The sequence below is a fragment of the Ovis aries genome, chromosome 5 (assembly GCF_016772045.2).
Source record: "Ovis aries strain OAR_USU_Benz2616 breed Rambouillet chromosome 5, ARS-UI_Ramb_v3.0, whole genome shotgun sequence".
NCBI lineage: Eukaryota > Metazoa > Chordata > Mammalia > Artiodactyla > Bovidae > Ovis > Ovis aries.
The window spans coordinates 28,049,170-28,193,348 of NC_056058.1; the positions used below are offsets into that span (position 1 = coordinate 28,049,170).

Genomic DNA, 144,179 nt, shown 5'->3' on the forward strand with positions numbered 1-144,179 from the left:
CTATATTGTCTCCCCTCCTATAGACATTAGTGGTCTTTCTTTAAGGGATTAAAGGCACGGAAATTAGTTGCCAAGTTTCATGAGGTCAGATTGGAGGTCATCTTGACACTGAGTACTAGTTACTAAGTCTACTCCTGTTTCCTCTTCTAGAAGGAGGCTATTTATTTCTAAGCACCACTTGAAGATCAGAGTGGCACCATGCTTTTGCTGATAGCAGTTACCAATAGATATGTTCATTTTATTAGTTCTTGGAGCTTGCTTTAAATTTTACTAAGTGGGCATGTGTGTGTGGGGAGGGGACCAGAAGAGGCAAGGGGCTGACGAAGGGGGACACAACTCATGATGCCTCCTGTGGTGGCCACAAAAGTGTTGAAAAGATAAAAAAATATATAGAGATACACTACCAGGAAAGTGGTTTGCCAAAATGTAAAATAACTACAGAAATCGAAAGGCTTGAAATGAGTCAAAATGCTCTGTTTGGTTCTGGGAAATCCCTAGAAATAGAAAGCTACTTAACATAAACTTTTAGGTTGACAAACATGATTTCAGAATCAAGCATTTAATCACACTGGTTAGTTTGAATTTGCATGTTTAGAGTGTAATGAATCTCACATTATGTAATGGACACAAATTTTACACTTTATTAGCATTTACTGATGTATTTTGGAAAAGACTCTGATGCTGGGAGGGATTGGGGGCAGGAGGAGAAGGGGATGACAGAGGATGAGATGGCTGGATGCCATCCCTGACTCGATGGACGTGAGTCTGAGTGAACTCCGGGAGTTGGTGATGGATAGGGAGGCCTGGCATGCTTCGATTCATGGGGTCGCAAACAGTCAGACACAACTGAGCGACTGAACTGAACTGATGTATTTTGAAACGGTAATTGACACTTTATAAACTTTAACAAATTTTTTTCTCATGAATTTAAGTTGGAATATGATCTATGCAAGAACTGAAGTTATTACTGCTAAATATCTCATATGAGAGGAAATTAGATTGTAGAATAACAGATAAGGAGGAGGCTCTAGATGCTGATAGAATTATAATTCCATTTCTAGGTGGGACAAATGGAAAATTTTATGTCATTAGTTTTATAGTTATAAAAAACAAAAAAACCATGCCAACTAAGTTGATGACTTTTCAGTAGCTATGATGAGATGATCTTAGAAGTAATAGTGTCATGTGGGGTAAAAATTTAGAGAAAGAGAACTATGTGAAAATTTTACTATGTGAAAAAGTTTCTTAGTTAATTTTAATGATTTGTCAGATTTTTTTTTCTGACCTGAGATTATTCTTTCGCATTCAGTGGTGGTTTACAGTCCAGATTTTCGGCCCTGGTAGATATACTAAAGCAAAACAATGAGGTATGTTGATGGCAGTTCCTGATTCTTTCATAGCTATTAGGTAAGGTCTGAGATTGTTCATATAAAAAGGTGATAACTAAATGGCGTGTACTACATTTAAGTCTTAAACTAAGGAATCATTCGCGTTACCATTATAGAGCGGAAACAGGGGCTAAAAGCAGTAAGATGACTTGCTTAATGTCACCAGCATGCAAATGGCAGAGGCAGGTACCCAAACTCTTATCTCCTGGGTATTCTTTCCATTGGAGATCCTTAGTTTCAGTGCTTTGACGTCCCTTTTCCGAAAGTTTAATGCTAAATAGTGTTTTACACTCTGATAACCTTGTATTTTGCTTGTTGTTGTTGATCTGTTTTGCTAGTATTCTTTGAGTATTGTCAATGTGGACATATTTGTTGGACTGCTCAACAGAGGATATGTTAAATAACAACACTGGTATTGTATCAAAAAATTTAGATTGTGGTAAAATCTGTAAAATTATGTGACCAGTTTCTTCAACAAAGAGTTTCAAGGAAAAATAAAGTGGAAGTGAGTACCTATAGATTAAAAAAGGCAAGAGACAGATGAACCAAATACATTGTATTTTGGGTCCTAATTTAAACAGACAAATGAACCAAATACAGTGTGTTTTGGGTCCTAATTTGAACAGACCAGCTGAAAAAAATTATTAGACAACCAGGGAATTTGAACAGTGTATATTGTGTTAGTGAATTATTGTTAAATTTAAGGTGTAACAGTACAATTGTGGTTAAGTATCTAATATTTTGTTGCTGAGTTGCTCAGTCATGTCTGACTCTTTGCAACCCCATGGACTGCAGTATACCAGGCTTCTCTGTCCTTCACCATCTCCCAGAGCTTGCTCAGACTCATGTCCATTGAGTCATTGATGGCATTCAACCATCTTGTCATCTGTAGTTCCCTTCTCCTCCTGCCCTCAATCTTTCCCATCATCAGGGTCTTTTTCCAATGAGTCCTCTCTTCACATCAGGTGGCCAAAGTATTGGAGCTTCAGCATCAGTCCTTCTAATGAAATCTAATATTTAAGATATTAAAAAGAACCTTTATCTTTTAGAGGTACTTATCGAAAACGATGAATTGATACAACATTAAGAAAGTGAAAGTCCCCTCTGACTGTGCGCCCTGGTGGACTATACGGTTCATGAAATCCTCCAGGCCAGAATACTGCAGGGTCTACCCTTTCCCTTCTCCAGGGGATCTTCCTAACCCAGGGATCAAACCCCAGTCTCTCACATTGCAGGTAGATTCTTTACCAGCTGAGCCATAGGGTAAGCCCAAGAACACTAAAGTGGGTAGCCTATTCCTTCTCCAGGGGATCTTCCCAACCCAGGAATAGAACTGGGGTCTTCTGCATTGCAGGTGGATTCTTTACCAACTGAGTTATCAGGCATTTCCTTCAAATACCTGTTCCTCTGCAACGGATGAAGATGACTGGTCTTCAGCTGATAATTTCCCAAACTGCGTTCTGGGTACCTGGGGGTTCTTATATTATTCGATCCACTTTTGAGTCTGACATTTTCTGCAGAAGAATGTATTGAACCCAAAGTAGATCATTACTTTGGTTTTATTTTGCATAATGCCTTATTTCAGGGAGGCCTCTAAAGGGGCCTGAAAATGTTTTAGAAGTATTCTGGTCCGGTCTCCACATCCTCCTTTTCTTTGGGGCACAAAGCGGAGATGGGGTGGTGGGGTGGAGTGAAGGGGAAGAAATTGTTCTCTCTTCCTCCTCCTCCCACCGATCCCGCCCAAGAACCAGTTTCAAACTTGGTGCTTTCCAAAAGACTTCTGCTGCTGCTGCTAAGTCACTTCAGTCGTGTCCGACAAGACTTCTAATCTTTCCTAAAATAAAGCCTGAAGTGTGTGGGGGAGAAGGCTTATGGAAAAGGGGAAATGTCATCTAAAATAAAGCTTTTTTAGATGCTTTTTAATTTCTGGTCTTAATTTCGCTAATCATTTTGTCGTTAGGGGGTAGAAGAAACTATACCTTTAATTTTCCTGCCCACGTGACAATGTTTTTGTTTTAGGGTAGTCTTTACTGTACAGGAAATTCTCAGCTAGCTTACGTCACTGCCAGCAGTTACAGCAGTTACCGTAATGACGCTACTTTAGTTTACAAAGCATGAAACCTGAGCTGCCGCCAGGACAATTTTAGTTGATTTTAGAGTTCAGACTTAAATCATTATTTTTCCAGGATTTAACTTTTAAGCAGTATTGACATTGGTGGCCTAAACAGAGCTAGCTTTTTTGGTTTTCTAAATCTATATTGATGTATTTCCCAGGTTTTGTTTACGACGAAAAGCAGAGACTACGTTTACATTCACTTTCCATACTGGGGAAGTTTGGGAAGGGTTTACTGCAGTAGTGCGCCTGCGCAGTTGATCTCCACCAAGTCGCCCGCTTTCCCCGGTCCTGCTAGCAGGGGGCGCTGTGAGGTAACGGCTAGTCTTTTTTTCAGGGCTCTGGAACGTAGCGTAAAAGGGTAGGAGGTGAGGCGGGCTGAGGGACGTTCTATCCTCGACTGCCCTGATCTCTATCACCCTTTGTCCTCCAGCATTCCCGGGGCTCTGGGCCTGCGGGCCTGGTTGCTAGGCGGAAGCGGGGAACTGCGGCGGCGGCTGTGGCGGTAGCGGCCCGGGTGTGTGAAAAGCTTTTACGCCGGCGGCAAAAGGTCCTCTGGCGGCGGGCTCGTGTCTCCCTGCAGACAGGCCGCGCCGGGAGGCCGATGGCTTTTGCCTTGAGTCGGGACCGGGTTGCGGGTGGACCGGCAGCCTCGGGCCGGGGAGCCGGGCGCGTTGCAGGCCGACCGCCGAGCGGGATTCGGGTGTCCGGGGCTGTGGGCGGGCGGCGGGAGCCTCACCGGGAACTTGGCCAGGGTTAGCGGGCTGCCCGCCGCTCACCCGGGCCCCTCTTCCTCCCAGCAGACCCCCGCCTACCGGCCGCCGACCGCGACCATGGTCTCCAAGTCCGACCAACTGCTCATCGTCGTCTCCATCCTGGAAGGTGAGCGACCGGGGACTTGGCGTTTGCAGCTGCTGCTTCCTAAATGTTGACGGAGTAGTGTGGGACCGAGGCTTTGTTAACCTGAAGAACCCTGTCATCGTTGCTGGTGCGGTCCCCAGAGACTTGTTTGAAGTTGTATGCCGTAAGGTCTGTTGGGCAGTTGATTTGAAAGTCCCCCAAGGGAGTGGGAGTATGAGAGCTATTAAGGGTAGGTGATATTTAGCGTGATTAGCCGTAGACCCAGAGAATGTTGGAGAAAGTTTCTATCCGAAGCAGCATATCGATGCTGCTTATCATATGAGCTGAAAGAGTACCTGGAAAGCACGTTCTGTTCAGCGACCTCCTGGTATTAGTGTTGAGAACTTTGCTTTGACTCAAATACACATTTCTTGGATTTTTCAGAAGTGTTTATGTGTTCTTGCATTTTCAGATGTCTTTGTGCGGGGCGTCTCTACTGGGTGCTTAGAGGGCTAGAGTTGTCAAGGGGGTCTATTGCACATGCCTGGAAGTTGGGTTTGTTTGGAGACTCCCTGAGTGTCAGGCACTGTGCTGGGAATAAAAACACAACAGACCTGGTTCCAAAAGCTACCGGTGTAGCCTGGAGAACAATAAAGGGTATCAAGGTGTGGAAGAAGGAATGACCGCCTCTGTCTGGGGACGCTGGGAACGTTTTCCCAAAGGAGATGACTGTTTCTTTTTTTGGTCCTAAAGAATGATTAAAAGTTTGTCAGGGGGAGAAAAAAGGAAGGAAGGGCATTCCAGGCAAAGGGAAGAGCCAGTGGTGTTTAAGGGATCGTAAAGCCAGACATGTTCTTTGATTGCTTGAATTCAGTGTGGTTGGAGAACAGGAAAGTGGAGGATATAGGAGTTGATGGGTATATTGAAGTTAGGTTTTGAATAATATGACAAGAAGGAGTCATCTTGAATGGTGAGAGGAATGGTTGGGGACCCCTGGCCTTCAGGGGAGATATCTCATGGAGGCCTGGCACTCTTTGGGAGGTGAGAGGAAAGAAAACATTTGGAGGAGAAGATGGGCCGGAATCCGTAGTGTCGGGGAAGATTTAACTGTTAGGTTACTGACTGTTTAAAGACAGAGGACTAAAATCCCCTTGTAATTTGGTGAACAAAAAGCTTTTGGACTGTGGCCCATGCTATGAGGTAACAGAAATGTAAGGCACTCTCTTTCCCTTCAAGGTTGTAGGATTCTGTCTCCTTAGGGAGGTCAAATTAATGTGTGGGACATATTATGTTGGGATGTAATGTAAATAAAGTAAAAATAAATGATACAGTCTGTAAACACAGGTTTGGGAGGTGGATGAGGTTGATGGCTGAAGTGCCTTGGTTGGTGGGTAATCAAGGATAGAAGAGTCATTCCAGGCGATTAGACAACTCAGACCACTGTGGGACTGAGTATGGTGGTTTCCAGAGAACCTGGAATTGGGAAGGTCAGTTAGGTGTTGCTACAAACAAATGCAGACTGCCAAGCTGTTCCTCCTTTTGTGTTTGTATTTCCATTCATTGTAACCACGCTGTTGCTTCAAGCCAAGACCCTGGGAGGCATTGTCTTCCTGGGTTCCCTCTCCATCCCCAGCATCCAAATGGTCACCAAGTGTTGATTTTATTTTAAAAATAATAGTAGGTGCTTTATATAACTTTTTTAAAAATGTAAACTTTTAAATGGACAAGTTTCCATTGTGGGTGCCTTGCTGTGGGGCTGTCATTATCCCAGTAATCTTCTGTAGTGATCTTCTCAGTAATCTGTTTCATAAATGTTTTCAGGAAACACTGTCCACCTTACTGTCAGGGGTAATTTCTGAAATGCCACTTGAATTTTCTTAAAGTCTTTTGATGTGCTGAGGGATAAGGTCCTGCTTAGGGTGGCATACATGGCCCTTTAGGGTAGACTTGTGACCTCCCTTTTCAGCCTTCTCTCTCCTGCTGTGTGTATTCATATGTTCCCGGTCCTTCAGCTATTTGAACTGCTTGTAATTTCTTGGCTATGCTTCTAGAAGTGCTTTTTATTCAAAAGAAGATCACTGGGCCTCTACCATGAGCAAACCTTGGCCTAAGTACTAGATTCCATGGATGAGAATGGCAAGGGTTTCTGTTTTCAAGGTCGTCTTTGTCTTTGCGACAAGGCAGGCACCTGTTGTTCCCTTACTTATCCTCTGTTTTCAAGCTAATTGGAAGTTGTAGTTAGGATAGTCTGAAATTATAGGGAAATTCATGAAATTCATTTGTGAAACAGTGATTGATTAGAGCAGCCCACAGTTATGTCCTGTGAGAGGCCCCTGAGTTCTAACGGGGAGAGCCATGCCCAGTGTGGCAAGACTCTTCATAGGGAGTTTCAGATGAGACTTTAGGTTGACACTGACAGGTTTGCAATCAAGGTCTGTATGACCAGCTTAATTCCTTTTAAGCAGCTTGAACCAGAGTAAGTAGCAGGAGGGATGTGCTTATTTAACAGTGGTTAAACTCCCCTCATGGAAACCCCCTCAACAGACCTGCAGACATATTGGCTTTCAGATGCTTAGTGCTTATTTCTTTCTTAGTGTTTTTTTTTTTTTTTTTTTTCCCACTGTGTTAAGTCTGTTTCCACTAGACCCTGAACTCTTCAAGAACACATACTCTGTTTTCTTCCTTTTGCATCCCATTTTCTGGTATTAACCTAACACTAAATATGTCTTCAGCAACCTGAAGGAATGAAGTCAGGCAGCACAAATGAACAGTAATGCATAGAGAGAATATTTTAATATTTTTTGATAGTGTATAGCGTTGTCATTGAAAAGAACATGAATGAATGAATGTGTTTATTTTCCTTTGGCTAATTTGTAAAGTATCCTTTACTGTGTTAGTTCAGTTGCTCAGCCGTGTCCGACTCTTTGAGACCCCATGGACTGCAGCACGCCGGCTCTCCCTGTCCATTGCCAACTCCCACAGTTGACTCAAACTCATGTCCATTGAGTCATGGACGGATGCCATCCAACCATCTCATCCTCTGTCGTCCCCTTCTCCTTCCCCCTTCAATCTTTCCTAGCGTCAGGGTCTTTTCAAATGAGTCAGTTCTTCACATCACATGGCCAAAATATTGGAGTTTTAGCTTCAACATCAGTCCTTCCAATGAATATTCAGGACTGATTTCCTTTAGGATGGACTGGTTGGATCTCCTTGCAGCCTGAGAGACTCTCAAAGAGTCTTCTCCAGCACCACAGTTCAAAAGCATCAATTCTTTGGCGCTTAGCTTTCTTTATAGTCCAACTCTCATATCCATACATGACTACTAGACAAACCACATCTTTGACTAGACGGAACTTTGTCGGCAAGGTAATGTCTCTGCTTTTTAATATGCTGTCTAGGTTGGTCATAACTTTCCTTCCAAGGAGTAAGCGTCTTTTAATTTCATGGCTGCAGTCACCATCTGCAGTGATTTCGGAGCCCCCCAAAATAAAATCTGTCATTGTTTCCACTGTTTCCCCATCTATTTGCCATCAAGTGATGGGACCGGATGCCATGATCTTAGTTTTCTGAATGTTGAGTTTTAAGCCAGCTTTTTCACTTTCCTCTTTCACTTTCATCAAGAGGCTCTTTAGTTCTTCTTCACTTTTCTGCCATAAGGGTGGTGTCATCTGCATATCTGAGGTTATTGATATTTCTCCTGACAATCTTGATTCCACCTTGTACTTCATCCAGCCCAGCATTTCTCTTGATGTACTCTGCTTATAAGTTAAATAAGCATTGTGACAATATACAGCCTTGAGGTACTCCTTTTCATATTTGGAACCAGTCGATTGTTCCATGTCTCGTTCTAACTATTGCTTCGTGACCTGCATACAGATTTCTCAGGAGGCAGGTTAGGTGGTCTGGTATTCCCATCTCGTTCAGAATTTTCTACTTTTTTTTTTGTGGTCCACACAATCAAAGGCTTTGGCATAGTCAATAAAGCCGAAGTAGATGTGTTTCTGAAACTCTCTTGCTTTTTCGATGATCCATTGGATGTTGGCAGTTTGATCTCTGGTTCCTCTGCCTTTTCTAAAACCAGCTTGAACATCTAGAGGTTCATGGTTCACATACTGTTGAAGCCTGGCTTGAGAATTTTGAGTATTACTTTACTAGCATATGAGATGAGTGCAATTGTGCGGTAGTTTGAGCATTCTTTAGGATTGCCTTTCTTTGGGATTGGAATGAAAGGTGACCTTTTCCAGTCCTGTAGCCACTGCTGAGTTTTTCAAATTTGCTGGCATATTGAGTACAGTACTTTTACAGCTTCATTTTTTAGGATTTGAAATAGCTCAACTGGAATTCCATCACCTCCACTAGCTTTGTTCGTAGTGATGCTTTCTAAGGCCCACTTGACTTCACATTCCAGGATGCCTGGCTCTAGGTGAGTGATCACACCATCGTGATTATCTGGGTCTTGAAGATCTTTTTTGTATAGTTCTGTGTATTCTTGCCACCTCTTCTTAATATTTTCTGCTTCTGTTAGGTCCATACCATCTCTAATTTTCTTGAAGAGATCTCTAGACTTTCCCATTCTATTGTTTTCCTCTATTTCTTTGCACTGATCGCTGAGGAAAGCTTGCTTATTTCTCCTTGCTATTCTTTGGAACTCTGCATTCATATGGGTATATCTTTCCTTTTCTCCTTTACCTCTTGCTTCTCTTCTGTTCACAGCTGTTTGTAAGGCTTCCTCAGACAACAATTTTGCCTTTTTGCATGTCTTTTCCTTGGGGATGGTCTTGATCCCTGACTCTTGTATAAATGTCATGAACCTCCATCCATCGTTCTTCAGGCACTCTATCAGATCTAAAACCTTGAATCTATTTCTCCCTTCCACTGTATAATTGTTAACGGATTTGATTTAGGTCATAGCTGAATGGTCTAGTGGTTTTCCCTACTTTCTTCAATTTCAGTCTGAATTTGGCAATAAGGAGTTCATGGTCTGTGCCACAGTCTTGTTTTTGTTGACTGTATGGAACTTCTCCATTTTTGGCTGCAGAAAATATAATCAATCTGATTTCGGTGTTGACCATCTGGTGATGTCCACGTATAGAGTCTTCTCTTGTGTTGTTGGAAGAGGGTGTTTGCTATGACCAGCGTGTTCTCTTGGCAAAACTCGGTTATCCTTTGCCCAGCTTCATTCTATACTCCAAGGCCAAATTTGCCTGTTACTCCAGATATTTCTTGACTTCCTACTTTTGCATTCCAGTCCCCTATAATGAAAAAGACATGTTTTTTTGGTGTTAATTCTAGAAGGTCTTGTAGGTCTTCATAGAACTGTTCAACTTCAGCTTCTTTAGCATTACTGGTCGGGGCATAGACTTGGATTACTGTGATATTGAATGGTTTGCTTTGGAAATGAACAGAGATCATTCTGTCATTTTCAAGATTGCATCCAGGTACTGCATTTTGGACTCTTGTTGACAGTAATGGTTACTCCATTTCTTCTAAAGGATTCTTGCCCACAGTAGTAGATGTAATTGTCATCTGAGTTAAATTCACCCATTCCAGTCCATTTTAATTCTCTGATTCCTAAAATGTGGATGTTCACTTTTGCCATCTCCTGTTTGACCACCTCCAATTTGCCTTGATTCATGGACCTAACATTCCAGGTTCCTATGCAACATCAGACTTTACTTCCATCACCAGTCACATCCATAACTGGGTGTTGTTTTTGCTTTGGCTCTGTCTCTTCATTCTTTCTGGAATTACTTCTCCATTGATCTCCTGTAGCATATTGGGCACCTACTGAGCTGGGTAGTTCATCTTTCAGCGTCCTATCTTTTGCCTTTTCATACTATTCATGGGGTTCTCAAGGCAAGAATACTGAAGTGGTTTGCCATTCCCTTCTCCAGTGGACCATGCTTTGTCAGAACTCTCCACCATGACCTGTTTGTCTTGGGTGGCCCTACACAGCATGGCGCTCACGGTTTCATTGAGTTAGACAAGGCTGTGGTCCATGTGATCACATTGATCCTGTTACTGTGTTAAAAGGAAAATTAGGATTCAGGTAAATTTGTTTTTGCTAATTTGATTATTTCTTAACTCTCTAGATAACCTGTTCCATAATAAATACTGGTATTTGTTGTTGTTCAGTTGCTCTGTCTTGTCTGACTCTTTGTGACCCCATGAAGTGCAGCATGACAAGCTTCCATGTCCTTCACTATCTCCCAGAATTTGCTGAAACTTATTACCGTTGAGTCAGTGATGCCATCCAACCATCTTGTCCTCTGTTGCCCCCTACTCCTCCTGCCCTCAGTCTTTCCCAGCATCAGAGAGTCACCTCTTCATTTCAGATGGTGAAGGTACTGGAGCTTCAGCTTCAGCATCAATCCTTGTAATTAATATTTAGGATTGATTTCCTCTAGGATTGACTGCTTTGATCTCATTGCTATCCAAGGGACTCTCAAGAGTCTTCTCCAGCACCACAGTTTGAAAGCATCAGTTCTTCAGTGCCCAGATTTCTTTATGGTCTAACTCTCACATCCATACTTGACTACTGGAAAAACCATATCTTTGACTATATGAACCTTTGTTGGCAAAGTGACGTTTCTGCTTTTTAATATGCTGTCTAGGTTTGTCATCGGTTTATTCCAGGGAACAAGCATCTTTTAATTTTGTGGCTACAGTCACTGTCCATAGTGATTTTAGTAATATCTAAAATTGGTATAATCACATTTTTAACACTTTAATTCTGAATGTTCTTGAGATTGCTGCTCAAAGTGTGAACCAAGAACAACACCGTTGATATCTCCTGGGATTTTGTTAGAAATGCAGAATCCTGGGCCCATCCCAGACCAGTTGAACCAGAATCTACATTTTAACAGGACTGTGGGTGATTCATTGCACAGTAGTGTTAGAGAAGCACTAATTTATTAATTTGACTAATGTTTTTATGAATCATGAATTTGAGTATATATGTGAGTATGTGCTAGTGAGTTAGTTTACGGAATACATGATAAGTTAACCACTGTTAACATGTCAGTTTTTAAAACTTATGTGCCAAGGGACCATATTTGATCTTTGTACACTTCCAGTTAACCTGTACAGTCTTTTTTTCTAGGTCGCCATTTCCCCAAACGTCCAAAACATATGCTTATAGTAGAGGCAAAGTTTGATGGAGAGCAGTTAGCTACTGATCCTGTGGACCATACAGACCAGCCGGAATTTGCTACTGAGTTAGCCTGGGAAATCGACAGGAAAGCGCTTCATCAGCACAGGTGACTGTTACCTTCAGTGTGTTCAGCTCTTGTTTCAGTTGGTGATGTGTGTGTGTGCACGCACATGTGCACATGCCCACAGGTACTGTGCTGTGCTTAGTTGCCCAGTCGTGTCCAACTCTTTGTGACCCTATGGACTGTAGCCCACCAGGCTCCTCTGCCATGGGGATTCTCCAGGCAAGAATACTGGAGTGGGTTGCCATATCCTCTAGGGGATCTTCCCAACTCAGGGATCAAACTGGGGTTTCCTGCATTGCAGGTGAATTCTTTACCATCTGAGCCACCAGGGAAGCCTAAGAATACTGGAGTGGGTAGCCTATCCCTTCTCCAAGGGAACCTCCTGACCCAGGAATTGAACTGGGGTCTCCTGCATTGCAGGTGGGGTCTTTACCAGCGGAGCTACTGTGTGTGTGTGTGTGTGTGTGTGTGTGTGTGTTTGTGTGTACACACTCATATATCTAGGTAGGCTTCCCTGGTAGCTCAGGTGGTAAAGAATCTGCCTGCAGTGCAGGAAACCTGGGTTTGATTAGGAAGATGCCCTGGATTAATCCATGAATTTCTTTGAAATGGTATTAAATTCCTAGAGGATACTAGAATTTTGCATTTCATCTTAGTGACTTCTGGAATATCTGCTCAGACAGTGTCTTCATATTGAGATATTAGGGCCTGCATTGGTGTTTGTGTATATGATTGTGTTAGTATAAAGTGGCACCACTCTGTATTTAGTAGACTGAGAAAATAACACAGATAAATATAAATGATGATTTTTGTGCCCAGTGCAGGGTTCATAGTCATTCCATTAGATATGGCAGTGATGGCAAAATCCATCCAGCTTACTGTATGTATAGGGGTTCCAGACTCAAGCCATGTTGCACAAGTCAAGCTCATGCTTACATGATCTTATCATATATTACACTGAATTGTTTTTAACTTAATTTTAATAATTTATAATGTTGTAACATTTAATTCTTAAGTTTATTTCATTTTTTTTTTTTTTTTTTTAGCAACAGAAAGAGTTATAAGCATATAAAGAGGGATTTCCCTGGCATTAACAGTAGTTAAGACTGTCTTTCAGTGCAGGGGTGCAGGTTCCATCCCTAGTCTGGGAGCTAAGATCCATGCCTCAGGGCCATAAACCTAAAAGATTAAACAGAAGCAATATTGTAACAGATTCAATAAAGATTTTTTTCATCTGCATAAAAAAATCTATTAAAAACAGCGTATATATATGTGTATTCAAAGCTTTATGTGTGTAAGTCTAAGAAAAACAATTTAAAATCAGTCTTGAGGATTAATGGTAATTTTTGACTTTGAAAGCATTCTGTGTGTCACATAAGCTTGAGAAACATTGACCTAGATGTTAGCTTCTTGGATGAGAGAGACTTAAAGTGTTTTTTATTTGACATGTTTTGTGTATTAGTTGGTATACAGATAAGTAGATATAATTAGTAGTTCATGCCAGTTGAAGAGTTTTTTAGAAAGTACAGAATAGATATAGGTTATCCAACGAAATAATAGTTGTCTTGAATAGTAGTAAGTAGCTTTTTCAAAGCTAATAGGAAGTTCAGTATTAAGCAAAAGTGATTTTATGTATCACATGAATTGTTATGTTACAGGCTACAGCGTACTCCTATCAAACTGCAGTGTTTTGCCTTGGATCCTTTAACTTCAGCCAGAGAAACCATTGGTTATGTTGTTCTAGACTTAAGAACTGCTCAAGAAACAAAGCAGGTACTGACCTTTTGATGTTTTGTTACTGATTCTGTCAGTTATTTTCAGTAGATAAGAGACTGATGGAAAGGACATGGACTGTTAGACCTAATAGGTTGTGGGTTCGTACTATGGTATATGGTATGGTAGCTCTTAGTTCTTAAGGTGAATTTGGTTTAGAAAATCCTGACCTTTTGATCCTTCCTCTGACCTAGACCTATCTCTCAAAGAAACTTCTGAGTTCACATCTGTGTTCAAGTTGCTGGACCTTTACGTTTAACATGTTCAGCTCCTGTACTTCACCTTCAAAGTGCTCCTCTTTTAGATTTCCTTGCTTCAGTGATGGTCACTGCTCTCCCTCCAGACGTCTTCCTTGACACTTCCCTTTCCTGGCCTTCAGAGCCAACCCTTTCCAGTTGGTTTTCTCTCCTGATCCATCTAATATCCTGCATTTCATGTTGCCATCTCAAGCCACTTACCGAGGCTGTCATGTTGTTGAGCCACTAAGTCATGTCCAACTCTTTGGGACCCCATGGACTGCAGCACACCAGGCTTCCCTGTCCTTCGTTATCTCCCAGAGTTTGCTCAGATTCATGTCCATTGAGCTGGTGATGCTGTCTTAACCATTTCGTCAGTGATGCTCTATGACCATTTCATCCTCTGCTGCTCTCTTCTCTTTTTGCCTTCAATTGTTCCCAGCATCAGGGTCTTTTCCAGTGAGTCATCTCGTCACATCACATGGCCACAGTATTGGCGCTTCAGTTTCAGCACAGTCCTTCCAGTGAATATTCAGAGTTGATTTCCTTTAGGATCGACTGGTTTGATCTCCTTGCAGTCCAACGGACTCTCAAGAGTCTTCTCTAGCACCATAATTCAAAGGCATCAGTTTTTTGGCACTCAGCCTTCTTTACGGTCCAACTCTCTCTTCCATACACGACTGTTGGAAAAATCATAGCTTTGGCTATATGGACCTTTATTGTCAAAATGATGTCTCTGCTTTTCCTTACACTGTCAAGGTTTGTCATTCCTTTCCTTCCAAGGAGCAAGCATCTTTTAATTTCATGGCTGCAGTCATCTTCTTCAGTGATTTTGTAGCCCAGGAAAATAAAGTCTGTCTCTGCTTCCATTTGTTTCCCCCTTCTATTTGCCATAAAGTGATAGGACCAGATACCGTGATTTTTGCTTTTTGAATGTTGAGAGTTAAGCCAACTTTTTCACCCTTCCCTTTCACCCTCATCAAGAGGCTCTTTGGTTCTTCTCTTTCTGCCACTAGAGTGGTATTTTCTGCATGTCTGAGGTTGTTGATATTTCTCATGGCAGTCTTGATTCCAGCTTGTGATTCATCCAGTCTGGCATTTCACATAATGTACTCTGCATATAAGTTAAATAAACAGGGTGACAATTTACAGCCTTATTGTACTCCTTTCCCAGTTTTGAATCAGTCAGTTGTTCCCTGTAAGGTTCTGACTTTTGCTTCTGAACCCGCATACAGGTTTCTCAGGAGATAGGGAAGGTGGTCTGGTATTTCCATCTTTTTAAGAATTTTCCACAGTTTGTTATGATCCATGCAGTCAAAGACTTTAGCCTGGTTAATGAAGCAGAGGTAGATTTTTTCTTGAATTCCCTTGCTTTGTCTATGTTCCAACAAATGTTGGCAATTTAATCTCTGGTTCCTCTGTCTTTTCTAAACCCAGCTTGTACGTCTGGAAGTTCTTGGTTCACATACTGCAGAAGCCTTGATTGAAGGATTTTGAGCATAACTTTACTAGCATGCTAAATGAATGCAATTTTACCCTAATTTGTACATTCTTTGGCACTGCCTTTCCTTGGGATTGTAATGAAAACTGACCTTTCCCAGTGCTGTGGCCATTGCTGAGTTTTCAAATTTACTGACATATTGAGTGCAGCACTTTAACAACATCATCTTTTAGGATTCGAAATAGCTCAGCTGGAATTCCATCACCTCCACTAGCCTTGTTTATAGTGTTGCTTCCTAAGGCCCCCTTAACTTCAGACTCCAACATGTCAGGCTCTAGGTGAGTGACCACACCATCGTGGTTATCTGGGTCATTAAGAATTTTTTGTATAGTTCTTCTGTGTATTCTTGTCACTTCTTTTAAATCTCTTCTGCCTCTGTTTGGTCCTTACTGTTTTGTCTTATCGTGCCCGTCCTTGCATGAAATATTCCCCTGGTATCTCTGATTTTCTTGAAGAGATCCCTAGTCTTTCCCATTCTGTTGTTTTCCTCTACTTTGCATGGTTCATTTAAGAAGCCCTTCTTATCTCTCCTTGCTATTCTCTGGGAACTCTGCATTCAGTTGGGTATATCTTTCCTGTTCTTGCTTTTTGCTTCTCTTCTTTCCTCAGCTATGTGTAAAGCCTCCTCAGACAACCACTTTGCCTTCTAAAATTTCTTTTTCTTTGGGATAATTTTGGTCACTAACTCCTGTACAATGTTACCAACCTCTGTCCATAGTTCTTCAGGCACTCTGTCAGATCAAATCCATTGAATCTCTTCATCACCTCCACTGTATAATCATAAGGGATTTGAATTAGGTCATACCTGAATGGCCTAGTGGTTTTCCCTACTTCGTTCAGTTTAAACCTGAATTTTGCCGGCTTTCATAGCAGCCCTCTAATTGGTGTCCCGGCTTTCTGCTCCTTGCATGCCTTTTTTATTATTTAAGAGTAAGGGAACTTCTTGGAACACATTTGTTATGTAAATAGTATCCCCTTGGCAAGATGGTAAAACAGCTCAGGGTCTTGATTATGCTTTTGTTATTGAAAATGCTTCTTAGGTCTTTTAAAGTATCTTACAACTCTTTTTTGTATGTTACTGACTTTAGAAGTTCTTAGTTTCAGTTTTTCTTAATGACATTTTTTGGTCCTACTTTCTTCAGAAAATAAAGTAAAAAAATATTCTCTCTTATTTTAAAGTCCTTGATGGATTTGGATCTTAAATGAGGATTCTGTGAAGAAAAATTTATCTGTTACTGACATTTCTGTTCCTGGTAGCAAGATAAAGGCATACCTCATTTTTATGGCACTTCAGTTGATTATGCTTCACAGATACACTTTTATTTTAAAAAAACCAATTGTGACAACTGGTTGTCAAGGAGATCTGTTGGAGCCGTTTTCCAGCAGCATTTGCTCACATTTTCATAACTGGAGTATTTAAAACATTTTCATCATTACAATGATCTATGATCAGTGATCTTTGATGTTACTATTGTAAGAAAATTATGACTCACTGAAGGCTTAGCTGATGGTTAGCATTTTTTAGCAATAAAGTATTTTTTAAATAAGGTATGCACTTTTTCTTTAGGCATAATGCTGCTGTACTCTTAAACTACAGTATAGTGTCAACAGAACTTCTGTACACACTGGGAGGCCCAAAAACTTGTACGGCTCCCTTTATTGCAATAGCCAATTTATCGTGGTCGTCTGGGACCCACCTTACTATATCTCCAAGAGTATGTGTGTAATTGCAAATAAGCCAGGCAGTCTGGCCCAAATTTGGAACTATTCAAAAGAAACTGAAATGCTTTATAAAAAGGACTTGTTTTTCCTCCATCCTTGGGTCACCTCTCTTTCCCCCAAGTCCTGAGAAAGGTTTTCCTTCTAGGCTTAGACCCGGAATACTTGTGTAGTTTCTTTGGTTAAAGAGAAGGTAGCTCCTCTGAAGAGAAGGATGTCCGAGCCAAAGTCTCATCTCTAAATGCTCTTGGCGTGGCCTTCACCTGCTTAGTCCTTTAGGGCAGTTAGTCTTCATGTTGGTGAACAGAGTTAAAAAGGAAGGTTTCAAAAGTATGTTAGTTTTGGGAAAACTAAATATTGTCTTGCTTAATGTTTTTTGTTTGCCAGCAGAAATATTTGAAGTTGGATAGTAGAATATTTTAATTTCAGGGTAAATTGATTCTCCATAAATAAACACAAACAGAAGAAACCAGATTTGTTTTTCTGAGGTAATATCAGAAAAATAAAATATATCATAAATTCTGCGAGCAAATAAAAGTCTTTTTTTTTAGGCTAATGCTTAAAGTTAGAAAATATCTGTTATGAATATAGCAACAAACTCTGAGCTTTTGCCTTAAAAAAAACTTGGTTATGGATTTAAAAAAATACATATGGTTTATTTCATCCTATTTTACCTATAAACATAGTTTGAATATAAAGCCGCAGTTTCTGGTTCTGATCACCAGTTCCTTTGCCTTTCTATTACAGTGTTCAGAGTAAGAATGTTGTTTATAGGGACTGAAATGGTGCCCCTGCACTAATGGTACATGTGATCTTGGGCCATGAGATTTTGCAGGCTGATTGGGGTATTAGAATTCCTGAGGTTACTCTTGGGTTTGAGGGGAGGGGGTGGCTATTCAGGTATTTTAGGATTCCTCATTCTGTGAGAAAGCTTTTATATTTTGATATCAGTCAAATACATGGCTCATACCCCAGAACTCTACCAGGAGACCTTACTTTAGTATTTTGTTTGTGCTTTCATTAACACTAAGCTCTTCTTTTCCTGATTTGAAATAAACAGAACAAAGCAGAAATGTGGCAGGCAGAAAAGGTATAACAGAAAAAGTGAGAAATTAGCGGTTAGAAATTGGAAAACTGATAGTCTTTGTTGTTGTTATAAGGGATGAAGTAAGACAGATGATATGAGTGAAGATAGAAATACACATACCTGTTGAAGCATAGGAATAAAAACAAGCAAGGCAGTCTAAACTTTTGCTTGTTTGTTTGTTTGTTTTTTTTTCAACAGGAAACTGTTAGTTTCCTAAGCAAGATTCATTTATTTTGAAGAAAATGTGGGGGAAAAATACTTTAAAGGAGGAGGAAGTTCTGAGAAACTACAGGAAATATATTTACAACCTTATAGAACATTTCCCACTACTGTTTATTTCCTATTAACTATTAAGGAGTTTTGCTTTTTTTGTTACTCTCTAGGCACCAAAATGGTACCAATTGCTGAGTAATAAATACACCAAGTTCAAGTCTGAGATACAGCTAAGCATTGCTTTGGAAACAGACACAAAGGCACCAGCGGACAGTTTTAAAGCAAAGGGAGCCCCTCCTCGTGATGGAAAAGGTTTGTGCATCATCTCTAAGGTTATTCTCTGAGAAGTACAGCTGTGGACTAGAATTTCAGGAAGGGAGGGGTATTATAGGGAGATAAATGCAAGGATGTGAGCTGGTTTTACTCCAGAGCATCAGACAAATGCTGTGACATTGTTACACATGAACACTTGTTTCTCTTTGCTGTTGTCTTCAAAAATTAGCAATAAGGAAAGATTTGTTTTCATTGTTTGATATACACCAGAATAAAGCAGAATTTTGTATTGTTTACAAAAATTGCTTCTTAGGAAAATTTTCTTCCTTGGATGAGTGCAGGGAAACCAAAAATGTCTTTATTAGTCTCTATTAACTCAGCTGTAGTTTAAGAAAACCTTCATTTTTTTCTTTATTTTTTATTTAATAAACTTTTGTTTTTTTAGAGCTTTTTTAGGTTCATAGCAAAATCAAGTGGGAAGTACTGAGTGTTCCCAAATACTACCCCCTCTCCCCCACTGCCCTCCTCACCACTATCAGCATCTCCCACCAGAGTGGTACAATACAATTGATGAGCCCACACTGACACATCATTATCACTCAGTGCCCATAATTAGGTTCTGTCCTTGGTACTGTGCATCCTGTAGGTTTTGACAAGTGTGTAATGGCACGTATCGATTGTTGGAGGATCCTACAGAATCGTTTCACTGCCCTGAAGATCTTCTGTGTTCTGTCTGTTCATCTCTCCTCCCCCTCTAACCCGTGGCCACTGCTGATCTTTTTTACTGTCTCCATAGTTTTGCTTTTTCTAGAATGTTGTATTGTTGGGATCATGTAGCATATGGCCTTTTCAGATTGGCTTCTTTCACTCAGTAATATGCATTTAGGTTTCTTCCAGGTCGTTTTGTGGCTTGATAGGTCATTTCTTTTTAGAGCTGAATAATATGCCATTGTTTGGATGTACCAGTATTTATTTATCCACTCAAGCTATTGAAGAATATCTTAGTTGCTTCCCAGTTGGGGCTCTTAGGAATAGAGCTATTACAGACATCCTTGTGCAGGCTTTTACATGGACCTGAGTTTTCAGTTCATTTGGGCCAATACCAGAGATCATGATTATTAGATCATTTGGTAAAAGCATGCCAAGTTTTATTAATATAAGAAACTGCCAAACTGTAAGAGTGTGTGGTAAGAATGTTTAATTTTGTAAGGAACCAACCAACTTGTCTTCTAAAGTTGGTGTACCATTTTCCGTTTCCACTAGCAGTGAATGAGTTTCTGTTGCTCCACATCCTTGATAGCGTGTTGTCTGTGTTTTGGATTTTGTTTATTTTAAGAGGTATGAAGTAGTATCTCATTGTTTTATTTGCAATTCTCTAGTGGTAAATGACACGACTGAGCAACTTCACTTTCACTTTTACTTTCCTGCATTGGAGAAGGAAATGGCAACCCACTCCAGTGTTCTTGCCTGGAGAATCCCAGGGATGGGGGAGCCTGGTGGTCTGCTGTCTATGGGGTCACACAGAGTCAGAGATGACTGAAGTGACTTAGCAGCAGCAGCAGTGGTAAATGATAACATATTTTCATGTGCTTATTTGCCATCTGTATATCTTCTTAAGTGAGGTGTCTGCTTAGGTTGTTTGCCCATTTTTTTATTTTTCATTTTTGCATTTTAAGTATTCTTTGTATATTTTTGATAATAGGCCTTTATCAAATGTCTTCTGCAAATATTTTTTCCATTCTCTGGCTTGTCTTATTTGTTTGACATTGTCTTTAGCAGAGCAGAAGTTTTAAAATTTTAGTGAAATCCTGCTCATCAGTTCTTTCACGGATTGTACCTACAGTGTTGTATCTAAAAAATCATTCCATAACTATGGTCATCGAGGTTTTTCCTAGATTTAATAGGGTTTGTACTTTGGTCTTTTAGGATTTAATAAAGGTTTGTACTTTACGCTTAGATCTGTGAACCATTTTGAGTTAACTTTGGTGAAGATTTTAAGGTCATACAGACCTTAAAATAAATTCATGTTGACTTTTTTACATGTGGCTGTCCCGTTGTTTTAGCACCACTTGTTGAAAGACTGTGCTCCATTGTATTGTCTTCGCTACTTTATCAAACCTCAGTTTACAGTGTTTATGTCAGTCTATTTCTGGGCTCTCTGTTTCATTGATCTTTGTGTGTTTCGCTAGTACCACACTGTCTTAATTACTGTAGCTTTGTAATAAGCGTGTAGGTTGAGTAGTATCAGTCGAGCAACTTTGTTCTTCAATATTGAGATGCCTATTCTGGGTCCTTTGCTTCTCTGTATAAATTTTAGAATCATTTTGTCTTTATGTCCACAAAATAACTTGTTGGAATTTTGATTGGGATTGCACTGATTCTGTAGATCAAGTTGGAAGGACTGACATCTTGACAGTATTGAATTGTTCTACTCATAAGCATAGAATTTGGCTTAATTTATTTAGTTCTTTGATTTTATCACAGCTTCATAGTTTATTTTATATAGATCTTCTTCATGTTTTGTTAGACTTATTTCTAAGTATATAAGTGTTTTGGGTGCTGATGTAAATGGTATCTTGTTTTGATGTTACATTGAAAAATTTTATTTGATGTATATAGTTGAGTATATAGTTGATGTAAAATTTTGTGTAACTTTCAGGTGTTAGAGCAAAGTGGTTCAGTTATATGTATGCACATATCTGTTCTTTTGCAAATTATTTTCCCATTTAGGGTATTATAGAATATTGAGTAGAGTTCCCTGAGCTATACAGTAGTTCCGTGTTGATCATCTGTTTTAAATATAGTGTGTTATTTAAAATTTGGGATTTTAAATAAATCCACCTTATCCCAAATTCCCAGTTTATCTCTCTCCCTCCCACCTTTCCCCTGGTAAGCATGAGTCTATTTTTCTATGTTTGTGAGTGTTTCTGTTTGTAAATAAGTTCAATTGTATCGTTTTTCTCAGTGTCTGCAATAAGGGGTATTGTATAATATTAGTCTTTGTCTGACTTCAGTTAGTATGGTGATCTCTATAAATAGCGTTATTTCATTCTTTTTAATGGCTGATTAATATTCCATTGCATGTACATACTCTATCTGTTCCTCTGTCAGTGGACATTGGGTTGCTTCCATGTCTTGGCTATTGTAAATGGTGCTGCAGTGAACATGGGGTGCATGTATCTTTATGGTTTTCTCTGAATCTATGCCCAGGAGTGGCTTCCCAGGTGGCACTAGTGGTAAAGAACTCACCTGCCTGTTTAAGAGATATAAGAGACAGGGTTTGATCTATGGGTTGGAAAGGTCCCCTGGAGGAGGGCATGGCAATGCACTTTAGTATTCTCGCCTGGAGGATCCCATGGACGGAGGAGGCTGAGGCTGGCAGGCTGCAATCCACGGGGTTGCAAAGAGATGGGCATGACTGAAGCGACTTAACATGCACATAGGTACACACGTATGCCCAGGAGTGGGATTGCTGGATCATATGGTAGCTCTATCTAAGTTTTTTAAGGAATCTCCATAATGTGCTCCATAGTAGCTGTATTATTTAATATTCCTATGAAAACACTGTAGAAGGGTTCCTTTTTCTCTACATCCTCTCCAGCATTTATTGTTTATAGACTTTAATTTATATTTTTATTGAAGGATAATTTCTTTACAGAATTTTGTTGTTTTCTGTCAAACCTCAACATGAATCAGCAATAGGTATACATATATCCCCTCCCTTTTGAACCTCTCTCCCATCTCCCTCCCCATTCCAGCCCTCTAAGTTGATGCAAAGCCCCTGTTTGAGTTTCCTGAGCCATACAGCAAATTCCCATTGGCTGTCTATTTTACATATGGTAATATAAGTTTCCCTGTTACTCTTTCCATACATATCACCCTCTCCTTCCTTCTCCCCATGTCCATAAATCTATTCTCTATGTCTGCTTCTCCATTGCTGTCCTGAAAATAAGTCCTTCAGTACCATTCTTCTAGATTCTGTATATATGTGTTCAGTTCAGTCACTCAGTCGTGACTGACTCTTCGTAACCCAGTGGACTGCAGCATGCCAGGCTTCCCTGTCTATCACCAATTCCCAGAGCTTACTCGAACTCATGTCCATTGAGTCGGTGATGCCATCCAACCATCTCATCCTCTGTCATCCCCTTCTCCTCCTGCCTTCAATCTTTCGGAGAATCAAGGTCTTTTCCAGTGAGTTAATTTTTCGCATCAGGTGGCAAAAATATCAGAGTTTCAGCTTCAGCATCAGTCCTTCCAATGAATATTCAGGACTGATTTCCTTTAGGATGGACTGGTTGGATCTCCTTGCAGTCCAAGGGACTCTCAAGAGTCTTCTGCAACACTACAGTTCAAAAGCATCAATTCTTCAGCACTCAGCTTTCTTTATAGTCCAACTCTCACATCTATACATGACTACTGGAAAAACCATAGCTTTGACTAGATGGACCTTTGTTGGCAAAGTAATGTCTCTGCTTTTTAATATGCTATCTAGGTTGGTCATAACTTTTCTTCCAAGGAGCAAGCGTCTCTTAATTTCATGGCTGCAGTCCCCATATGTGGTCATTTTAGCCCTCAAAAATAAAGTCTGTCACTGTTTCCACTGTTTCCCCATCTATTTGCCATGAAGTAATGGGACCAGATGCTATGATCTTCATTTTCTGAATGTTGAGTTTTAAGCCAAATTTTTCACTTTCCTCTTTCACTTTCATAAAGAGGCTCTTTAGTTCTTCTTTGCTTTCTGCCATCAGGGTGTTGTCATCTGTATATCTGAGGTTATTGACATTTCTCCCGGCAATCTTGATTCCAGCTTGTGCTTCATCCAGCGTTTCTCATGATATACTCTGCATATAAGTTAAATGAGCAGGGTAACAATATATAGCCTTGAGGTACTTACTCCTTTTTCTATTTGGAACCAGTCGGTTGTTCCATGTCCAGTTCTGTTATATATGCACTAGAATATGATATTTATCTATTTTTGACTCACTTCACTCTGTATAATAGGTTCTAGGATCATCCACCTCATCAGAACTGACTCAAATGCATTCCTTTTTATGGCTGCATAGTATTCCATTGTGTATATGTACCACAACTTCTTTATCCATTCATCTGTTGATGGGCATCTACGTTTCTTCTATGTTCTTGCTAATGTAAATAGTGCTGCAATGAACAATGGGATACATGTGTCTTTTTCAGTTTTGGTTTCCTCAGGGTATATGCCTAGGGGTGGAATTGCTGGGTCATATGGTGGTTTTATTCCTAGTGTTTTAAGGAATCGCCATACCATCTTCCATAGTGGCTGTATCAATTTATGTTCCCACCAACAGTGCAAGAGTGTTCCCTTTCTCCACACCTCTCCAGCACGTATTGTCTGTAGACTTGTTGATGATGGCCGTTCTGACCAGTGTGGGGTGATACTTCACTGTGGTTTTGATTTGCGTTTCTCTTATAATGAGTGATGTTGAGCATCTTCTCATGTGTTTATTAGCCATCTGTATGTCTTCTTTGGAGAAATGTCTGTTAAGGTTTTTTTCCCACTTTTTGATTGGGTTGTTTGTTTTCCTGGCATTGAGTTGTGTGAGCTGCTTGTATATTTTAGAAATGAATTCTTTGTCAGTTGTTTTATTTGCTATTTTTATCTCCTGTTCTGAGGGTTGTCTTTTCATCTTGCTTATGGTTTCTTTTGCTGTGTGAAAGCTTTGAAGTTTAATCAGGTCCCACTTGTTTACTTTTGTTTCTATTTCTGTTACTCTAGCAGGTGGATCATAGAGGATCTTGCTTTGATTTATGTCCTTGAGTGATCTGCCTCTGTTTTTCTCTAAGAGTTTTATAGTTTCTGGTCTTATATTTAGGTCTTTAATCCATTTTGAGTTTATCTTTGAGTGGTGTTAGGAAGTGTTCTAATTTCATTCTTTTACATGTAGCTATCCAGTTTTCCCACCACCATTTATTGAAGAGGCTATCTTTGCCCCATTGTATATCTTGTTTGTCAAAAATAAGGTACCCATTGGTGCACGGGTTTATTTCTTGGCTTTCTATCTTGTTTCATTGGTCTATATTTCTGTTTTTGTGCCAGTACCATACAGTCTCGATGACTGTAGCTGTGTAGTATAATCTGAAGTCAGGAAGGTTGATTCCTTCAGCTCCATTCTTTCTCAAGACTGCTTTGGCCATTTGGCGTCTTTGTGTTTCCATATGAATTGTGAAATTTTTTGTTCTAGTTCTGTGAAAAATGCCATCGATAATTTGCTGGGAACACATTGAATCTGTAGATTGCATTTGGTAGTATAGTCATTTCCACAATATTGATTCTTCCTACCCAGGAACATGGAATTTATGTTGTCTTTGATTTCTTTTATTAATGTCTTATAATTTTCTGTGTACAGTTTTTTTGTCTCCCTAGGTAAGTTTATTCCTAGGTATTTAACTCTTTTTGTTGCAGTTGTGAATAGGATTAATTCCTTAATTTCTTTCTGATTTTTCATTGTTAGTATATAGAAATGCAAGTGAATTTTGTGTATTGATTTTATATCCTGCAACTTTGGTAAATTTGCTGATTAGCTCTAGTAATTTTCTGATACTATCTTTAGGGTTTTCTATGTATAGTATCATGTCATGTGCAAACAGTGAGAGCTTTACTTCTTTTCTCATCTGGATTCCTTTTATTTCTTTTTCTTCTCTGATTGCTGTAGCTAGGACTTACAGAATTATGTTGAATAATAGTGGTAAAAGTGGACACCCTTGTCTTGTTCCTGATGTTAGGGGGAATGCTTTCAGTTTTTCACCACTGATAATAATGTTTGCTGTAGGCTTATCATATATGGCCTTCACTGTGTTGAGGTAGGTTCTTTCTATGCCCATTTTTTGACAAATTTTCATCATAAATGGGTGCTGAATTTTGTCAAAAGCTTTTTCTGCATCTTTTGAGATGATCATATGGTTTTTAATCTTCCAGTTTGTTAATATGGTGTATCACATGGATTGATTTGCATATATTGAAGAATCCTTGCATGCCTGGAATAAACCCAACTTGATCATGGTGTATGAGCATTTTGATGTGTTGCTGAATTCTGTTTGCTATAATTTTCCTGAGGATTTTTGCATCTATGTTCGTCAGTGATATTGGCCTGTAGTTTTCTTTTTTTGTGTTGTCTTTGCCTGGTTTTGGTATCAGGGTGATGGCGGCCTCACAGAATGAGTGTGGAGAAGTGTTCCTTCCTCTGCAATGTTTTGAAAGAGTTTTAGAAGGATAGGCATTAGCTCTTCTCTAAATGTTTGATAGAATTCTCTTGTGAAAATATCTGGTCCTGGGCTTTTGTTTTTTGGGAGATTTTTGACCACAGCGTCAGTTTCAGTGCCTGTAATTGAGTTGCTCATAATTTCTATTTCTTGTTGGTTCAGGCTTGGAAGATTGATCTTTTCTAAGAATCTGTCCATTTTTTCCAGGTTATCCATTTTATTGCCATATAGTTGTTCATAATACTCTTAAAACCCTTTGTATTTCTTCATTGTCTGTTGTAACCTGTCCTTTTTCATTTCTAATTTTGTTGATTTGATTCTTCTCTCTTTTGCTCTTGATGAGTGGCTAAAGGTGTCTCAATTTTATCTTCAATTTTATCTTCTCAAACAACCAGCTTTTAGTTTTATTAATCTTTACTATTGTTTCTTTTTTTTTTTTCATTTATTTCTGCTCGGATCTTTATGATTTCTTTCCTTCTACAAATTTTGTTTTTTTTTTGTTCTTCTTTTCCAGTTGTTTTAGGTGTAAAATTAGGTTGTCTATTTGAATGTTATTCTTGTTTCTTGAGGTAGGATTGTGTTGCTATAAACTTCCCTATTAGAACTGCTTTTGCTGCATCCCATGGGTTTCAAGTTGTCCTGTTTTCATTGTCATTTGTTTCTAGAAAATTTTTTATTTCCTGTCTCATTTCTTCAGTAACGTTAACCTGTTGGTTGTTTAGAAATGTGTTGTTTAATCTCCATGTGTCTGCGTTTCTTTCAGTTTTTTCCCATAATTGATATCCAGTCTCATAGCATCATGTTTGGAAGATGCTTGATACAATCTCAATTTTCTTTAATTTACTGAGGTTTGATTTGTGACCCAAGATATTGTCTTTCCTGGAGAATGTTCCATGTGCACTTGAGAAGAAGGTGTATTCTTCTGCATTTTGTTGGAATGTCCTGAAGGTACAATCAATGAGATCCATTTCATCTAATGTATCATTTAAGACTTGTGCTTCCTTATTAATTTTCTGTTTTGATGATGTGTCCATTGGTGTGAGTGGAGTGTTAAAGTCTCCTAGTATTATTGTGTTACTGTCAATTTCTCCTTTTATATCTGTTAGTGTTTGTCTTATGTATTGAGATGCTCCTATGCTGGGTGCATACATATTTACAGTTAAGTCTTCTTGGATTGATCCCTCGATTATTATGTAGTATCCTTCCTTATCTCTTGTAACATTCTTTAAGATCTATTTCGTCTGACATGAGGATTGCTACGCCAGCTTTCTTTTGCTTCCTATTTGCGTGGAATATATTTTTCCATCCTCTCACTTTCAGTGTATATGTGTCTTCAGGTCTGAAGTGGGTTTCTTATAGACAGCATATATATGTGTCTTGTTTTTCTATCCATTCAGCCAGTCTGTGTCTTTTGGTTGGAGCATTTAATCCATTGACATTTAAAATAATTATTGATATATATGTTCCTGTTGCCATTTTCTTAATTATTTGAGGTTGACTTTATAGATCTTTTTTCTTTTCTTGTATTTCTTGACTATATAAGTCCCTTTAACATTTGTGGTAAAGCTGATTTGGTGGTACTGAATTGTCTTTAACTTTTGGTTGTCTGAAAAGCTTTTTATCTTTCCATCAATTTTGAATGAGATCCTTGGTGGGTACAGTAATCTTGGTTGTAGATTTTTCCCTTTCAGTACTTTAAATATATCCTACCATTCCCTTCTGGCCTGCAGAGTTTCTGCTGAAAGAGCTGTTAAAAGTAAGGGGTTTCCCTTGTATGTTACTTGTTGCTTTTCCCTTGCAGCTTTTAATATTCTTTCTCTGTGTTTAGTCTTTGTTAGTTTGATTAGTATGCGTCTTGGTGTGTTTCTCCTTGGGTTTGTCCTGTATAGGACTCTTTGTGCCTCTTGGACTTGATTGACTATTTCTTTTTTCCATGTTTGGGAAATTTTAAACTAAAATCGCCTCAAAAATTTTCTCATACCCTTTCTTTTTCTTTTCTTCTTCTGGCACCCCTATAATTCAAATATTGGTGCGTTTGATATTGTCCCAGAGGTCTCTGAGACTGTCCTCAGCTCTTTTCACTCTTTTTACTTTATTCTGCTCTTCAGCAGTTATTTCCACCATTTTATCTTCCAGCTCACTGATTCGTTCTTCTGCTTCAGATATTCTGCTATTGATTCCTTCTAGAGTATTTGTAATTTCAGTAATTGTGCTATTTGTATGTTTATTCTTTAATTCTTCTAGGTCTTTGTTAATTGATTCTTGCCTTTTGTCTGTATTGTTTTCAAGGTTTTTGATCATCTTTACCATCACTGTTCTGAGTTCTTTTTCAGGTAGTTTGCCTGTTTTCTCTTCATTTATTTGGACTTCTGTGTTTCTAGTGTGTTCCTTTATTTGTGCAGTATTTCTCTGCCTTTTCATAATTTTTTTTACCTTATAGTGTTTGAGGTCTCCTTTTTCCAGCCCTCAAGGTTGAATTCTTTCTTTTTGGTTTCTGCCCTCTTTAGGTTGGTCCAGCGGTTTTTGTAAGCTTTGGGTAGGGTATGATTTTTGTTTGTTTTTCCTCTGATGGGCAAGGCTGAGTGAGGTGGTAATCTTGTCTGCTGATGATTGGGTTTATATTTTTGTTTTGTTTGTTGTTTAGATGAGGCATCCTACACAGGGTGCTATTGGTAGTTGGGTGATGCTGGGTCGGGTCTTGTATTCTAGTGGTTTCCTTTGTGTTTGTTCTCACTTTTTGGTACTCTCTAAGGTTAGTTATTTGGTAGTCTAGGGTCTTGGAGTTAGTGCTCCCACTTCAAAGACTCAGGGCTTGATCTCTGGTCAGGAATGAAGATTCTACAAGTGGTTTGTTACGGCATTAGTGAGATTAAAACAAATATCCAAAAATGAGAAACCAAAGATGAACCCCAAATGACAGTGACAAAATCAGGCAAATAATAATTAAAATACTGGAATATACACATATACATATACCCTCATGAGCAAAGTCAAAACAGTCCAACAAAAATAAAGTGTAGTAGATTGACCAGATGAACAAAGGAAATCAGAAACTATATTTACCAGTTAAGAACAAAACTAACTAAAGCACAAACTGGAAAACAAAACTAAAGCAATGTGCCAAGTGGGTAATAAAGCAATGAAACTAAAACTAACAAATATGTTGAGAGGAAGGGAAAGAAAGAAAAGAAAGAATAAATATGCAAAGTTAAATAGAGGTGGATGAAGATTTATATAGAGTTTAACTGCAAGGGGTAAAGAACAGTAGGGAAGGCAAACAAAGGAATAAATGTAGAAAAAATATAATAGGTTTAAAAAAATTAAAAACTAAAATTATAAAAAAGAATAGAAGAGGAAAAAAAAAAAAAGAAGCAGAAAGAAAAAAGGAAGAAAAAGAGGAAAACTCCATAGAACTGCAAAAGCCCAATGTAGAGGCGGAGGTTTATATCAGCCATAAAAAGTGTGACTGAATATACACATATACATATACACCCAATAGCAAAATCAAAACAGTCCAACAAAAATAAAGTACAATAGACTGACCTGGCAAACAAAGGAAACCAAAAATTATATCTACCAGAGCAAAACTAACTAAAGCACAAGCTGGAAATCAGAACTAAAGCAAGATGCCAATTGGGGAATAAAGCAATGAAAGTAAAACTAACCAGTATTTTAAGATGAAAGAAAGAAAAGAAAAAATAGATACACAAAGTTAAACAGAGATAGATAAGAAGATTTATATACATTAAAGATGAACTGCAAGGGGAAAAGAACAGTAGGAAAAGCAAACAAAGGAATAAATGTAGAAAAAATAATAGGTTTAAAAAATTAGAAACTAAAATTAAAAAAGAAAAAAATGAAAACTCCAGAGAACTGCACAAGCCCAGTGTAGAGGCAGAGGTTTATAACAACCATAAGAAATGTGACTGAGAGGGGAAAAAAAAGCTCAAAAGCTTAATTAGATTTCATAGTGTCAGTAAAATCGACAACTACAACAGAGTGGGGGGAAAAGGAAAAAATCCAAAAGTATCTACAGAACAAGTCAAAACATAAGAATAATTAATGTTTTTCTTGAGTCGCTGCTGTCAGAGTCTTTTCCCTCACTGGGAGTCACAGTCCACCTCACCTCCCTAGGATGCCCTCCAACACTGTGCTGACTGATCTCTGAACCTGCTGTGGGGACAACTCAGATTGTAATCTGGTCCTACTCCTGTGTGTTCTTGCCTCCAATGTCCCCAGCTGTCAGAACTAGTGCATTTTCTTTTGTGGGAACTCTCAATGACCTTTTATATATTCCATAGACACAGAGTCTGCATAGGTGATCGTGTGGATTTAATTTGCAGCTTGTACAGCTGGTGGGAGGGTTTTGGGTCTTCTTCTTTAGCCTCAGTGCCCCTGGGTTTCAATTGGTATTTTATTTCTAGCTCTGCATGTGGGTCATCCACTGGGGTTTGCTCCTGAGGCTGCCCTGGAGGACTGGGTTTGCCCCTGTGAGGGCCAGGTGTGGAGGTGGTGCAGCTGCTTGGGTCACAGGGGTTCTGGCAGCACCAGGTACTCAGGGGAGTTGGTGGCTAGGGCAGCAGGAAATACAGTGCTCTAGAAGGGTATGGCAACCACGGTTGGCCCATATGCTCTAGTGTTCTTGCCTGGAGAACCCGCCTCCCTGACAGAGAAGCCTGGCGGGCCACGGCCTACAAGGTCTGTAAGAGTCGACACGACCAAAGTGACCCTGCGCACATAGATGCAAGACTTTTCTTGCCTGTGGCAGCTCTGCCCCAGTGAGAGTTGAGCGTGAAGGTGGTGCGGCTGCTTGGCTTATGGGGATCCTGGCGGCACCAAGTGTGCAGGGACACGGACTGCCTCTGCCTTAGGAGTTATGGCCCTACCAGAGTCTTTTTCTCAAGCTTCTTGTAGCTGGCGATCAGAAGGCCTCTTTGCCTGTCTTTCTCCGTAGCTCCGCCCATTCAGGCAGTTAGAGGGCTCCCTTGCCTGGGGTCCTTCACTGTTGTTCAGCACCTCAGGCACTTAGAGGGGGCCCCCCTGTCTGGGGTCCTACTCTGTAGATCGGCACATCAGGCACTTAAAGGGGCACCCTGAGTGGGGTCCTACTCTGTATTTCAGTGCATCATGCGTTTGATGGGCCAGCCTCTCTGTTGTTCAGCTGCCAATGCTGGTGTGTGGGGAGAAAGAGGCTATGGTGATGGCTCCACCCCTTACTCGTGACTCAGCAGTATCGCCTTGCTTCTATGGCTTTTATGCTTCTATGGCAGCTTTCCTCTACAGGCATTTCCCACCACAGTCTTCTCCCTTACATCCCCTTGATCTGTCTCTCCAAAGTCAACAGCAGTCCTCGCCCTGGGATTGCTCCACAGTCCCTAAACTCCATCTCCCAGCCGCTGCGCTTTCCAGGGGACTTGTGTCCCTGTCCAGGGTATATATTGCTGCAGCAAGGACTGTCTGATTCTCATTCCATTTAGCCTGACACAATCAGCTGTTTCACTGTTCCTCCTCTGACTCAGACAGTTGCCCCGATATGGGGATTGGACTCCTGCCAAGGGCAGGTCCAGGCCTACTGACACTCCTGTTTTTCCCCCTAGTTCCTTCCTCCTACTGAGTTTTTCATGGTTCTATATATTCTTTTCCACTGGTCAGGTACTCCTGTCCACTCTCAGCTGGTGTTCTGCATGCACTTCTGTGTCTGAAGGGGTATTCCTGATGTATCTGTGGAGAGAGATGTATTCCATGTCCACCTACTCCTTCACCATCGTGTTCTTTCCTTTATAGACTTTTTGATGATGGCCATTCTGACTGCTGTGAGGTGATACTGCATTGTAGTTTTGATTTGCATTTCTTCAGCAATTTGCGACGCTGAGCATCTTTTCATGTGCCTCTTGGCCATCTGTATGTCTTCTTTGGAGAAATGTCTATATAGGTCCTCTCTATGTAGGCCCATTTTTTAGAAAAGATGCATTTATTCATTTAATCTTGGCTACACTGGGTCTTTGCTGTGTGTGTGCCTTCTCTAGTTGTGGCAAGCAGGGACTGCTCTTCGCTGCATGCATGAGCTTCTCATTGCAATTGCTTCTCTTGTCATGGAGCACAGGCTCTAGACTTGTGGACTTCAGTATCCGTGGTGTGTGGACTCAGAAGTTGTGTTACATGTGCTTATTTGTTCTATGGCATGTGGGATCTTCCTGGACCAGGGATCGAACCTGTGTCCCCTGTGTTGGCAGGTGGATCCTTGACCACTAGACCGCCACGAAAGCCCCTGCTGACCATTTTTTTGATGGGGTTGTTCGTTTTCTTGATGTTGAGCTGCATAAGCTGTTTGTAAAATTTGGAGACTGTTGGTTACTACGAGTGAAATGACACAGAACATACAAGACACACAAGAGACAGACAGGACACCACTCTGGCCAGAGGAACAGAACTGGGCAAACTAATTGCCATTTATTATTATAAAGCCCTCCTTAGGCAGAATTCCAGACTGTAAGAATAAGCCTTTTCAGTACAGTGCAGGTGCATACACGTTATCGTACAGCAAAGGGGAGTGAAATCTCTGTCTACTGCAGAGTCTGCACAAAGCCCTCATCTCCCTCTTATCTCAAGAAGGGAATGCTCCCTCGTTTGCAAGGGACCATTAAACTCAAGGCTGTGTCCAGACTCTTTGGCAGAACGCCTCGTATGCAAGGACGCTCAGCCTGAGCAGAGAGACCCGTTTGCAGGCACATCTCTGCTACCCTGTTAACCCTTCAGGAGACTAATCCCTTTTTGGTCACATCATTTGCAAATATTTTCTGTCATTTTGTGGGTTGTCTTTATGTTTTGTTCATGGTTTCTTTTGCTGTGCAAAAGCTTCTGTGTGGAATTAGGTCCCTTTTTTTTTCTGCTGTATGGCAAAATGAATCAATTATACACGTATGTAGATCCTCTTCTTTTTAAGGTGCTGTTCCCATATAGGTCATTACACAATATTGAGTAGAGTGCTCAGTGCTATGTAGTAGGACCTTTATTAGTTATTTATGTTATATATAGTAGTGTGTATATATCAATCACAATCTCCTAAATTATCCTTCCCTGCTTCCCCCTTGGTAACTATAAATTTGTTTTCTACATCTGTGGCACCATTTTTGTTCTGTAAATAGATGCGTTTGTACAATGTTTTAAAATTCTGCATATAAGCAATATCATATTTGACTTTCTCTGACTTCACTTAGTGTTACAGTCTGGAGTCCATCCATGTTGTCACAAATGGCATTATTTTGATCTCTTTATGACTGAGCAGTATTCCATTGCATATATGTACTGCACTGTTTAAAAACCATTCCTCCGTCGATGGACATTTAGGTTGCTTCCGTGTGCTGCGTATTGTAAATAGTGCTGCAGTGAACGTTGGGATGCATGTGTCCTTTCAAATTATGTGGTTTTCTCTGGACATTTGACCAGGAGTACGATTGCTGGATCATATAGTAGCTCTTTTTAGTCCATTGGTTTATTTGTGTTTTTATTTCCATTACTCTAAGAGACAGATTGAAAAAGATATTTCTGAAATTTATGTTAAAGAGTGTTTTTCCTATGATTTCCTCTTAATGGTTTTTTTAGTATCTGTTCTTATATTTAGGTCTTTAACCCATTTTGAGTTTATTTTTGTGTTAGTGTTAGAGAATGTTCTTATTTCATTCTTTTACAGGTAGCTATCCAGTTCTCCCAACACCACTTACTGAAGAGACTCTTCTCCATTGTATATTCTTGTCTCTTTTGTCATAGATTAATTGACTATAGGTGTGTGGATTTATTTCTGGGTGTTCTGTCCTGTTCCATTGATCAGTATTTCTGTTTCTGTGCCAGTGCCATACTGTTTGATTGCTATAGCTTTGTAGTATGGTTTGAAGTTGGAGTGCTTGATTCCTCCAGCTCCGTTTTTCTTTCTCACAATTGTTTTGGCTCTTCGGGGTCTTTTGTGTCTCCATACAAATTAAAAAAAATTTTGTTCTACATCTGCAAAAAATGCCTTTGGTAATTTGATGGGGATTGCATTGAACCTGTAGATTGCCTTGAGTGGTACAGTCATTTTGAGAATATTGATTCTTCCAATCCAAGAATTTGGTATCTGTCTTATCTTTAATTTCTTTCATAAGTATTTTATGGTTTTTTGAGTACAGGTCTTCTGCCTCCTTAGGTGGGTTTGTTCTAGGTATTTTATTACTTTTGATGTCATGATAAGTGGAATTATTTCATTAATTTCTCTTTCTGCTCTTTCATTGTTAATGTATTGAAATGCAAGAGGTTCCTGTGCATTAATTTTGTATCTTGCAGCTTCACTGAATCCATTGTTGTAGTTTTCTGGTTGCATCTTTAGGATTTTCTGTACGTAGTGTTATGTCATCTTCTAACAGTGATACTTTTACTTCTTTCCCTATCTGGAGCCCTTTTGTTCCTTTATCTTCTCTGACTGCCATGGCTAGGACTTCCAAAACTATGTTGAATAAAAGTCGTGAGAGTGGATGTTCCTGTCTTGTTCCTGATCTTAGAGGGAATGCTTTCAGCTTTTCACTTTTATGAATGATGTTAGCTGTGGGTTTGTCATTTTTAGCCTTTATTATGTTGAGGTGGGTTCCCTCTTTGCCCACTTTCCAGAGAGTTTTCAATCATTAATGGGTATTGAATTTTGTGAAAAGGGTTTTTTTGTATCCCCTAATAGCATATGATCTTATCAGTTCAGTTCAGTCGCTCAGTTGTGTCCGACTCTTTGCGACTCCATGAATCACAGCACGCCAGGCCTCCCTGTCCATCATCAACTCCCGGAGTTCACTCAGATTCACGTCCATTGAATCAGTGATGCCATCCAGCCATCTCATCCTCTGTCGTCCCCTTCTCCTTCTGCCCCCAGTCCCTCCCAGCATCAGAGTCTTTTCTAGTGAGTCAACTCTTCTCAGGAGGTGGCCAAAATACTGGAGATTCAGCTTTAGCATCATTCCTTCCAAAGAAATCCCAGGGCTGATCTCCTTCAGAATGGACTGGTTGGATCTCCTTGCAGTCCAAGGGACTCTCAAAGAGTCTTCTCCAATACAACAGTTCAAAAGCATCAGTTCTTCGGCACTCAGTTTTCTTCACAGTCCAACTCTCACATCCATACATGACTACTGGAAAACCATAGCCTTGACTAGATGGACCTAGTCGGCAAAGTAATGTCTCTGCTTTTGAATATGCTATCTAGGTTGGTCATAACTTTTCTTCCAAGGAGTAAGTGTCTTTTAATTTTATGGCTGCAATCACCATCTGCAGTGATTTTGGAGCCCCAAAAAATAGTCTGTCAGTTTCCACTGTTTCCCCATCTATTTCCCATAAGTGATGGGACCAGATGCCATAATCTTTGTTTTCTAAATGTTGAGCATTAAGCCAACTTTTTCACTCTCCTCTTTCACTTTCATCCAGAGGCTTTTAGTTCCTCTTCACTTTCTGCCATAAGGGTGGTGTCATCTGCATATCTGAGGTTATTGATATTTCTCCTGGCAATCTTGATTCCATCTTGTGTTCCTTCCAGCCCAGCGTTTCTCATGATGTACTCTGCATATAAGTTAAATAAACAGGGTGACAGTATACAGCCTTGACGTATTATATGATCTTATAATATTTATTTATTCTTATTTTGGGCTGTGCTGTGTCTTCATTGCTTCATGGGCTTTCTCTAGTTGTGGTGAGCAGTACTGAAGAATCCTTGCATCTCTGCAATAAATTCCACTTGATCAAGCTGTGTGATCCTTTTAATATATTGTTGGATTCAGTTCGCTAGTATTTTGTATTTTGTATCTGTGTTCATCAGTAATATTTGCCTGTATTCCTCCTTGGGTTTATCCTGCCTGGGACTCTCTGAGCTTCCTGGTCTTGAGTATTTTCTTTCTCATGTTAGGGAAGTTTTCAGGTATAATCTCTTCAAATATTTTCTTGGGCCCTTTCTGTCTCTTCTCCTCTGAGACCCTATAATGTGAATGAAAATCACTCAGTCATGTCCATCTCTTTGCGACCCCATGGACTCTACAGTCCACAGGATTCTCCAGGCCAGAATACTGCTGTAGGTAGCCTTTCCCTTCTCCAGGGGATCTTCCCAACCCCAGGGATCAAACCCAGGTCTTCTGCACTGCAGGCAAATGCTTTACCAGCTGAGCCAAATGGGAAGCCCAAGAATACTGCAGTGGGTAGCCTATCTCTTCTCCACCAGATCTTCCCGACCCAGGAATTGAACCAGAGTTTCCTGCATTGCAGGCGGATTCTTTACCAAGTGAGCTACCAGGGAGATAAATGTGAATGTTGCCTTTAATGAACCATGAGTCTCTCTGACTGTCCTCGTTTGTTTTCCTTTTTTTCCCTTTATTCTGCTCTGCAGCAGTATATCCACCATATGTCTTCCAGCTCAGTCATCTGTCTTCTGCCTCATTTAACTTGCCGTTGATTCCTGTAGTATGTTTTTCTTTTCAGTTCTTGTAATGTAGATCTCTGTTTGTTCTTTAGGTCTTCTAGCTCTTTATTAAACGTTTCTTGTATCTTCTCATTCTCTGCCTTCATTCTGTTTTTGAGGTCTTGGATCATCTTCACTGTCATTACTCTAGATTTTCTTTGGTGTAGGTCGTGTTTCTCCACCTTGTCCTTCTGGGGTTGTATTTTTCCTTGATCTGGGAGTTACTCCTCTGATGTCTCATTTTGTCTACTTTCTGTGATTGTGGTTTTCATTCCACAGACTGCAGGGCTGTGAAAGTGAAGTAGTCGTCATCAAATAGTCTTCTTGCTTCTGCTTTCTGACCCCTGGTGGATGAGGCCTAAGAGGCTTGTACAGGCTTCCTGTGAGAGAGACTGGTTCCTGCCCACTTATGGGTGGACCTGGTCCTTGACCATCTGGTGGGCAGGGCTGTGTCAAGGGGTGTGTTTAGTGGGCAGCTGTGGGCTAAGAAAGACTTTAGGCAGCCTATTTGCTGATTGGTGGGGCTATGTTCCTGTTCTGCTGGTTTGACTTCAGGTATCCTAGCCCTGGAGTCTACAGGCCGTTGGTTGGGGCCAGATCTTGGGGAGAAAATAGCACCCTCCAAGAGAGCTTATGCCAATGAGCATTCTCCAGAATTACTGCTACCAGCGTTTTTGTCCCTGCAGTGAGCCATACCCAAGCCCTGCTTCTGCCAGAGACACTCTGATTCCAGCAGGTAGGTCTGGCCCAGGCTTTTATGAGATCACTGTTTGTTTTTTACCCTGGTCGTGGTATACAGGAGACATTGTGTGTGTTCTCTGAGAGTGGAGTTTTTGTTCCCTTCTGTACTGTGAATTTCCTGTAATCAAACCCTGCTTGCTGAGTTCAAAGCAGGTTTGCTCTGAGGGCTCTTCCTGATATCAGACCTCCAGGCTGAGGAGCCTGACGTGGGGCTCAGAACTTTCACTCCTGTGGGAGAACCTCAGCAATATAATTATTTTCCAGCTTGTGAGCTGCCCATCTAGTGGGGCTGGCATTTTGATTTTATTGCATTTGCGCCTCTCCTACCCTCTTGTGGCTTCTTTGTCTCTGGATGTAGGATATCTTTTTTGGTACGTTCCAGTGTTGTTGTTTTTTGTTTGTGTGTTTTGCTTGTTTTTTGGTTGATGATTGTTCATCGTTTAGTTGCAATTTTGATTTTTTTTTGAGAAGTGAGCTTACGTACAATATTATTCCACCAATTTGTCTCCATGATGGTTAATTCTCTGTAAATGGTGTTTTAAATTTCAAATTCTACTTGTGTATTCTTGATCTGTAGGAAAGCAATTGGCTTTTGCATGTTAACCTTGTCTGCTGCACTATAATTGTTTATTATTAGTTCCAGGATTAGGGTTTTTTGTTCTGGTTTTGGTTTTCCGTAGATAGACATTCTACACTTACCTGCAAACAAAGGCAGTTTAGTGTCTTTCTTCCCAACCTGCATGACTTTGTGCTTCCTTTTCTTGTTTTACAGCAACAGCTAGGATTTCCAGCGTACTATTGAAGAGCAGAGTGAAAGGGGACATCCTTGCCTTGCTCTTGATTCTGGTGGGAAAGCCTCTCACCAATAAGTATGATGTTAGCTGTAGATTTTTATAGATGTTCTTTATCAAGGTAAGGAGGTCACTCCCTATTCCTAGTTTACAGATAGTGTTTTATCATGAGTAAGTGTTGGATTTTGTCACATGCTTTTTCTGCATGTATTGATAAGATTACGTGAGTTTTCATCTTTAGTCTGTTGACATAGTGGGTTGTATTCATGGCTGTTTGAATGTTGAACCAGCTTTGTGTACCTTGAATAAATCTCATTTCGTTGTGGTGTATAGTTCTTTTTATGTGTTCAATTTGATTGTCTAATTCTTGGTTGAGGACTTTTACATCTATGATCATGAAAGATGTAAGTCTGTTGTTTTCTTGTAATGTCTTTGCCTAGATTTCATATTAGGACAATGCTAGCCCCATATAATGAGTTAGGAAGTATTCTCTCTGCTTCTGACTTGTGAAAAAAAATTGTAGAGGATTGGTATAATTTCTTCTAGAAATTATGGTGAACGCTAGGTAGAATTCACCAGTGAACCCATCTGGATCCAGTACTTTCTGTTTTCTGAAGTTATTGATTCAGTTTCATTATATAGGCCTATTCAGATTGTTTCTTCCTATGTGTGTTTTGGTAGATTGTTTTTAAAAAGAATTTTCTGTTTCATCTAGGTTATCAAATTTGTGGACATAGTTATTTGTAGTATTCTTTCATTAAACTTCTAATGTACATGAAATCTATAGTGATATCCCCTCTTTCATTTTTGATGATAGTAATTTGTGTCTCCCCCTGCCCCCCTGCACCACACTTTAGGCTGGCTACATTCTTACTGATCTTTTTCAAAGAGCCAGCTTTTGATTTTGTTAATTTTTTTCCCATTGAGTTCTTGGTTTCAATTTCATTGATTTTGGTTCTAGTTTTTATTTCTCTTCTGCTTACTTTTAATTTTATTTGTTCCTATTTTCTTAAGATGAAAGCTTAGGTTATGGATTTTTTTTGTGTGTGTCTTTTAGTACACCTTATAATTTTTTATTGAAAGATGGACCTGATATGCTACAGTGAGGGGTAATGGGGAGGAGAGCATTCTGTTCAGAAGATCAATTTCAGTCGTTTGGTGAAGACATGTCCCCTGTACATTTTGGGCTTGTCTGACACTAGATTTTGGTTAGGCATCTTTGGCAGGAGTATCAAGATGCTCTGTTCTTACTGCATCTTATTGGTTGGCGCACTATTTTGATTTAATCTCATTACTGATGATGGTAACTTGATTATTTGATTAATGTGGTATGTGTCTGTTTTCCTTTGTAATTAATAAATATTTTGTGGGGAAAAAATTTAGAAAAATATTCTTCCTCATACCTTCAATTTATTTGCTTATTTATATTATATAAACATGGACTTACAGTTTTCTCTTAGTTTAGTGGACTATAATCTTTAACCATCATTCTTTGTCAGAGATTTGAGCATTAAGAACTCTTTCAATCGTCTGTTTTTCAGTATGTCAGTAATTCTTTGAGCTTTTTTTTTTTTTTGCTATAAGAAGATAGTCTAAGTTCATCGTATACTTTCCCTATCTTATTCCTGGATTCAGCTATTTCTATAAGGAGCTCTGCTTCTTTTTAGAAAAGAATGATGTTTAGAAGTCAAGATTCGGCTGCTAGGTGTGCTAGTTGCTGTTGGGCTGTTGCTGTTCCCATGTATGTATACACACTCAAACCCATGTACATATACATATATACTTCTGTGTATTTATTTGTCCATATATATACCTGACAACATATACTCACATTGACGTGTTCAGTCCTTTTACTCCTTCACCACAAGATTTACCCTAGTGTTTTCCCTCTCTGATAATGAGTAATGAGACCCATCATAGTTAGTATTTTGACTTTAAGTACTTTATTAAAGTACTTGTCAGGTACTATGCCAAGTGCTTTATTTTATCTAATTTGATCTTCTCAACAGCAGTGTAAAAGATTTTCAGAAGAAAAACTGGAAACTAAAGGAGTGGTATAATCTCCCCATACAACCCACTGAATAGCAGAACTAGGGTTGGAACTTTGGTCTGTGTGACTGTGGTGGTTGTGCTCTTAACCATTCAGCTACTTTTAGCCAGTGCTGCCATAAGCATATTTCTTCAGGATTAATTCCTGAATGTGTCTGGGTTTGCTGGTGTATAGGGTATGCATGTATAAAGTTTTGGTAAGCCCTGACGTGTTACCCTTCAAAAGGTTGGACTAGTCTGAGCCTACCAACATGGACAGTGCTGACTTGCTAGCAGTCTCCCTAACACTGAATATTGTCTGTTACTTTAGTGTTATGTAGTTTCATTTTTCAACTTAATCAGTTGCAAAACCCCCTATCCCTCTGCCATCTCTTCATAATGAAGCCTGTTTGTTTATATCTGTTACCTCAAATTGTTTATTGTTTTCTGTTATTCTTAGAACACTGTCCAGATGTTTCAGCGTGGTCTTCAAGAAGACTCTTTATGATGTGGCTTCTCTCCTTTTTCTGTACCTGAGTCCTTGCATTATCGTCCAGCATGCCACACCTGTTTCAGTTCTCTAACCACATCCTTTCTCTTGCCTCTTGAGTTTTTGTATATATTGTTCCTTCTCCCTAGAATACCTTTTTCCTCTATCTAGTCACTTTGCTCTTTTCAGCCAGGTTTTGCTAATTTTTCAGTTCACAGTTTAGATTCGTTTCCGTCTGTGATGCCTTTTCTATGTGGTTTATTAAACTGAAGTCAAAGGAAACCTTACTGAGATATTAACTGTATCTGTGAAAATGGCCAAGTAAATGAAAAAGTATAACCAGCTTATAAAATCTTATACTAGTTTATGGCAAACTACAATGTAGTTAATTGTGTTTTTTTCCATAAAGTACCTGCCAGCCTGTCTGGACTTGACCCAAAGGACATCGTGGCAGTGCTGAACGAGGAGGGAGGCTACCATCAGATCGGACCAGCAGGGTTCTGTACTGACTTCTTCATCATGTCAGTGACCATAGCGTTCGCCACCCAGTTGGAGCAGGTGAGATTAGTGATTCACGAAGAATCTGAAAACATTTCATTTTTAAAATCTGTCTTTTAGGTATTGAAAAGACTCATAAGTAGACTTAAAAAAATAATTTAGAATAATGTTTTCTTTCGCGTCAGAAAACATTTTTGTTTCAGGAAAAGAATAAATAGGGATGATCTTGGTAGTAAGAGAATAAATTAAATCTCTTAGAATTTAGAAGAAACATGAGTAAACACTGTTTTACATTGTACTGTGTGACGTTGTTAGGACTGGTATGAAATGATTCCCCTCCCTCACCCCTGCCCCCAAGTACTAAATTATTTACATTTTGGAGAAATGTGTAATGTTGGGAGCATTGTCTCAGTCATACCTTAATAGCTATCAGGTCTGGGATTAGATTTGACCCAATTTACAGACTAACAAATTATCCCAAATGCTGCCAGAAGATAGTAGATTCTTAGATCAGAGATAAAGGAGTGTATTACTCTCAGCCCAGCAAACAATATGACTATCAGTGTATTTCTTTCAGTTTCTTTTACCCCAAGTATCATGGAGGTGACATAGAGGGGCCTAGGTGGTTTCTTCACACTCATTGGGTATGTCACAGTTTAGGAACACAGAGTTTAGGGAAATTACCACTTTTATCATAAGCAGTCCTAGTCTTTGTCTGGGAAGATATGTTACAAGGTTATGAGTTGCACAGTAGTCAGGGCCTCACAGTCTTGGTACACGGTAAGAATGTACCAACCAGGATGAATTCTGGCAGCGTTCAGGCTAATTTGTTAGTTTGTAAGCAAGGTAATATCTAATCCCAGAATGTGTGGAGATGTTTAAGGCCCATGGCTGATCATCTCTTCCCCTCAATGGCTCAGCACAACAGTAGCTGTGATTTCCTGCCCTTTTCAGGATCAAATACAGTTGTTTTGACATTATGTTGATCTATAGTGTGTGAAATAAATTAATATTTTTTAAAAACAGAGGCTATAACTTATGACTTTACATTTTTATCATACTATTCACTTTCTTAGAGGTATACATTTTCCAGATAATCCACATTCATAAGTGAAATATGAGTTAGTGACCACACTAAATCTTCGTAAGGTTTATCAGGTAAAGATTTTTCTTAGGAAGTAATGTTTAGCTTCGTCACACTGAATGCCTGCCCACTGCACAAAGTGCTTTTATATATGCATATTCTTTGAGCATTACTCTTTCTCTCCCAATTTGGTCCTGTCATTTTCTCATTAATACTTTGTATGTGCTTTTGTCTTTCCCTATCAATTTCCTTATTTTTTTCTTCTCTTCATAAAACTCTGCTTGTTGATTGCCTTGTTTAATATGCCTCACTGGTTGAGGGGGAAGCTAGCTACCTATTGTCTGTTCATTAATCACATCAGAACACACATTAGATAATGAGCCTACTGTATTTTTATTATGTTATTAAATACCTGCAAAGTATTTAAAATTGCTGCTTTATTTTTTAAAATATTTTTTCAACTTCCCTCAGAAGGCATAATTGTTAATGTTTATCAATCACTTACTTTTGTTACATTTTGTGAAATACTTTGCTAATGTTGGGTCTAATCATACCACAACTTTAGGAGGTTATTAGTTTTACTTTTGAGATAAGGAAACCAACTCTTGAGAAAGTTCTGTAACTAGTAAATATACTTAGGAATTTCCAGCCATAGGGTCACTTTCCACATTCTATTGTTGCCATATTTTGCTCCCTCTGAAGGAGTTTTGGAGTAAGATCAATTTGAGCTGGAGTCTCATTCTCATACTTACTAGCTTCTTTAATTTAGGGAACTTGCTTAACCTTTCTCAGGCTTGAATTTTCTTGGTTGTATGGTATTGGTACTACCAGCTTTGTGGGTGTGTGTGAGGAATGAAATGATACTAATATGCTTAACATGTAGTTTGTATGTGTGAAGCTATACACACACATGTGTTATATGGTGAAAGCTAATCGACCTATTTGAATCCACCACTAAAACTAATTCAGTTCTTGGTAATACAAAGGAACTGATTAGGACAAATCACTCAGCTTAGTTAAAAGTATAAAACAACCTTGTCTGGCAAGCTATTTGATATCTCTGATAAAAATTAAGCCATATGTGAACCTCCAAAGATTAAGCAGAAAATTACCATAGAACTCAACAGTTTCACTACTGGGTATATATCAAAAGAATTGAAAACAAGGTATTCAAATAAAGAATATTTGAATATATAATAAAATATATACTCATAGCAACATTATTCACAATCCCAGAATATCACAGAAATAACACAGTGTCCATCCATGGATGAATGGATTAATTATACACACACACACAATGAATGGAATATTAATGGAATATTATTCAACTCTAAAACAAATGAGGTACTGATACATGCTACAACAGGGTGAATGTTGTAAGCATGCTGAGCAAAATAAGCCATCTATAAAAGGCCACATACTGTATGATTCCATTTATAAAAAAGCATCCAGAATAGGCAGACTCCTAGAGACAAAAAGCAGATTTGTGATTTCCGGGACGTGGAATGGGAGTGGCTGCTTAATGGTTCTGGTGTTTCTGTTTGGGGTGATGGAGAAGTTCTGGAACACGGTAGTGGTGGTGGTTGCACAATATTGTGAATGTACCTAATGTTACTGAAATGCACAATATTTAATGGTTAAAATGTTAAAATTTCTGTTACATGTATTTTACAATAATTTTTTAAAACACACAAAAACTTAAGCCCAGTAATTTATTCATACCCTGATATTGCTTAGTATTACTTGTTTGCTTTTTTTTTTTTTTTTTGGACTAGCCCAAGGAGTTTTAAAAATAGCATTTTAGCTTTTTTCTTCTCAAGCTAGTCAAAAGCCATGTGAAAAGACATCTAGCAATAAAGAAAGAAACATGCTTTTCAGACACAGACAAGGGGCTGAGAATACTGATACTGTGAAGCAGTGGAGTGGAGGAGTGAGGTTAGGGTAAGAATACTGGGTGATGATAGTCTTGCCTCCTTTTTAAATAGTGAAATTAAGGGCGAAACAAAACTGCTTCTAAATCCAAGGGTGATAAAGAATTTTTAAAAGCATCTCTTCCCTTAATGGGAATTACTTAGAAGTAAGTGTACTCTGAAATATAAAAGGGCTATCTTTATTTCTTAAAATTTTTGTTGCTTCCTGATTGCAGAAGAAAGTAAAAGAAAATGAAAGTCTCTTTTAAGTAAACTCAGAAATAATCACCCATAAGGGCAGAATATGTTTTCCTCAGATATTTTCCCATTCATGTAACAGTTGACTGTGTGCTAGGTAGAACTGTAGACGTGAACATGTATTATTTCTTTTAATCCTTCAAATAACCATAAGAGAAGTGGAGCTGCAGAGTGATTAAGTACTTGTCTAGTCTCAAGGCAAGCCATTGGTTGGACCAAGGTTGAGGACTGGAGAATACTCCAGAATTTGTTCTTAATAACTACAGTATTAGTAGTTTTTGATTATGATTTTAGATTTGATTAATGATTAAAATCTAATCAATTAAACAAATACATTTTAAAATAAAGGACTAAAGTAATAACATATATAATAATACAGAGGTTCATGACATTGTGCAAGAGGCAGTGATCAAGACCATCCCCAAGAAAAAGAAATGCAAAAAGGCAAAATGGTTGTCTGAGGAGTACTTACAAATAGCTATGAAAAGAAAAGCGAAAGGCAAAGAAGAAAAGGAAAGATACCCCCATTTCAATGCAGAGTTCCAAAGAATTGCAAGGAGAGATAAGAAAGCCTTCCTCAGTGATCAATGCAAAGAAATACAGGAAAACAGTAGAATGGGAAAGACTAGAGAGCTCGTCAAGAAAATTAGAGATACCAAGGGAACTTTTGTGCAAAGACTGGCACAAACAAGGACAGAAATGGTATGGATGTAACAGAAGCAGAAAATGTTAAGAAGAGGTGGCAGGAATACACAGAACTCTACAAAAAAGCTCTTCACGACCCAGAAGTAGCAGAAGTAGCTGTTCTTCTGGAATTCCCTTGCTTTCTCTATGATTCAGCGGATGCTGGCAGTTTGATCTCTGGTTGCTTTATCTTTTCTAAATCAGCTTGTACATCTGGTAGTTCTCGGGTCGTGCACTGTTGAAGCCTAGCTTGAAGAATTTTGAGCACTACCTTGCTTCATGTGAAATGAATGCAGTTGTACAGTAGTTTGAACATTCCTCGGCATTGCCCTTCTTTGGGATTGGAATGAAAACTGACCTTTTCCAGTCCTGTGGCCACTGCTGAGTTTTCCAAATTGGCTGGCATGTCGAGTGCAGCACTTTCACAGCATCCCCTTTTAGGATTTTAAATAGCTCAACTGTATTTCCATCACCTCCACTAGCTTGGTTTGTAGTAGTGCTTCCTAAGGTCCACTTGACTTCGCACCCCAGGATGTCTGGCTCTAGGTGAGTGAGCATACCATCATGGTTATATGGGCCATCAAGACCATTTTTGTCTTCAGTTAATTCTTGCCACCTCTTCTTAATCTCCTTTACTTCTGTTAGGTCCTTGCTGTTTCTGTCCTTTATTGTGCCCGTCTTTCAGTGAAATGTCCCCTTAGTATCTTACAGATTTTCAATCTATACCTCCATTCTTTTTCCAAGATCTTGGATCACCTTTAATATCATTACTCTGAATTCTTTTTCACATAGATTGCTCATTTTCACTTCACTTAGTTACTGTTCTGGGGTCTTCTCTTGTTCCTTTGTCTGGGACAAATTCTGGTATACCACTTTGTCTTTCTGTGATTTCAGTTTCTCTTCCACAGGCTGTAGTTCTTTTTTGCTTCTGCTTTCTGCCTGTGGTGGATGAGGCCAGCCCAAGGGGCTTGTGCAGGCCTCCTGGTAGGAAGAACTGGTCCCTGCCCATTGGCTGGTGGACCTGGGAGTCATCCTTTGGTGGGCAGGGCCATATTAAAGGCTGTGTTTAGTGGGCAGCTGTGGGCTCAGAAAGCCTTTATGCAGCCTATCTGCTAATTGGTGGGGCTGTGTCTCACCCTGTTCATTGCTTGACTTGTTGCGTCCCAGCACTGGAGCCTACAGGCTGTTGGGTGGGGCCAGGTCTTGGTTAAAAAATGGTGGCTACCAGGAGGGCTCACGCCAGTGGGTACTCCCCAGAAACACCACCACCAGTGTCTTTATCCCTGCAGTGAGCCACATCCACCCCACCTCTCACACCCTCGCAGGACACCCTACAATGTCAGCAGTTAGGTCTGGCCCAGGATCTTGAGGTCACTGCTTTTTCCGGTGTTTCTGGCATGCACGAGACCTAGTGTACATCCTCCGAGAGTGGAGTTTCTGTTTTCCCTCGTCTGTGGACTTCCTGTGAGCACTTTGCTGGCCTTCAAAGCCAGATGCTCTGGGGGCTTCTCGCAAGACCAGCCCTCCACATTGGGGAGCCTGGTGTGGGGCTCAGAACTTTCACTCCTGTGGGAGAACTTTTGTGATATAATTATTTTCCGGTTTGTGGGTTGCCCACCCAGGGGTATGGAATTTGATTTTATCCTGATTGTCCCTCTCCTGTCCCCTTGTTGTGGCCTCTTTGTCTTTGGATGTAGGCTATCTTTTTTGGTATGTTCCACTGGTTTTTCTTCCTTTCTTTCCTCCCAGTGGTTGTTTAGCAGTTGTGATTTTGGTGGGTTTTTTTGAGAAGAGGTGAGCTCACATCCTTCTACTCCACCATCTTGTTCCACCCTCAGTAAACGTTTCATTGGTGAAGGGCTCCATTTTCCCCCTGCAGTAGCTCTTTATAATGGGCGGAAGATAGCCTTTTGTAGCTATTAATTTATAGGTCTCCTAGTTTTGTAGGAATAACTAAAAAAACATTTTTCTTTTCTTTCATCAAAAGCCCTGGACTGAGAATTTATAAGGAAATGTTCAGTGTCAAATATTTTACTACTTTCTTCTAAAATAATATTTATGGACCTTTCATGGACTAGTTAAATGAAATGTGAACTCTAAAACAATATAAGTGTTATGTTATACAACATACATGTATAAAAATATTTTAGTTTCATTTTGCTTATCTAAGTAAATCTTTAAAAATTAAAACTAGTAACTTAGTAGCAATTTGGCAGAGATTTAGAAATTTTGAGTTACTAATTTAAGGCCTGAAATAAAATTCATTTTAGCAAATGTTTTTGAAGTTTATCAGACACTTATAAGCATGTTTAGTGGTTTATAAAGTAATAATCTTTTTTTTTTTCCCCTTAATGTTTAGTTAATTCCATGTACCATGAAACTTCCAGAAAGACAGCCTGAGTTTTTCTTTTATTATTCTTTACTGGGAAATGATGTTACAAATGAACCCTTCAGTGATTTGATCAACCCAAACTTTGAGCCAGAGAGAGCGTCTGTTCGTATACGGAGCAGTATAGAAATTCTTCGTGTTTACCTCACTGTTCATTCTAAACTACAGGTAAGTATAGCAGAAAATTGTTTCCAATTAATGGTTATTTTTTTTTAAGCACTAAAGAGGTGCCTAAACTCTCTCGTTGCTGAAGTACATACCATCTTTCTATCGTCTCTCTTATTTTTTTAGGAATTATCCTGACTTGTATGTCATAAGATGACAATTATTTCAGAATGTTAGGAGATGTAACACTTTAGTTATTTTGAAAAGAGGTAGGTCAGTTATCAATCATTTATCATATTCAATAACAAATTGTACCTGGAACTCAAACCTGTGAGCATCAGACAGGTTTCATTATTGTTACTGGAGATTAGCTGTTACCATACAGATCACACTCGAGTTCAGAATTTATAAACCTTTTTGCTATTAAAGCAAAGAGATAATAAAACAACTTTTTAAAACCTGCCCTTGAATTACGTAATTTTGTAAATGAATTTTAAATAGGACTTTATTTTTTAGAAAAGTTTGTCTCATCTGAAATTAAATCTCTGTTCGTTATGATTAACTTTAATCAGACTGAAATGGGTGGTGAAGTAGGGTGGGGTCGTCCTTTTTTTATACTAAAGTGTTTCAATAGACTTTGCTTGTACTTTGGGTGGATAGTACAAAAAGCATAAGGAAATTTTAGTGGAGCTAAATTTTAGAGGTGGTTGCTAAATCCAAGGTATTTAGAATGTTGAAGATTATATAAAATGATGCAGGAAAAATTAGTTTGATCTTATATCTAACATATTATTCCTCACCAAACTATTGACTTCCATATCAGTTTGATTCTTATGGACTTGTAAGTTATAAAAATCCTTTCTTTCCAGCCCATTAAAAATATCACACTTAATAACATTAAGACTGTTATCAGTCATTATTGACACTAGAATTAAAAATATTTTTATGTAATGATTACATATTGTTCATGTGAATAGTAGGCTTGCTGAGGCTTCAATGTAGTAAGGAAAAAGAATAGTTATGTAACACATACCTGGAACAGCCATTTTTTTTTTTTTTTCTTTTTTGGTAGTTTCCAAAGGTGGTAATGTCCAAGTTTTGATTAGCTAGCAGTGATTCACAATACATTCCATCTCAGTGGTATTCTCTTTGATCTTTTACTGTTAAGCACTGTTTTATATATAGAGTTTGAAAAGCAAGAAAAAAGAAAGATTCATAGTGTTTTATGGGTGAATAAAACAGAATTATTTGAAGTTCTTTAGTTCAAATAGAGATGGATCCACTCATTAAAATCCATCCATTTTTAAGAACTGTGCTTAAATTAATGTTATAATGAAAAGAGAAAAGAATGGTGGATGTATTTTTCTGTTTAAATTCATGGATTCATGATATAATTTGCATAGTACAATAAGATAGTATAGTAAAATATTGAAGTAACCATAGCTCACCAAAGAGAAAAGAGAACAAGAAGTAACACATAATGCCTGTGGATGATTCATGTTGAGGTCTGACTGAAAACAACAAAATTCTGTAAAGCAATTATCCTTCAATTTAAAGAAAAAGTAACACATAGGAGCGTATAATACTGAAAGGAAAAGTGAAAAGAATTAATAACTTTATTATTGAGTTCTGGGTAACTTTGTGCTTTATCAACAGTTTTAGCAATCAGGTGTGAGAATCTTAGTCACTGGCAGTCAGTAAGATAACCTGCATTCTGTTTTCCTTCTCTGGATCATTTAATAACTTTGCTGTTAAGTTTGTGTGTTTAGGATAAAGGAGAAAGTGTAAATCCTGGTTTTGACTTTCCCTTTCATTTTAGATCCATCTCTGCTGTGGAGACCAGTCACTTGGAAGTACAGAAATACCCTTAACAGGACTACTGAAAAAGGGTAGTACAGAAATCAACCATCGCCCAGTCACAGTTGAGGGTGCTTTTACGCTTGACCCTCCAAACCGAGCCAAACAAAAGCTTGCACCTATTCCTGTGGAGCTGGCCCCCACTGTGGGAGTGTCTGTGGCTCTGCAGAGAGAAGGCATGGACGCCCAGGCAAGTAGCAACCCGCCTTCCCCTCCTCCAGCTTCTCCGATGTGTCGGTCATGATTAGTTACAAAAGTCAGATTTCAGGCGCATTATCTCACATAAGAGAGTATTTATCACTCTTAATTAGTGGTCTTCATTATACGATAATCCCGTCTCTAAAAAGACCCTTCTGGAAAGTGCTGCGGCTTCTGCCATGATTCATAGTGACTCCGCCCAGAGTCTTTCAGTGCGGTCTTCTCGTGTAGTGGAAACCATTTCCCACACCCCAACTCACAGTTAGTGACTTTGGGACTCTGGTAGAGGAGAATGTTTTTAGGCCTGGTTTTGGGGGATCTGCATTAATAGATCTTTTTTAGTTGACTCAGCCTTAGCTAAGGTTCTCAGTTCATTAGTGCTTCACAGTCCTCATGCTGTCTCCAGGCAATAGAAACATTTATTTGAATGTAGATGTTTTTGATTATATATAGCCCTCGGGTCAACTTTAGTGTCCTGTTCTTTTAAAGAACTGATTTTTTTGCAGACTGAACTAAAGTAAGAGTTTAAAAAGACACATATGCATGTATTTTTGGAGGATAGTGGAGCAAAGGAAGAAAATCATACTAGACTTCTGGGTTTTGGTTTTTGTTTGTTTTCTGGTAATGTGGACCTCCTTTGTATTGCTTTGGTAGGAATAACCATTCTCAGGGAAACCTATGCCTGACTTCTTTAATTGAATATCCCTTCTTAGGCATTAGGATGCATTTCGATACTGAGCTCTGGATATCATATTTCCTTCCTGTTCATCTCCCCTTTTCTGGTCCTAGATGCTATAAGAAAATATGCAAATTATGAAGAAAAATAGACTAGGAATATCCAAACTGAGAAAGGAAGCTAATTTTTTTTAAAAAAACAACATCACATTTTTTGCTTAATTATGAAGGAAAGTTCTTTGCAAATTATCCTTTATTTAAAAATTGTTTTTAGTCTTTAATTGAATTAAAGACCCAGAATGAACATGAGCCACACCATTCAAAGAAGAGAGTTTTAACCCCCATAAAGGAGAAGACACATACTGGGCCACAGTCACCAAGCGAGTCCCCTGTTCCACCTCACAACCAGTCACCTCCAACAAAAGACGATGCAACAGAAAGTGAAGTGGAAAGCTTACTGTATGATAAGGACACAAAACTCAATCCAAAGGGTAAGATGTTCTTTTCACAGATCTCTTAGGTATAGATTTTCTGGCCATCTGATACATGACTGTGAGAGTTTTCATGGGTGCTAAAAACTAAGTTTTTTTAAAGAGCCAGTAATGTGTGGTGATACTTAAAGAAAAAAAATCAGTTTAAAGTAACTGTAACTTACTTAACTTCATAATAGAATTTTCTAACAGAATTTTTCATTGACTGTCATACTAGAAATAGTACCTTATTCAAAGGAAGTTAACAAATATAGTTCTTTGAAGTAGATTTTTAGCAATCTCAAATTCATTGTCTCAAATTCATTAGAATTTTGGAGAAAAGAGATACTGCCTCTTACAGTAAACTTAATCATTTTTGATCCTAAAGTTGAGACAGTTTGAGAATACATATTCATCTGTCTTACACAATTTCTGTCTGTTACGTAAGAATCTGTAGTTAAATTTAGTAGTATAAATTGTAAGAGCAGTGGTGGATTCCGAATTAGAAGTTTGGGTTCAAGTTATAGGTGTTTCCGTAAGTAGCTATAGCACTTGAGCCATTCACTAACCATCTGTGATATATAATAGGATTGGAATAGACTCTGTCTTTTCAATTAAAAAAATTTTTATTGGAGTATAGTTGATTTACAGTGTTGTGTTAGTTTGAGGTGGACAGCACAGTGAATCAACTATACATATATCTACTCTTTTTGAGATTCTTTTCCCAAGGCCATTACAGAGTGTTGAGTTCCCTGTGCTATGCAGTAGGTCCTTATTAACCTGTTTTATATAGAGTAGTGTGTATATGTCAGCCCCATATCCCAATTTATCCCTCCCCCTGCTTTATCCCCTGGTGACCATAAGTTTGGTTTTCACGTCCGTGACTGTATTTTCTCTTACAGTAAATAAGACCATTTGTACCACTCTTTGTAGACTCCACATATAAGTGTTACCACTGATACTTGTCTTCATCAAGTTTTATTTTGTTAGACTATGTCATACGTGTCTAAGATAACCAAGCTACTTAAAAAAAAAAAAACGGATGTAATTATTTACATAATTACTGTAAAATACTGATCTATATGTGCAATAAGTCTCAAATACAATCTTTGCAATACTAAGTTATGTTCACCTGCTTCTTAGAAATAAGTTAGCACCAGGCTACTTTTTAAGTTTTGTACTACATCTTGAGAATGAGAGTAAGGGTTTCCCCCCACCCCTCCCGCCCAGTGTTATGATGGGAATTAAAGCCTACATAATTTTGGACAATTAACTTGGAAGTTTATGCTTCAGTTCATATGTTTATTTAATCAAATAGTTGAGTCTTTGAGATTATATCTTTAAGTGTTCTGAGTAATTTAAGAGAAATTGTTTGCAAATGGATTTTTTTTTTTTTTTAATTTTTATGGTCACCTTAGCTATCAGTTCTTCTGTACCTGCATTACTGCCCAAGCCAGTGACAACATCTATTGCTTCAGAAACAGCCTCAGGACAGAAGATTGCTGTTCCTGCAACATCACATCATTTTTGCTTTTCAATAGACTTGAGGAGTATCCATGATTTGGAGGTTGGCTTTCCAATCAACTGTATACTAAGGTATGATTTGGTTTCAGAGTGTTATTTTCTGAGAAGAAATGCCTTTTCTGTATTTGGGTGTTGCGGAGAAGGCAATGGCACCCCACTCTAGTACTCTTGCCTGGAAAGTCCATGGATGGAGGAGCCTGGTAGGCTGCAGTCCGTGGGGTCGCTAAGAGTCAGACACGACTGAGCGACTTCACTTTCACTTTTTACTTTCATGCATTGGAGAAAGAAATGGCAACCCACTCCAGTGTTCTTGCCTGGAGAATCCCAGGGATGGGAAAGCCTGGCGGGCTGCCGTCTATGGGGTCGCAGAGTCGGACATGACTGAAGCGACTTAGCAGCAGCAGCAGCAGCAGACAATGTCACCAAAGAAATTATAACATTTGTTAAATCAGTGCACTAGAAGGGTTAAAGCTGTTGTGTCCTAATGACTTTGAAGATAATGGAGGGTGGCATTGATGGTATGAAGGGTAATAATCTTGCCTATTCTGATATAGTAATTATAGGTATTTTATAACATTTGTTAATGCTCTGTTTTAATATACACTGACTCTTGAACTTAAAATGTCTTGTTTCTGGAAAAGTTGTCACAGTTCAAAATACTTGGATATATAGTATCTGATTTTTCTATAAAATTGCTTTATAATGGAAGGTTATATTCCTGATATCTACCTTTTATGCGTATGAATCTAAAAACCATTCCTAATGAACTGGGAGTGGAATGTTTCCACACTGTTTAGAGAATTGAAATTCAGTCTGTTAAATGGCTTTATGCAGTGGCTTGTTTTTAATATTACATTTTTATAGACTTTTCAGCTGATAAATATATTAAATGTAATGTGTGTTTTCGTTTGGAGTCTTTAAGTTCTTATAAATTACTTTGGAGCAAGCATTAGCATTTATAATAAAATTTTTGGTCTTTATGTGACTAACATGCAAAAAATTAGAAAATTTTTCTGTCATCTTGGATTACCATTCCCAAGAACTTCAACTTTTTGTTGCTTCCTGCTGCTGTTTGAGGCACATCTGCCTTTCAGATGCCTAAGTCAACTCCTTGTGTGTGTGTATGCTCAGTTGTGTCCAACTCTTTGTGATCCTGTGGACTGTAACCCTCCAGGCTCCTCTGTCCATGGGATTCTCCAGGCAAGAACACTCGAGTGGGTTGCCATTTCCTTCTTCAGGAGATCTTTCCTATCCAGGGATCAAACCCGGGTCTCCATCACTGGCAGGTGGATTCTTTACCACTGAGTCACCCAGGAAGCCTGACATCTACTCCTATTGTGTCTAATTTTATAGTTCCTTTGGTTGTTTATCAAATTGTTTCCAGAGTCCTCTGAGCTTTGGTGTGAATAAAGGACAGAATCAAAGGGACCCAGTGCTGAATGTGACAGTGAAGTCACAGAATGGAAGTCTATCCTCACAGCTTAAGTTCTGCCTTTTACTTCATGTTAAAGGCTGAGAATTTTATTTAAAAATTGAAAGCCCAGAAAGGGTTTTCTCTTACCAACATAGCTTTTCTCACAGGGTTTATATAATATAGAACTGTTCCTTTTTCTCTTTTGCTGCTACTGGAGAAACTGGTCTTAGAGATGATGTTGGCCAGAAGCACAGGGATGATCTAAAATTGGATGAAGGATTTCCCTGGTGATCCAGTGGTTAAGACTACGCACTTCCACTGCAGGGGCATGGGTTCAATCCCTGGTCAGGGTGCTAAGATCCCACATGCTTGTGGTACAGCCATAAAATAAAATAAAATGAATAGTGTTTTGAGGGAAAGTCTTAAACAAGCTCACTCAGAAAGCACATATTAGTTTTTGTGTTTCCTGATTGCCACAGGGCCATTTGTTTAATCATCAAGTGACTACAGTAAGCCAGCCGTTTGCCCAGTATTAGGGCAGGGGGCATATACATAGACAAAGAGCTCAACCTAGTGAAGAAGACAGATTCAGAAATGTTAATATATGAGGGAGGCCAGACACTTGACAAAGAAAAGTGGAAAGAGTATTCTGCCCCAAGGACATGTTAGAATCCACTTAATATTCTGTAGAAATTACTTGATCATAAAGACTACTGCTTCTCTTGGATTCATTTTAGGGCTTAAAAAAAAATGTTGGACATTTTACGTTTGATAGATTTTATGTTATCATGCTCTGCATTAGTATGAAATTGTTGTGTACAATTACCTAATGGAATTTGTGAGATAACACTTATATTAGAAAAAAGTTTAATGTGTTTCCTTTTTTTTTTTTTTAAATCACTACATCTGTAGTAGGGGGTTAAACTTCTAGAGGATGAACTCTGTGAGATGACCAAAATTCAGTTTACGTAATTGTTTAGGAGTTGAATGTATGCACAGGATTCTTCTTGTAGTAATAGAAAAAGTAGTTTTCACTAGTAGAGTTTAAATCCTAGTTTTGTCAATAAACAGCAAATTATAAGATGAAATTTAAGTGAGCATTACAATATCTTTATATTTTACTTTAAATACAAAATAAGTTCAGCAATAGGCCAGGCATTCTTCTGTTTAATCTGGTGTGAGTTATATTGAAAGAAATAATGTTATGTCACTGTTTGATTCTTTTGTAGTATATTCTCAGTTCAGAGACAAAACACTATGAATGCATCATTTAGGAGTTGACTAAAGGTTTTTTTTAGCCCATAAAAAAAATCAGGACATTATTGTATAAAGGAAAGTAAGTTTAGAAATTAAACTTAGCAGGTGTTTCTTGTGTATACTGTGTCACAAAAGCTGTTCCTTGGAGTGCAAAGATGAAAATGATACAAACAGTGCCCTCAAGGAATTTTTTCCCCCCACATTTTAGTTTAATTATTTCTTCATAAGAATATTTTTGACATATAACATTGTGTGAATTTAATGTGTTTGGCAGGTTAATTTGCCACATTTATACACCTCAGGGGTGCCAGCACTGTCTTTGTTTAAGGGAGTCATTTTCACTTCTAAATCTTTGTCTTATTGGGAATTTATCAAAGTGACTCTCTCTTCCTTACTCAGTATATTGCCTTCAAATTACAGTATTCTCCTCCTTCCCCAGAGCATCATTTGAAGATGATTTGTAAGGCACCTTTGGAAGCCAGTGCTGGGCAAATAATGCATTTTTTTCTGTAATTTCTGATTTTTTTATGTTAATACCAAAAATATTTATATAATTTTAAAGTTGGTGATAGTAAAACCATAATGTATTTGTACCATTTATCTATTAAAATTTATTTGCTCATAATATTCATATTACATTCTTTTTCACAGGTTATAAGTCTCATCTGTACACTGCTTTAGGATTTTCGTTTTTCTTAAATTCTAGGTACTCATATCCTTTCTTTGGAAGTGCAGCTCCTATTATGACTAACCCTCCTGTAGAAGTTCGAAAAAACATGGAAGTTTTTCTTCCCCAGTCTTACTGTGCATTCGATTTTGCAACTTTGCCTCATCAGCTCCAGGATACCTTCCTAAGGTAATGTGTACGTGGTGTGTATGATAGTATTTTTTCAAATCAGCTCTTGAAAATTTGTATCTTATTGACAAGAGGAATTCCTTTACATATCTAAATCCACAGCAGCTTATGCATTTGAGAATCTAGAAGCAAACTTAACAGCTGTGACCCTTGTGCTTCCACTATAAGGTTTTATCAGTATGTGTTTATGAAGGCTCTTTTCAGATTTTCATATCTTGTTTGCCTGAATTGGGATATTAGAACTTTATTAAAACAATATATGAGTAATGAAGGCTCTTTGAAAAGTAATCTTGCTTTTTCCTAATATGTGAAGATAAATACAGACTGTTTAATTCTTATTGATTCATTTAATGACTGTAATGCATTATTTGTTTTTTCTGGTTTTTTTCATCTGTATAAAATAGAGATGTTGATCCAGCTATCTGAAGTGGATTTGTGAAGAAAAATGAGATCTTTGAAATATCTTTTTACTTTCTCAGAGTATCACAATTCAAAAAGAAATTTAAAAGAGAAAAAATAAACATTATGTGACCATTTGTGGGAATAGTGTTTGAAGGGTTTTCTTTATTGCATAGGAAGAGGTGTAAAAAAACAAAAATGTAATAATATTTTCTATTTGTTATTTGTGGAATTGAGCCTTTACATTCCAGGTAACAAAAACATGCTTGACTACATTAAAGGACTTCAAAATTTTTAGTCCAGAAAAGCCTTAGTTCACAGTTGATAAGTACGAACACGTGTTTCTCTTTTCCTTAGGATTCCACTGCTGGTTGAATTATGGCACAAGGATAAAATGAGTAAAGATTTACTTCTGGGAATTGCGAGAATCCAACTTTCTAACATCTTGTCTTCAGAAAAAACTCGCTTTTTAGGTTCTAATGGTGAACAGTGTTGGCGACAAACTTTCAGTGAAAGTGTGCCTATTATTGCAACCCAAGGGTAATGCATTTCCTGTATTTAGTCTTTGCTTTTTATTCTGTTTAGCTAGTTATAACCTTATCCTTTAATGTCATTTTATCATATCTTTTTTCTTTGACCCATGGGGGCTATATCCTAGTTTGCTCGTTAGCTTTCTGATACCTAGTATACCCTCACAGGAGTGAATCTGTGGTACCATAATACTTACGAGTATTGAGTATGTATTTCTCTCCCTTCTCTTTAGACTCATAATTTTAAGTTCAGGATCAGGGTTTTTTTTTTTTTTAATTCAGTAATTCAAGTCAAATTTATAATGTATTTTTACATTATTTTGAATTTTTCTGCTTGAAAAATATGTAAACTTTTGCGTTAAATATAGTTGGTGTTACAGATGTTTGACTCTAAAAACTGAGTATTGTTTTTTTGCTCTGAAGTTCACTGCCACAGTGAAAAACTGGAGTTCGTATATTTTAAATGAAATCATTCAACAATTATCTCTTTATATATCACCTGCCTTTATTTTTAAAGTGCAGTAAGAATGTGGAAGAAAAGCAGGCCCAGTGAAAAGCTGAGATGTCTTAAGTATTATTGGAATTTCTTCCCTCACTCTTCCTTCATGCCACTTCCAGAGACTGAAGGGTTTAGTAAAGTTTCTTATTTACTTGGAGATCTGGGAACAATTTTTTTAGAAAATCAGTTGTTCTGGTTAATTGACAATTCTTTTAAAACTTAGCATTCTTTTCTGTTAGGTCAAGTAGAATATAATGAAAACAGTCATTACTTGTTGGAAGTTATTTTAATGATGATTGCTTTGAATATTAACTTTATTGACCTGCTGTGTAGACAAGTTTCAAGAGATTTACTTAAGTGAAAACTTCAGAGATGATACTGCTTCATTTTACTTTACTCATTTCTTCTAAAATCTGAGATGAGAAGAAGGAAATGTAAAAGTTGATTAATTAAAGAGTTCTAATTATGTGAATCCAATCCTTAAAGTTTTGATTTAAACAAGGCCATGTATTTCTGTTGCCAAGATTTTATTTTCCTTTAACATTTTGTCTTTTATTTAATGCCCCATGCAGTTCTGTGATACAGTGAGGTATTCATTATGATAAACATATCATTGTCCTACTGCCAGGATTTAATCCTGAAGCAGTGCTCATATCCAGTAAAAGATTTATGAACAAGTATATACAGTCCAAGAAAAGCAAAAAGTTCAGAATAATCTACATATAATTAAGTAGGGGAATTGTTATGTGTTTAAAATTTTACTACATAAATTCATTAGTATGTTTTACAGGCTTTAAAAGTTAACATTTTTGAATTAGTGTTTGTTATTACACTGGAGATAATATTCCTGTATAAATGGAAAAATGGACAAAACTATGAATTTTAATATGCATGAGCACTTGCATATCTACATAATCTAAAAAAGAAGAAAATGAAATTTTAGTACTATTTGTGGGCAGTGAGATTTAAATTTTCTCTTTTATACTTTTGAAGTTTTTCAAGTAACCTACTACTGTTATAGGTAATTTTGTAGTGAACATAGGTATGTACTTAATACTGTGTGACCAAATAAAATGACATATATAGAAGGTCTTGAAGTCTATAGAAGCTGCTGCACTTTGAGCAACAAGTGTCAGGAGCAAGGCATGTTGCCTACTCAGTGCGCTAGCATTGGGGAAGTAAAAGGAAACATAAAAGTGTTTCCATGAGGTTTTAAATATTTCTGATTTCATTTGTAGGTCAAATAACAGGATAGTAGATCTGTCTTACACAGTGACTTTAGAGGATTATGGACTAGTGAAAATGCGTGAGATTTTTGTCTCTGATTCATCTCAGGTATGTGTCATTGAATGTTATGAAATTATTCTTTAAAATGGACTTAATGTGTGTATGTGTGTGTGTTTGTTTCAATATGCTGTTTCTTAAAATTCATATTGTAGGGTTTATCTGCCGTACAACAAAAGCCATCTTCTGTTCCTCCAGCACCCTGTCCTTCAGAAATCCAGACAGAGCCTCGTGAAACCTTAGAATACAAAGCCGCACTTGAGCTAGAAATGTGGAAAGAGATGCAAGAAGACATTTTTGAAAATCAGGTTACCTTTTAAATGTTACTTAAAAAGTATTTTTGTTCCGTTCAGTGTATCTTTCCTTCTGCAAAGTAGGCTTTTCTCTCTTTTCCATGAGTACCTTATTTAGTCCCTTTGAATTGAAGAATTGCCTTACTCTTAAAAAAAAAAAAAATCTAACAATTAAAAAATATTCAGGGGACTTCCTTGTTGGTCAGGTGGCTAAGACTTCCCGCTCCCAATGCAGAGGGCCCAGGTTCAATCCCTTGTCAGGGAGCTAGATTACCACATGCCACATTTTAAGAGTTCACACGCCTCAACTAAAAAGATCCCACGTGCTGCAACTAAGACCTGGCAGAGCCAAATAAGTAAGTATAAATATTTTCAAAGATGAACTATCAAAAAATACTCAAAATGTGACCACTTTGCAGAAGCCATTCAGAAGGAGTCTCCTAAACTTTCTCCAAGTCAGAATTTAAGGACTTGAAGGTTTCTTGTAATTGCAGGATCTTATTTAGCATACCCTCCTGGAAGCTGGACTCATCCGTTGTTAAATAAGAGAGGTACAGAACAACTTCCTGTTAGCTTGGTACTGTCCTGAAATATCCTCAGATGGGTATAACTCACATCAGGCATCCTCTGTTGTATTTTAAATAGAATAGAATGTCTGAAAGAAATATCAGTGGTCAGTATTAGTTAACTGAGAACAACTGTTATTTGAAATATTTTTCTTAACTTTATTTTTCTTTTTTCTTCCTTTGGCAGCTAAAGCAGAAAGAACTGGCTCATATGCAAGCTCTTGCTGAGGAATGGAAGAAAAGGGACCGAGAGAGAGAGTCACTAGTAAAGAAAAAGGTAATGACTGTATAAAAATTGAAGGAAAGAAAGAGTATTAATCTTTTATAGACATAAAAGTCTCTGGAATGAATAAGTATAGTGGATATATATTGGCCTGGATAAAATGAATGAATGGGTCGGGGTAGAAAGAAGAGTTTTCACTATAAAGTGTTTTGTACTTCTTAGATTTTGAACCCTGTAAATACGTTGCCTGTTCAAAAAGTAAATAAATATGAAAAACCTACTGTACAGGGAACTCTATACAGTGCTCTGTGGTGACCTAAATGGGAAGGAAATCCAAAAAAGGGGGTATATATGTATACGTATAGCTGATTTACTTTGCTCTATAGCACAGACATTGTGAAGCAACTATATATCAATAAAAATTAATAAAATAAAGCAAATATATTCAAAACCAAAAAAAAGTGAACACTCTAGAGAAAGAGCCTATCTTTGTATTTAAAAAGAAAATTAAACATTTAAGTGTATATAAATATTACATTATAATCTATTAGTTAATGAAAAGTAGCCAAACTTTTAAGCTGTTTTAAAAGACTGAATCATGAAATAAATCACATCTTTAAAAATGATAACAAAAGGCCATCTGATCTTATTTCAGGAAGCCAAAATTTAATAGTTATCTATTCATACTCAAGTTACTGAGTAAAACAACCTTGAAAATTAGACCTGTCTCAGATATTCCAAATTTAAGTCTCTAAAAATACTTATATTAGTGGTTCGTGAAATGCCCATAAATGGGAGAAGACACACTGTGGCAGGGGAGTTTGCTACATAGACCAAGACACCGCCCAGTATGTGGATTAGAAAATTCCTTAAAGTTGTTTCAGGTCTCTTCTCTGACTTTCAGCCATTTACATTTAATTTGGTTATTGATATGCTTGGGTTTAATTCTACTATCTTGCTCTCAGTTTTCAATTTGTCACACACATTTCTTGTTCCTTTTTCACTCTTCGCCTATTTTCTTTTGCAGTTCGTTGGATTTTTTTTCTAATGATTCCATTTTATTTTTACACTTGCTTTATTAGTAACATCTCCTTTGTTGTATTCTTTTAGTGATTGCTCTAGAGCTTATAGTCTGTATCTTTGTTGTTGTTTAGTTGCTCCGTCATGTCCGATTCTTTTGCAACCCCATGGGCTATAGCCCACCAGGCTCCTCTGTCCATGGGATTTCCCAGGCAAGAATACTGGAGGGCGTTGCCATTTCCTTCTCCAGGAGATCTTCCCAGCCCAGGGATCGAACCCACAGCTCTGGTCTTGGCAAGCGTATTCTTTGAGCCATCAGGAAAGCCCATGCATCTTTATTTACCACAGTTTATCTTCAGATGATATAGTACATTTAGTTTTTAACATAATTTAATCTTTGAGCCATTTTTCTAATGTGATTGGTGAGTCTTTCGTTGTTGATGTTTGTAACATATGTACAAGCAAAATAGTTGATGATAACACGAAGTGTGGAAGTGAGGATATGGACATACACTGTTGTAAAGTTCTCATTCTGCTTTGCTAGTTTAAGCAATCATCATCTCTTTTCTAGATTGCTGTGTTTACTTCTTAACTTGGTACCCTGTCCTCTTTTCCTGGCCCCTGTAGTTTTTTAATACTCATATCAGCCAAGAATAGAGGAAGTCAGATTATGTACTCCTCTGCTTAAAACCCATCCAACTCATCACATTTAGAATAAAACTCAGGAGTTCTTACCAGACCTACAAGGCCTTATGTGACCCATCCCCTCGCTTCCTCTGTGACCTCATCTCCTGCCAGCCTTCAGTTCACAGAGTCTGTTCTAACCATGATGACCTCTTTGTATTTCATCAGACATGCTGAGACACCTCTCACCTCAGGATCTACAGGCTGCTTTTCTTTAGAGATACTTTCTAGTTTCTGCTTAGGGTAATCTGAGGGAGGCCTTCTCTGATCACTATGTCCAAAATAGTGTCCTCTTCACCTGGCATCAGGCACTAACCATCCCCTCATTCTGGTTTGTTTCCTACATAGTATTTCCCTACTATTACATTAAAGATTCACTTCTTTGATTATAGTTTGTTTTCCCTCAGAATATAGGTTCCACATGACTGTGTTTTGCCTGTTGTCTGTGAGGTGTACAATAAACATTTGTTTAAACCAAAAGGATAATGATTTCGGGTTTTACATAGTTTTGAGTTTGAGATTTACGGGGAATGTTGGCATGTTCAGCAGGTATTTGGATTTATAGGTCTATAACTGTGGAGCGAGGTTTGACTTTGTGATACAAACTTGGGATTTCTTTGTATATGTGGTGGTATGTAGATAAGGTCACCCCAGGAAGTCACATAGTTTGAGAGGAGAAGACATCCTGAGGCAGAATTTTGGGAACACAGATATTTGGGTTGTCAGAGGAAGCACACGTGGTTTGAATACTCTTACCTGTCTTCCTATGAGGCATTTTTACATGTGGCACTCAGAATTTTATTCAGTTTTAAATTAGTTTTTATTGGAGTACAGTTGCTTTACAATATTGTGTTAGTTTCTACCACACGGCACAAGGAATCGGCCGTACTTTACGTAGATTGCCTCGCTCTTGGACTTCTTTCCCATTCCGATCACCACGGTGCATTATAGAGTTCTCTGTGCTCTACAGTATGTTCTCATTAGTTATCTATTTTATATACGGTATCAATAGTATATATGTGTCAATCCCAATCTCCCACCTCCTCCTAACCCCCTACCCCCTGGTATCCATATATTTATTCTCTAGGTCTGTGCCTCTATTTTTGCTTTTGCAAAGTGGCACACAGAATTTGAAACATTTATGTTAGTGATTTGCCTAAGATTTAAAAGTAAACCAAAAGTCTGTGGTAGAGTTAATAGAATTAATAAATAAATGATCTTGGTTGATTAGTATGTTGGGCTAAATAAAATATAGTTTAACAAGGACAGATGTCAAATTCTGTCATCAGAGTAAACCATTAACTTGGACAGTGGATATAGTTATTCCAGGTTTATAAATAAAAACCTTGGGGATTTTCTCTGACATAACAAATGGTATGATTAGGATCCTCAGATAGCAAATGCAGTTTTAGATAAAATTCATAGGCATGTGTTGACCTGGTCTCTGAGTGCATATTCTTTGGTTTCTGAAAGAGTGAGATCACATCTGGGTGCCATATTTGTGAAAGGACTTAGTTTAGAATATAGACTCCAGATTAAGTCCAACATACTAGAGGATGTGGAAATAATAACATGTGGATAATAGCTGAAGCTTGTGTTTATCTTGGAGGAGAAAAAAAGACTAGGAGGATATATGATGGCTATCGCTAGAGTCAAATATGTGAAGATACTTTTTTTCTTCTTCCCAAGGGAGAGAAACATGATTAAAGGGTGGGCTTCTAAGGAGCATCAAACCAGAGCTTTATTGGCAGTAGTAAAGAGAAAACAGGTTGGGGGCTGGGACCTGGTAAGGAGGACAGAAAATTTAGTTCAGAAAGTCCTAGTAAACATGATCAGTCTGAACTGAACCATGGAGGGGATCCTGTGGAGACCAAGCATCCATCATGGACTCACATCTTTAAAGGCAGAGCAGAGCAGGACTTTAGGCAGTGGGGTAGAATTTGGCATACTAAGTGTGGGCCCGTGCAGGAACTAACTTTAGAAACAACTAAGAACTCAGTTATTTGAAGTGTAATAAAAGACCAGGTCTGAACAATAGGAAGACTGACTTGAAACTGATTAGCTGGTCTATCAACAATGTTAGTTCCAGGGAGAGAGCTGTATAAATAAATGAATAAGAAGGCTTCGAAAGAAAACTGGACTGTTGAACAAGGTAGATTTTTAAGGGGCTACTTTTTTTTTTTTTTTAACTAAACACAAGATTTTACTGGCAGTCCACCTTAGCACCCCATGGGTGAAGAGCTTCTTCCGGAGACTGAAAATTACTGCAGATACCCAAGCAGAAACTAGGTCAGCTTCTTTCCTTAAAGCATAGTAGAATGAATTTCTGCTTTGAATTGGTGCATATAATTCATGATTTTCCTATTCTCAGATCCTGTGTTTCAGTAAAATAATAATATACACACGTGTGAATTTGTGTTTTGAATTTGGAGAAAAGATAAAAGTAATTTTTGTTATATTTTAGGTGGCTGAATATACTATTCTTGAAGGAAAACTTCAAAAAACCCTAATTGACTTGGAGAAGCGAGAGCAGCAGCTCGCCATTGCAGAATCAGAGGTATTGTATTCATCTATCACGTGTCTTTATTTCACAGAATCCATTCATTACGTAGATAGTCATGGACTTATACTATCCGTTTGCTTTTCCTTTGTATAAAATATATTTCATGGAAATTGTCTTTTAGGCATTATGGGGAAAACTGCTATTCAACTGGGTAAAACATATTTTTATATATTAGAAGGTGACGAATAGAAAACTGTTGTTTAAAATGGTTAATTATTATTCAGTCAGCTTTAGCTGACTTCTGCAATAGTAGAGACTTTTGGTTATCTCTGTAATGATGTAGAAGGAATGGATAGTTGCACTACCTACAGAAAAGCATCAGGGGCCTAGAATTACACTTTTGATTTCAGTTAAGAAGGGAATATCCCTTTTTCTTTAAGATTATATCCCAAGAAAGGATAAACATGTTAGTATTGACTGGTCAAAAAGTTTGTTTGGGTTTTCCTGTAATGTCTTGCAAAAAATTTGAATTAACTTTTTAACCAACCCAATACTATGCCTAGTTAGTATTTTTGTTAGGTTTTATTGAATTTTACCTGATATACTTTTTTGCATTACTATAAAGGTCACTTCAAATTATTAAAATTTCTTCCACATGAAATTTATATGCCCATTCCTTGCCCAGATATTTAAAATTTTCTCAGTATATCACTCTAACCTTATCTTTACACATTTTCTGGGATTTCTAAATTGATTTACATAGTTAAACCTAAATATAATATAATATGTATTTGTTTCTAACACTAAGGCTCTGTTATCTTCTATATGATTAGGTAAAAAAATAAATTTCTATAGAAGAAAAGAAACTTAGGCATATTTGCTTGTATAATAAAATAGGTTATTTAGATCAGGATCTTAAACAGTTAATGCCTTTTCAGTTGAATTTATGCATCATATATGGATTTGGGGATATACTCTGTATTTTAGTAGTAAATGATTGAAAATTTTAATATACCTAAACATCAACTCTCTAATACCTGAAAATATGAAAATCAGTTTGTAAAGTATTCTGAACACTTGACCATATATATAAGGATAATATTGAGCAGTATAATCACTAGTAGTGAATCACGCTCTTAAAGATGTACCTGTTTTAAGCTTCAAAGAGAAAGAAGAGAACTGAAATCAGAACGTGAACGGAACCTGCAAGAACTCCAGGATTCTATCCGGAGGGCCAAGGAAGATTGTGTTCACCAAGTAGAACTGGAAAGGTTGAAGATGAAGCAACTAGAAGAGGATAAACACCGACTTCAGCAGCAAGTAGGATTAAAATATGTGTTACTTCTTTAAACTGAGAATTTATTTGCATTCTAGAAATAATAGAAATGGTTCACTAAAGAGTTATAAAAATTCTCAGTAATTTGGACTATTAATCATAGTTATTGCACTGAGATTCAAATGTAAGTTGAATCTTTTCCTGAGTCAAAGCTAAGGACTATTGGAATAATCCTCTCATAATTATTTGCATGAGTCTATGCTATATTTAAGTTAAATCTCAAATTAGAATATTTTTTCAGATAAATCTCCTCTTAGCAAACATACTCTTCATATATGACTGGACCAAGTTCAGTTAAGAACCAAATTTCATGAGAGAATGGTCTGTGCTCCTTCCCATTTTTCACCTCTCACTGCTTCTCTTCCACTTTCCATCCCCATTGCCCCCAGCAGTTAAGTTCCGTGGGCGCTTTTCATTTCTCATCTAAATCACACTTATCACCAGCATCAACACTGTTGTCCTTGTTTTTGTATATTCTCTTCTCTTAGCGTCACTCTCCTGGTTTTTCTCTACTTGCTGGCCATGCCTCAGGCTCTCTGCAAGCTTATTTTCCTTTATCTAGCCATTAAATGTCAGACTACCTCCCAGATCCAGACTTACAACGTGCTAAGCAATCTCATTCATGCCTGTAGTTTCAGAGACAGTCTGTATCTCTGGGAATTGTACATTTGTATCCCAGACCTTTCCTTTGCACCCTGGACCCACTTATCTCATTGTCTTTTAGACATCTCTACTTAGGTATTTAACTTCTATGCAGAGTACATCATGAGAAACGCTGGGCTGGAAGAAACACAAGCTGGAATCAAGATTGCCGGGAGAAATATCCATAACCTCAGATATGCAGATGACACCACCCTTATGGCAGAAAGTGAAGAGGAACTAAAAAGCCTCTTGATGAAAGTGAAAGAGGAGAGTGAAAAAGTTGGCTTAAAGTTCAACGTTCAGAAAACGAAGATCACGGCATCCGATCCCATCACTTCATGGGAAATAGATGAGGAAACAGTGGAAACAGTGTCAGACTTTATTTTTTGGGGCTCCAAAATCACTGCAGATGGCGACTGCAGCCATGAAATTAAAAGACACTTACTCCTTGGAAGAAAAGTTATGACCAACCTAGATAGCATATTCAAAAGCAAAGACATTACTTTGCCGACTAAGGTCCGTCTAGTCAAGGCTATGTTTTTTCCTGTGGTCATGTATGGATGTGAGAGTTGGATTGTGAAGATGGCTGAGCACTGAAGAATTGATGCTTTTGAACTGTGGTGTTGGAGAAGACTCTTGAGAGTCCCTTGGACTGCAAGGAGATGCAACCAGTCCATTCTGAAGGAGATCAGCCCTGGGATTTCTTTGGAAGGAATGATGCTAAAGCTGAAACTCCAATACTTTGGCCACCTCATGCGAAGAGTTGACTCACTGGAAAAGACTCTGATCCTGGGAGGGATTGGGGGCAGAAGGAGAAGGGGACGACTGAGGATGAGATGGCTGGATGGCATCACTGACTCGATGGACGTGAATCTGAGTGAACTCCAGGAGTTGGTGATGGACAGGGAGGCCTGACCTGTGATTCATGGGGTCGCAAAGAGTCTGACATGACTGAGCGACTGAACTGAACTGAACTTGGGTGTCTTAGGCATTTAAAACTCAACACGGGCCTCCTAGCCATACTTGACCTTGCTATAAGTGTTCTTTACTTCAGTGAGTGACCCCTGTAACCTGGTTCTTCTGTTGCAGCCTAAGTGATATTTTTGAAGTTTGGGAATCATGACACTCTCTTCTAAAACCATTTAGGGTTGTCTTAATGCTGATAGAATAAAGATCAGAATTACTGCCTTGCCCTACCAACCTTTGCATAGTTTGCACCCAGCCTCACCTCATCTTACTTTTGCTGTATGGTCCTCTTCAGGTCCTCAGGCATACCATGCATGCCTCACCCTTTAGAATCTTTGTGTATGCTGCTTTTTCTTGGCCCAGTGAACTATACTAATCTCTGTTTCCAGCTGAGGCATCACTTTCCCAGAGAAATCTTCCCTGACCCCTGCTGTCCAAGTCTAGGTCAAGTTTTTGTTATATGTTTTCTTGGTGTATTCTTCTCTTATTCTATTTCTTTATGATATGTTATAGCAGTTTGTTTTTATTTTCATTAGTGTGATAATTTGATCAGTGTCAGATTGTTAGTTCAGTAAAACTATTTTGGTTTCTATCTGTATGCCTGGAGCCCAGCCAGTCTTCAGCACATAATATGGGCTTAAAAAATATTTTCTGGGGGGGGGGAGGGGGGAAGGCTCAAGCTGTTAAAAATGAAGCTTATCTATCTTGAAAAATTTCAGTGTAGATTAGATATATATGATGAATGATCTGAAGTCTTAAGTAAATTCTGGCATGAAGAATAGTTTCCATAGCAGTTCAGGGTCAGGTAAGACCATATTATTTAGGTGGTTATAAAGATAAATTCGATTGTTATTATGGCAGTCTCATGTAGATTTATGAAAGATAAAGTTGTAAAAGTGGGCAATTGTGATGGGATTCTCCAGGATTGCTTCTCTTCTACGATTTATCAGGAAGATTGAGCCATCTAGAAAAAGAAGCTTCTAAGATGTGTTAGAATTCCTAGGGGAGCTCTTGAAAAAAACAAAACATGGGCATTGCTACCCTGTCCCTGCCCTACCTGAGGTATAATTAGCTTACATCTTTGTGGGAAGAATTAGTATTTTGGAAAAATTCCCCAGAGCACTCCTAAAATATAAGCTAAAACCTGCGGGAAGAACTGTGGTAGAAAGTAGAAGTTTTGGGGGTGCCCAATTACACTAAGTCCATGACTGTAAACATTTCCCCTCATATATTAGAAAACGTTGTAGGCTCTTACTCTGAACCAGATTACATGTACTGTACACACAGTTCTCACAAGACAGGTAGAAGGGACAGATACACTATCAGTGCACAGTGATGAAGTATATACATTCAAACATGTAAAAGCATTTATTAGAACGGAAAAAAGCCAATGTAAATTATGATCCACTTAGCAAAGGAAAAAGAGCCCAGTATGCCTCATAGTAGATTGATAAATGTGCCTGTCAAAAAAATGCCAGACACTAAGTTTATTAGCTTTTGCTTTAAACAAAAATGTGACAGATTCTTTAGAGAAGTTTCTGTTCAGTTTTAAGTTTGCATGTTCAACGAGGTAAACTTCAGTTATATGGAAAACTTCCACGTATGGAATACTCATTACCTTAAGATGCTAGATAAATCCTGACCAGAATTATTGATAATTACTTGCGTAAAATAAGAATTTATTATTGGTAATTTAAGTCCCATTTTTGCTACCAATTTTCTCAGTTATTTCACATTTAGTTAAGTCTTAGAGAAATAAATAATTGGTTTATCTAATGATGGCTAGTCATATTGATATGTTTTTGAAAAGCTTCTTTAACAGTATTTGAAAGTGAAGGGGAAGTGTTCAGTTACTCAGTCGTGTCCGACTCTCTGTGACCCCAGGGACGGTAGCCCACCAAGCTCCTCTTTCTGTCGGATTTCCCAGACAAGAATACTGGAGTGGGTTGCCATTTCCTTCTCCAGGGGATCTTCCTGACCCAGGGATCAAACCCGGGCCTCCTGCATTGCAGATGGATTCTGTACCGTCTGAGCCACCAGGGAATCCCTGTGCTTACTTCCATTTGATTTAAAAAAAATCCCAGATTTTGAAAGAACACTTTTATCTTTTTTGATAGTTTTGAAACTGTTTTAAGGGCAATTACAGTATTTAGTCAAGACAGTCTTTTTTTTTAAGTTAAGGAAGTATTGCTTGTTTTCATTAGAGGATCATTCTAGGAGGTGAAAATATCTGAGTTCTGTTCGTATGTCTGCCACTTACTAGCTCTATGGCACTGCCTCAGTAATCCAGTTCTCTGACCCTCAGAGAACTGGATTTTGTTACCTATAAATAGGAAGGGACTGAGCTGAATCTTTAAGTTGTATTCATACTGGAATTATGAAATTCATAGAGTATCAAATTATGAGAACAATAAACACTGCATTAAAATTAAACTTACTTTCATCAGTAATTAGGTATAATGTTCAATCATTCATGACACATTTAAAAAAATTATTTCTAGTGTTTTTATAATATTACTTTTCTATTTGTCACCTAAAATTTAACAACAATGTTCTCAAGATACTGGTTTTATGAGAAATTTCATACTCCTAAAAAGTTTTTGTATATTGTTAATCAGTTGACTTACTGAATTTTTAAGATTACTAGAGCAATTAATTTTCTTCTTTATAGTTTATGTATTTTCTAAATTTTCTAAATATGAACATGCCTTAAAGAAAAAATGACAGTGTTGAATTCTGTAATACTATACTTTGCATACCTCTGTTTTAAAACAGCTATAATGTTTTTTTTAATACAGCTCAATGATGCTGAAAATAAGTATAAGACTTTAGAAAAAGAGTTCCATCAGTTCAAAGATCAGCAAAGCAGCAAACCAGAAATTCGACTACAGTCTGAAATAAATCTTCTCACTTTGGAAAAGGTACCTGTGTTAGTTTATGGCATCTTAACTAGCCCTAATGATCATTTTATAAGATCAGTAAATGATACTTGCATATTCAGTGTAATAACATTTAACTGTAATTTTCTGATATCAGATAATACATCACATCAAAGAATTTGATGCTCATGACACCGTCACTTGAATTTCATTGCTTTTTTATCAATTATAGCCTATACTGGAGTCATTGGTTGAAAACAGCAGAACTGAGTAGCGCCTGGACTAAAGAAATTCACAAACCTGTCAGGAAAGCTATAACGGCAAGGAGAAACTGAAGCTTTAAAAAAGGAGAGGATGGTTGGACCATAGAAATAAAATTTAGTCCTTGATAGAACTATTTAAGAGGCAAAAAGGGTGTATATAGAAAGTTTGGAGAGAAGAATAAGAATGTGGTTTAAAAAATTGAGTTGAAAAAGGGTCTTAACTGATTTCTTCTAGTATTTCTGAATTCATTAGATGTTTCTGGAGCTTGTCAAATGCCATGCTTTTTTGGTTCCTCTTCTTACCTCATATGTATTTAATTGCAAAGTTCTGCTTCTTACATATCTAGACAGTCTCCTCACTCTCAGCCTTCTCCTCATTTCTTTACCAGTGACCTTGAATTTGAATCAAGCTGGACATTTCCCACCCTTTTTGATTAATCTAAGTATTTAAAGTACTTCTGTTTTTGTACTATGAATTCTGTGGCCTACCAGAGGTCTTTGAAGCATTCAGACAATAACTCATAAATTCTCACAAACTCTATTAAGTAGGTGTCAAAAGTATTTCCATTTTTACCTTGGGGAAATTCAGGACCAAATATCTCAAAATTGGAACAGAAATATTATCTTATTCATCTTTTCTGAATAGAAATTAGATAATATCCACCACAGAAATAAATGGTAAGTGATTTTTAAAATTCCTTCTTCCAACTGCATTTCTATCAATAGAATAAAAATCACCAAACATATTACAAGTATAAATAGTACCATGAACTTGTTGAGGGAAAAAAGAAAGTGTAATTGAAGTGCCTTTATATCAGACCTAATGAATTCATCCACTGTCTTTAAATACCTAGTAAAATAAGACTTCTCACCTCTTTTGAAAATTCTTTGTAAGTGTTTTTGGAGCCAGAAGAGGGCAGAATCTTATTTCTTAAGTAGTAAAGACATAAAAGCACAAAAAGGAAGACTTCAGTGAAGAAGTCCCTGATTTAGTCTGCAACTTCTAGTTATGTCTGATTGAGAGCTTTTTGGTTTTTGTTTACTCATCTCTTCAGTGTAACACAAATATTCCCATTTTTCACTGTAATGGTCTACAAATAAGTTAACATTAAGATTTAAAGTTAACATTTTTACTAAATTCACTTCTTGATTCCCTTTATAAGAAGTAACAAATAGTTTGACTTGCTTTAAGCTAGGAAATGACTTTATATGGCTTAAAAATTGGACTTTTAAAAAATAAGATAGGGAAAGCATTATAATTTAGTAGGGCACAAAGAAAACAGAAGTTCTACAGAAACTAAAATTGGTGTATTTAAGAACATTTGGGGAGTTCCTATTGTGTGCCCACCCCTGACTTAAGACAGAGGGAAAAATGAGAGAAAAGAAAAGAATAAGAGGAAAACTATGTTATCCTTTTGAAAGGGACCTCACTTTTAAAGAGTTTGTAACCTAATTGGGGAGATTACCGAGAGAGGCTTAAATGATTGTATATAATTAAATACCAGGGAATGTGATAGAAACTCTTTGCAACTCAGAAAAAAGAAATCATTTGATTTTCAGAATATAGTAGTTTTAAGGCCTCTCCATGTAGAGGTAGAATTTGAGCTGAACCTTAAGTTTTATGTAAGCAACGAAGCAAAAAGATTGATAGGTAGTAACTTGGAAGTAACTTGGACTAAGAGATGGAGGGGGACAAAACTGGTGGTTGGTATTTCATATTGAACACCAAGAAAGTTGGACACGTAGGATGGAAATTGTGTTTTGGTGCTTTAACACCTAGGCAGAGGAGTTTAGGTTCAATATAGTAGCTATTGTAGATTCTTTAGTAGAGAGTAAATTGATGTAATAGTGGCTTGCAGGATTTGTAGATAGAATACATTAAAGGCTGAGGAGACAAGAGAAGATGGGATGAGCCTGAACTTAGGAAATGGTAGTAAGAATACAAAAAGAATAAAACTGGAAAATATTTCAAGGAAGAAATCTGTAGTTTCTTATGACAGATTGGAACTGGAGAATAGAAGATTAGAGGCAAAGACAATGCCATACCAACAGCAGAGAATTAGGAGTTGTGGATATATCAAGGATAGAAATAGGGACATGAAAAGCAGTGAACATCTGCTTGGTCTTCACTAGGCCCTCAATTGATGCTAGGTGCTGAGCTGAATTTTATTTTCAGTCTGTAACTTGGCTTATAATTTAAGTGCAAAAAAGGTTTCCTCAAGTCTCATAGTGAAAAGTGAGTAAAGTTGCCCAGTTGTGTCCGACTCTTAGCGACCCCATGGACTGCAGCCTACCAGGCTCCTCCGTCCATGGGATTTTCCAGGCAAGAGTACTGGAATGGGGTGCCATTGCCTTCTCCAACTAATTCACTAGTTTAGTATGCAGTAAAATAACAGAGGCTTTGAATAAGTTAAACTGGCTAGTAACAACTAATCAGTGTTCTTCAGGGATCACTGTTCTTCTACATAGGCAGGATAATTAATTCACGGATGGTCTTTCTGGTCTATCTTCAACTATTCTTACACTACATAATCAATTAGGGACATCTTTTTACAGATATATGAAGAGAACACAGGTAGCTTTACAGAAGTTGAGTTTGTTAAATCTGTTTGTTATGACAGGGGATTTCTGACACACAAATTGCTCACGGCACACTGAGCCCCAGAGAAGTGATGAAACGAGACAGCTGATGTTAGGAGGTATATGGGGGTGGGGTAGGGTGAGAAGTCACGGATAAACTAAAACCTGGCACGTCTCTGCTGAAGCAGAGCCACTTTTTAGGGGGCATAAGAAAAACTGACAAGCCACCATTTTGGTCTCTCTAGAGGAATCCATTTGTTGTTAAGAACCTAAGACCATTTACTATCATTCATGCTGCAAAATGCAGCAGTCACACTATTTCCAAAAGGATCCTAAAAACTAGTGCAAAAGAAATCTAAGAAAATAAATTACAGAACCATCAACATTTTTCAAAGAAGTGCGCTCAAACAGTGACTTTTACAAAAAATGTGAATTTGTTTTAAATGAAAAAAGAATTCTGTGAAAGATCAAAGACTCATTTCGCAGATAACTTATATTGCATTAATGACTTGATTAACAGTGTACAAGTAAGGGTTGTAGACCCTTTTTTAATTAGGTCTGAGCGATCAATATAAATACTGATGGGGGAGTGTTTTGTATCCCAAACTCCAATATTCCAGCTTTGTGTCCTGTCCTGTTGTTATAATTTGTAAAAATCTTAACGACGCAGTGATTTAAGTTTTCGTAACTTCAATGATGTCTTGGAGGACACTGCATCTTGGTTTGAAGACTTTGTTGTATCCGAAGGCCGGAACAGTACTCGACCACGATGATTAAATACATAAAATGATGGGTGATTCCTTAGTGTGTCAAATGTCTTATTTTTTAGTTCTGAAGTGGCATCCATGTCTTTAAACTCCCCTGCAATATGAACTATACCATAACAGGCAACTGCAAAGGCCAGAAGCGTCTGGAGAACTATATCTATTGGCAGTGATTCATCTTCCTTTTCTGTTAATCGCATATAAGAACGATGCTGCGCAGCGGAAAAGGCTGCGTGGGCTAGGGTAAAGAGGCCGATGCCCACTAACCCCTTCCATAGCGACGGCGCCATGACTCCGAAAGAGCAGCCAAACAAAAGAAGCGAAGAGCGGCAGAGCCGTTCCTTCCTCCACCGGCGGGTGTCCGCGCAGCGCAGAAAGATGACGTCAAGTCTCATCGCTACCCACAATGAGGGCTCGAGGTCTTTGAATGCCCTGAAATTGTGTCAAAACTTTGGTTGTATACATTTTTCTGGGAATTGGGTGTGTATATTACATTAGAATCACAGAGGCATTTGTATCATTAAAAAAAGTTAGGAATCACTGATTTAATAGTTTGGGATAAATTAGGAAAATGATGTTTACATCTAAGATTTGTTAGCTATCACTTTGCTGTTTGTTAAGAATAAAGAAATTATATGTTTTGATTATGTGTTTTAAATTAGTGTGAATAACAATGCAAATGTGAATTATTTTGATAATCATGGCAAAACGGATGTAGCCTACCCAGCTTTTTCTGATGGAGTCAGTTTAGTGGGTAAAAACTATCTTTCTGGTTGTCCTAAGCCTCATCCTGGGGCTTGTCTAGGACAACTGTACCTTCTCCAAGACCTAGGGACATGATCACTTTTATAATTGAATCCTATTCTTGTATCTCACAGTTATAAACAGATTTTTTTCTTTTCCTCTGACATATGTCTGGTTGTTAAATTACCAATTGTTACATAATTATACTAGACAGTTGTTTTATGTCCAGTTAAGTAATAGGAATAAATCTTTGGGGGCATAAGTGGAAGAGATATTTGATAATCTCAGAATATTATTCAGCTTAAGACGTATGAGTCTAGTTGTGAAATGTCAACACATTTAAATCCAAGCTCTAGGGATTTGTAAAGCAGCAAAAACCGTGACTCCGTGAAGTCATATATTACTGCAGAGAATGTTCTGGTCTTTTGTGAAGGGGTTTTGGCAATCTACTTTTCCTTTCATTTTATTTCCTCCTGAGTTTTCTGAAGTTTGAATATTTGAATAGTGTCAATTTTATTTTTCTGCAAAACATTAGGAGTTGTGTATATGGGAAAAACTAGAATTGATATTCAAAAACTACACCAGTTTAGATGAACAGTATGTTACTGTAATTCAGCCATATTATCACCTTATCACTTCAATAGTAAAACTGTCTGTTGGCTGCATGAATTTGTTTGGTACTTGGTTTGAAACTTTGAGAGAGTACATTCCAAGACCTAGCCAAGTTGGCTTCAGTTCATGCACAACAGATTGCCTGCTGCAAGTATAAATAACTGTATTTAAAAAATTGAATCTCTTTCGTGTTTCTCTTCATGTGTTTGAGGAAAAATAGAAAATAAAAGTTAGATCAGTGTTTTTAGGAGCATTGTTTTTCTTACTTGGGTTTAACATTCTTAAAATATTTTTGACTTTGTACTCTTACTAAACTGCTTTCTGATAAAACAGTTCACTGTTCTCAGAATTCTGTGATTTTTGCCAAAATGAGTTATAAAAGTATCTCTACAAGCTCTTCACTGTAAGACAAAATTCCACATAATGATAGGTCTCCAAAAGGAGTAATCTGGTTTCAAGGTCGAGAGTGTCAGCTAAATTGGAATGCTAACAACTGCTTTTTGTAAAAAACAACCAAAAAAAAAAAAATGTGTTTCTTTACTCTATGATCTTTGTTATATGTTTTAAATACATTTATAGTAACTGTCTGGAAGTTAAGACTGATTCAGTTCCTTTTAGTATAGGCTGTTAGGCAGTAAAAATACGACTATATTTTAAACAAGAAAATGTTCACGTGCCATAATATTTATAGTAAATTATATAACAGTTTTAGATGATGTCGTATGTTACGCTATATAAACTCTTTTCTTAAGCCAGACTCCTTGTATATATTATCTTTCAGTGATTGTACACAGTGGTATAGTGTTTCACTTGATATGATTTTAATCACTGTTAGGTTGAACTTGAAAGAAAGTTGGAATCCGCAACCAAGTCTAAACTGCATTACAAGCAGCAGTGGGGACGAGCTTTGAAAGAACTTGCCAGACTTAAACAGGTATGTAGTTTATAGCTGATGATGGATTATTATTTTTATGTCATTTTTCCTTGATTCTTTACAAGTTTGCATATGTGGCAATATGTTATGTTCAGATGTCCATATTTGAGTCTCCAGTTCTATATTTGAGATTAGGGCCTTTTTAAAAAAAATGTATTATATATAAAATTTTCCTTTCCTTAATTAAAAACTGAAACTTCTAGGTCTTTTTTTTTTTTTTTCTCTCCTTAATTGCAACTATCCTTTAGCCCACAGAAAACTGGGAATAATTTCTACTTATAAAACTACCATCCTTTTTTCCCCAGTATTAATTTCTTTCTATTAGGAGTACCTTTTGGAGGGAGAACTTTAAGAACATATTTTTAAATGTTACTTCCTAGGAAGACATAGTAATTTCTTCATCAAGAAAAGGAATCACAGGGTTGCTGCTGCTGCTAAGTCACTTCAGTCATGTCCGACTCTGTGTGACCCCAGAGATGGCAGCCCACCAGGCTCCCCCGTCCCTGGGATTCTCCAGGCAAGAACACTGGAGTGGGTTGCCATTTCCTTCTCCAGTGCATGAAAGTGAAAAGTGAAAATGAAGTCGCTCAGTCATGTCCGACTCTGTGTGACCCCATGGACTGCAGCCTACCAGGCTCCTCTGTCCATGGGATTTTCCAGGCAAGAGTACTGGAGTGGGGTGCCATTGCCTTCTCCAATCACAGGGTAGTTCTGCATAATTTTATGAGAATATAAAAGTGATAGTACTTTCCTGGATTCTTTGTTACTTTTTTTTCCCCTTCCTGGCACTGGGTGACAAATGCTGTTAGCTTTATGAAAAAATTTTAATTTGGGGTATAATTTCTTCAAATTATTAAGATCAAATATGAACAAGGTTTTCATTTTGAAATTAGTGGTTAGTTTATTCTAAGCTTTGCTTTTGTTAAATGTGTCCATTTAAATTTTGAATGAAATTTGGTACATAGGGTCTCTTAGATTTGTTTTCTTTTTTCTTTAACATGTCTCCCAAACCATCAAATGTTATTAAACATCTTTATGGTATTGTTCTGAATGCATACCAGTGTCATAGAAGAGTATTTACTAGACTGCATGAGAATAGCACAGTTTAGATGAATTGAGATTATAAGCATAAAATAATATTAGAGTGAATATGTTTTATAAAGGATAATCATATATAGTACCAGGGCCTTCTGTGTTCAAGGCACTGCCCTGAATTTATAGATACAAGTTAAACATAGGTCTTTGTCTCAGGGAGCTTGCCGTTTAGTAATAGGGAAGAAAACCATGACATTTACTGCCTAATAGTAAGAGCTCTGGAAAGAACCGCACAGAGTGCTCAAGAGGGGAAGTGTGTTTATTGAACAGAACTTAGAAAAGGCGTCATAGAAGATGCGGTATTTCAGATGGACCTCTGGAGAATTGCTTGTGGTTTAGAGAAGTTGTTGGACGGGGGGAGAAGTGTTGTAAATACAATGAATAGAATGATTAATAGTAAAGAGGCAAATAGTCAGAAAGCATAGACTCCATGGAGAACAGAGGAGGTCGCATTTTAGAGGTCATTTCAGGAAATAAGGACTAGAACTTAAGTGGTAGCAGTGAGAACGTGACAAAGAGGTTATTTTAAAAGATGTGATTTTGGTAGATTCTGTACAGGACACTAAACCTAATCGGATACAGAGTGAAAAGTCAAAGATGATGTCAAGTGTTCAAGGCTTAGTGTCCAGAAAGAGTTTTCCAATAGTGGAATTATGGTTATTAAGACAAGCAGCTGATTGAGGCATGGGAAGGAGATAGGACATGCAGATTTGAGCATTTTAATTTTTACAGAAAGAAATTCAGTAATCAGAAATATGGACTGATACCTGGAGGATGTTTGAGATTAAGGACAGATGAAGGAATCCTTTGCTGAGATGATAACTGAAGATGTTGTAGATAGCACTTAGAATGCTTATGTTTAAGGAGGAGGAAGGAAAGCTGATAAGTCTCAGGTACTGTGCTAAGCCCTTCATATCTTTTCATTTCATCCTAAACAAGATCCAATATGGCCTTCCTTGGTTGCTCAGTGGTAAAGAATCCTGCCTGCCAATGCAGGAGATGTGGGTTCAATCCCTGGGTCAGGAAGATCACCAGGAGAAGGAAATAGCAACCCACTCCAGTGGGAAATCCCACGAATAAGAGGAGCCTGGCAGTCTGCAGTCCATGGGGTCACAAGAGTCGGACACAACTGAGTGACTAAACAAGACCCCCCTTGTATAGCAGGTGCTATTTACATTCAGAGAAGTTAAGGTGCACATGATCACACAGATACTAAGTGGTAAGAGTGAGGATAGAATCATATAACTCACTCACGCTCTTTCCTCTTTCCAGTGAGTGTTATGGCTTAATTCCATAGAACCCACATAAGGAAAGTATTTCAGAGTGAGCCGTGGAAGACATTAGGGATCTCTGCCTGAGTACTGAAGCAGAAGAAGTAATGATTTGGCTTATGATAAGCAAGGAAAATGCCATCGTTGACTGTTAGATAGACCAGCTCTGGAAATGAGAAATTAAAGTGACTTTGAAAGAGAAGAAGCTAAGATAAAGTCATGGTGCCAAGACATTGAAGTTCCCTTTAGTTCCACAGGGAAGAATCCCCATGGAACTGGGAGTAAGGAAATAATGTGATGAGAGTGGCTATTAAAAATAACAGAATACAACTTCTATCAGAGGCAGCATACATAGTAGTTTAGAACATGGCATGGTGTCAAGAGAGCCAAACTGAATCGTGGCTGTTGATAACTCTGCGACTTGGGCAATTTGATTTCTCTGATTAGTCGACTTATTTGTACAACGAAAAATCTTTCCTCCAGGTTGTCTGAGAATTACCGAGTGGTCTGTAAAGCATTAGTAGCGTTTGGTACTTTACTTTGTATGTGCTCAGTAAATTGTAACTTGTTAAAAGAACATGAGCCATAACGCTCCTGTGTTGCTACACAATAGTGGAGTGTTCTTGGTTTCAGTGGGTGGGGACCTAGTGAGATGGTAGCTCTGTATATTGATGAACAGAACAAATATTAGAAAGATTTGTGATTGACTAGCTGAAAGATAATGGCAGCAACAAAAATTTGAAAATTTTTAAGTCTAGAAAATAAGATGTTGCTATATATAATAGCTGGATGGCATCACTGACTCGATAGACGTGAGTCTGAGTGAATTCTGGGAGTTGGTGATGGACAGGGAGGCCTGGCGTGCTGCGATTCATGGGGTCACAAAGAGTCAGACACGACTGAGCGGATATATAATAGCTGTAGGGAAGTGGGGTTCGATATAGTTTGAGTAAGAATAGTACTTTGGATGGTAGTCGTAAGGTAGATATTCAGTAGAAATGGACAGAAGGGAGAAAAACCTACATAAGGGCTAATTGTGCAGATACGCAGTAGTGTCAGTCAGCAGGTGCAAAGAGGTGGGAGTGCGTTAAGTCTGGAGAAACATCTAGAGTTGTTTTATTTGTTCATTCTTTCATTAGCACGTACTTATCAGGAGCCTACTGTGTGCCTTGACCAGTGGAGGATGCTCAGTTCTGGAAGAGATGGCAGTTCTCTTCCACAGGAAGGTTCGGCTGGGAGGGCGGATACTTAACGAGAATATGGCGGGGTTGTAAGAAATGCAAATGAAGTTAGCGAAACTAATAGAAAATAAGTATTAGACAAACAAGAGGGCCGTGTCATTCATTTTGTCATTCAAAGCTAAAGGAGAAATGGTTCAAAACCAACGTTTGTAATATCAGTATTAGAAAAAGAAATCCAAATTGGAAAAGAAGTGAAACTGTCGCTGTGCAGTTGACATGATATGACACACACAAAATCCTAAGGGTGCTACCAGAAAACCACTAGAGCTCATCATTTTAAAAATAGTTAGAAATCGGTAAAAATAAAAAATAGCAGATAAAGAGCAGGGAGGAAAGAAGTGGAAGACAGCGCCTACCCCTGAAGAAGTTTATGCAACTTACGAAGGATAAGAGACTAATGCAGTGGTAAATACTTATAAGGCATTACCAAAATCAGTCATGAAAAGATGGAAACCTGTTAGCTGTTGATTAGGGTGTTTTTTTCTGGAGAAATTAGGAATTAATTATCAGAGCATAATTTCATTATAATTGTCACGTTTCTTGCTAAGAAATACCCATGCAAGAACAATGAGTAAGTAAATTGATTTTTAAGTTATGTTCAGATGTGTATATTGATGGATGATATTATTTTCACATTGTTTGAGGTAGTTTTTAAAATGTAAAAAATAAGGTTTTGAATATAAACATGAACTGAAACGGACTCTAAAAAAAGGTTCAATTAAAAATGCTCCCACCCAAGCACCCCCTCTCCTTCTAACACACACATTTTCATATACTTTTGCTATCTTCTGGGTTTGTCCTTTAATTCCTTGTTTTCTATTTACCCTTTTTTCCTATGTTTTTTCTACCCTCTTGCCTAAAAACCATTAGCATAGTAATTTTAGCTATTTGTACCTAATAACAGAAGACATCACAAAAGTTCAGATGCGTCTTTTAAGTTTCTATAAGTGAATTAAAGAGAAAACAGTGTTAAATTACTGATTCAGACGTCTGCTTCATGAAAAAGAAATAGTCTCAAATTCTTTGAGTGCAGTAAGCGTCATTGCAGACCACTTCTATTCCTTATCCCGCAGACTTTCTGCTTTAGAAACAACACTGTAAACGAATTTCAGGGTCACTAGGAATTGCTGATGTTCTACAGGCCACGTTTGAGAGATGCAGCACTTTAAAAATGTAATAGACCTTGGGATTGCCATAGGGAATTGTGCTCTGCCACCAACTGTTCTTGGAAGATTAAAATTAATTACTTCATCAAATAGGCACAATTTATATGTGTGAAAATTACTTCAGTTTTTTTCCCTAAAACTTTTTATTAAAAACACATTGTGTTTGAATATAAAATTGGAATCCTCTATCTGCTTTTGTTCAGAGGATTGTTTGTGCAACTTCTTGTTTAAATTGGATTAGTACCATGTTAATTTTACATTGCCTCTGGTGAATAGCCACGGGGCTATAATCTCTGCCAGTAATTTGTCACAGCAAAATCCTCTGGAGGGCAGTACAAAACATTTGTGTAGTGTGGATTAGACGGCGAAAGCCGTATCTTAGATTGTTAATAAATGTTAATGACAAAACCCAGCTGGTAAAGCTTGGAAATAAGACCTAATGCTTGGTGCCTATTGCCAAAAGAATGTTTAAACAGAGATTTCCATTACTCAAAGGTGACCTCGTGTAGTCAATTGGTGAATTTAAAAAATCATAATCTTCCAGTTATTTAGAAAAAAAAATCTTTTCTTCTGATTCATAAGTATAAAAGCCTGTGTTTTTTCATCTTGTAAACTTTTTTGTTCTTGGGTAAACTGGGTAGGCAACAGCTGTAAAATATAAATAAGTGTAACATAAAATGGGTCCCAACTTAGAAGACAAGGAAATGATACCCATACATTCTGGATTTGCTATCTTTGGTATGATGTATAACACTGACTTTGAAGAGTTCTAGTTGTCAGACACTTAAGGGGTAATTTAGTTTCCCCCCCCCCCCCCCTCAATTCTAAGATTGTTACTTTACTGTGTCCTAAGTACCATATTTACTTAAAAACATTTCTTGACACATTAGAATATAGTTATGGAGGAAGAATAATAGCCACTACTTTTTAAAAAGAAATGAATCATCGTTAAGAGATATGAATTTGTTGTTCTGGGCAATTTAACATTTTCATCATGTCTGATACATTGAAACTAGGTATGTTTGTTCGCAGGACAGGAAACAGAACTAAGATTTGGGTAGGACGTGGGCCCCTTACCATATTTGTGCACAGTAGATCTGTTTAAAACTGAGCTGATATATTTAGTTAAAACAACACAGACTTCATTGGCTGACATCAGCACTATCTTGTCCAGCCTCCTGCTTATCCACTCAGAGTAATTAATTTGATTAATTTATAAGTAATTTAGCCAAGGATGGGATGTAAATCTTTGTTTAAGAAAACAGTTGGAGGTCCAAGTCTTGGTTAAAAACTGTGTCTTGAAACCATCCAGGCCCTCCTACTGACTTGTCAGCTCTGGGTTATTTTCAGAAAACTTGACTTGAGTTCCTTAGTTCAGTTGTAAGTTTTTTCCCACAGACTTACATGGTCTGTGTGAGTGGGAGAGTAAGTAGTGGCCACGTTTTAGCCGCTGTTTAGTCTAGTGTATGTGTGTTTACATCTCCTCTCTGGATTTATAGGCAGCCAAGGCAAAATAAAGCTTATACTCACTTGATTGAGGAGCCTTTCACCCACAGCACCTGGCGGCAGAGGAGCTCTCCTCGGACCTCGAGCTTGTGTGTGCATGTGTGGCTGTTGCTGGCGCTGCACACTGGGTTAAACCTTCAGGGCCCGGAAAGGGGCTCCCTGTGGTTTAGAATTAAAGTGCTTCAAGTTTCATAATGTTACAGTTTCACAGAGTAGCCTAAATTAAATCATTGACCCCTCCCTCCCCGCCTCCCCCCCCCACCCCCCCGCCACCGTTTGGAATTATATCTGCTCACTGTAAAAGTAAAAGAAAGTCCAAATTTTTTTGCAGCATAACATACAAGATGAAAGTCGCTAGTAACCTTATTCAGATAAGGTCACTAGTAACCTTCAGTCAGATAGAACAGTCCACTGTGTTGTCTGGATTTCTTTTATTTTCTTAGTAATTACTTTTGAAATGAAACACGTTATATGTTCCAAAAAGGGAATCAAAGAAGATTCTTACGCTCCTCAGCCCCCACCTTCTAGTTTAAGAAGCAGCATTATCAGTGCTGTGTGCCTTTTCCCACCTGCATCCTCTTCACAGGTAACTGCTTTGCTGACTTTGGTATTTATTCCTCCTTTGCTATTTTTTTAATAAGATTATAAAGATACTAAAAATATCGGTAAATAATACTATTTACTTTTGCATGTCTTTAAACTTTATATACATGGAAATACTCTGAATCATTCTGTGACTGCCTAGTGTGATTCAAAGTGGTTTTCTGTGATTTAACTATTTTGATGTAGTAGCCTGATGTTATTTTTACTGGGTCACACAACTTAAACATATAGTAAGACAACACTGAAAAATGTTTTACATGTGAGCATTTCTGTTTCTGTCTAAAAGTAGAACTTCCGGGTAGTAGAGTTTGCTCATTTCTGCTTCACTAAATGTTGCCAAATTACTTTCTGAAGAGGTTGTACAAACCTGCAGTTCCCAAGAGGGGTGTATGACTGTTACTCTTCACACCATGTCGAACTCTTGGCTGTTATCAGATGTATAAATTTTTTCTAGTTTCATGGGTGTGAAGTGGTATCAATCTATGGTTTACTTATTTATTTCCCTGATTATTGACTTTGCACATCTTTTGTTTATTAGACTTGCATGTAGAATGTCTTTTTGTTTTTTGCTCAGTAGAAATCAACAGATTTTGCAATCACCAGACAAAGTTAGAAATAACTACCAGAAAATAAGTGATTTGATAGAGAAGTATATTAGAGGAGTGGAACCTTTTCAGTCATGTAGACATCCTGGAACTGAAAAGTTTTATAGCGGAATTGTAAATTCAGTAGATGAATTAATAGCAGAACCAAGGATATGTGAGCTGAAGATGAACCAATAAAAAGTATCCAAACTGGAAGAGAAGAAAGGATAGAAAAGGCAGCACAGAGCATGTGACACCCAGGATCTGTACATGGAGCTGGTTACCTCTTGTGTAGCCGCTGGTCTGCTTGGGCTGCTGTAACAAAACAGCGCAGACTGGATGGCTTGCAAACAACAGAAAGTTGTTTCTCACATTTCTGGAGGCTGAAGTCTGAGATCAAAGTGTACACACAGGTTCTCTGTCTGGAGAGGATCCACTTCCTAGTATATAAATAGCCATCTTTCCACTGGGGAACTCTACTGAGGTTCTTTTTTAAATTAAAATAGGCAAACAGCTGGAACTCAATGAATTTGGTAAAGTTGCAGGCTAAAAAATTAATACACATAAATCTGTTGCATTCTTATACACTAACAATGCAAGATAAGAAAAAGAAATTAAGGAAACAGTCCCATTTATCATTGCATCAGAAAGAATAAAATACCTAGAAATAAACCTACTTCAGGAGGCAAAAGACCTATACTCGGAAAATTATGAGTACTTTTCATCAGTGTAAAAGAATGAAAGAAATCAAAGATGACACAAACAGATGGAAAGATGTACCATGTTCTTGGATTGGAAGAAATATTGTGAAAATAACTATACAGCCCAAAGCAAGCTACAGATTCAGTGCTGTTCCTCTTACACTGCACAAACTGTTTCAGAAACTAGGAACAGAAAATAATTCTCACTTAAAAACAATGAGACCACCATTATCTTCACTCTAAAATCTGAGAAGCATGTTATAATAATATTAATTGGTCAGTCTCATGAACTTACACATAAAGCTTGTAAGTAGCACAACTAAATTTATTAAACAAAGGGGACGTTGACTGTCACCTTAAAAAATGAAATCAAATGCTCTTATCAAAAATGCAGGAAGTCAGTACCTGTTCATAGTAACAATGTAGAAAGGTTCATGAGATCACTATGTTAGATGACAGGATGTCTTACTGCAGCATTTGAAAATGTCTGTTACTGAGAGAGTGGTTGGCTAAATCATGGAATATCCATTCTGTGGAATGTTACACATTTATATAAAAAGTTTTATGTGCATAGATTTTTTGTGAGTCTGAAGAGTGGAAAGGCATATTATTTCTTGAGATAGGAGTGAAATTAATTACTAGTACAGGGGCAGTTATTGAATTTTTCTTGGTAACTGTATAGTTTGTATTTTATATAATTACTTTGTATACTTTATCATTCCTTTATAATTGTAATTTCTTATATAATTTTATATAATTAACCATTTCTTAGATGCTACTCTTACCATTGCTTGTGTGGCAACTTACTGTGTTGACAGCAGACTCTTTCTTGCCCTTAACTTCTGTTATCTTATATTCAGCTAACCTCAGTCACTGATTGGAACATGAGTGGTTATGGCTTATAACAGGAAGGGAAGTCATGGAAAAGTTTGTAAAGAGAACATGGACATTTCTAGATAATATGTGTCTCCAGAATCTGCAGTGTATGGCTATATCATGGGTACAGTCAAGGAAGGTTATAATCACAAATCAAAGTCATGTAACTATATGTATTCCTAACATTAGAGATCTGGCTTGTTTCTTTCAAGCGAGAGCAAGAAAGTCAAATGGCTCGTCTTAAAAAACAGCAGGAAGAATTGGAACAGATGAGACTACGTTACCTGGCCGCTGAGGAAAAAGATACAGTAAAAACCGAGAGACAAGAATTGTTGGATATAAGAAATGAACTGAACAGGTATAACGATTAAAAAATTACTTTCTTTTCCATAGTAATATGGAACTCAAGTTCAAATAGTACAACTTTTTATTTATTCATTGGTCCAGGGAGAGTACAACATCAAGTCTAAGAATAAGGGACATCATTTCTAAAGTGTAGCTAAGTTATAGAATAGAAAATCTTTGCCAAAGACCATTACTCTCACATTTTTTTTTGCCATGAATGTAGCTCTGTTTAGCTTTTTTGTTTCCATAGCGTTAGTACTTTAAATTTTATTCCTGTGTGACTATTTCAGATTTATTGCAACTATTTCAAGGTAATTAATGATAATAAATTTAATTATATAAAGTATAACAAATTTCAATATTGTTATAGTGTATATATATAAATAATAGATTAGCTCTTAATTATTGCCCTTATTGTGTATCAGCAGCTATTTTAAATATCTCATATGCCTATCTCCACTGTTTTTTTTTTGTTTTTTTTTGTTTTTTTTTGTTTTTTTTTTTTTAACTCTGCAAAGCAACTTTTTGAGGAGGATATAATTAATCCCATTTGGAGATGAGAAAACTGAGTTTTAAAGTGATTTAATTACCCCTTCCAAGGTAGTAAAGCGTCTGCCTGTAATGCGGGAGACCCAGGTTCAATCCCTGGGTTGGGAAGATCCCCTGGAGAAGGAAATGGCAACCCACTCCAGTATTCTTGCCTGGAGAATTCCATGGATTGAGGAGCCTTGTAGGCTACAGTTCACGGGGTCGCAGAGTCGGACATGACTGAGCGGCTTGACTTCACTTCCCGAGGTCACACAGCTAGTACGTCAGGGGGCCAGAGTTTAGATCTGATGCCAGAGGTGGTATTTGTAACGACTATGCAACAGTGGGCTTCTCTGTAGCGTCACGGTATGGTACTCCTAGTTACTATTTTAAGTATTTCGTGTTATAAAGTAATCGTTAGGAAGCAATATTAGAACAAATTAGTGTCTTTTTGGAGGAGAATGTAGGGGAAGACTTTTAATGTTTATCAGGAGACTAGTATTTTGTTGCAGCGAAGCATACTGTCTTAGCTCGGCTGGCATAACAAAATACCATAGATTGGCTTAAACAACAGAAATTTAGGAGGCTAAAAATTCCAGATCAAAGCACCAACACAGTTTCTGGTGAGGACTCTCTTCCTAGCTTTTAGACAGCTGCCTGACCACTTGTCCTCACAAGCTCTCCCATGTCTCCTGTAGGAAGTGCACAAATTGCATCATGATGGCCCCCGGCTCATGATGTCATCTAAGCCTAATTCTCTTTCAAAGGCTCCATCACCAGACACCATCGCACTGGGGGTTGCCTCATATTCATTCAACATATGAATGTGGGGAAGACACAATTCAGGACATAGGACATACATTGACAGGCTACCCCATGGTATATCCCTACACAAACTGGGGAAACTCAGTCACTGTATCCGGTGGGTTTGGAGCTGAATTACACAAATGCATTTAGAATAGAATATTAATGTATAAATATCAGTTGGAAAAAGGTCAAGGTCTTTAGTGCATGCTACAGGGCTCAGTTCACTCTGTTAGTCTCTTAATTCAGCAAATACATACTTGGTGTCAACTGTGTCACAGATCTGGAAGATGTTATGAATTAATTTTAAGATGGCCCTTGCTTCCAAAATTTTGCTATTGTATATAGCAGTTTAGCAAATACATATTAAGCCGCTGCTCTTTGCTCAGTACTGTTTTGGTGATTTAAATGAAGATAGCCATGTTCCTGTCATATGTGTAGGTCATACGAAATTAAATCTTATTATTAATCATCCCCATGTATTGCTACATTTTACCAGTGTCCCGTTAATCACTTGATTTCCTCCCGAGTCCCAAAGCACAGGGCCCTATTTTTTATTTTCTTTCTTAGAACAGATGGAGGTATTTGGTGTCCTGTTTGGACTGTACACCTCAGTTTCTTATTCTTTTGTGAGGGATCTTAGGAGTCAGTTCAGGTTTCAAAGAGTCATATGAACAAACAAAACTGTGCGCTGCCACTGATCCTGCACCCTTTCTGGCGTCCTGCAGAACTCTTCCTGGCTCTTCCTCTCCCGGACACCATACGTAATTTCAGAACTGGTTCTCATTGGCTTACTTACTGTGAAGGCTATCTAGAAGCAGGGACTTAGATTCAACTGTTTTTTATCTTCTTTATAAAGACAAAAGTCAGGAGTAGTTGCAAATTAAAATATTTTTGTAGCTAGTTACTTAGAGAAGTATGAAGTTGTATCTTAGTTGTAGATTCCAAATCAAATTAAAACCTACTCCATATCCAAACTAACTTAGTATACTAAGTGATAGTAATGTCAGGTATACTCCCCATTTTCAAGGTAATGTGGTTTATAATATCCCATTGGAAATACCCAGATCCCAGGCTGGCACCGGCTCCCCTTTCGTCATCTTTTAGATAAGGTCATCATAAACATAACCTGAAGCTATCCATACAAACTCTTAAAAGGTGCACACCCTAGATTCAAGCATTCACATCTAAAGAATACCACTTTCTACAAATAATATTTATATAAACTCCATAATAACAGAAACTTTTCTTGATTTGACACAGTATCCCCCAAACCTAGCACCTTTTGGTATGAGTAAATATTTGTGGGATAAAGTTAGAAGAAAATTATGTTCAAGAAACAATAACAAGGGCTTAATAACAACCGAAATATCAATAATAATAATATAGGAAAATATTCTTTATATTAATAGTGAAAATATATTGATAATTGTACAGAATTACATATATTCAGTTGCTTTTTAGAAAACTTTAAAATGCATGCATTTTTTAATTGAGAAGAGATAGAGAAAATTACTTAGATTGCTTACCTCTGGTTAAGATGATGATTTTTTTCCTGCATATTCCCAAAATTTCTACAGTTTTCATGTATTTTATGCAAGAATTGGTTTTTAAAACTGTCTTTTATAAGTGTGCTAACTCTAGCTAGCCAAGTAGGTTTTTGTTTTCTTCCTGAAAATATTACTGAAAATGTATTTTACCATTGAGTCATTCTGTTGTTAAGTGGTGGTGTTAACTAAAAACCAGAACAGTGTGTGTAGCCTGCTCGAGTGGCCTGTGTTCTTGACTTCTCAGGTTAAGGCAACAAGAACAAAAACAGTACCCAGATTCCAGAGAGATTGCGAGTGGAAAAATGGATGGCCCCCATGGCAGTGCATTGGAAGAAGGTTTGGATGATTATTTGACTCGCCTAATAGAAGAAAGGGATACTTTGATGAGGACGGGTGTGTATAATCACGAGGATCGAATAATAAGTGAACTCGACCGACAGATCAGAGAGGTTTTGGCAAAAAACAATGCCAGTAACTAGTAACATTTTGAAAAACTTTGCCTGAGACTCCGGGTCTAAATTTTAATTGTAAAACCCTCAAAAGAAGGGAAATGGCTGTTTTAAAATGTAATTTTCAATTTTTTATAAGCAGAATTTTGTACGTTATTGTATAGTATTTATTTGGTTTTATTTGCTGTGTGCTACCTCTCCCACCCTGGTTTATGTATAATTGCATTTTATATACTCATTTTTTAAAGATGTCAGTGTTTATCATTTCATGGCTAACTTTCAAAACAGCTTTTCTCTAAATTTGTTCTCAGAGAAATGACTATACTAATTTCCAGTTACATAATTTTTTATGTTGAGCCAAAAGAATGTATGTTGCACTTTAAAAATGCTGTTCATTTGAGGAGCTATCTTAAAAGTTAATACCACTTAAAATCCAACTAGTTTTATTTAATTCATTTTAGATTACCTTTTTTTAACTTGAAACATTTGCAGAGAAGTCATATGTGATCTATTGAGTGACAAATTAGTCATTTATTTAAAATAAAGTTAGTACAGATTAAAAGTGTTTCAATAGCTGTTAAATTTTCAAGCTTTTAAGAATATGAAGTAATAGCTAAATAAGTCTTCTCAGTCTCCTGCTCAAGATTGCATTTTTTTCTTTTGTTGGAAAGAGATTTCATTGTCCAGTAATAGTAATACTAGTTGTTAACATAAACCCTCTGTAATAAAGCATGAAAGCAGACGCATAAACGCTTCAGCTAAGAAAGTATAGTGGAAACCTATTTTTGATTTTCCCTAGTTGTAATCACTCTTTTACAAAAGTACATGAGACTAAGTCATCGTATTGGTGTAGTGCCATGTCAATATACATTTTTAAGGATTCCTTATGTAAAATTGTTCAGAGCAAACATTTGCCCTCAGAGCAACACTTTCCACTTCCTTTTACCAGGTACTGAAAAGGTTTAATTAGCAAAGAAAAGGTTTAATTAGCAAATTCACAGATTAGGTCAGCTTTACAATAGATGTAGTTAAAAATTTCTTATTCCCAAATATAATAAATTTAAGTATATACTTTAGGAAGTATATACTATTTACTGATAACTTCCACAAAAGCAGAATAGGCTATTTTCTGTTGTTTTCAAGGAGGTGTATTTCTTGTTTGGGAAATTAAAGTCCCTCCATGCTTTATATTTTCTTTTTTTCCCTTATTACCAAGTGTTAATCCCAAAACAACCCAACAGTAAATACAGAAATTACTGAATGAGAGCATAATGAATATGAGAATTATAGACAGAATGTGAAATATTAATTATGGCTAAACATTTTCTCTCATTGATTTTTGTGCCACGTGAAAAGAAGTATTCTTTTTGTTTGGGAAGGTCTCGGGTAAAATATTGTGACTGTGCCTTCAGCTGCCTTGTGTGCTGCATGTGATGTTTCCAAACACTAGAGGGGGCCTTAGATTTAAAGAAACAAAAGGGACAGTTCTGAAATGGATGTGTGGTTTGCCTTCTCTAATCTTTTGGCTATGTATTTTATCAAATAAAAATCATAATTGTATACATCTTTGAGTTTCTGAGCAGTCTATTACTTTTTTGTTAAATAAATTGGGCTAGTACTTGTCACTTCCTGTATCAAGTAACTAACTTTGTATTTTTGGTGTTTAAATGTTTACATTGCAGATACCTTTATATGTTCTAAAATTGACTGGGAGAGTCTGAAATTTTAACACCTTTTTGTGGTCCTTCAGCACCAGACATTTCATTTGTCAGTGACATTTAATGTGTTTACACTGACTGCTCTACTGGATTGTCGTCGGTGCCTGGGGTTTGAGTATGACCACAGTAGACAGATGAATGAATGAGAAAAGGAGTAGGTGAGTGAATGAGAAGTTTCCTCAGTACTGTACGCAGTAGCAGACCTTTCATCAGATACTTTCATATGAAACAAAATTTACCTTCAAAATGTGTGTGATTCCTTTTCATGAAGAAAGCCTAGTATCCATGCCTAAGGCCAGCACATCCTGCAGGGGAGGTGAATCACATCTTCCGGGTACGTGTGGTGCCGTGTCTGTGTAAGTTGGAAGAGTTCCTTTACAGGTATAACCCAGTGATTTCTATATAGATCTGGGATCCTATTGCTTTCAGCAGCGGTGGAGTTTTGGTAGGATTTAAGGATGTGTAAAGGCACTGCATGAACAGCTTGAGAGTACAGCAGGTGAGTCTGACCAGATGACTTTCTCATCCACCTACCTGTCCGGTTACTTCCCAGCCGGAATCCTCAGATCACCTCAGTACATACTGCTTGTCCTCAGCCACCTCAGAATGGACCACCTGACCTGGTTCTTGCAGCCTATAAAAAAGATTCCTTTCCTCTGGTAGCTATGTATGGACTTTTAAAATTTGGGCTCTCACTACCCTTGTGTCTGGCTTGACTGAATAGCTAACCTGACGTTTTTATTGATAGAATTCACATACCATAGGATTCACCATTTTGATGCACTTCAGTGGTTTTTAGTATATTCACCTGGTTGCACAGTCATCATTACTATCTAACATCTTTCCCCAAAGAAGCAGTGTACTCATTAGTAATCATTACCCCTTTACATCTCCCCCCAGCCCTTGGCAGCCACTAATCTACTTTCTGTCTCTGGATTTGCCTATTCGGGATATTTCATTTAAATGAAATGCTAAATTTGATACTAAAATTAGAATCCTGAAATATTTTTCGTGTGCCCAATTGCTATGGTATATAGCATTTTTGTTGTTGTTCAGTCACTAAGGCATGTCCAACTCTGTGACCCCATGAATTACAGCATGCCAGGCTTCCCTATCCTTTACTATTTCCCAGAATTTGCTCAAATTCTTGTCCATTGACTCAGTAATGTTATGTATATTTACATACATATATATATATATATAATAACTTTATTTGGGCCTTCTGCATCTCATCATTTAACATCTGATAAAATGCTATATATATATATATATATATATATAGCAGCGAAGGTACTCTGTGTATATAGAGTTGCTCTGCTCAATGTATTTTATATATATATATATATGTTAAGTAATAGAGATACAGAAGGCCCAAATAAGGGTATGACATTTATCAATCAGTTAATATAGCTCAGCTGTGTTATTATCCATTCCTTAGTAAAGCAGTCACCAGAAATAGTGAAAGGTAGATAATGTTCTGCTGTGACACCTCTGAGTAGTCCTGTGGTGCTGGAAATGCATTACTGATACAAGGCATGTGAAATGCCACTGATATCCTATCCAAATCGCACACTTTCCAAATTAGCACGGCCACTATGGAGAACAGCATGGAGTTTCCTTAAAAACTGAAGGTAGAGCTACCATACGACCCTTCAATCCCACTCCTGGGCATATATCCAGAAAAAAACATGATCCAAAAGGATACACGCGCCCATATGTCCATCGCAGCACTGTTTACAAGAGCCAAGACATGCAAGCAACATTAGGGCCACTGACAGGGGGATGGACGAAGAAGATGGAGTACACGGGCACATATACACAATAGAGTATTTCTCCGCCATTAGAAAGAATGAAATGCCGTCTGGAGCACATGGATGGACCTAGAGAGTATTGAGTGAAGTCAGTCAGACAGAGAAGGAGAAATACCATATGACACCCCACATACATGGAATCTAAAAAGAAATGACACAGATGAACTTACTTACAAAACAGAAACTCAGAAAGTGAACTTATGGTTGCTGGGGGAAAGGGGTAGTTAGGGAGTTTGGGATGGTCATGTGTACACTGCTGTATTTAAAACGGACCTCCTGTATAGTACGTGGAACTCTGCTCAGTGTTACATGTCAGCCTGGATGGGAGGGGTGTTTGGGGGAGAATGGATACATGAGTATGTATGGCTGAGTCCCTTTGCTGTTCATCTGAAGCTATCACAACATTGTTAATTGGGTATATCCCAATAAAAAAGAAAAAAAATTCAAAAGAAAAAGCACACACTTTCCCACGTGATTCCTAGAGTGTGAATAAGGAGAAGTATGGTTAATTAGAATATAAGGTCCATGAAGACAGAGGTAAGGTCTGTCTGCCAGTTGCCTGCCCCATGCAGCCACTCAGGAGTTGCTGCATTCATGAAGAAATACATGAAGAAACAAATAGTTTATGGTCTGCCAGTCAAAATAGACATAAAAATGAATGATGACTGAGGTACAGGGAGAATAGGCTTTCCTGGCCTCATTGCCCAGCCCCTGCTGAAACAGGGATTTGTTTGTTGGATTGTTGGGCTTTTAAAAAGGATGCTTCAACTACACAGACAAAAGGTAGAACAGAGGTTACCTAAGGGATGGGGTACAGGAATGGGGGAGCTATATGTTGAGTAGGTACAGAGTTTCTGCTTAGGATAATGATTGTATAAATCACTGCATGGCATTGTGAATATATTGCTATGTAATACCACTGGATTATATACTCAAAACTTAAATTTTTGTTTTATATATTAATATATTTACTACAATTAAAAAATGTTTGCTTCAAATCTCTCTACCCAGTGTTTAAATGCTAAAAGGTTTTTGCACAAGAGTCTCCCGGCAAGCTATTGTTAAAACACTTATCTTCATTCCTAGGAATGCATCAGATTCCTTGTTATATATTTATAGTATCTTTGTTAGCAAAATATGAAATTTGTGGAAATTAATGGCTACTTTTTCATCCCAACTTCTAAAGGTAAAATTGGAGCATCCTTGAAACTTGGAATTATAATGCCTTCACGGATTATAAAATTAAGGTCTTATTACCCTTTTAAGAAAGAAAAATGACAAAATCAAAACAATGCTGGTTATGTAATTTAGCAGATAGTCCAGACCATGGACATAAATTTGAGTCATAATTTTTCACAATGAATTACTGCTGCTACTGCTGCTAAGTCACTTCAGTCGTGTCCAACTCTGTGCGACCCCACAGACGGCAGCCCACCAGGCTCCCCCGTCTTGGATTCTCCAGGCAAGAACACTGGAGTGGGTTGCCATTTCTTTCTCCAATGCATGAAAGTGAAAAGTGAAAGGGAAGTCGCTCAGTCGTATCCGACTCTTAGCGACCCCATGGACTGCAGCCTACCAGGCTCCTTCGTTCATAGGATTTTCCAGGCAAGAGTACTGGAGTGGGGTGCCATTGCCTTCTCCTCACAATGAATTACTAGTTTCTTAAATTGGGCTTAATATCTTTCTGTTTGAGGTAGTCTGATGGTTGGTTGGTTGTCTTATTAACTGACAAAATGGTTTGCATGGGAGTAAGTGCTGAATAAAGTCTAGGTGGATAATTTTTAACATGATATAACTTGAAAATCCATCTTTGATGTTTGGGTTTTGGCAACTGGGACAGAGGCCTGGGAGCCCAGACTTTGCAGCCTGCAGTTCTTTTGTCACCTGCCCTAGAGCATAGTCTTTATGCTGCTTCCTATCCACTGGGCTCTGCTTCTGTGACTTGGCAGACAAGGATGCAGCTCCTCCATTCTGGTGTAAATGTGGAAATACCGACAGAATTGTTTAAGCACCTACATTTTTCACTGAAACCAAAAGAATTAGAGTGGTCACTGATTTTGTTATATAACCTCTATTTGGCATCAAATTAGAATCCACTGTTGTTAGGAATGTAACTGTAGAAAGGCTGCTATATACTTAAATCTCATTTTATTTGCTTCTCTGGGGGTTGTCTTCATGTTTTCATTAGGAATGTTTTTACAGATGTAGGCTCTTCAGATATAAAGTTGCTGAAATAGAGACTCAGAAGTTTAGCTTTCAAATTGAAGGGGGGTGGAAATCTGTTTAGAAAGATTAATTTATAGATAAATAATTTACTGACTCTGATACGTTAATGTACAATAATCCCGAGAGGCTTTTAAAGATGTAGTCATTATATTCTTAGGGTTTCTAGGAATGTTAAACCTGTCATTCATAATAAGAGAGAACTAAAATAGGGCCCATTTATAATTTCTTCTTGGAAACATTTCATCCACAAATTCATAGACAAATATTTTTTCTTTTCCAAATAGCTTATCTAATAGTTGGACAGCATAACCCTTTTCTCGATTAACATGTTAACTAGTCAAAAGCCTGCAGACACATTGGATGAGTGCTGAATTTTCCTCAGTATTGCAGATTAAAACTTGGCCAGAACAAATAAAATATTACCACAAGAATCCTACTTTGACATTGTTGTAAATTTTAGTGAATGCCAACCCGATAGTGAGAGGGTCCGTGCCTAGTAGGTTTGCTCAGTCTTTTAGCAGATTCTTATATTAATGAGTAGATGGAGCAAGACTAAAAGCATTAAAGCACTGGCTTCATGTGTATGACTTCTTTCTGAGGCTGAAAAACTGAGAAAGATTTGGTCACTAAAATTTCCATCTGTTTTCTGGAGAGAAATGCTGAATTTCAAGCAAAACTATTATTGAGTTACTCGAGTTCAGTTCAGATTGTGTGCAAAGATGCCCTGAAGATGGGATGTCAGATCAGGAACTCGAGGCATTAATATTCAGCATGTATCTTGAGTCATTCTATTTAGATTGGATAAGATAGGAAAAAAGAAAAAGCGCTAAGTCGTGTCCAACTCTTGTGATCCCATGAACTATAGACTGCCAGGCTCCTCTGTCCATTGGATTCTCCAGGCAAGAATACTGGAGTGGGTTGCCATTTCCTTCTCCAGGGGAACTTCCTGACCCAGGAATTAAACCCAGGTCTCCCGCATTGCAAGCAGATGCTTTACCAACTGAGCGACGCAGGAAAGCAGACTGGTTTAGTGGCCTGGTTGTTGCCTCAAGGAAAGAACTTTCAATTTCTGACTTAGCTTCATTGTTGGCAGATGAGAGTAATGGTCTTCTCTTGGTTTCTGGCAGAAGTTTATTTAGGTAACCAAGCAAAATTTGTAAAATTTGCACAAAGAAAATAAAGGTACCAAATAGGGAAGCTTTATAGTCTTCAGAAGTGATTTAAGCCAACAGATTTTTTTCGCCAATAAAAGGTGAAACAGCCAGCCCGTATTTGATCACTTCTTTCCCTGTTATTCTCCCTATAAATGTGTGTTTATCGGGAGTAAATGACACACAAAATTTGCCTCTAAAAGATTCCTTATAAACTCCTCGGAAAAGAAAAGGAAGAAAGAAAAAAAGGAAAGAGTGGATGGACGAGCTCACACCTCAGTTTTCCTTTGGTCTACCTTTTCTTTTTCTATCCAAGGTCTACAAAATAGGTGGTTTCAGTGGTTCAATCATTCTTGATTCCTTTTCACCTGAACCTCAGTGTTACTTCCAGATCTATCTGAATGCATTTATGAATCCAGCAGTATACATATGTTTGAGAAACAACTGTCAACCTAGTATATTCTGGCATGAATCCAAACTCAAAATTGGGAACATATACGAGGTAGTCTTTAATGCTTCCTTCCATGTGTGTACTGACTTGGCAATTGCCAGTGGCATGCCAGTCTACCAAAGGAGAGGATAATCTGCCCGTCCCACTGAAATAAAAAAATTATACAGTTGTATACGTATATATAAGATTTTATGAAATTTTATGTATTTATAATTATATATATAATTATATAATTTAATATATACATATATACAAGTGCTTTATGTAATATACAGTTCTACATGACAGTTGATCCTTGAACAATGCATGTGTTAAGAGTGCCAACACTGGCAGTGAAAACTCCACCTGTCACTTTACAGTTGGCTCTCCTATCTGTGGTTTTGCATGTGCAGATTTAACCACAGTTCACATAGCTCTACAGTACATATTTATATGCATGGACCCATATAGTTCAAGTCCGTGGTGTTCAATGTCAACCTCTGGTTATATGTGAAGTATACCTATGGTTCTTGCATGACTCAATGAAGCTATGAGCCATGCCATGCTGGCCACCCAAGATGAACGGGTCATAGTGAAGAGGTCTGACAGAACATGGTCCACTGGGGACAGAAATGGCAACCCACTCCAGTATTCTTGCCTAAAGAACTCCATGGACAGTAATGAAAATGCAAAAAGATGTGACATGACACCAGAAGATAAGTGGCCCCAGATCAGAAAGTGTGCAATATGCTACTGGGGAAGAACGGAGGGCAATTATGAACATCTCCAGTAAGAATGAAGTGGCTAGGCCAAAGTGGGAGCAACACTTAGCTGTGACTGTGGTGCTGAAAGTAAAGTCTGATGCTATGAAGACCAATATTGCATAAGAAGCTGGAATGTCAGGTCCATGAATCAAGGTAAATTAGACATGGTCAAGCAGGAGGTGGCAAGAGTGAACCCACATTTTAGGAATCAGTGAACTAAAATGGATGGAAATCGGTGAATTTAATTCAGATGACCATTATATCTACTACTATGGGCAAGAATCCCTTAGAAGAAATGGAGTGGCCATCATAGTCAACAAAGAGTCTGGAGTGGAGAACCTGGGCACAATCTCAAAAATGAGCCATTCAGCATCACAGGAATCCAAGTGTATGCCAACCAGTGATGCCAAAGAAGCTGGAGTTGACCAATTCTGTGAAGACCTACAAGACTTCCTACAACTAAAAACAATGAAATGTCATTTTTATCACAGGGGACTAGAATGCAAAAGTAGGAAGTCAAGAGATACCTGGAGTAATAGGTAAGTTTGGCCTTGGAGTACAAAATGAAGCAGGGTGAAGGCTAACAGAGCTTTATCAAGAGAACACACTGGTCATAGCAAACACCATATCCAATGCAAGAGATGTTGGATGGACATCACCACGTGGTCAGTATACATGGACATCTCCACGTGGTCAATACCAAAATCAGATTATGTTCTTTGTAGTCAAAGATGGAGAAGCTCTGTACAGTCACTGAAAATAAGACCTGGAACTGACTATGGCTCAGATTTTGAGCTCCTTATTGCAAAATTTAGGCTTAAATTAAATAAAGTAGGGAAAACCACTAGGCCATTCAGGTATGACCTAAATCAAATCCCTTACAATTATTTAGTGGAAGTGACAAATTCAAGAGATTAAATCTGGTAGACAGAGTACCCGAAGAACTATGGACAGTGATTCGTAACACTGTACAGGAAATAGTGACCAAAACCATCTCCAAGAGAAAGAAATGCAAGAAGGCAAATTAGTTGTCTGAGGATGCCTTACAAATAGCTGAGGAAAGAAGCAAAAGGCAAAGGAGAAAGGGAAAGTGAATGCACAGTTCCAGAGAATAGTAAGGAGAGATAAGAAGGCCTTCTTAAATGAACAGTGCTAAGAAACTGCACAACAATAGAATGGGTAAGACTAGAGATCTCTTTAAGAAAATTGGGGATAAAGGGAACATTTCATGCAAGGATAGGCAAGACATCCGGGAGTGTGAGGTCAAGTGGGCCTTAGAAAGCATTTCTATACAAAGCTAGTGGAGGTGATGGAATTCCAGTAGAGCTATTTAAAATCCTAAAAGATGATGCTGTTAAAATGCTACAAACAATACTCGCACAACTCAATACCAGAAAAGCAACCCAATCAAAAAGTGGAAAAAACATAAACAGACATTTCTCCAAAGAAGACATGTAGACGGTTAATAAACATATGAAGAGATACTCAACATCATTCATTATTAGAGAACTGCAAATCAAAACTACAGTGAGATATCACCTCACACCAGACAAACTGGCCATAATCAAAATATCCACAAACAACAAATGCTGGAGAGGGTGTGCAGAAAGCAGAATCCTCCTACACTGCTGGTGGGAATGTAAATTGATGTAGCCACTATGGAAGACAGTACAGAGATTACTTTAAAAAACTAGGAATAAAACTACCACCAGTTCTGTTCAGTTCAGTTGCTCAGTCATGTCCAACTCTTTGCAACCCCATGGACTGTAGCACACCAGGGTTCCCTGTCCATCACCTACTCCTGGAGTTTACTCAAACTCATGTCCATTGAGTCGGTAATGCCATCCAACCATCTCATCCTCTGTCTTCCCCTTCTCCTCTCGCCTTCAATCTTCCCCAGCATCAGGGTATTTTCAAAAGAGTCAGTTCTTCACATCAGGTGGCCAAAGTATTGGAGCTTCAGCTTCAACATCAGTCTTTCCAATGAAGATGCAGGACTGATCTCCTTTAGAATGGACTGGTTGGATCTCCTTGCAGTCCAAGGGACTCTCAAGAGTCTTCTCCAACACCACAGTTCAAAAGCATCAATTCTTCAGCACTCAGCTTTCTTTATAGTCCAACTCTCACATCCATACATGACTACTGGAAAAACCATAGCTTTGACTAGACAGACCTTTGCTGGCAAAGTAATGTCTCTGCTCTTTAATATGCTGTCTAGGTTGATGACCCAGCAATACCACTTCTAGGTGTATACCCTGAGGAAACCAAAATTGAAAAAGACACATGTACCCCAATGTTCATTGCAGCACTATTTACAACAGCTAGGACATGGAAGGAAACTAGAGGTTCAACAACAGATGAATGGAAAAGAAGCTGTGGTATATATATACAGTGGAAACTACTCAGCCATAAGAAGGAACACAAACAGTCCATTTTAATGATGTGGATAACCTAGAGCCTATTATACAGAGTCAAGTCAGAAAGAGAAAAACAAATATTGTATATTAACACATATATATATGGAATCTAGAAGGATGGTACTGATGAATCTGTTTGCAGAGCAGCAGTAGAGAAGCAGATACAGAGAACAGACTTATGGACAAGGGTCGGGGAGAAGAGGGAGAGGGTGAGATGAATGGAGAGAGTACCATGGATGTATCAGTTCAGTTCAGTTGCTCAGTCATGTCCGACTCTTTGCGACCCCATAAATCACAGCACGCCAGGCCTCCCTGTTCATCACCAACTCCCAGAGTTCACTCAGACTCACGTCCATCGAGTCAGTGACGCCATCCAGCCATCTCATCCTCTGTCGTCCCCTTCTCCTCCTGCCCCCAATCCCTCCAGCATCAGAGTCTTTTCCAATGAGTCAACTCTTCGCATGAGGTGGCCAAAGTACTGGAGTTTCAGCTTTAGCGTCATTCCTTCCAAAGAAATCCCAGGGCTGATCTCCTTCAGAATGGACTGGTTGGATCTCCTTGCAGTCCAAGGAACTCTCAAGAGTCTTCTCCAACACCACAGTTCAAAAGCATCAATTCTTTGGCACTCAGCTTTCTTCACAGTTCAACTCTCACATCCATACATGACCACAGGAAAAACCATAGCCTTGACTAGACGGACCTTTGTTGGCAAAGTAACGTCTCTGCTTTTGAATATGCTATCTAGGTTGGTCATAACTTTTCTTCCAAGGAGTAAGTGTCTTTTAATTTCATGACTGCAATCACCATCTGCAGTGATTTTGGAACCCAAAAAATAAAGTCTGACACTGTTTCCCATCTATTTCCCATGAAGTGATGGGACCGGATGCCATGACCTTAGTTTTCTGAATGCTGAGCTTTAAGCCAACTTTTTCACTCTCCTCTTTCGCTTTCATCAAGAGGCTTTTTAGTTCCTCTTCACTTTCTGCCATAAGGGTGGTGACATCTGCATATCTGAGGTTATTGATATTTCTCCCAGCAATCTTGATTCCAGCTTGTGTTTCTTCCAGCCCAGCATTTTTCATGATGTACTCTGCATAAAAGTTAAATAAGCAGGGTGACAATATACAGCCTTGACGTACTCCTTTTCCTATTTGGAACCAGTCTGTTGTTCCATGTCCGTTCTAACTGTTGCTTCCTGACCTGCATACAGATTTCTCAAGAGGCAGGTCAGATGGTCTGGTATTCCCATCTCTTTCAGAATTTTCCACATTTTATTGTGATCCATACAGTCAAAGACTTTGGCATAGTCAATAAAGCAGAAATAGATGTTTTTCTGGAACTCTCTTGCTTTTCCCATGATCCAGTGGATATTGGCAATTTGATCTCTGGTTCCTCTGCCTTTTCTAAAACCAGCTTGAACATCTGCAAGTTCACCATTCACATATTGCTGAAGCGTGGCTTGGAGAATTTTGAGCATTACTTTACTCGCGTGTGAGATGAGTGCAACTGTGTGGTAGTTTGAGCATTCTTTGGCATTGCCTTTCTTTGGGATTGGAATGAAAACTGACCTTTTCCAGTCCTGTGGCCACTGCTGAGTGTTCCAAATTTGCTGGCATTTTGAGTGCAGCACTTTCACAGCTTCATCTTTCAGGATTTGAAACAGCTCTACTGGAGTTCCATCACCTCCACTAGCTTTGTTCGTAGTGATGCTTTCTAAGGCCCACTTGACTTCACATTCCAGGACTCTAGGTGAGTGATCACACCATCGTGATTATCTTGGTCGTGAAGATCTTTTTTGTACAGTTCTGTGTATTCTTGCCACCTCTTCTTAATATCTTCTGCTTCTGTTAGGTCCATACCATTTCTATCCTTTATAAAGCCCATCTTTGCATGAAATGTTCCCTTGGTATCTCTAACTTTCTTGAAGGGATCTCTAGTCTTTCCCATTCTGTTGTTTTCCTCTATTTCTTTGCATTGATTGCTGAGGAAGTCTTTCTTATCTCTCCTTGCTATTCTTTGGAACTCTGCATTCAGATGCTTATATCTTTCCTTTTCTCCTTTGCTTTTCACTTCTCTTCTTTTCACAGCTATTTGTAAGGCCTCCCCAGACGACCATTTTGCTTTTTTGCATTTCTTTTCCATGGGGATGGTCTTGATCTCTGTCTCCTGTACAAGGTCACGAACCTCCGTCCATAGTTCATCAGGCACTCTATCTATCAGATCTAGTCCCTTGAATCTATTTCTCACTTCCACTGTATAATCATAAGGGATTTGATTTAGGTCATACCTGAATGGTCTAGTGGTTTTCCCTACTTTCTTGGATTTAAGTCTGAATTTGCAATAAGGAATTCATGATCTGAGCCACAGTTCAGCTCCTGGTCTTGTTTTTGCTGACTGTATAGAGCTTCTCCATCTTTGGCTGCAAAGAATATAATCAATCTGATTTTGGTGTTGACCATCTGGTGATGTCCATGTGTAGAGTCTTCTCTTGTGTTGCTGTTGGAAGAGGGTGTTTGCTATGACCAGTGCATTCTCTTGGCAAAACTCTATTAGCCTTTTCCCTGTTTCATTCCATATTCCAAGGCCAAACTTGCCTGTTACCCCAGGCAAAGTTTCTTGACTTCCTACTTTTGCATTCCAGTCCCCTAGAATGAAAAGGACATCTTTTTTGGGTGTTAGTTCTAAAAGGTCTTGTAGGTCTTCAAAGAACTGTTCAACTTCAGCTTCTTCAGCATTACTGGTTGGGGCATAGACTTGGATTACTGTGATATTGAATTGTTTGCCTTGGAGACAAACAGAGATCATTCTGTCGTCTTTGAGATTGCATCCAAGTACTGCATTTCAGACTCTTGTTGACCATGATGGCGACTCCATTTCTTCTGAGGGATTCCTGCCCACAGTAGTAGATATAATGGTCATCTGAGTTAAATTCACCCATTCCAGTCCATTTTAGTTTGCTGATTCCTAGAATATCAATGTTTACTCTTGCCATCTCCTGTTTGACTACTTCCAATTTGCCTTGATTCATGGACCTAATATTCCAGGTTCCTATGCAATAGGATGCAATATTGCATCAAGCATCAGACCTTGCTTCTATCACCAGTCACATCCACAACTGGGTATTATTTTTGCTTTGGCTCCATCCATCCATTCTTTCTGGAGTTATTTCTCCACTGATCTCCAGTAGTATATTGGGCACCTACTGACCTGGGGAGTTCATCTTTCAGTATCCTATCATTTTGCCTTTCCATACTGTTCATGGGGTTCTCAAGGCAAGAATACTGAAGTGGTTTGCCATTCCCTTCTCCAGTGGACCACATTCTGTCAGACCTCTCCACCATGACCCGCCCATCGTGGGTGGCCCCACACGGCATGGCTTAGTTTCATTGAGTTAGAGAAGGCTGTCGTCCATGTGATTAGATTGACTAGTTTTCTGTGATTATGTTTTCAGTGTGTCTGCCCTCTGATGCCCTCTTGCAACACCTAGCATCTTACTTGGGTTTCTCTTACCTTTGACATGGGTTATCTCTTAACGGCTGCCCCAGCAAAGCATGGATGCATATACACCAACATATATAAATAGATAGCCTATGGAAATTTGCTATATGACTCAGGGAACTCAGACTGGGGCTCTAATAACCTAGAGGGTTGGGAATGGACAGGTGGTGGGAGGGAGTTTCAAGAGGGAGGGGGCACATGTATACCATGGTTATTTCAATTGAGGTATGATAGAAATCAAACCAATATTGTAAAACAATCAACTAAAAATAAATATTAAAATTTTTTTGGTAAAATACTGTACTCAAAATGTCAGCAAATTTGGAAAAGTCAGCAGTGGCCATGGGACTGGAAAAGATCAATTTTCATACCAATTCCAAAGAAAGGCAATGCCAAAGAATGCACAAACTACCATACAATTGTGTTCATTTTACATGTAGTAAGGGTATGCTCAAAATCCTTCAAGCTAGGCTCCAGCAGTATGTGAACCAAGAACTTCCAGATGTACATGCTGGGTTTAGAAAAGTCAGAGGAACCCAAGATCAAATTGCCAACATTCTTTGGATCATGGGGAAAGCAAGGGAGTTCCAGACAAACATCTACCTCTGCTTCATTGACTATGCTAAAGCCTTTGTGTGCAGCACAACGAACTGTGGAAAACTCTTAAAGAGATGGGAGTACCAGTCCACCTTACCTGTCTCCTGAGAAACCTGTATGCGGGTCAAGAAGCAATAGTTAGAACCTTACATGGAACAACTGACTGGTTCAAAATTGGGAAAGGAGTATGACAAGGCTGGATATTGCCCTCTGCTTATTTAACTTGTATGCAGAGTACATCATGTGAAATGCCAGGCTGGATGAATCACAAGCTGGAATCAAGATTGCCAGAAGAAATATCAACAACCTTAGATATGCAGACGATACCATTCAAATGGCACAAAGTGAAGAGGAACTAAAGAGCCTCTTGATGAGAGTGAAAGAGGAGAGTGAAAAAACTGGCTTAAAACTCAACATTTGAAAAACGAAGACCATGTCATCTGGTCCCATCACTTCACGGCAAATAGATGGGGAAAAACTGGAAGCTGTGACAGATTTTATTTTTTCGCACTCCAAAATTACTGCAGATGGTGACTGCAGCCCTGAAATTAAAAGACACCTGTTCCTTGGAAGGAAAGCTATGACAAACCTAGACAGCGTGTTAAAAAACAGAGACATTACTTTGCCAACAAAGGTCTGCATAGTCAAGGCTGGTTTTTCCAGTAGTCATGTACAGATGAGAGAGCTGGACCACAAAAATGGCTGCACTCTGAAGAACTGATGCTTTTGAACTGCGGTGCTAGAGAAGACTCCTGAGTCTCCTGGACAGCAAGGAGATCAACCCTGAATATTCATTGGAAAGACTGATGCTGAAGCTCCAATACTTTGGCCCCCTAATATGAAGAGCCAACTAATTGCAAAAAATCCTGATTCTGGGAAAGATTGAAGGCAAAGGAGAAGGGAGTGGCAAAGGACGAGATGGCTAGAGAGCATCAGTGATTCAATGGACATGACTTAACTGAACAACAACACTGTTCTTCCTATTTTGTTATAATATATTATTCTGTTCATGACGATTAGTAGCAACTATTGGTGACAGTGGGCCTCTAATCCCCTGATGGAATCACCAGCAAAGAATGACCAAAATAGCATTTCTGCATTTTCCTTCTCCTCATCATTTATCTGCACTTCTCTGGTGGGTCAGCAGTAAAGAATCTGCCTGCCAATGCAGAAGACGCAAGTCGATCCCTGGACTGGGAAGATCTCTGGTGAAGGAAATGGCAACCCACTCCAGTATTCTTCCCTGGGAAATCCCAGGGACTAAGGGGCCTGGTGGCTATAGTCCATGTGGTCCCAAGGAGTAGACACAACTTAGCTACCAAACAACAACAACATCCTTTATCCACACTCATTGTTCTATCATTTCTATGATAGAATCTGTTACTGTAAAGTAGACTGAACAAAAGTTTCCAAGCTCAGCTTTATTAAAAAAAGCTCTCCTCAAGCATGTTAATTATTTTATCTCACAAGACTTTTCCTCAAAGTTCACATAAGTATTTGGACATTAAATTTGATATTAAAAGGAACATCAAATTTGTTTGAATCAGAGGAACAATTTACTTCAAAGTAGCTACTAGTCACACTGAAATTTCAGAGGTAGGTATAGGGGGAGAATGAAAAAATTAAAACAATATGTGTATAAGCCTGTGCTCCCAAAAATTACCTTGCAAAGGGGATGAATATGTAGGCAACCAGAGCTGGAATCTAAGGTGGCCTTAAAATGCTTCAGTTCAGTTGCTCAGTTGTGTCTGACTCTTTGCGACCCCATGAATTGCAGCACGCCAGGCCTCCCTATCCAGCACCAACTCCCAGAGTTTAATCAAACTCATGTCCATCAAGTCGGTGATGCCATCCAGCCATCTCATTCTCTGTCGTCCCCTTCTCCTTCTGTCCCTAACCCCTCCCAGCATCAGAGTCTTTTCCAGTGAATCAACTCTTCGCATGAGGTGGCCAAAGTATTGGAGTTTCAGCTTTAGCATCATACCTTCCAAAGAGCAATTCCTTAGGGTCCAAAGTATTTCCATAGAATGTGGCAGTAGACATTTTGGGGTACAAGTGATAGTAGTGGTCAAGTGAGAAAAAGCATTTGTCAAAATCCAGCATCCATTCCTAATAAACACTACTAGAAAACCAAGAATATAAGGGAACTTCTTCAACCTGATAAAGGGCATCTACAAAGCCTCAGAGCTAACGTGCATGTGTGCATGCTAAGCTGCTTCAGTCATGTCCAACTCTGGATCCTATGAGCTGTAGCCTGCCGGGGTCCTCTGTCCACAGGATTCTCCAGGCAAGGACACTGAAGTGGGTTACCATGCCTTCCTCCAGGGGATCGTCTCGACCCAGGGGTTGAACCTGCGTCTACTGTGGCTCCTGCATTGCAGGTAGATTCTTTACTGCTAAGCCACGTGGGAAGCCCAGGGCTAATACACTTAAATGATAAAAGAGTCAGTGCTTTCCAAAAAGATCAAGAGCGGAAAAAAGCATCTCCTCTCACTATCTCTGTTCAATACTGTATGGAAGGTTCAAATACCACCGTATGGTATACCCAGTGAAGTAAGGCAGAAAAGAACAAGATAATAGAGTTGCAGATAAACAGCCTCAAGAACATATAACAAGTATGCAGCTATTCATGAATGAAAACAGACCTGGTAGGACTCAAGAGTCCCATAAAAGCCTATAGCAAGACAGTGCAACCAAACTGGAGAATGAAGAAGAAAAATGACTCCTTGTGAGATTAGCATAGTTCCTGTCTCAACAGATGCACCTGCTTTCCAGATCCCAGCTACCATGGCTGCTGGACTTGTATGCACATCTCAGACAGCAGAGCAACCACCACTGTGGAAGCCAGTGCCCCAAACCCTGGAGCCACCATTTCTTTGTGATCATTCACACTCGAGCCCAACTTCACAGCTGTTCCATGGTACCTATATATCAGACACCAGTGTCAGCTTAAACATGAGGGCACTCATGAGCTGGACATGGGTCCATAAGGGATACCCTCTCCCATGACATGCCCTGCAGAAAAGATCAGAGTTCCCCAGAAGCCTTTACCACCAAGACCCCATCAGACCCCACCACTGCTTCAGACAGCCACAATCCTGGGCCAATGAAGATGGCCCAGAAATCTCTAGGAACAGTGACTTCAGCTGGTGGACCTCCATGGAACAGCACTATCAGGACCTAACTGGAGCCAAGGACGACCACATCCCACTCAGCCACTGCCCTTAGACCACCTGCTGATAACCTTCTCCTGCTAAAATCCATCCATAAAGTCTGAAAGAGGTGACTGATCCATCAAATGCAGAGACATCAACAAAACACTACAAGAAAAGGTGAAAAATCAAGGTAAAATGACATGGCCAAAGAAACAATAATTTTCCAGTAATCAACTCCAAAGAAATAAAAACTATGAGTTGATGGAAAATTCAAAATATTTGGTTTAAGGAAGACCAGTGAGCTATAAGAGACTACATATAGACAATAAGACTATGAAAATACATAAGCTAAGCAAGAAGATCAACAGAGAGAGAAATCATAAAATAGAACCAAACATTCTGGAGCTAAAGATGATAATAAATGGAATGAAAAAAATGCAAGTACATCTATAGACTTAATCATGCAGAAGAAAGAATTTGTGAACTTGAGAATAGGCCATTTGATATTATCCAGTCAGAGGAGAAGAAAGAATGAGAAGCAAAGAAAGCCCATGTGAATTATGGGATCACATTATGCAAAATAACATTTGTACTATGAGAGTACCAAAAGCAAAGAGAGAAAGGGGCAGAAAGCTTAAAGAAATAATGACTGGAGAGATAAAGATGATGGAGTAGGAGGATGCTAAGCTTGTCTCCCTCAGTGAACACATCAGAAATACATCTACATGTGGAACAATTCTCACTGAAAACAAACTGGAGACTGGCAGAAAAATTATAAAGGCTATAAAGAAAGATCCACAAAGAATGCCAGGTAGGAATAAAAGAGAGGTGATTATGTCAGGATCTGCACCCCTGGGAGGGGACTCAGAAGGGGGATATTACACCTGGAGGTATTTCCTAGGGAGTAAGTGGTTCAAACCACATATTAGATATACCAGACTTTGGGTCCCATACAAGGAGGATGAGTCCTGTTGTAGGCTTGAAGTCCTGTTGTTGGCTTGAAGACCAATAGGACTGGTGGGGGTGGGGGGCACTATGAGAACTTGGGCTCCACTTGTGAAGTTCACATACATGTTTCCTTGTTCCCCAATCAAGGCTGAGTCAGCAGATTGAGACTTCCCAGGACTCTGGCCAGTTTCCCATGACCACCCAACCGTGTACCCTGGCCCATAATGAGGGCCCACTTTGGCCCCTCTTGCTCTGTGGGGGAGCACCCCACTAGGATGAAGGCTGCTGCTGCCAGCAGGAATGTGCTGTTACAGAGGACAGAGCTGGCTTATACTTGGTACTACATCTGAATGGGGCGAGGGCAGCCCTTGCTGGCACTCTTAGAGGCAGCAGATCAGAAGTGGTCCAAAACTCTGACTGGGTATTTGGGACCACCACAGTACATGTCCTGGGCTGCACTGGGTGCCTGATCTGGCCTCTCCTGCTCCAACTCCATCTGCTCCTGCTCCTCTTCCATCTAGAGTGAAGCTTTCAACGCTGGGGACAATACAGAGCACACACTTAGATCAGAACCAGCTTGGATCTGAACCTCAAGCCATCTTCTCTAGCACCTTGGGAACTGAACCCACCCCCAAAGGGGTGGTGTCAAGCACTGAACATAGAAGAAACCGCAGCTCACATGCGGCTCTGGCTCCAGCTCTCCCATCCCTGCTCCCTACTGCAGTGACAGCTGCCAGCATACCCTGGGGGGAGACATGACTCACGTTCTCCACCAAAAGCACTAGATACACACACAGACACAGCCATACAAAGACACCCTTCAAGACCAGGATGGGTAACTGCTTTACCCAACTTCAGAGAGAGAGAGAGAGAAACTTATGGAAAATGAGAAGACAAAGGAATTTGTTTTGAATGCAAGAACAAGGGAAAAGCCTCTGCATACATCACGAGATAACACACCTGTTTCTCACCAGGAATTGTGCTTGAATCGGCAGCTAAGAGGCCTCTCAACTCTGTCCAAGCACCCTGTGAACGAGTGAAACTAGACAGAGCAAAGAAAAACAAGAGCTTTATAGGGTCAGAGGACAATAAGGCAGAGCAGAAGGACCTGAGTTTACCTCCTCTCAAGGACACTTCAAAATCACAACTACTTGCTTCACGACCATCAAAAACAAAAAGACTGGAACCTACAAAAAGAGATATTCTACTTCCAAAGACAAAGAAGCCACAACAAGCTGGGGCCAGACACCCGAAACAGGAGGAACTAAAATCCTGCAGCCCATGGGACCACAAACACAGCATCTTACACAAAATGAGACAGCAGAGGAATACGTTCCAGATGAAGGAGTGAGATAAAACATCAGAATAACAAGTGAAATGGAGACAGGCAATCTATCTAAAAAGGAATTCAGAGACCTTTTTAGGTATTCATAGTAATGATAGTGAAGATGATCCAAGATCTCGGAAAAAGAATGGTGGCACAGAGTGAGAAGATACAAGAAATTCTTAACAAAGAGCTAGATGATATAAAAAAAAAAAAACAATCAGTTGAACAATTGAATAATGAAAATGAAAAATACACCTGAAAGAATAGGAGAATAAATGAAGCAGTAGAATAGATGAGTGGGAAAAAAGAATGGTGGAAATCAATACCACAGAACAGAATAAAGAAAAAAGAATGAAAAGAAATAAGTCTCAGAGACCTCTGCAACAATATCAAACACGTCAGCATTGGTATTATAGGGTTCCCAGAGGAGCAGAGAGAGAGAGAAAGGACATGAGAAAATATTTGAAGAGATAATAGCTGAAAACTTCCCTAATGTGGGAAAGGAAATAGTCACCCAAGCCCAGGAAATGCAGTGAATCCTAGGCAGGATAAATCCAAGGATAAATGTACCAAGACACACAGTAACCAAACTGACAAAAATTAAAGAGAAAAATTATAAGCAACAAGATTAAAGCAACAAACAGTATACAAAGGAATTCCCATAAGGTTATCAGCAAATTTTTCATCAGAAACCCTTCAGGCCAAAAGTGGCATGCTATATTTAAAGTGATGAAAGGGAAAAACCTACAAACAAGAATTCTCTAGTCAGCAAGGCTCTCATACAGATTTGACAGGGAAATCAAAGGCTTTACAGACAAGAAAAAGCTAAGAGAATTCAGCACTACCAACCAGTTTTGTAAGAAATCCTAAAGGAACTTCTCTAGACAGAAAAGAAAAGGCCACAACTAGAAACAAGAAAATTCTGAATGGGAAAGCTCACTGGTAACAACAAACATAAATATAATATCAAAACAAGCAAGAGTACATATGCAAGATATTGGAAATGCACTGGAAATGAAGACCAGCAACTTAAGATGATCTTGTACATATACAGACTACTATATCAAAGTTTACCTCATGATAACCACAAACCAATAGAAATAAATCCACAAATCCATAAGAGATATACACACAAAAAAGAAAGAGCAACCCAAACACAATACTAAAAATAGTCATCAAAAAAGATTAGAACACAAAAGAAGAAAAAAGATCTACAAAACAAATCCAAAACAATTAATAAAATGGTAGTAAGAGAAATTTCCTTAAACATAAACAGATTAAATGCTCCAACCAAAAATACAAACTGGCTTAATGGATACAAAAACAATATCCATGTATATGCTGTCAAAAAGAGACCCATTCAAAGCTAGGGACATACAGACTGAAAGTGAGGGGATGGAAAAAGGTATTCCATGCAAATGGAAATTAAAAGATAGCTGGAGCAGCAATACTCATATTAGACAAAATAGACTTGAACATAAAGACTGTTGGAAAAGACAAAGAAGGACAATTATAAATATATACACACCCAGCACAGAAGTACCTCAATATGCAAGACAAATGTTAATAGCCATAAAAGGGGAAACTGACAGTAACACAATGAAACTGGGGGATTTTAATACCCCGTTTATGCCAACAAGTAAGATTATCCAGACAGAAAATCAATAAGGAAACACAAGCCTTAAATGACACATTGGACAAGATAAGCTTAATTGATATTTATAGAGCATTATATTCAAAAGCAGCAGAATACACATTATTAAGTGTACATGTAACACTCTCCAGGACAGAACACATGCTGTGCAATAAGGCAAATCTCAGTACATTGAAAAAACTGAAATCATATCAAACATCTTTTCTGACCACAATGCTATGAGATTATAAATCAGCTATAACTACAAGATCAACTACAAGAAAAAGGAAAAAAAAAAAAAACCTATAAAAACCACAAACACTGGAGGCTAAACAATATATTACTAAACAACCAAAGAATCACAGAAAAAATCAAACAGGAGATTTAAAAAATACTTAGAGAAAAATGAAAATGAAAACACAATGATCCAAAAACTATGAGATGCATCAAAAGCAGTTCTAAGAGGGAAGTTTATGGCAATACAATCTTAGAAACAAGAAAAAAAACAAATAAACAACCTAACCTTATAACAGACTGGTTCCAAATAGGAAAAGGAGTACTTCAAGGCTGTATATTGTCACCCTGCTTGTTTAACAACCCACTCCAGTACTCTTGCCTGGAAAATTTCATGGACAGAGTAGCCTTGTAGGCTACAGTCCATGGGGTCGCAAAGAGTCGGACACGACTGAGTGACTTCACTCACTCAGTCAGAGTACATCATGAGAAACGCTGGGGTGGAAGAAACACAAGCTGGAATCAAGATTGCGGGACAAATATCAATGACCTCAGATATGCAGATGACACCACCCTTATGGCAGAAAGTGAAGAGGAACTAAAAAGCCTCTTGATGAAAGTGAAAGAGGAGAGTGAAAAAGTTGGCTTAAAGCTCAACATTCAGAAAAAGAAGATCATGGCATCTGGTCCCATAACTTCATGGGAAATAGATGGGGAAACAGTGGCAGACTAGTTTTTGGGGCTCCAAAATCACTGCAGATGGTGACTGCAGCCATGAAATTAAAAGATGCTTACTCCTTGGAAGAAAAGTTATGACCAACCTAGATAGTATATTCAAAAGCAGAGACATTACTTTGCCAACAAAGGTCCGTCTAGTCAAGGCTATGGTTTTTCCAGTGGTCATGTATGGATGTGAAAGTTGGACTGTGAAGAAAGCTGAGCACCGAAGAATTGATGCGTTTGAACTGTGGTGTTGGAGAAGACTCTTGAGAGTCCCTTGGACTGCAAGGAGATCCAACCAGTCCATTCTGAAGGAGATCAACCCTGGGATTTCTTTGGAAGGAATGATGCTGAAGCTGAAACTCCAGTACTTTGGCCACCTCATGTGAAGAGTTGACTCATTGGAAAAGACTGTGATGCTGGGAGGGATTGGGGGCAGGAGGAGAAGGGGATGACAGAGAATGAGATGGCTGGATGGCATCACCGACTCGATGGACATGAGTTTGAGTGAACTCTGGGAGTTGGTGATGGACAGGGAGGCCTGGCGTGCTGCAATTCATGGGGTTGCAGAGTCAGACCCGAATGAGTGACTGAACTGAACTGAACCTTATACCTAAAGCAACTAGAGAAAGAAAGCAAACAAAATCCAAAATTAGTAGAAGTAAATAAATCATAAGATTCAGAGCAGCAATAAGTGAAATAGAAATTAAGAAAACAACAGAAAAGATAAATGAAACTAAAGGCTGGTTGTTTGAAAAGATAAACAAAATCGTTAGACTTTTGGATAAACTCATCAATAAAAAACAAAGGGAGAGAGTTCAAGTCAATGCAATTAGAAATGAAAAGGGAGAAGTTATAATAGACACTACAGAAATACAGAGAATCATAAGAGACTACTACAAGCAACTATATGCCAATAAAAAAACCTAGAAGAAACAAATTCTTTGAAAGATACAATCTCCCAAATCTGAATCAGGACAAAATAGAAAGTATGAATAGACCGATCACAAGCTCTGATATTGAAACTGATTAAAGCACTCCTTGCAAACAAAAATCCAGGACCAGATGGCTTCAAGGTGAATTCTATAAAATACTTAGTGAGGCATTAAAACATCCTTTTGAAACTATTTTTTTAAATTGCTGAAGAAGGAACACTCTTTAACTCATTCTTCATGGCCTGATACCAAAAACCAGACAAAGATACCAAAAAAGAAGAAGAAGAAGAAAAAAGACTCACAGTCCAACATCACTGATAAACATAGATGCAAAAATCCTCAGCAAAATACTAGCAAATCAGGACTTCCCTGGTCATCCAGTAATTAAGAATCCTCCTTGCAATGCCAGGGATGTAGGTTCTATCCCTGCTCAGAAAACTGGGATCTCAGATGTTGTGGGGCAACCAAGACCATGTGCCACAATGAAGACCCAACACAGTCAAATAAATAAATACTTAAAAAAAAAACAACAACTAGCAAATTGAACAAACTGAAGAGTAAAAACCATATGATCACTTTGGTAGCACAAGGATGACATGCAAATTCATCAAGTGTTTCACATTTTTTTAAACAGATATAAAGGGAGAAATTGATAGCAATACAGTAACAGAAGACTTTAACATCCCACTCACATCAATGGACAGATCTTCCAGACAGAGAAATCAATAAGCCAACAGAGACACTGAATGATACCATAGAACAGTTAGATTTAATTGAGACTTTCAAGGTATTATATCCAAAAAAACCCCCCAAAACAACCCAGAATACACATTACCTTGGTCTCTAGGCCCCCAACAACATATGAGGGAACAATGCAATGTAAACAAGTTTAAAACATAGAAATCATCTCAAGCATTTTTTCTGACCGCAATGACATGAAACTGGAAATTAACCATAGAAAAAGAAATGAGGAAAAATAATTACATGGAGACTAAAAAACATGCTACAAAGAAATCGATGGGTCTATGATAAAATCAAAGAGGAAAGTGAAAAACAGATGACAATGAAAGTATACCTGTACAAAATCGATGGGATACAGCAAAAGCAATTCTTAGAGAAAATTCATAGCAATTCAGGTATTCCTCAAAAAAGCAAGAAAAATCTCAAATAAGTCAGAAGAAAAAAGGAAGTAATAAAGATCAGACAGGAAATAGAGATTTAAAAAATAGAAAAAAAATCAATAAAACCAAGAGCTGGCCCTTTCAAAGTATAAGCAAGACTGACAAACCTCTGGCCAAGCTCCCAGAGAATAAAGAGAGAGAATCCAAATAAAAAAAATAAGAAATGAAAAGAGAAACATAACAGTTGATACTGCAGAAATACAAAAAACCATAAGGGAATACTATGAGCAATTTTATGCCCTCAAATTTGACTACTGAGAAGAAATGGACAATATTCTAGAAACAGACAGCCCACCAAAACTGAATCAAGAAGAAATCAGATAGTTTGAAATGACTAATCACTAGAAGTGATATAGAATCTGTAATTTAAGAACTCCAAACATACAAAAGTACAGGACCAGATGGCTTCATAGGTGAACTCTACCGAACTTGCAAAGAATTTATACTAACTCTTCTCATACTCTTTCAAAAAACTGAAGAGGAGGGGGCACTCCCAAAGACATTCTATGAAGCCACCCTCACTCTGATACTAAAACCAGACAAAGACACCACCAAAAATAGAAAATTACAGGCCAATATATTTGAATATAGGTGCAAAAATTCAACAAAATATCACCAAACCAATCCAACAACACAAAAACATCATATACCACAACCAAGTGGGATTCACCCTAGTTCAAAAGGATGGTTCAACATATGCAAACCAATGTGGTTCACCACATCTAAAAAAGAAAAGACAAAAAACACATAATCATCTCAATAGACACAGAAAAGCATTTGACAAAATCTCAAAATCCATTCGTGATAAAAACTCTTACCAAAGTGGGTACTGAAGGAACATATCACAAAATAGTAAAAGCTATTTACAACAAATACACAGTCAATATAATACTCAATGGTTAAAATAGAAAACTTTCCCACTAAATCCAGAACAGGACAAGAATGCCCACTCTTACCACTTCTATTCAACATAGTATTGGAAGTCCTAGCCACAGTAATCACATGAGAAAAGGAAATAAAATGTAGCCAAATTGGAAGGAAAGAGGTAAAACTGTCATTAGCAGATGCGATGATACTGTATATAGGAAACTCTAAATATGCCACCCAAAAACTACTATAACTGATAAACTCAGCAAGATAGCAGGATACAAGATTAACATACAGAAGGAGGGAAGGAGAAATGAGATGAATGGAGAAAGTAGCATCAACATATATATACACTACCATGCTTAAAATAGATAGCCGGTGGGAAGTTGCTACAAAACACAGGGAGCCTAGCCTGGGACTCTGTGATGACCTAGAGGGGTGGAAGAGGGGAAGGGAGACTCAAGAGGAAGGGGGTGTATGTACAATTAAGGCTGATTCACATTGCTGTTGTGCAGAAACCAACACAACATTGTAAAGCAATTTTCCTCCAATTAGAAAATAAATTTAAAATAATAAAACGAAAGTACAAAAGAAGTTTTTACACAGTAATTAAAAAATTAAAAGTTTGGGATTGAAATATACGTACTACTATATATAAAATAGGTAATCAACAAAGACCAACTGTACAGCACAGGGAACTCTACTCAATACTCTGTATTAACCTATATGGAAAAAGAATCTGAAAAAGAATTGATATCTGTATAATTAAGTCACTTAGCTATACAGCAGAAGCTAATACAACATTGTAAATCAGCTACACTCCAATATAAAATAAAATTATGTAATGTAAACTGGTAATGCATCATGAGGGGGGCAACTGGCCATTAATATTTTGGGGGCTCCAAAATCACTGCAGATGGTGAGTGCAGCCATGAAATTAAAAGACGCTTACTCCTTGGAAGGAATGACCAACCTAGATAGCATATTGAAAAGCAAACAACTAATCTCAAAAATATACAAGCAACTTATGCAGCTCAATTCCAGAAAAATAAATGACCCAATCAAAAAATGGGCCAAAGAACTAAATAGACATTTCTCCAAAGAAGACATACGGATGGCTAACACATGAAAAGATGTTCAACATCACTCATTCTCAGAGAAATGCAAATCAAAACCACAATGAGGTACCACTTCACACCAGTCCGAATGGCTGCGATCCAAAAATCTGCAAGCAATAAATGCTGGAGAGGGTGTGGAGAAAAGGGAACCCTCCTACACTGTTGGTGGGAATGCAAACTAGTACAGCAAACTAGTACTATGGAAACAGTGTGGAGATTCCTTAAAAAATTGCAAATAGAACTACCTTATGACCCAGCAATCCCACTGCTGGGCATACACACTGAGGAAACCAGAATTGAAAGAGACACATGTACCCCAATGTTCATCGCAGCACTGTTTATAACAGCCAGGACATGGAAACAACCTAGATGTCCATCAGCAGATGAATGGATAAGAAAGCTGTGGTACATATACACAATGGAATATTACTCAGCCGTTAAAAAGAATTCATTTGAATCAGTTCTGATGAGATGGATGAAACTGGAGCCGATTATACAGAGTGAAGTAAGCCAGAAAGAAAAACATCAATACAGTATACTAACACATATATATGGAATTTAGAAAGATGGCAATGACGACCCTGTATGCAAGACAGCAAAAAAGACACAGATGTGTATAACGGACATTTGGACTCAGAGGGAGAGGGAGAGGGTGGGATGATTTGGGAGAATGGCATTCTAACATGTATACCATCATGTAAGAATCGAATCGCCAGTCTATGTCTGACGCAGGATACAGCATGCTTGGGGCTGGTGCATGGGGATGACCCAAAGAGATGTTATGGGGAGGGGAGGTGGGAGGGGGGTTCATGTTTGGGAACGCATGTAAGAATTAAAGATTTTAAAATTAAAAAAATAAATTAATTAATTTAAAAAAAAAAAAGAAAGAAAGAAAAGCAGAGACATTACTTTGCCAACAAAGGTCCGTCTAGTCAAGGCTATGGTTTTCCAGTGGTCATGTATGGATGTGACAGTTGGACTGTGAAGAAAGCTGAGCACCGAAGAATTGATGCTTTTGAACTGTGGTGTTGGAGAAGACTCTTGAGAGTCCCTTGGACTGCAAGGAGATCCAACTGGTCCATTCTAAAGGAGATCAGTCCTGGGTGTTCATTGGAAGGACTGATGCTAAAGCTGAAACTCTAATACTTTGGCCACCTGATGCAAAGAGTTGACTCATTGAAAAAGACTGATGCTGGGAGGGATTGGGGGCAGGAGGAAAAGGGGATGACAGAGGATGAGATGGCTGGATGGCATCATCGACTCGATGGACATGAGTTTGGGTGAACTCCAGGAGTTGGTGATGGACAGGGAGGCATGGCGTGCTGCGATTCATGGGATTGCAAAGAGTCGGACACGACTGAGAGACTGAACTGAACTGAATAATATATTAAGGGGTTTCCCAATTGGTATTAGTGGTTAAAAAAAAAAACAAAACCCATGCCAATGCAGGAGATGTAAGAGATGCAAGTATAATCCTTGGACTAGGAAGATCATCTGGATGAAGGCATGGCAACCCACTCCAGTATTCTTGCCTGGAGAATCCCAAGGACAGGGGAGCTTGGGGGGCTGCTGTCTATAGGGCTGCAGAGTCAGACATCACTGAAGTGCGTGAGCATGCATACATGCATGATATATTAAAAGGAAATTGGCTTACAGAACAGAATGTGTAATATGATACCTATAATGTGTATACTATATATGTGTGCCTATATGTTCAATATATATAAAAACAAATGCACACAGTTGCATATTTTGGTAAGTGCACAGAAATAGGTTGGGAAGGATACAGCATACCAAATCATTAATGGTGAAAAGAAATACAAAAAGAACAAATGTCACTTTTCCCCTCTATATATGTGTATGCTTTTGTATTTTGATAATGAACATGTTTTCATTTGGGGGAAATTACATTATAACAATAAATATACTACTCAATAAGAAAGGAAAAATACTCTGAAAATGAACAACTAATAAAACATAAATAATTTACCAGGTAACACAGTTCAAAACATTAGTAATAAGAATGGTTGCTTAAGTAGGGAAAAGGATAGATGAACATAGTGAGGATTTTAACAAAGAACTAGAAAATTAAAAGAACCAATCAGAGCTAAAGTTATAATAACTGAAATGAAAGCACACTAGAAGGGATTAAACACAGACTACATCATAGAGAAGAATGCATAAGTGATCAAGAAGATAGAATACAGGAAATTATCTCATCAGAACAGCAAAGAGAAAATAACTTTTTAAAATACTAGGACAGTTTAAGGGACTCATGGAAAAACAATAAACGTACCAACCTTTGCATTATAGAGGTCCCAGAAAGAGAAGAGAGAATGGGGTCGAAAATGCATTTGATGAAATTATGTCTGAAAACCTCCCAAACCTGAAGAAGGAAACAGATATTCAGGTACAGGAACAAGGGAGTGTCTCAAACAAGATATCCCAAAAGATCCAAAGCAAAACATATCACAGTTAAAATGACAAAGGTAAAAAATACAGAGAGAATTCTAAAGGGAGCAATAGCAAAACAAAGAGTCACATACAAGGGAATCCTCATAAGTTTATCAGCTGATTTTTCTGCAGAAAATTTGAAGGTCAGAAGGTAGTGGCATGGTCTATTTAAATTGCTGAAAGGGAAAAACTTAGAACCTAGGATATTCTACCCAGCAAGATTATCTTTCAGAATTGAAGGAGAGATAAAGAACTTCTTGGATAAGCAAAAACTAAGAGTGTATCAATACTAAACAGACCCTAAAAGAAATGTTGAAGGGTCTTCTCTAAGTGAAAAATAAAGGTTATAATAGGAAGTAAAACTTTTTAGGAAGGGAAAAAATCCCACTAGTGAAGGCAAATAAATAGTAAAGACTGTGGATCAACCACTTAAGTAAGCTAGTATAAAGGAAAAACAAACTATAAAATCAAATAAAACTGCAACAAACAGTTAAGGGATCAACATGAAGATATAAAATAACATAAAAATATAAAATGTGGGAGAGAGGAACTAAAAAATGTGTATCTTTTAAAATGTGTTTGAACTTAAATGATTACTAATTTAAAACAAGTAGATATAGTTATAGGTCAACATATATGAACCCCATTGTCACCATAAATCAAAAACATACAAAAATACACAAAAACTAGAAAACATAAATATACAACTAAAGAAAATAATCAAACCACAAGAGAAGAAACTGAAAGAAGAAAATAACAAAAGGGCTACCAAAACCACAAAACAAGTAACAAAGTGGCAATAAGTACAAACCTATCAATCATCATTTTAAAGGACAATAAACTAAATGCTCCAATCAGAAGACATACGGGGGGGATTACTGGATTTGGGGAAAAAACAAAAACACAAAACACATCCATATGCTCTTACAAGAAAGTCACTTTTGAGCTAAAGACACATGCAGAATGAAAATAAGAGCAAAGAAATATTTCATGAAAACAGAAATGATACGAAAGCTGGGGTGGCAAATTCATACCAGACAAAACAGACTTTAAAACAAAGTAAAAAAAAAAAAAACAGACAAAGAAGGATATTATATAATGATAAAAGGATCAACACAAGAGGAAGATGTAACACTTGTTAATATATATGCACCTTACAGAGGAGCACCTAAACATATAAAGCAGATATTAACAGACAAAAGGGAGAAATTGACAATAATACAATAGTAGGGGACATTAACATGCCACTGACATCAATGAATAGATCATCCAAAACAGAGGACCTAAATGACACAAAAGGGCCAGTTAGACTTAATATACGTCTATAGAATATTACAGCCCCAAACAGCAGAATACATGTTCTCAAGAACACATGGAACATTCTCCAGGACAGATCACATGCTAGATCACAAAATATGTCTCAATAAATTTAAGAGGACATAAATTATATCAAGCACTTCTTTTGACCACAGAGGTGGCTGGATAAAGAAGAAAAGAGGAAAACCACAAAGAGGAAAAATGGGAAAAGCACAAACATGCACAGACCAAACAATATGCTTAAAAAAAAAAAAAGTGGGTCCATAAAGAAATTAATGAGATCAGAGGATACCTCAAGAAAAATTAAAATAACATAACTTTCCAAAACCTATGGGATGCAGCAAAAGCTGTTCAAAGAGTAAAATATAGCATTACATGCTTATCTCAAGAAATAAGAAAGTTACCAATTAAACAACCTAACCCACCCTCTAAAAGAATTAGAAAAGGAAGAACAAAGCTAAAATCCACCATAAGGAAGGAAATAATAAGGATCAGAGAGGAAATAAATAAAATAGAGACATCACCCCCCTCGCCAGAAGAAACAAAAAAGAAAATATGAGACAAATCAAGAGATTGTCTTTTTTAAACATAAAAAATTTGTAAAATTTTAGCTAGGATCATCAAGAAAAAGAAGGGGGACCCAAATACACAAAATAAGAAATGGAAAAGTTATAAGTGCCATCACAGAGATACAGAAAAATTTAAGAGACTACTATAAATAGTTATATGCCAACAAATTGGGCAACACAGAAGAAATGGATAAGTTTCTGGGAACATACAGTCTTCAAAGATTGAATCAGGTAGAAACAGACAATCTGAACAGACCAATCAGCAGTAGTGAGATTGAGTTTGTAATTTAAAAACTCTCAGGAAAGGAAGTCTGGAAGTCTGGGACCAGAAAGGTTCACAGTGGAATTCTACCACACACACACAAAGCTAATAATTATTCTTCTCAAAGTAGTCCAAAAAAATTGAAGAGAAGTGAACTGAACACTCTCAACCTCATTCTATGACACCACCATTATCTTGATACCAAAACCAGACAAAAATTCAACAACAACAAAATTACAGGCCAATATATGATAAATATAGACGCAAAAGTTCAACAAAATATAAGCAAACTGACTTCAACAGTATATCAAGTGGGATTTATTTCAGGGATACAGAGGTGGTGCAACATTGACAAATCAAGCTGTTACACCACATTAGCAAACAAAGGATAAAAAGCACAAGGTCATCTCAATAGATGCAGAAAAAGCATTTGACAAAATTCAACATCATTCACAATGAAAACTCTAGTCAAATCAGGAATATGAGCAATCACATCTCAAAAAAGTAAAGATCACTTATGACAAACCCATGGCTAACATCATACTCAATGGTGAAAGGCTGAAAGCTTTTCCTTCAAAAAAGGAGCAAGACAAGGATGCCCACTCTCAGCACTTATATTTAACATAGTATTGAAGTCCCAGACGCAACAATGAAACAAGAAACAGAAAAGGCATCCAACTGAAAGAGAAGAATTTAAACTGTTATTATTTGCTGATGACATGATACTATTTATAGAAAACCCTAAATTTCCATCTGAATACTATTACAATAAATGAATTCAGTAAAGATTTAGGATGTGAGATGAATATGTAGAAATCTGTTGCCTCTCTACACACTAAATGAACTACTAGAAAGAGAATGTAAAAAAAGAAAAACTCATTTAAAACCCCATCAAGAATAAAATACTTACGAATAAACTTAACCAATGAGGTGAAAGCCCTATGCTCTGAAAAGTATAAAACACTAATTAAGGAAATGAAGATGGTATAAATAAAAATATAAACAGTATTCATGGGTTGACAGAATTAGTATTGTTAAAATGGTATTACTATCCAAATCAATCTTCAGGTTTAATGAAATCTCCATCAAAATATCCATGGCATTTTCTTCAGAACTAGAACAAATAATCCTAAAATTTACATGGAACCGTAGAAAACCCTGAATTGCCAAAGTAATCTTTAGAAGGAAAAAAAAAAGGTGGAAGCTGAATGCACTCTGAGTTCATAGTATACTATAAAGCTACAGTCACTAAAACAGTATGGTACTGGCACACCCTGAATATCCATTGGAAGAACTGATGCTCCAATATTTTGGTCACATGATGCAAAGAGCTGACTCATTGGAAAAGACCTTGATGCTGGAAAAGATTGATGGCAAAAGGAGAAGGGGGCAGCAGAGGATGAGATGGTTAGATAGCATCACTGACTTAGTAGACATAAATTTGAGCAAACTCTGGGGGATAGTGAAGGACAGAGGAGCCTGGCATGCTGCAGTCCATGGGGTCACAAAGAGTTGGACACAACTTAGCAGCTGAACAACAACTGGTACAAAAGATTTATAGATCAATGAAACAGAACAGAGAGCCAAGAAATAAATCCACACTTTGAAGGTCAATTAATTTACAAAAGAGGCAAGAATATACAATGGAGAAAAGATTTCAATGAATGATGCTGGGAAAATTGGACAGCTACATGTAAAAGAATGAAACTAGAATATTTTTAACATCATACACAAAAATTAGCTCAAAGAGGATTAATGACCTAAATGTGAGACCTAAAACCATAAAACTCCTAGAAGAGAACATAGGCAGATCACTATCAGAAAAAATGTAGCAATGTTTATTTTTTCTATCTGAGTCACAAGGCAAAGGAAACAAAGGCGAAAAATAAGCAAATGGGACCTAATTAAATTTAAAAGTTTTTTTTTTTCACAGCAAAGGAAACCATCAATAAAATGAAAAGGCAACCTATGGGCTGGGAGAAAATATTTGCAAACGATGCAACTGACAATGGGTTAATATCCAAAATATTAAAGTTTGTCATAAATGGCCATTATTAGGGTAAGATATAAATTTACACTGAAATACAAAGGACCCAGAATAGCCAAATGAACTTACCAAAAAGAAAAACAAACTTGAACAATGAACACTGCCTGATTTCAAATTTTATAAAGATGTAATAATAAAGGCTACATATATAGACAAAACTTTTTTTAACCAAAAGGTAAAGTCAATTCAGTGAAAAAAAGTAGCCTTTGGTAAACTGTTCTGGATTCTACACATGGACATCACCAGATGGTCAATACTGAAATCGATTGATTATATTCTTTGCAGCCAAACACAGAGAAACTGTATACAATCAGCAAAAACAAGACCAGGAGCTGACTGTGGCTCAGATCATGAACTCCATATTGCCAAATTCAGACTTAAATTGAAGAAAGTAGGGGAAACCACTAGACCATTCAGGTATGATCTAAATGAAATACCTTACGATTATACAGTGGAAGTGAGAAATAGATTCAAGGAATTAGATCTGATAGACAGAGTGCCTGAAGGACTATGGATGGAGGTTTGTGACATTGTACAGAAGGCAGGGATCAAGATCATCCTAGAGGAAAAGAAATGCAAAAAGGCAAAATGGTTGTCTGAGGAGGCCTTACAAATAGCTGAGAAAAGAAGAGAAGTGAAAGGCAAAGGAGAAAAGGAAAGATATACCCATTTGAATGCAGAGTTCAAAAGACTAGCAAGGAGAGATAAGAAAGCCTTCCTCAGAGATCACTGCAAAGAAATGTAGGGAAACAATAAAATGGGAAAGACTAGAGATCTCTTCAAGAAAATTAGAGATGTCAAAGAAACATTTCATGCAAAGATGGGTACAATAAAGGACAGAAATGGTATGAATCTAACAGAAGCAAAAGATATTAAGAAGAGGTGGTAAGAATACACAGAAGACCTATACAAAAAAGATCTTCATGACCCAGATAATCATGATGGTATGATCACTCACTTAGAGCCAGACATCCTGGAACGCAAAGTCAAGTGGGTCTTAGGAAGCATCACTATGAACAAAACTAGTGGAGGTGATGAGTTATTAACATTGAGTTATTTCAAATTCTAAAAGATGAAACTATGAAATGCTGCACTCAATATGCCAGAAATTTTGAAAAACTCAGCAGTGGCCACAGGACTAGAAAAGGTCAGTTTTCACTCCAGTCCCACAGAAAGGCAATGCCAAAGAATGCTAAGACCACCACACAATTGCAGTCATCTCACACACTAGCAGAGTAATGTACAAAATTCTCCAAGCCAGGTTTCAACAGTACGTGAACTGTGAACTTCCAGATGTTCAAGCCAGGTTTAGAAAAGGCAGAGGAACCAGAGACCAAATTGCCAGCATCCGTTGTATCATAAAAAAATTGAGAGAGTTCCAGGAAAACATCTACTTTTGCTTTATTGACTATGCCAAAGCCTTTGACTGTGTGGATCACAACAAACTGTGGAAAATTCTGAAAGAGATGGGAATACCAGACCACCTGACCTGCCTCCTGAGAAATCTGTATGCAGGTCAAGAAGCAACAGTTAGAACTGGACATGGAACAGACTAGTTCCAAATAGGAAAAGGAGGACATCAAGGCTGTATATTGTCACCCTGCTTGTTTAACTTCTATGCAGAGTACATCATGATAAACGCTGGGCTGGAAGAAGCACAAGCTGGAATCAAGATTGCCAGGACAAATATCAATAACCTTAGATATGCAGATGACACCACCCTTATGGCAGAAAGTGAAGAGGAACTGTAAAGCCTTTTGATGAAGGTAAAGAGGAGAGTGAAAAAGTTGGCTTAAAGCTCAACATTCAGAAAACGAAGATCATGGCCTCTGGTCCCACCACTTCATGGGAAATAGATGGGGAAACAGGGGAAAGAGTGTCAGACTTTATTTTTGGGGCTCCAAAATCACTGCAGATGGTGACTGAAGCCATGAAATTAAAAGATGCTTCCTCCTTGGAAGGAAAGTTATGACCAACCTAGATAGCATATTTAAAAGCAGAGACATTACTTTGCCAACTAAGGTCTGTCTAGTCAAGGCTATGGTTTTTCCAGTAGTCATGTATGGATGTGAGAGTTGGACTGTGAAGAAAGCTGAGCACTGAAGAATTGATGCTTTTGAACTGTGGTGTTGGAGAAGACTCTTGAGAGTCCCTTGGACTGCAGCAGATCCAATCAGACCATTCTAAAGGAGATCAGTCCTGGGTATTCTTTGGAAGGAATAATGCTAAAGCTGAAACTCCCATACTTTGGCCACCTCATGTGAAGAGTTGACTCACTGGAAAAGACTCTGATGCTGGGAGGAATTAGGGGCAGGAAGAGAAGGGGATGACAGAGGATGAGATAGCTGGATGGCATCGCCGACTTGATGGATATGAGTTTGGGTGAACTCCGGGAGTTGGTGATGGACAGGCAGGCCTGGTGTGCTGCAATTCATGGGGTCGCAAAGAGTCGGACACAACTGAGCAACTGAACTGAACCCAAATCAACAGTTGATTTGCATTAGGGTGCGAGTTAGGAAAGGAACAGTGTGTAGGAATCATAAAGTCATACATAGAATCTTCTATTGTTGATGGATATATTATTTTGATGATTTTACAAGTTTATATATATGTCAAAACACTTAAAATTGTATACTTTCAATATTCACTATTTATGTCAATTATGCCTTAATAAAGTTGGTAATTCTTTAAAACAGCAATGTTAAAATAGCTGCCAAGGCATTATATTTTCAATTGTACTCAGTTTTTAATATATTAATTACTATAGTGATAATGCATCTGTTTTCCATATTAGGGCATAGACAGTTGACTTTTAATAACATGGATTTAGACTATATGGATCCACTTATATGTGGATTTTTTTCAATAAATATGTACTATAGTACCTCACAGTGATCAGCTGGCTGATTCCATAGATACAGAATACTGGATACAGAGTGTTGACTGTGAAGTTCCATTGTGAGGATGGCCGTGCCTCTAATTCCTACAATGTTCAAGAATCAACTGTACTTTTTTGTGTAAGTGGATTTTCCAGATACTGAAGCCTAGCATTCACCTCTTTGAAAAGTTCTTATTTTAACCATTTTAAAGGTAAACCTTTATTTAATGTATCACAGTCATCCTTAGCTTTTGAAGCAAAATACAGAAACCAAGTAATGTCTAGGCCACAGAACAACACCATAACAGCTGCAGCAGGGGTGGAAAAGTACCCTCTTTAAAGTTATCTGACATTATGTACAGGTTTACATTTGCTGCCCTTAAGGAATTTCAGGTGGTTTTCAAAATTAAATATAATTCAAAAGGAAATAACAAATGTTTGAAGGAATTTATGCGAAAGAAAAACACAGATCGGCAACTATTAACGCCAGAGAAAATATTAGTGACCAAGGACACTGTCATAATTCTTTCTGTAAGTGACAGAAAAATCCACCTTGAAATTACCTGGGCACTAAAGAGGATATAATCACCAAAACAATGCGATAGTAACGAAATGGGAACAGCCTTGAGATTAATATCATTAAGATTCTCTCTGTGTATTGTTAACTTTGCTTCTCTGTGCTTGAAGCTTCCTTCCTTTACTACATTAAGGGGTGAAAAAAATAAGGATGTAGAAAACCTAAACATTATTGATAAGCTAGATGTAATTTTTATGTATGCACTTTATACCCAGCAAACAGTAAATAAACCTTTACAAGTTCACTTGAAATATGCAAAACAACTGAGTGTATATTAGGCCATAGAATATTTTACATCCTAAAAATGCAGAAAGCACTGTCTTGCTAAAACTAAAAATTAGTAAGAAAACTAGCTTATAGAAATTACTTAAGCACTCTCTTAACATTTGCATCAAAGAGAAAAATCAAAATCAATACAAATTATAAGATCTCTAGAAAATAACAGTACCTATATTAATTTTGTTACGGTGACACAAGCAAGATGGTGGACCAGGAAGCTCCAGGCCCTCATTCCTCTATGGAAACATCAACTAAACAACAACAGACTGACAAGAAAAACTTTTGGGGAGCTCTAGAAACCAAAGTTACGCAGCAGCTAAATGAAAAATGAAGTTTTAAAAAGCCACCCACAGAATGATGGGAAAGTGTTGGTACATGTGTTGGCACAAATTGCTCACTTGTACCCCCCACCCCCAACCCTCATGTGGAGTAGTGCAGAGTCAGGCAGTCAGGAGAGAGCAGCCAAATCCCCGGGTCTCCCCTCAGGATGGAAGGAGAAGAGTGGAAGTTGCCTGCAATATTTTGACTCGTCTGAAAACCCCTGAGGGACCAGTGTCGGTTTCACTTGAATCTCAGACAGAAATAGTGGCGTAATTTGGTTATCAGGTTGGAGGCCACTGAAAGCAATGGCAGGCAAAATGACACATTAAAATCTGCAGGAGTCTGCAGACCTATGGGTAAGATACTATGGGCTGAAGGATACAATAAAGCCTTTAAGACCTGAGAAAAAGCACAGGTAAAACTCAGGAAAACTAACAGAATAAAAAACAAGCATGCATCCAGGGGAGTTATGGGAAAGCATAAGCACAGGCTCGGGGAAGACATAAGTCCAGAAAAGGTCTAAAAAGAATTAAACCTTCAGGCTGGGTGAATTGGTGAAATTCTTTCTCCACTCAGAGCCAGTCTGCAAAGACTTGGAGAGGTTCCTTATTCTTTCTGTGTTCAGAATCAGACATGACTTAGCAACTAAAACACCGCAGCAGACCAAATGAACCTAACATATATAGAACATTCAATCTGACAACCAGCAAAATACACACTCTTCTTAAGCACAACAGAACATTCTCTAGGACTGACCAAATGTTGGACCACAAAACAAATCTTAGAAAACTCAAGAGGATATCAAACGTACATCTTCTTTGACCACAATTATATGAAACTGGAAATCAGTAACATGAAAAAAAACTGAGAACAAGCAAAAATGATCAAAGAAGATATTAAAGAAACTGAAGTTTCTTGAGACAAACAAAAATGGAAGTACAGCAAACTTACGGGATACAGCAAAAGCAGTCCTAAGAGGAAAGTTCATAATAACACGTGTGTACATTAATAGGAATATCATGATATTACTTATCTGTGGAATCTTAAGAAATGATACACATGAACTTATTTACAAAACAGAAATACTTACAGACATAGAAAACAAACTTATAGCTACCAAATACCAAAGGTGAGAGGCAGGGCGGGGCGGGGGCGGGGGGGGGTGGTGGTGGTGATAAATTAGGAGTTTGAGAGCAACATATGCACACTATTATATATGAAACAAGGACCTACTGTATGAATTACCTATAATGAAACAAGGACATAACTAAAACTGTACATGACATGTCTATGGTTACCAAAGAGGAAAGGAGGGAAGGGATAAATTAGGAATTTCGGATTAACATATACATATCACTATGTATAAAATAGATTAACAACAAGAACCTACTGTATAGTACAGGAAACTATATTCAACATTCTGTAATAACTTTTAATGGAAAAGAATCTGAAAGTGAATATATATCAGTTCAGTTGCTCAGTCATGTCCGACTCTTTGCGACCCCATGAATCACAGCACTCCAGGCCTCCCTGTCCATCACCAACTCCCGGAGTTCACTCAGACTCACATCCATAGAGTCAGTGATGCCAGCCAGCCATCTCATCCTCTGTCATCCCCTTCTCCTCCTGCCCTCAATCCCTCCCAGCATCAGAGTCTTTTCCAATGAGTCAACTCTTCGCATGAGGTGGCCAAAGTACTGGAGTTTCAGCTTCAGCATCATTCCCTCCAAAGAAATCCCAGGGTTGATCTCCTTCAGAATGGACTGGTTGGATCTCCTTGCAGTCCAAGGGACTCTCAAGAGTCTTCTCCAACACCACAGTTCAAAAGCATCAATTCTTCAGCGCTCAGCCTTCTTCACAGTCCAACTCTCACATCCATACATGACCACTGGAAAAACCATAGCCTTGACTAGATGGACCTTAGTTGGCAAAGTAATGTCTCTGCTTCTGAATATATATAATAGGCTATAAATATTAACTCACATTAATTATATATATTCTTTCAGATTATATGTTACTCTGTTATATATATGTGTGTGTATATATATATATGTATATAAAACTACTTTGCTATATACCAAAAACGAACACAGTAATGTAAATCAACTATAATTTTTAAAAAGGGAAAAAAATTCCTAACAACTTTACACTTCAAGGAATGAGAATAAGAACAAACTGAGATCAAAGTTAGTTGAAGGAAATAATAGAGATTAAAGCAGAAAAAATAAATTAGAAAACAATATAATATAAAAGATTAATAACCAAATTAAGAACTGGTTTTCTGAAAATATAAGCAAAATTGGACACGACTTAGTGAACAAATCACCATTACATTAGCTAGAACCAATGGGGAAAAGAAAGAACTCAAATCAACAAAATTACAAATAAAAGAGTTTACCAGCTGACATAACAGAAATACAAAGTATTCTAAGAGGCTATTATGAATAAATATATGCCAACAAACTGGACAACTGAAAAGAAAGGACAAAAACCCTTAGAAACATACAAACTACCAAGACTGATAGAACAAACTAATTACTAGTAAGAAACTTAATCTGTAATAAATCTCCCAACAAAGTAATACCCAGGACTAGTGGCTTTACTGGTGAACTTTACCAAATACTTAGAGAAGACTGTCAATCCTTCAAAATCTTCCAAAAAATTGAAGAGGAACACTCATAAGCAACAGCATTACCCTAATAATAAACCAGAAAAGGACATTACAAGAAAGGAAAACTACAGGTCAAAATTTCTCATAAATATAGATCCAAAAATTCTCAATATAATACTAGTAAACTGAATTCAGCAGCACATTAAAAGGATTATTCACCATGATCAAATGGGATTTTTCCCAGGATATAGGATGGTTGCTGCTGCTACTGCTAAGTCACTTCAGTTGTGTTCGACCCCATAGACAGCAGCTCACGAGGCTCCCCTGTCCCCGGGATTCTCCAGGCAAGAACACTGGAGTGGGTTGCCATTTCCTTCTCCAATGCATACAAGTGAAAAGTGAAAGTGAAGACGCTCAGTTGTGTCTGACTCTTCGCAACCCCATGGACTGCAGCCTACCAAGCTCCTCTGTCCATGGGATTTTCCAGGTAAGAGTACTGGAGTGGGGTGCCATTGCCTTCTCCATAGGATGGTTAAATATATGCCAATTAGTAAATGTGATATATCACATAAATAGAAAAAATCATACAATCACATCAATAAACACAGAAAAAGCATTTGAAAAATTCAATACCCATTCCTGACAAAAAAATTTGTTAACAGATTAGGTATAGAAGGAATGTATCTCAACATAATAAAGGCCATGTATGACAAGTTTACAGCTAGTATCATATTCAGTGGTGAAAGGTTGATAGCTTTTCCTCTAAGATCAAGACAAGACAAAGGCTCAACTCACCACTCCTATTTAACACAGTATGAAAGTTCTAGCCTGAGCAATTAGGCAATGAAAAAAACACAAAAGGTATCAGAATTAGAATGCAGGAATTAGATCTTGCTCTATTTACAGATGAAGTCATTTTATACCCAGAAAATCCTCAAGATTTTATCAAAAACTGTAAGACCTAACCAAAAAATGCTGTAAAGTTTCAGGACACAATATTAACATAAAAAATCAGTAGTGCTTCTATACACTAGAAACTAATTATCTGAGTAGAAATAAAGAAATTGATCCCATTAATGAAACAAAACAGATTCACGGGCATAGAGAACAGACTTGTGGTTGCCAAGCAGGAGGTGAATGAGGAGGGACAGACTGGGAATTTGGAAATAGAAGATGCAAACTACTTTATGTATAACTAGATCATTTTGCTGTACATCAGAAATTAGCACTGTAAATCAACTATACTTCAGTATAATAAATTTTTAGAAAGGAAGTTGATCCCATTTACAACTGCATCAAAGACAATAATATACTTAGGAATAAATTTAACCAAGGAGGATACAGATATCTATGTGGAAAACTGTAAGATGTTGATGAAAAAATTGAAGATGCAAATAAATGGAAAGATATTCCACATTCATAGATTGGAAGAATCAATATTGTTAAAATGTCAGTATTACCAAAAGCCAATGCAATCTCTATCAAGATCCCATTGGCAATTTTTACAGAAGTAGAAAAAACACTCCTAAAATTTATATGGAATTACAGTCAGTCAGTTAGTTGAGTCGCTCAGTCGTGTCCAACTCTTTCCAACCCCATGAATCACAGTACGCCAGGCCTCCCTGTCCATCACCAACTGCCGGAGTCTACCCAAACTCATGTCCATTGAGTTGGTGATGCCATCCAACCATCTCATCCTCTGTCATCCCCTTCTCCTCCCACCTTCAATCTTTCCCAGCATCAGGGTCTTTTCAAATGAGTCAGCATGAGGTGGCCAAAGTATTGGAGTTTCAGCTTCAACATCAGTCCTTCCAATGAACACCCAGGACTGATCTGCTTTAGGATGGACTGGTTGGATCTCCTTGCAGTCCAAGGGACTCTCAAGAGTCTTCTCCAACACCACAGTTCAAAAGCATCAATTCTTCGATGCTCAGCTTTCTTTATAGTCCAACTCTCACATCCATGACTACTGGAAAAACCATAGCCTTGACTAGACAGAACTTTGTAGACAAAGTAATGTCTTTTTTTTTTTTAATATGCTGTCTAGGTTGGTCATAACCTTCCTTCCAAGGAGTAAGTGTTTTTAATTTCATGGCTGCAATCACTATCTGCAGTGATTCTGGAGCCCAGAAATATAAAGGTGGCCACTGTTTCCCTTGTTTCCCCATCTATTTGCCATGAAGTGATGGAACCAGATGCCACGATCTTAATTTTTTGAATGTTGAGCTTTAAGCCAACTTTTTCCCTCTCCTCTTTCACTTTCATCAAGACGCTCTTTAGTTGTTCTTCACTTTCTGCCATAAGGGTGGTGTCATCTGCATATCTGAGGTTATTGATATTTCTCCCGGCAATCTTGATTCCAGCTTGTGCTTCCTCCAGCCCAGCATTTCTCATAAGGTACTCTGCATGAAATCACAAAAGACCTCCAAATAGCCAAAGCAAGCCTTAAAAAGAAAAATGTGGTAGTCATCTCATATCCTGATTTCAAGCTATATTATAATGCTTTATTAATCAAACAGTATGGTATGGACATAAAAAAGAAAAAGACACACAGACCAGTGGAATAGAATCAAGAGTCCAGAAATAAACCCATGCATATACAGTCAAATAAGGTTTGATAACAAGAATACTCTATGGAGAAAAGACAATCTCTTCAGTAAATAGTGCTGGGGAAATTAGGATATTCACACTTAAAAGGATGAAACTGGATGCCTATCTTATACCACTTCACCAAATTATTAATAACTTGAAATGGATTAAAGACTTAAATATAAGATGTGAAGTGAAAGTTGTTCAGTCATGTCTGACTCTTTGTGACCTCATACAGTCCATGGAATCCCCCAGGCCAGAATACTGGAGTTGGTAGCCTTTCCTTTCTCCAGGAGATCTTCCCAACCCAGGGATCAACCCCAGGTCTCCCGCATTGCAGGCAGATTCTTTACGAGCTGAGCCACAAGGGAAGCCCAAGAATACTGGAGTGGGTAGCCTATCCGTTTTCCAGTGGATCTTCCTGACCCAGGAATCAAACTGGAGTCTCCTGCGTGGCGAGCAAGTTCTTTACCAACTGAGCTATCAGGGAAGCCCTTAAATAATATCTGAATTATAGAATGAACTTATACAACTCAACAGCAAACAAACAAATATCCCCCTCCCAAAATAACCACTTCACAAATAATTCAATTTAAAAATGGGAAAAGGACCTAAATAGACACTTTCCCAAAGAAAATAAATGAAAGGCCAACAGGTACAAAAGAAGGAAAATGCCCATCAAAACCACAAAATCACCTCATGCCTGTTAGACTGACCATCACCAGCAAGACAAAAGATAACAGATGCTGTCAAGATGTGAAGACAAGGGAGCCCCATGCACTGTTGGTGGAATGGTGCAGTCACCATGGGAAACAGAATGGGGGTTCCTCAAAAAAATTTTTAAATCACCATGTGATTTGGCAATTTCAACTCTGGGAATATATGTAAAGAAAATAAAAATACTATAGTAAAAAGATATCTGCACTCCATTTTCATAGCAGCATCATTTACAATAGCCAAGACACAGAACAGCCTAAGTGTCAATTGATAGGTGAATGCATAAAGAAATTATGCTATATATTCACATTGGATATTATTCAGCAATAAAAAGAAATTACTGTCTTTTTGGCAACATGAATGTACCTTGAAGGCATTATGCTTAGTGTAATAAGTCAGAAAAGGAAAACAAATATTGTATGATCTCACTTTATGAAGAATTTTAAAAATAAATGAAAAATCCACCAAAATCATAGAAAAGAGATCAGGTTTGTGGTTACTAGAGGCAGAGTATTGGGGGAGAAGAAATTGGAGGAAGGTAGCCAAAAGGTACAAACATCCAGTTATAAGATAAATCAGTACCAGGGATATAATTTATATTACTATCATTGGTAACATTGTATAGTATATATGAAATTCATTAAGAGAGTCTATTCTAAGGGTTCTGATTACAAGCAAAAAAATACCTTTTTCTTATTTTCTTTTTGTATCTGTGAGAGGATGGTTAATAACTAAACCTATGTAATATATGTAAGTCAAACCATTATGTATGCTATATACACTAAACAGTACTTTATGTCAATTATATATCTATAAAACCGAGGAAAAAGAGAAAACATTGAAAAACTGCAAAAATCCTTTAATTATATTAAATATGCTTAAAAAGCTAAAGAAGAACATGAACCAGGGACTAGATGAAATCAGAAAATGATAATCAATAAAATAAGAACATTAACAAAGAGAAATAATTAAAAAGAAACAAAACAACTCTGGCCAGAAAAATATAATAAGTGAATTGAAAAATATACCAGAAAGGTATAACTATTTACCCAAACATGCAAAAGAAAGAATCATCACATTTCAAGACACATCATTTGAAATGGTCAATTCTGAGAGGGAAAAAAAGTTAGGAAAATAAACAGAGCCTAAGGAGCTTATGGGATACAATCAAACAGATCAATATGCACACTATAGGGGTCTAGTAGAATAAAATAAAGAATGGGACAAAGATTTAACTTGAAAAAGTAATACCTGAAAAACTTCAAACTTGAGGAAATAATGGAGATACAAATAAAAGAAGATAAAAGACCTCTAAGCAGGAAAAAACAAAACCTGTTACAATCTGTTGAAAATCAACAGTAAAGAAAAATATCTCGAACAAGATACAAGAGAAAAGTGACTCATCACATATAAGAGGTCTTCTGTGAGAGCCTGAGCAGATCTCTTGACAGAAACCTTGCAGGCTAGAAGGCATTAGGATGATAATTAAAGTGCAAAAAAAGACAGAAAACAGTCTACTTAGACTCTTATACACAGTAAAAATATCCTCCAAAAGTCCAGGAGAAATTATGACATTCTGAAATAAACCAAAGCTAGGGAGTTCATTATCACTAGGCCTGTACCATAGGAAATACCAAAGGGAGCTTTTCACCTTGAAATGAAAGAATACTTGACAATACCTTACAGACATAATGAAAATATAAAGTTCTCCAGTAAAGGTTAATATTTGAACAAAGATAAAACCAATATTTTAAAACAGAATTTAAAAGATAAAAAATAAAAATTTTATGTCTATGTTGGGTAATAACATATAAAGTGTAATTCGTGATCAACAGCATAAAGCTGGGTGAGGGTAGCTGTAGAGCAGTAGGTTTTTTCCCCTCCAGCTTTATTGATATATAGTTGACCATAAAGGAAGAAAGTTTTTGTAAGCAATTGAACATAAGCTGTTATCAGATTAAAATATATTATTATCACTTTATGATGTTATATGTCATCCTTATTATAACCACACACAAAAAACTATAGTATGTACACAGAAAGGAAATGAGAAGTGTATCAAGATCCATCACTATAAAAATCAACAAAACACTTTGTCTGATTTGCTTCACTTAGCTTGATATATGATATGTGTAACTGATTCATTTCTCTGTATAGCCGAAACTAACAGCACTGTAAGTGAACTGTACTGTAATATAAATTTAGTAATATAATATAAACTGAGTATAAAAATTTATACTCTCAAAACACACGAGAGTATAGAAGGAAATAGGAACAAAAAACCTATAGGACAAACACAAAACAAAGAAATGGTAATAATAAGCCTTTCAAATAATTTGGTAATTATTTTAAATGTAAGCAGTACATGTGCGCATGCTCAGTTGCTCAGTCATGTCCAACTCTTTGCGACCCTTAGGACTGTGGCCTGCTAGACTCCTCTGCCCATGGCATTCCCAAGCAAGAATACTGGACTGGGATGCTATTCCTCCTCTGGGAATCTTCCTGACCCAAGGATCAAACCTGCATCTCTTGCACTGCAGGCAGAGTCTTTACTATTGAGCCACTGTAGATTAGCAAAATGAATTAAATTAAAAGGAACAACTATGTGTTGTCTACAGGACATATAATTTAGATCTAAGGACATGCAGATTGAAAATGAAATAACAAAAAGATATTCCATGCAAACAGTAATCAAAATAGAGTAAGAATGCTTGTAATAATATCAGACAAGATAGTTTGGCAAAAACTGTTATGACAGATAAGGATTTATAGAATCACAAAAAGATTAATTCAAGAAGATATAACAATTAGAAATATTTATACATGGAACCCTAGAGCTCCTAAAAACACAAAGTAAACTGACAGAATCAAAGGGAAAAATGTTAACACAATAACAGTAATACAATAAGTAGGAGACTTCAATATTCCATCTTAATAATAGAACACTGGAACAAAAGATCAATAGGTAAATAGATGACTTGAACAACACTGCAGGTCAGTTTGGCTTAAGACACACAAAACTGAATACTTAATTCACCAAGTCAGTCAGTTGCTCAATCGTGTCCGACTCTTTGCGACCCCATGGACTGCAGCATGCCAAGCTTCCCTGTCCATCACCAACTCCCAGAGTTTACTCAAACTCATGTCCATTGTGTCGGTGATGTCATTCAATCATCTCATCCTCTGTCGTCCCCTTCTCCTCCCGCCTTCAATCTTTCCCAGCATCAGGGACTTTTCAAATGAGTCAGTTCTTCACATCAGGTGGCCAAAGTATTGGAGTTTCAGCTTCAGCATCAGTCCTTCTGATGAATATTCAGGACTGATTTCCATTAGGATGGACTGGTTGGATCTCCCTGCAGTCAAAGGGACTCTCAAGAGTCTTCTCCAACACCACAGTTCAAAAGCAACAATTCTTTGGCACTCAGCTTTCTTTATAGTCCAACTCTCACATCCGTACATGACTACTGGAAAAACCATAGTTTTGACTAGACAGACCTTTGTTGCCAAAGTAATGTCTTTGCTTTTGAATATGCTATCTAGGTTGGTCATAGCTTTTGTTCCAAGGAGCAAGCGTCTTAATTTCATGGCTACAGTCACCATCTGCAGTGATTTTGGAGCCCAGAAAAAGAAAGACTGTCACTGTTTTCCCATCTATTTGTCACAAAGTGATGGGACCAGATTCCATGATCTTAGTTTTCTGAATGTTGAGCTTTAAGCCAACTTTTTCACTCTTCTCTTTCACTTTCATCAAGAGGCTCTTTAGTTCTTCACTTTCTGCCATAAGGGAGGTATCATCTGCATACCTGAGGATATTGATATTTCTCCCAGTGATCTTGATTCCAGCTTGTGCTTCATCCAGCCCAGCGTTTCTCATGATGTACTCTGCATATAAGTTAAACAAACAGGGTGACAATATACAGCCTTGACTTACTCCTTTCCTGATTTGGAACCAGTCTGTTGTTCCATGTCCAGTTCTAACTGTTGCTTCTTGACCTGCATACAGATTTCTCAGGAGGCAGGTCAGGTGGTCTGGTATTCCCATCTCTCTCAGAATTTTCCACAGTTTATTGTGATCCACACAGTCAAAGGCTTTGGCATAGTCAATAAAGCAGAAATACATGTTCTTCTGGAACTCTCATGCTTTTTCAATGATCCAACAAACGTTGGCAATTTGATCTCTAGTTCCTCTGCCTTTTCTAAATCCAGCTTGAACATCTGAAAGTTCATGGTTTGCCGGGGTCCAGCCCCCGTGGATCCAGGGTGATTTGAAGGTGGGGACGGAGTCGGCATCCTGGAAAAAACTTATTTAATTACAGATATAGAGGGAGATTAGAAACAGATAGTGTAGTAGGAGAATTGGTAGAGAAGAGAGGCTGAATAACTGGTTTATATGGAATACCAATCACCACCTATGTAGGCCACAGGCGTCTTTCCATTCTCCGGAAGGAGAGGAGGCACTGAGGCCTCCCCGGTCTGATCTCAGAAGCCCAGGCAGAATTAGCAGGCTTGGTGAGTACCCACATTTCAGATGGGAATTCAGCCAGGAAAACGGGGAGCGAGAAAGAAACGACACGGGGGAATCAGTCTTTCCAGAAACTGATCCGATTTCTTTATTTTTCAGGTTTGTTTATATACCTTTTTGTTATACATAGGGATGAATACAGAGTCACGTGGGGGTCAGCAGACCTGACCCTTGTCACAATCAGGTGCTACATATAAAATTATACAAAGGTCTTATGAGTTTCATCATCTTTTAGCCATGAGGTCTGCTGACATTTTATGGCCCTTTCTGATACTGGTCAGTTAACCAGAAAACTTATTTTTCCAGGGGTGATTTTTTTTTAAATCAGGCACCACCCTCCAAATAAAGTTGCATTCCTATAGGGTGAGGGTGTAGTGAGTTACAATCAAGAAAGAATTTACTTAACCTAAGGTTTAACATGATTAATCTTAAAGGTTAATACTTATTTCTCTTATATGCTAGTTATATTCATTATAAGGGCAGGAATATGGAGATTTAGCAGCAAATATTGGCTCAACAAATGTAAACCCTTCACCAATGTTCCCCTTAAGATCTATTTTGTCTTAAGATAGTGATAAAGTTACATAGCATAGTGATTTATAACAAAGTACAGTGATCTATAACAAAAGAGAAGATTCATTAACTCAAAAAGTCTAGTATTGCTAACATCAAAAAACTACTATATTTCCTTTTCTATATTCCAAATACATTGATTAATATATTCCCAGGTGCCTAAGGATATGGAGGCCTGATGGCAATCATTGACTTATCAATGAAAAAAGCCTTATGCTAATACTCCAAACTCTCTGTGCTGTTATGGTTGAGAGGTTGTCACACAAGCTAGTCTGTCAGCAGAGACGTTTGACCTGAGACATCCTTGTCACACCCAGGGCAGGGAATTAGCAGTAATTATTGGCACGACAAATGATAAAACCCCTCACCAATATAATTCTTAATCAACCTACTATACTATACTAATGATCTTCTAACTTCTCAAAAGAGTCTGTATTTAGAAAGTTTTAAAACATCCCGTGCCTCTGACAGTTGGGAGGCTGTAAACAGTCACATGCGGCCGGACAAGCCTGATAGGCAGGCCAGAGAACCTCCAGAGTTCTTAAGTTGAAACACTCTTGTCACACCCAGGAATTTTTATTAACTGGAGCTGCAAGTTAACTCCTCCTCTGAGAGAAATGGTTATGGGGGAGAGCTCCCCGTAAAGTACTCTGATTTGGGGATAGATGCTCAGGAACAGGGGGTTTCCTGAGGCTTGATCACGCCTTTGCATATGCCAAGCTTCCTTCCTCATGACCTTTGCCATGGGCGGAGTTCCTCACACTGGCTCCCAACAATGGTTCATGTACTGTTGAAACCTGGCTCGGAGAATTTTGAGCATGACTTTACTAGCCTGTGAGATGAGTGCAATTGTCTGGTAGTTTGAGCATTCTTTGGCATTGTCTTTCTTTGGGACTGGAATGAAAACTGACCTTTTCCAGTCCTATGGCCGCTGCTGAGGTTTTCAAATTTTCTAGCATATTGAGTGCAGCACTTACACAGCTTCGTCTTTTAGGATTTGAAATAGCTCAACTGGATTTCCATCACCTCCACTAGCTTTGTTTGTAATGATGCTTCCTAAGGCCCAATTGACTTTGCATTCCAGGATGTCTGGTTCTAGGTGAGTGATCATACCATTGTGATTATCAGGGTCATGAAGATCTTTTTTGTATGGTTCTTGTGTGTATTCTCTTCTTAATATCTTATGTTTCTGTTAGGTCCATACCATTTCTGTCCTTTATTGTGCCTATCTTTGCATGAAATATTCCTGAGAAAGTGAAGTCGCTTAGTCGTGTCCAACTCTTTGAGACCCCATGGATTATAGCCTACAAGGTAGCTCTGTCCATGGAATTTTACAGGTAAGAGTACTGGAGTGGGTTGCTGTTTCCTTTTCAGGGGATCTTCCCGACCCAGGGACCATACCTGGGTCTCTCTCATTGCAATCAGACACTTTCACCATCTGAGCCACCCTTGGTAGCTCTAATTTTCTTGAAGAAATCTCTAGCCTTTCTCATTCTATTGTTTTCTTCTGTTTCTTTGCACTGATCACTGAAGAAGCTTTCGTATCTCTCCTTGCTATTGTTTCAAACTCTGCATTGAAATGGGTATATCTTTCCTTTTCTCCTTTGCTTCTCACTTCTCTTCTTTTCACAGCTATTTGTAAGGCCTCCTCAGATAGCCACTTTGCTTTTTTGCATTTCTTTTTCTTGGGGATGGTCTTGATCCCTGCCTCCTGTTCAATGTCATGAACCTCCATCCATAGTTCTTGAGGCACTCTATCAGATCTAATTCCTTGAATCTATTTCTCACTTCCACTGTATAATCGTAAGGGATTTGATTTAGGTCATACCTGAATGGTCTAGTAGTTTTCCCTACTTTCTTCAATTTAAGTTTGAGTTTGGCAATAAGGAGTTCATGATATGAGGCACAGTCAGCTCCCAGTCTTGTTTTTGCTGACTGTATAGAGCTTCTCCATCTTTGGCTGCAAAGAATATAATCAATCTGATTTTGGTGTTGACCATCTGGTGATGTCCATGCGTACAGTCTTTTTTTGTATTGTTGGAAGAGGGTGTTTTCTATGACCAGTGTCTTCTCTTGGCAAAACTCTGTTAGCCTTTGCCCTGCTTCATTCTGTACTCCAGTGCCAAATTTGCCTGTTACTGCAGGTGTTTCTTGACTTCCTACTTTTGCATTCCAGTCCCCTACAATGAAAATGATATCTTTTTGGGGTGTTAGTTCTAGAAGTCTTGTAGGTCTTCATAGAACTGTTCAATTTCAGCTTCTTCAGCATTACTGGTCAGGGCATAGACTTGGATTACTGTGATAGTGAATGGTTTGCCTTGGAAATGAACAGAGATCATTCTATTGTTTTTGAGACTGTATCCAACTACTGCATTTCAGACTCTTTTGTTGACTATGATGGCTACTCCATTTCTTCTAAGGGATTCTTCCCCACAGTAGTAGACATAATGATCGTCTGAGTTAAATTCACCTATTTTAGTTTGCTGATTTCTAAAATACCAATGTTCACTCTTACCATCTTCTGTTTGACCACTTCCAATTTGCCTTGATTCATGGACCTAACATTTCAGGTTCCTATGCAATATTGCTCTTTACAGCATCGGACTTTGCTTCTATCACCAGTCGCATACACAACTAGGTATTGTTTTTGCTTTGGCTCTATCTCTTCATTCTTTCTGGAGTTATTTCTCCACTGATCTACAGTAGCATATTGGGCACCTACCTATCTGGCGAGTTCATCTTTCAGTGTCCTATCTTTTTGCCTTTTCATACTGTTCTTGGGTTCATCCAACCAAAACAGAACATAAATTCTTCTCAAATATGTATGAAGCATTCCTTCAGGACAGATCAGAAATCAAATTTTTAAAAAATTGAGATTATTCAGAGTATCTTTTCAATGATTAATAAAATGAAAAAGAAATCAAGAGCAGAAGGGAAACCAGAAAACTCATATATATGTGGAAATTAAATAACACACCCATAAACAACCAGTAGGTCAAAAAGAAATCCAAAGGAAATTAGAAAATATCGTAAGAAAAATGAAAATTGAAACACAGCATACAAATCTTGTGGAAGCAGTGCTAAGAATAAAATTCACAGTTGCAAATACATTTTAAATAAAGAAAGATTTCAAATCAACAACATAACCTCATACCTTAAGTAATTAAGTATATAAATAAACAAGACCCAAAGCAGCAGCAAAGCTAACAGAAAAAACAAAATGGAAACAAAAGTTAGAGCACATAAAGAGAAAAAAATCAAGAAATTAAGAGTTGATTCTTTAAAGAGATCAATAATACAGAGCTTTAGCTAGAATGACTAAGAAAAAAAGAGAAGACTCATAACTAAAATCAGAAATGAAAGAAGGTATTACTACTTGATTTACATAAATAAAGAGAACTATAAGAGAGCAACTATATGCAAATAAAATTGGATAACCTAGGTGAATAGGCAAATTCCTAGAACCAAGACTACATCCTGAACAAAAGATACGTGAATAGACATATAACTGAAGAGATTGAGTCAGTAATGAAAAATATCACAATAAAGGAAAGCCCAGGACCAGATGGCTTCCAAATATTTAAAGAAGAATTACAACCAGTAATCTACAAACCCTTCCAATAAACTGAAGTGGATAGAAAACTTCTAAATATATTCTGTGAGGCAGCATTAACCATATAACACCACCATACAAAGACACTGCAAGAAAACTATAAATCAATATCCTTGATGAACAGTGACGCAAAATCCTCAATAAAGTATTAGTGAACAGAATTCAACAACACATTAAAAGGATTACAAACTGTGACCAATGAAGAGAAAAAATTCACACAATCATCTCAATTGATGCAAAAAATTATTTAATAAAATTCAACATCCTTTCATGATAAAAACACTCAACAAACTATACCTCAAGAAGAAAAATACCTCAAATAAGGTAGCCTATATATAAAAAACCCAGAGTTAACCTCATACTCAATGATGAAAGAATGAAAGCTTCTTCTCTAAGATCAGGAACATGACAACAATACCTATTTTTATCACTTCTATTCAACATAGTACTGAAGGCCTAGCCAGAGTAATGAGTCAAGAAAAATAAATAAAAGGCATCCAAACTGGGAAAGAAGAAGTAAAATTATCTCTATAGACAACATGATCATAAAAATTCTACAAAAAAACCCTGTTAGAATTAATAAACGAATTCAACAAAGTTGTAGGATACAAAATATGTGGGCAAAGTCCATTGTATTTCTATACATCAACAAACAAAAAGGAAATTAAGTAAACAATTTCATTCACAGCAACTTTAAAAAGAATACTTAGGAATAATTCCTTAATGAAGGAATAAAAAGACATATCCTGGAAACTATAAAATGTTGCTGAAAGGAATTAAAGATGACACTAATAATTGGAAGGACATCTTGTGTTCATTCATTGATTACAAGACACTTATTACTAAGCTAAAAGCACTCTTTGGCTTATTCATGTTGATATATGGCAGAAACAAATATAATATTGTAAAGCAATTATCTTCCAATTAAGAATAAATTTAAATGTTTTTTAAAAAGCTAAAACATTCTATAATAAAGTTCCTATCAAAATCCCAGTGACATTTTTTTAAGAAATAGAAAAATCCACTGTAAAATGCAGTGGATTTTCAGAAAGAGAAAATCTTCATAACATTGGATCTGGCAATGATTTTTTGGGTATGACACCAAAAGCAAAGGCAACAAAAGAAAAAAAAATAGATACATTGGAATATATCAAAACTAAAAACTTTTGTGTAAAACCCACAATCAACAGTGAAAAGGCAACCCATAGAACGGGAGCAAATATTTCCAATTTTTATGCCTGATAAGGGTTAGTATCCAGATATATAAAATACTACAAAAACTCACCAATGATGATAAAAATCAAATAACCCAATTAAAAAATGGCTGAGAACTTGAATAGACATTTCTCCAAAGAAGATATATGAATGGCCAATAAGCACCTGGAAAGATGGTCAGCATCACTAAACGTTCACATCAAAGCCACAGTGAGATATCACCTCACACTCACTAGAATGACCACTGCAAACACGCAATCCAGGAAGAAGAAATCAGGAAACTTGTTCTGTTGAAGGAATGTAAAATGTTACAGCCACTATGGAAAACAGTATCGCATTTCCTCAAAAAAATGAAAAAAGGAACAATCATATTGCATTACGATTCTTCAGAAATAAAGAACTAATAGGGTTCTTCAGAGAGACACAACAATTGGAGATTTATTATGAGGAATTGACTCAAGTCGTTATGGAAGTTATGAGGTCCCAAGATCTACTGTCTGCAAGCCAGACACATATAAAAGCTTTTGGTAAAATTCAGTAAATCCAAGGACAGGAGAACCATAGGAGCCAATGATGTAAGTTACCAGTACAAGGGCAGGAAAAGGAGACGAGAACTGTCACAACTCAAACAATGAGACAGGAAAAAAGAAACAAAAGCCTCCTCCCCCTGCCTTTTGTTGTATTCAGATCCTCAATGGATTGGATAATGCTCACCCTTTTAGAGAAGAGAGTCAACTTTACTGAGTCTACCAATTCAAATACTAATTTCAGCTGGAAAAAGAAATCCTGACATATGCCACAATGTGGATGAAGCTTGAGGACATGATGCTAAGTTAAACAAGCCAGTCACAAAAGGACAAATACTATATAATCGTATGGGACAGCTAGCGTAGTCAAATTCATAGAGAAAGAAAGTAGATCACTAGTTTCTAGGGCCCGTGGGGAATGGCAACAGAGGGTTACTGTTTAAAGAGTATGAAGTTTCAGTTTTGCAAGGTGAAAAAGAGTTCTAGAGATGGATGTGATGAGGGTTACTCAAAAATATCAATGTATTTCATGACATTTGACCATACCCTAAAAAATGGTTAAGATGGCAAATTTTACACTATGGATATTTTACCACAACAAAAAGTTTTTAATACAGAATTTCAGACCCCATGTGGATTTCCCGATTCTGTTTTTGCATGTTAACAAGATCACAGGACTTAAGACTAGAACACACATTCAGGAGCAGTCCATACGTGGTTATATACATACAGGCATTAGTAAGAATTAGCAGAAATGGACCTATAAAAGATGTAACTCAGGCATTATATGTAAGAAGATTAGGGAAATGAGGAGGAAGAAATTATTGGATCTCTGGGCCATTAACCTAGAGAAGGGCACTGGGGCTTTTCTCTCCCCTTCCTCTTCTTCCCGCTTCTCTCACATCCCTTTCTCCAACTGGTGATCCTGGTGTGAAGGGTTCATCAAGTTTGATAGTGCTTGCAAGAGGAGAGACTGTCATCTCATTCTTCTACTGACTATCTGCTAAGTCACATTTAGATTTAATGAATGCAACTTCCTAAGCAAGAAGAGAGAACTGATGAGAGAAAGTAGGATGAGAACAAAGAGGAAAAGCTTGCATCTCCACCAGATGTATGAGGATCTGAGGGAAGAGGTAGATGGGCCGCTGGCCTGAGCAGCTGGAGTTTGTCAAGCGGAGTAAATTGGAGCCTAGTTTTTCCCCTGACACTTCAAGGACAAAGTTAATGGCAGGAGCTGAGCTGTGCCAAAGTAAAAAGATAAGATGACCACATCTGTCACTCCTGAGATCAAGGAGACCACTGCAACAGCGCATGCACAGGAAAGCTCCTTGGGGGTCAAAAAGAGAGGGGGCACCACCCCATAATAGATGCTGTCAATCTCTCGCAGGCCCCACGCTGGAATCCATCTTGGCAGAAAGTGTGCACACATATCAGGAAGGGCCCTAAGCCAGGTTGAATATTGGAAAAGAGCAGAGATAGCTGACCAGAGGAGAACAAGGACCCAGAAGAACTGCTCCACATACATGATTTAATGACCTCTCTGATGTGCTCAGTAGGGAGATGCCTACACTCTTCTCTGGGTGTGTGTTTCTGCTTTGCTTCTGCTCTAAATAAACTGCTTTGCTGTCCTCTTTGCATACACTGTGCTTCCAGTAAACTCTGTGCCTGCTTTATAGTGTCTTTTTGTGGAATTCTTTCTCCAAAAAAGGATAAGGACCTACCGACATCAGATTCTTTGGGTCAGGGGGCACTATAAAAGGGGGATGGGCCTGAGCTAATCTTGCTGGAACCCACAGAGAGGCCCATGAATGAGAGGCTACAGGTTGGTCCCCCAGTGCCCACCCCAGGGATTAGAGTTGAGGAGGGTAGAAAGAAGTCAAGCTGGAACTGGATGTTCTGTATCAGAGAATGGTACAAGGGGAAGGTTCCCCAAGTTCATCACCCTTTATCCCACTAAAACTTCACATGTGACTCAGGAGGGAGGTGTCTTTGGGCCTGCTATAGAGCATGCAACCAAGCCTGTATTATAGAAACTACAACAACCCCGAAAGAGGACACAGAAAGACAGCAAGCTACGTCTGTCCCTTTCCTTCTCTCTCCCTCTCACCTCATTCAGACAATGAGAAGAGCTAGAGGCAGGAAGAGAGAGCGGGGGGAGGTTCCCAGAAACGAATCTGATTATACTGTAAAGTGTTACTGGCTGACTAACAACTGGAGTGAAAGGGCAGGCCAGTGCCTTCTCCCCACTCAGAAGCCCCCAACTCACAAGCCTGGACTGGGCTGGCAGCATCACACAGCTTCATTATCCATAACTAATTTTTAAAAATAATTTCATTTTTTCATGTTCATGTCAATGTATGGCAAAACCAATACAGTATTGTAAAGTAAAATAAAGTAAAAATAAAAATAAATAAACTTCTCTCTCTTGGCATAAAAAAAATAATTTCATTTTTTTCAATACATAAAACATGTACATGGTTCAATATTCAAAAGCAACTACAAGTTACGGGGGGAGACATCTACTTCCCTTACCAGTGTCCCAGCAAAATAGGGGCCCTCTGTGCTCATGAGTGAGCGCTCAGTTGCTCAGTCATGTCCGACTCTTTGTGACACCATGGACTGTAGCCCACCAGGCCCCTCTGTCCATAGGATTT

At 38.0% G+C, this 144,179-nt stretch overlaps 2 protein-coding genes across 11 annotated transcripts; one reads left to right on the plus strand and one right to left on the minus strand.

Moving 5' to 3' along the window:
• Positions 1–3,824: 3,824 nt before the first annotated feature.
• CEP120 (centrosomal protein 120) lies at positions 3,825–89,288 on the plus strand. 10 transcript variants are annotated; one of them, XM_060415671.1, is made up of 22 exons: positions 3,950–4,018; positions 4,305–4,383; positions 8,660–8,764; positions 11,444–11,600; positions 13,217–13,331; positions 18,258–18,399; positions 40,512–40,660; positions 46,899–47,096; positions 48,853–49,080; positions 50,038–50,254; positions 51,652–51,829; positions 55,135–55,284; positions 56,041–56,223; positions 57,951–58,047; positions 58,152–58,304; positions 59,043–59,132; positions 63,247–63,339; positions 64,444–64,605; positions 69,028–69,150; positions 74,907–75,005; positions 84,261–84,406; positions 87,520–89,288. In XM_060415671.1, exons 4-22 carry the CDS (start codon positions 11,473–11,475, stop codon positions 87,752–87,754), a joined length of 2,886 nt encoding a protein of 961 aa, XP_060271654.1. In that variant the 5' UTR covers positions 3,950–4,018; positions 4,305–4,383; positions 8,660–8,764; positions 11,444–11,472; the 3' UTR covers positions 87,755–89,288. The 10 variants fall into 10 exon arrangements, with proteins under 10 accessions (XP_060271653.1, XP_060271654.1, XP_042106234.1 ...); XM_060415670.1 differs by lacking the exons at positions 3,950–4,018; positions 8,660–8,764 and adding an exon at positions 3,825–3,869 and having other exon boundaries at positions 4,302–4,383; XM_042250300.2 differs by lacking the exon at positions 8,660–8,764 and having other exon boundaries at positions 3,950–4,051.
• LOC114114856 (ER membrane protein complex subunit 5-like) lies at positions 70,838–73,110 on the minus strand. Its single transcript, XM_042250304.2, has one exon. It carries the CDS (start codon positions 73,108–73,110, stop codon positions 72,610–72,612), a length of 501 nt encoding a protein of 166 aa, XP_042106238.1. The 3' UTR covers positions 70,838–72,609.
• Positions 89,289–144,179: the final 54,891 nt, after the last annotated feature.

Coding starts and splice junctions, on each gene's coding strand:
- CEP120 (XM_060415670.1), top strand. CDS start 4,335: ATGGTCTCCAAGTCCGACCAACTGCTCATCGTCGTCTCCATCCTGGAA. Junction 18,400..40,511: donor CCCTCCTCGTGATGGAAAAG/GTTTGTGCATCA, acceptor TTTTCCATAAAG/TACCTGCCAGCCTGTCTGGA. Junction 75,006..84,260: donor AACTTGCCAGACTTAAACAG/GTATGTAGTTTA, acceptor GTTTCTTTCAAG/CGAGAGCAAGAAAGTCAAAT.
- LOC114114856 (XM_042250304.2), bottom strand. CDS start 73,110: ATGAGACTTGACGTCATCTTTCTGCGCTGCGCGGACACCCGCCGGTGG.